At 38.7% G+C, this 123,283-nt stretch overlaps 2 protein-coding genes across 2 annotated transcripts; both read left to right on the top strand.

The window, feature by feature from the left end:
- The first annotated feature begins 10,333 nt into the window (after positions 1 to 10,333).
- On the top strand, positions 10,334 to 43,053 carry EPYC (epiphycan). The gene is made up of 6 exons (XM_008687678.2): positions 10,334 to 10,498; positions 30,957 to 31,128; positions 36,112 to 36,270; positions 37,127 to 37,329; positions 38,596 to 38,691; positions 42,759 to 43,053. Exons 1-6 carry the CDS (start codon positions 10,334 to 10,336, stop codon positions 42,927 to 42,929), a joined length of 966 nt encoding a protein of 321 aa, XP_008685900.1. The 3' UTR covers positions 42,930 to 43,053.
- An 8,492-nt stretch (positions 43,054 to 51,545) lies between these two features.
- On the top strand, positions 51,546 to 52,902 carry CCER1 (coiled-coil glutamate rich protein 1). Its single transcript, XM_040637061.1, has one exon. The coding sequence runs from the start codon at positions 51,635 to 51,637 to the stop codon at positions 52,886 to 52,888; it is 1,254 nt and encodes a 417-aa protein (XP_040492995.1). The 5' UTR covers positions 51,546 to 51,634; the 3' UTR covers positions 52,889 to 52,902.
- The last annotated feature ends 70,381 nt before the right edge of the window (positions 52,903 to 123,283 follow it).

Genomic DNA, 123,283 nt, shown 5'->3' with positions numbered 1-123,283 from the left:
TGATACAGAACCATAAATATCAAGCCATCATTTGGTGATGTTACCAAGCCTCAAGGTGAAGAAAACATCTTATAAGCCTCCAGAGGAGAAAAGAAAATGACCTAAATGGTGGAAAATAATTAAGCTGGCTTCAGACTTTTCCGCTGCAACCTTCAGAGCCAGAAGACAATGAAGCAATGTCTCAATGTCCTAAGAAAAATGTGACCTAAGAATATCCAACCAAACAATTTGTGCTCAGAGTAAAAAGTTCACAGACATTTTCAAACATACAAGGCCTCAGGGAATTTGGCACATATGAAATGTTTTTTTGGGGAAAAAAATCTGGAAATAGATATAGCTAAAAGCATTGTTATCTGTAGATACACAGAAATAACAACATTTTGGGTGGTGAGCATTTGGATAGTTATTTTCCCTTTTTCTCAAAACGTAATTAGTCCTTGAATTTTTATAATGATGAAAATGTACAATCTATACCAAAATAATAAGCTTTTTAAATAAATGCAACATAAAAAAGGCAAATAAAATGTAATAATTTAGAATCCAAATTATGATTAAAAAGCATTAACAGCATTAACAGGGTCAATCAATGTTATTATAATTATCATTGATTAAGCGTGAGTAATGTGAAAATGGTAAGGAAAACATAGTATTCTGTAAGCTATACATGAAGCAGAGATTTAATGGTACTAGTATAACATCTTGTTTGTCAATAACTTGTTGATACCTTATGTTGATTCTTTGGGAAGACAGATAAAAATAATAAATTTAGGAAAATTCCTCAGCTCACACAAAACAGGTTTCAGAAAATCCCGCACTAAAGCTCAAAGACTTTTGCCACTCGTGATTCATTTGCTCTTGTTTCACTAGTCTCTACTGGAAACCACTCCTCTCCCAGGTCACTGCAGGCTGAGGGGTAAAGCATTTGGCCAGAAATCTAAGTTGGTTCATTAGTCTATTCAACAGATATTTATTGACTGCTTACTATGTGCTTATGGACTAGAAATGCAGCCATAAACAAAACAGATAGATCACATTTTTGTGAAGATCACATTCTGGCTAAGAAAATAAAGAAGGTAACAGTCTCGGCAGGGATGTCAAATAGTTATAAGGATTATAAAGAAGTTGCTTCTTTTTTAGATGGAGTGGTCAGAAAAGCAGGGACTGAAGAGGTAACATTTAAGCAGAGCCTCGAATGAGGTGAGGACTCAGCTGAACAGACACTAAATTCTCTCAACACCATTTTTTAAAGTGATTAATTAAACGAGGCTCTTGGGTGGCTCAGATGATTGGCATCTCCCTTCGGCTCAGGTCATGATCTCCAGGTCCTGGGATCGAGCTCCGCATTGGGCTCCCAGCTTGGCAGGGAGTCTGCATCTCCCTCTTCCTCTCCCTCTGCTTTTGCACTCTCTGTCTGTCTCTCTCTCTCAAATGAATAAATAAAATGTTTTTAGAAAGTGATAAATTAATAATTATAATTAATTATGTGTATGCAATTTGATCAGAATCAATAGCACAAAAGGTAATATTTTCTTAGGTTAATAGAACAAAGAACTATCCCCCTGGATTTCAACCCAGAAAGATGTAAGATGTGGAGCAGACGTAGTCGCCTCCTTTGTTTGGACCCACTGAGAATGATGTGAACAAACGGAAGTTCTCCAAAAAGAGAGAAACTTGTATTTTTCAGTTACTTGGGTCAATGAATTCCCCATTCCAAAATCCGTTTGATTTGGGGTTTTCTATACCTCTATTTGGAAAGAGTCCTAACTGGTATGGAAACTCTCTCAAATTCTCATCAAAAGTCTGTACCATGTATCTTTGTATGTGACACAAGAAAGTCTTAGCAGAAAGTAAGTCTAAAACTTGCTGCATGAAGCCCATGGGCAGCGGCTTAGAAAGTGTTAAGAGACAGCTTGGCAGTTAGCCAAAAAGAAAGATGCAATTCAAAAAAAAAGGAAGAAGAAGAAGAAGAAGAAGAAAAAGAAGAAGAAGAAGAAGAAGAAAGACCAGAAACCACTTCTCATAAATTCAAGTAGTCCTGTATATTTTTGAATAACCCAAGCAAATCATAGCAGTTTATTAAGTAATTATTTATTACTTTGAATTACTATGCATTTGATTCATGCAATCATTAATTGATTCATTCATTCAAATAACACTGAGCATGAATGGTGGGCCAAGGACTATTTTAGACACTAAGGATACAGTTGTGAATATGACCAGTAAATTTTGTGCATCATGGTCTTTATATTCACCTGGGGAAAATATATATTTAAAAAACAGAAAAATAAAAAAACAGATTGTGGCAAGTGCTATGAAAAAACCCCACAATTGTAGTGTAGGCATTAGAGTGTGATGGAAAGGAAGAGGGTCCACACTGATGGGGAGGGGGCTAAGCAGAAAAGCTCCTTTGAGGTAGTATTTATGCAAAAACGTGAACAGCCATTCTAACGTAAGGGGTGACAACATTAAGTGTAATGGTTTGAGGAAGCCACAGTCAGGCACGTTTCAAGAACAGAAAGGTCATTCATACACTGGTAGCAAGTGATGAGGGAGTGGGGCTTGATCTAAGCTTGGAGAAGTTGGTAGGCTGTTGCTGATGGGCAACTTTTGGGGACATGGTGTAAGAGTTTTAATTTTATTCAAAGAGAAATAAGAACCTACTCAATGTTTTAATGAAAAACCATGAAGTTTTATATATTTACATTTTAGATGACCTCTGGTGGGGTTGGAGAGTGAATGATAGAAGCACATCAGAAGAAGCAAGGAGACCTGGTAACAGGCTTTTTTGATTGTCCAGATGAGAGAGGATGGTGGAATGAGATACACAGGAAGTAGAACTAACTTCCTTTGATAGATTAGATGGGGGGAAAGTAGGGAAATGGAAGAAATCTACAATAATTTTAAGGCTTTGGACTGGAGCCAACTGAGAGAGATGTGACATCTTTTAACACAAGGAGCAAAAGAACAAAGTTTAGGGTGAGTCCAGAGCCATGATATCAGGCACACTGTGATGGCTCAATGATGGATCCAAATTAAGATGTCAAGTCCAAAGTACTCAACAGCATATATGAACCTGCAGCTCGGAGTGAATGATGAGGACTGGAGATGTAAAGCTGGAGGATTTAAACACAAGGTGGTGGTTCAGTGTTGTGGTTAAGAACTTGGGCTTTGCTGCCAGACTGCTTCAGCTTTGATTTGGGCTCTGCTCTTACTGGTTGAAGTCACTTAACCTCCCCGGACCTTAGCAATGAGGATAATAAACAATGCCAGGTGCATAGTGAGCGTTCAAAATGTTAGCATGGACATTATTCTTGTTTTGTTGTAATTATAGCATGGAAAGGGTGGAGGGTACTCAAGGGAAAAGGATAAATAGAGAAAAGATGAATCATTGGACTAAAACCAGAGGCACTCCAAAATTTAAAGGCCGAGTAGAGAAAGAAGTAGCTGACAAAGGAACAGACAAGGCATAGTCAATGGGGTAAGAGGAAAACCACAGTGAAACCAAAGTTGACTGTTAGGACAGAAGTTAAGACAAAGCCAGAAAATTACCCATACAGAGCCCAAACTGCAGGGGAATGGAGAATGAATAGGAACAGAGCAAGGGGAGACAGCCAATGAATACCATTTGTTTGGGAATTTTTTTCTGCAAAAGGGGTGATAAAAATAGGACAGTGGTAAGATGAAAATGTATTTTATAAAGTTGCATAATTTCAGATATAGAGTGAATCAAGTCTGCAGATACAATTTTGGACTCTGCAGTGTTTTAAAATAATTTGACCTTGAATGTGTTTAAACTTACACATGTGTTCTCAAAGACACTGTTGTAGCCGCCATTTCTGACCTTCATTCAGTTCACTCGTGGTAGAGGGAATTCCTGCCAGAGTTTTGCCCAGAGCATATGCGTCCATATGTAGAAGTGACCTAGCAGAAAGGGAGGTGCTGGGAGGGAGGAGATAGTTAGAGAAACATAGATCTTAAAAAGAGGAAAGGGAGTAAGATCCTGGGCACCCCTGGGGGAATTTATTTTTAACGTCTTGCTCTGTCACAGAGGGAGAAAACACAGAGGATGCCTATCTGTGCAGGTGGATGGGTTGGCAAAAGTCAGTATTTTTCTGATGACTTCTACCATCACTCTAATGAGTTTCAATAAATAGAAAAGGAATATGGGAGGTTTGAGAGGAGAGAAAGTGTTATAAAATAGCCATCTTAGTATGGTAGATCTGTTGGCCAGAAGATTAAGTTTAAAGAATTTGAAGTGACACCAACCATTGTTGTGTGTGGTTTTCACTGGTAATATACAGCTGCTCAGATGCAGGAGAGAAGAAAGTGGGGGGTGGTATTCAACTAAAGCTGAGGTTTTTCCAGGTGAGTATGATGGAAAGAGAAAGAAAAAAGAGAGAGAGAGCAGAAAGTGTTCGAAAAGTTATAAATATGATAACGGTGCATCAAATCTAAAGGTAAGGAGAGATGTAACGATAAGAGATGTAAAGAATTGTGGAAAAGTGATGGAGGCTATGGCAAGAAGGTCTCATTAGGCAAAAAGAAAAATGACTACAGTGCCCCTTTAGTAGGGTTACGTACTGCTTGGTGATGACGAGCTAGAAGGCATGACAGCGATGGCAAGTGGCTGGGTAGGAATGAGGTAACTTGACTATACATGTGAAGATAAAGGAGCCACCATGCCACCACGATAGATGGCTCATGCACTCGGAGGTTGGCATCCCCGGAAATAATGACAGGGTCTGAGTAGAGGGTAAGAGTGAGCCACGAGCTAAAGTTGACCACAAGAGGTTTGGCTAGGAGATCAAACAGTTGATGACAGGGGAGAGGTGACAGATAGTTAAGCCAAATGCCATGAGTTTCAGAATGAGCAAAATTTTTGAAAGAGTAAAGAGGACAAATCATTTGGAAGAGAAAGTGTAAAACAAGAAAAACGTCTCCATCTTTGAATTACGTGAGTGAAGAAGACAAAACAAACCAACAACGCCACCACTTTAAAGGACAGCAGTAGGACACTCCGTCGGGAGACAGCCAAAGTCTTTTAAGATAAAAGAAGCAAAGGGACATTTTCAAAAATGAAACTAAGAGCAAAGCAGAGTTTGCAGGTTGCAGGTCAGCCTTGAAAGACTCTGGAGGAGGTGATCGGATCAGAGGAGGGGATACAGGCAGCACAATGTATACGGGTTTATGGTCCAAAGACTCCAGGACTCCTGCCAATGAGTACGTCTCTACAGCAGCATGGGGATTCTTCATAGGAAGGTAGCTATCATTTTGGGGAATGGTTTTATTCCTTATAATCAGTGGGGTGGGATATCTACACCCTCCTGTCGCTCGTGCTGATGTGGGCCTTTGGGGCTGAGGACAGGGACAGACAGCCATGTGCAGTCCTCAGAGGGCTCCTCTCTCTTCACCACTCTACAGAACAAAGGGCATCATTGACCATTCTGTTTCAAAGTAATTCCATTTAAGCAAGCAAGATGATGTTTAATTAATTTTGTTAAGCATTGTAGCCAAAAGGATTTGTAAAATGTTTTGGGGCTTAGAGAGATAAAGCCAGAAAGCCTCAGTTACTAGATAATGCAACTAGTCTTAATAACTGATCCCCTAAGGGTTTCTGATAACCAAGCTCAGGCTCTATTAAGAAAATTATCATGAAACTAAAAGATATTTACCAAGGATAAGAAAGGCTGGACCTGGTAATTAATCCTTCTCGCTATTAAATAGAGATTAGGTCCTCATGAGACTGTTACAAATTTGCGCTCCCACAGTTCAACATAGATTTTGAAATATTGGAGAGAGTCCAAATAAGACCAAGAGAAAGGACTTTAAAATTATCCATGTTTTATAAGGAAAAGTGAAAGGCTTATCTATTTGGAAAAAGACAAGACTCGGGAATGATCATTTCTGCTTTCAATTCTATATTAGGACAAAGAATTTAGTTATCAAACTGTCATGAAACAGCTGCACTAGTAGACAGTGTTCTGAAGCCTAAAAACCACGTCACTTAAGGCAACAGGTCACTAAAGGATAGTGTGAAAATGTTATTTCTGGAAATAGAATCTTATAGGTTCAGCCAGAGCCTTTCAGAAAAGAAGGCACAAACACAGATGACACCTTTGTCACCTGACAATGTGTGCAGAGTATTAGATTAAATAACGGTGGAAGACGAAGAAATCTTGGGTATTTTCATGGCTATCCTATTCATCTATTTTTATCCTAAAGCACCTAAAAGAGCCTAAAACCTAGTGACAGGTAAACGGTCTTAGAATTTAAGAAACTGAGAGACACCACTGCCTTTTTACCTTCACTTTCAACCCTCAGGTGAGCTTAGTAACATCTGGGAACTTGACCCAATTTGGTTTTCTCTTTGTGTCACATGCGACACTGGATAACTTAATGTGTGAGTGTCACCCATCTGTGAATGAAGAAGTCCTCCGATGGAGAATGTGTTGAGAGAGTTAGCAACATATACACTGCTCTAACACACAGTGGGGGACATTGCTGGGACAGAGCCCGTGTGGAACTTGGATTCAGTTCTCTTTCCAGAAGCGCTTCTGAAAGTAGCTTCCATATCATGTGACACTGCAAGGAGGCAGGGAAGGAGTCCCTACTTCCCAGGATGGCCTCTCTGCTGTTGGAGAGGTCTTGGTAGATTCTGTACTTCATCCAGAATCACGGCTTCCATTACAAATAAACTGGTCCCAAGAAAAATACTGCACACTGAGAGCAAATCGTGTACAAGTGCGGAAGCAGGTGTGGGTGATGAGGGTAATGACCGTCAGCGCCCTGAATCCATGAGCAGCAAAGCTCGGGCTGGGGAGGGGGGATGGCAGGGAAGGCAGAAGGAGACGTGAGAGTCCTCAGGACAGACTTTCTCCTCCATCAGTGTGCCCTAAAGCACTTTCAAAATTCAATGCAGCTAGTCACTTCTGGTCAAGGAAAAAGGACTCCTGATGCACAGGTCAGAACCAGACTCCTGGATATATGGAAAGCATGCCAGAAGCCAGAATGCATGGTACAAGTTTCGTCTTCCTCTAGAACTTCCGCAGTGTGAATGGAGGTGAAGAATGGAAGTTTAATACAAACGTATTTTCTCTCCAAACCTGTAATAAAGCTGAATTTCACAAACCATGTCAGGTATCAGGAGCCTACAACAAATCTTGTATTCTGGGGGGAAAATGCTTTTATGTAATTTGATTTGTTTGGCTCTGATAGATAAAAGAGAGGAAAAAGGAGCCTTTCCCCCCCCCCCAAAACTCTCAGATCATATTTATGCATTGTTTCAGGACTTTTTTTTTTTTAATGGGCGTGCAGAGAGTTTATTGTTACGTTGCTCTCAGAGCATTCCAAGCAATCAAAATAATTTGGATTTTCTTTTCTTTTTTACTTACCCAACATTAAACAGGTAAGGCTTTTGCAACATTTACTGAATTTCTGTTAACATTAATGAAAAGTGAAGAAAGTAATTTAAGACATGCAAGGAAAATTATTTATTAGGACGATTCAAAAATAGTCATCTGTAGTATCACTGTGTACATTAACTTTTCTTAATTGGTGAACTTGTTATAGATGAAATATAGTCAAACCAACTTTTTCCATTTAAAATGTTTAAGGGGACACCTTGGCAATGACAACTCCTTTAACATAATTTCAAGAGCTCTATACATTATGTCATTTGGATTCTACTGCTTATTTGGAGTGACTATAACGTAATTTGGGGTTTCTAAAGACTGAGAAGCATTTCTCAAGGTTAGCTTTTCCAAACAGAAAATTGAGTGTTATAAATTCCACCTCCCACAGACCAGAATTCACAACCATTGGTCAGGGGCAAATACTACTGGCTCTGCGTCCTCAGTCACTTCGTGCCATTTCACCAAGTAGGAGCCAAAGGTAAGTTTTTACACTTGCTTTCTTCTTGGGTCAGAGACTTTTTTTTCTAGTATAATACTCTTTAAAGAAATAATTCAACTTGCTTTAATATCTCATGGTGAACTTTGATGCAATGGGTTGGGTTTAAGTTTGCTATTTTATGTTTATGTTATTCCTGGAAAATCCAAAATTTTGAATTAGCTCAGGAATTAATAGCATACAGTAAAATAGTTGATCTTAATAGTCAGGATGGATGCCAATAAAATTATAGTAGTTTCCAATATATTCCTTAAAGCAAGTCTTCTGACATAGACCATGGTTCTTGCCAGGATAACCAGGCACTATTGATTAGTATTGATTGAAATATTATGCAAAAGAAGAAAAAGGGGAGATTTCAGATGTTTAAAAATATACTGATGAGCCTATGGGAATTAGGCATTTGGAATGTCTTTTTAAGGTCTATATTTTAAAGTCTTATAGAAGCATAATTTTCAAAATATCGTGACATGGTGTGAAGTGCACAACAAATTCAAAGTCTCCACAAAGACACTACATTAAGTACTAGTATAGTCACTCGAAGGAAAAAACATTTTTTTAAAACTAAACCTCGAGAGGTGTTCTTCACAGTCCCAGGCTTTGCACAGACTTTTCACCGCCGATAGCTCTAGAGGATAGGCACAACGCAAGTAAGCTCTAAGAATGTGGACACTGACAATCAAATAAAAAGTATGAAGTGAGGAAAATAATCAGCAAGTGCACAATTACTTTGAACAATGAAAGGTGCCAGAAATGTCGAAGGAAAATATTTTTTCGAGGTTAGCGGTGACCACTGTGAATGCTCCCCACCTGAAAAGGGCAGTATGGTTCCTGGAAGATTTGTAAATCACACTGTTTGATTAAGTAGGACCTCGCTGGTGACTGCGTACAGCGGTCCCAAATCCCCAAGCTTGCAAAGAGCCCGGCCAAGGCAAGTAAAATAGAGGCTTCGTTTATCCAGTGTGAATAAGAAAATGATTTGAAGAAAGCATAGGAGGGAATAAAAAGGAGCTCCTTGTACTGCTTCTTATTCTCAGAGGGATTTCATATCCCTCTGCCTAAACCTGCTTCATAAAGACTTTCTTTCAAGTAACTGAAGGTCAGTTAGTCTGCCAGTGCATTCAAGTTTTAAAGTAATATTTATCATGAATTCCCTTCTACGTGTGTGCATACGTACAAACACCGGAGGTTCTGTTCTTGAAGTAAACCGAAGAAGTGTATCCAAAATACAAAACCTTTAAAATTAGACATGCTTGATAAAAAGTTTTACAAATGCTTTGCTTCCTCAGGAAAGGACCACCAGGTCACATTTTTGATAGGCCCAGCTGAGATGTTTAAAATTAAACGTGAGAGTTTTTTTTCTAAACTAAAATGTATTCAAAGGTGTACATACAGAACTAAAATAATTAAAATTATAAATGTTATACATATGTTAGACATATATACATATATATACATGTATAATATATTATTCATATATTATAAATATAATTAAAATGATAGGATTTTGATTGAATCCACCCGTAAAACAGGATGTTATCATGGAAAATGAGAATTGTGCTTAACAAAGAATTATAAAACAAAACACTTTTTCATCTTATGTGTGTGGAAATCCTCCTCTAAGGAAATCTTGCCAAATAGTATCTTTTAGACACGATTCTTATTGATTCTGAGTTTAAAGCTTAGATGGCTATTAAGAATTGAAAGAAAACACTAAGGACTAAAGGAAAAATAATTTTCTTTTCTGCTCCATTTAGTTAAGTTTGGAAAAGTATTGCATGAAATATTGATGCGTACACATATTCCATTATATATACATTAACGACACCCAGAGGCAACAAGGAAGTAAAAGGGGAAACAAACAAACAAACAAACACCTTCGTTATTTTGTCCGGGAAAGGCCATAGGTTTGAATGTGCAAGGAAGAGTTATGAGCCCCAGTCAGGTCACCAGCCAACCCTGTTTTGGTTTCCTCATCTGTAAAATGTAGTAAAAGGTACAGTCCTCCTCCTCCTCCCCTTCCTCCACCTCCTTCCTACTCCCAGAGTCGATGAAAGAAACTTAAAGCTTAGCAAAAGGTAAAATTCTAATGCAAAAGTTTTCGTGAATAAGTGCATTGCAATATCTCCACATCCCCTTTTCTCTGTGTTTCTCTATGAAGGAAACTTAATTTCACCGTAATTACAGTATCTACTGTAAAACCGTGGGTAGGTTTCTGATTAATTTGAACATTGGTATCATGAGGCTTCAGAATCCATAGAAGTCCATGTGTCATGTTTACCCATGATCCTGTAGGGAAAGCTACCGGCTTAGCTCCACCGCGCTGACGTTGATTTATCATTCCTATTTCGTGAAAAGTGTTCATAAGTTATTATCAATGAAATATGTATACATTTTGGCCTTTTTTTTGATTAGGAAAGCTTGAAAAATGAGAATGTTAGCAAGACTCGTTCTGGGACTTGTCCTCTTGGATGCTGCTGTGACTGCTCCTCGTCTAGAGCCCATCAACTACAGCTCAGAGACATACGATGCCGCTTCGGAGGACCTGGATAACTTCTACAGCTATGAAAACATACCTGTTGCTCAAGCTGAGGTAACTGACTCCTCCCACTCTTGAGACTTTTAAAAGCATGAGTATGGGGAATTATTGAGATGCGCTCCTTTCAAATAGTTTGTTGGTTATGTATAAATAGAGATGTTCCATCTTGATAATTCCATAGGAACCTCTCCTCCGGAATGTGTTCAATCTGTTGGAGGTTACCCTTGGGACATGCTTTTGCTTTCTCACAGTTCACTTCATTTCCTTTATATCTTCTCATAAAATTAAAACAACAACAACGAAAAAGAGTTTCTATCAGAACAAGAGAAAATTAAAGGAAAAAGGCAGTGAGGAAGAGTGGAAATAATACATATGCAATGGTGAGGAAGTTGGGGAGGTTTGGGGCAAAGAAAAAAGATGTGAGATTAAAATAAGTTGGAAGAAAATAAAAAGAATGCAAAGAATGGACAATGATTTGGAACTCCACTGTATTCCAAGAGTAAATGTGCTTTCCGAAATGACTGATTATCTCTCAGCGGTAATGTAGGCATTGGCAAGGTTACAGCCCATTACATAAATCTGATATGACATGTTTCTAATTAAATGTTAGGCTTTTTACATAACTAAAGGATACAGACTAATTTTTCTGAATCAGAAAACAAACAGACCTTGAAATGTTGGAGTGTAATTAATGTACAACATTGACAAAAACTAATTAAGAAGAAACCAACCAAAAGGGAAATTACATCACCTTCACAGGATCGTAACATATTTTGGGCGGTCATTCAAGTGTAAGTCTTCTTAGAATAATTACTTTTGATAACTGGGGAAATAAAATATTTGGACAAAAGCATATATTTAAATGGAACTTAGCTATATCTTTATTAAGAGGATAAACGTTCTCATTATTGTTTATGTTACCTGATGAAATTCAAGAATCAAATTTGCGCAATACAATAGTTTTCACATCTTCTTCCCAACTCCATTTTCCTTTCCGTCTCTCTCCCTCTTTTGCCCTACCTCCCCTCCACTCCTACTCTGTCTCCCTCTTTCTCTTTCCCTCTTTTTAGTAAAGTTTTAGGGTTATCAGAAGACCGCTTTTCTTCTGCAAAGTTGTGACTCTGTTTTCCAAGTCCTTGTTCACTGTTTGATTATTTTGCTGGTTGTCTTCCGTTATGTTAAGGGCATTTCCGTAGAGTGTATGGTCATTAACACCAGTCTTGCTGTACATGGTCCTGCTTCTTCGATCTAACGCATCAGTGGAGAGTATGAGGAGAAACTTTTCCAGGGCTTAACTCATCTGCGCTGCTTCTTTTCCCATCACGCATAGATATTTAAAAAAAAAAAGACTGCATATGTATCTGCAGTCATCTACTGAACTAAATATTGTAGTTTAAACTTGTCATGCCTCCAAAAGATATTTCATAGGGTCAAGAGGTTTGGTGAGTACTAAAAGTGAATCCTGTTTTGAGTAGGCCTGGGATCAGATTCTAGGGCATGCTCGAGGATGCCCTAGATAAAATTGTGAAGGAGAGGAGCTTTATCAGCAGACTTCTTTAAAGGCATTCCTTGCTGTCAGAACCCCTTTTTGCTGCACAGACATTCTCATGAGATTCTGAAGCTTTTTCTGCCATCAAGAAATTTAAGTTAATAAGTGTATCTCTAGAAAGAGGATTTAGTATACAACCCTTCCCCAGTATTTGCTTATTCTGATATAGCAACCTTCTTGCAAGGTACCAAATATGTGGCGTTGTGTTCCCTTCCCTCATTCAAGCATCTGAAATTTTCACGCTGGCCTAGCCAAACTCAGCATCCTTAACAACTGCAGGCCCCAGAGAGCTACTAAGTAATCTCTTGTTGCTGATTGAAATAGGTAAGTCAAGGCTGATTTAATAATCTTTTGTGATGAAGTCATCATCAGAAAACCAGCTTATAGATACATGATATGCATACATATATATAGAGATATCTACATATATATTTGTCTGTGTTATAATGAAAACATAATACATCTGAAAGCAAACTACGCATATTTTTTAAACGTTACCAAGTTGGTCCAGTAGCAAAAATCAATCAACCAACCCACTCGCCCACCACCTATGAAAACAAAAACAAAAACATTGTGATACAGTAAATAAAATGACATGAGGAACAAAATTCAGAACGTCAACTCAGATCTTAACAAATCTTTAGTGTAAGCTGCTTTACAAACAAAGAATATATAATTCCTTATAGAAAGATGTGAAATAAAGCCAATAGATCCAGTCATGTGAGTGGATTCTAGGATACAGTTACTCATATTATAAATTTCTAGAACTTAGTCTTGGAAATGCAGATTCTGGCAACTCCTGATAACCTTATTTGTCTCATCTTTATAAATTCAGAGTAATTGTTCTATATGTTACATATGTTCTTGATCCTATGTGATATTTTTTGCATGAACGCTGGTAACATACCCATATAAGGGACAGTTGATGAAAAATTCATGATAAACAAAGCACATGGAGAATGGTGGGATTGGGTTCTTTAGTTTTTTGTCCTCAATGCCAAGAGTTTGGTTCTGCCTATCTTAGCCTACAATTTATTTTTCATCTATAGAAAAGGCAACCTTATATTTTAAATTTCCAAATTTACAGAATAACTGAACAATGCTTCTGAAATATATACCAGTTTCTTTCTTCTAAATTCTAGCACTTGGCATCGTAGGCCAATATAGTAAACTTTCCAGGCTTTGAACAATTACTCCTTAAGGCCTCTGACATATGAGGTAGGCAGAATTCTAAGATGTCCCCTAAATGACCCATCCACTGGTCTGTCCAAGCCCTCTATAATTCTTAACATCATGGATATATTGGAATATCACTCCTATAATTAGGTTATTTTATATGGCATAACTGAAATTCAAAAAGAGAAGTTATCTTGGTTGGCTTGACCTATACTTGTGCTCCCTTTATAACAGTGTCTTGAGGTCAGGGACAAATTTTGAAGCATGAGAGAAATTCAAGGCAAGGGAAACTATATGTTGCTGGCTTTAAAAATGGATGGGTCCCCATAACAAGGAATGCAGGAAGTCTCTAAATTTTGAGAGAAACTGACAGCCACTGAGCACATGGAAACCACAGCCCTATAGGTACAAGGAACCCAGAGCTTCACCTGAGATCACAGCCCTGGCCATTAACCTTGACTTGGGCCTTGTGAGACCCTGAGCAGAGAACCCAGTCAGGCCATCCCTGGACTTGACCCACAGAAACTGCCAGTTTTAAACTGCTGAGTGTATGGTAATTTGTCTTGTAGCCATAGAAAATGAATACAATCTGTAATAATGTAAATTTTTTCCTGAAACCCAAATTTGAATTATACTGCTGCAAGGCTTGCATTTATGAATCCAATGATTTATCTAGAAATAAGCCAGATCATCCCCCAAATCCCAGAGTTAGAATCTCAATAGGGCTTTGTTGATTTCTACTGGTGGTAGTATATTCATTACCTCCCTAGTGATTAGAAAGGGTCATGAAAGAATTTCTGGTTTTGAAAGTCTTATGCAGTAACAGTAGTCCAGACTGCTGATTTATATGATTTCTGATGATTTAGAATATCCAGGATCTGGATTCTATATTAGGAACAGATCGGAGGCCCAACAATTCTATCATGATGCTCTATGTTACCCAATGGATAATAGATAAATTTGCTGGTATAATATAAAATTGTTGCAGGTTTTTTTTACTTAGCTTTTATTTTACTTTAATGGTATAAGTAGGAATTGGATATAAGCTATAAGACCAAAATATGAACTTTTTGTTTTCTGATGAATATTAGCTAAGCTTGATTGAGCACTTATTACACGCTGAGTACTATTCTCGGCCTGTCACATACATGATCTCATTTCTGACAACAAAACTAGGAAGTGCTATTGTCATTTTCGTTGAATAGATGAGAATATTGAGATAAAGAGTAGGTAAGTAACTTGACTAAGATTATAGTTATTAATGACATATAATTATGGTGATATTATCTTCTCATATCAGAAAATAATTTCCAGCAGGTTAATAAAAAATTATACTATCCTCCCTCTGTTTTCTACCGTTTTCCAAATTGTCCTTTTAACTTGATATTTGTTTTAGTTGAACTGAATGCTGGTGCTCCCACATTGCTAAAAGAGAAAGAAAGCATTGTTCTATGGGTGAATAATGTAAACTGGAAGTAACCTTGATAGACAGTTGACTTACCTAATTACTGTGAAAAAGAATGGCTTAAGTCAACTACTTCAAAGAATAATTGTAGATAGGCATTCTTCAACATAGTATATCTATGTTATGGGCTAGCCATCTATTATCTATCTATCATCTATCTATCTATTTACTCTCTATATAGATACAGATATGTAGAATCATACATATTTGGTGGCTTGGAATGCAGAGAAACATTTTGCTATTTTCTTTGAAGATTTCATCAGAACACAGTTCAAAATTTGGTATTCTCTGATTGAGTTAAATTGAGTCTGTGTTTTTGACTAAGGTAGGTATTTGGTGTTTCCATTTTCATTGTATAGTTTTGGGGTTATTGATTTTTCATTTCTCTTAGGTGTAAGATAAACACTGGCCCTGCCCATGAGTTATTTCTTTTGCCCAGAAAAGTCCTCAGTGGCTATGCTAATATTTATGGAGGATATAAACTACCATTCCTGCAGTAAGTTCTCCTTGGCTCCATCCAATCAGACTGATCCTGCCCTATCCTTACTTTACCCTTATAGAATTACTTTTACTTAATCTGCAGTAGACACCATGAATGTTATAGTACAAGCTACGTGGAGCACTTGATTGTATTTAATGTGGGACAGTATGAAGGGCATTTCCATGATGGCATACAATTCTCTCCAGGATCATATGGAGTAGAAATTTCTCTCAGGCCTCGGTGTCCAAGTGGATTGCAAATTTTAAGGAAGTTGCTTATTTTTTGGGCTCTACATCTTGTAACTAACTGTGCTTGTCATTTTGCTCAGAAATCCGGGGCCTAAGTTTTGCCTTATTCTTTCCTCATTTTATTTATTTGTTTATTTATTTATTTATTTATTTAGCTTTATTTATTCGAGAGAGAGAGAGAGAGAGAGAATGAGTGGGGGAAGGGGTGGAGGGAGAGAATCTTCAAACAGACACCCCACTGAGCAAGAAGCTCGAAGCGGGGTTTTATCTCAGGACCCACGAGATCATGACCTGAGCCGAAACCAAGAGTTGGGCGCTTAACTGACTGAGGCACCCAGGCGCCCCTCCTCATTTTATATTACTTTCCTCAGCTTTACTTTCTTATCATCGTAATGTCTTTGTATAGATTGAAGCATTACCACACATGCTTTTAGAACTGCCTCATATACTTCCATAAATAAATAACAATAGCAACTAATAACGGGTTATCGGTAATAATTGACCAATAGGAAATGTTTTGAATGAGAGATGCTTTCCTTGCTATTACTCTCCGTTGATCTTAAAATTAGCCCATTTTTTCCTCTTTCATAAAGAGAACAAGTAGCTAAATTGTTTAAAATCATCCTTAGAAAGAAAACCTCCATTGAAACAAATTCATTTTAAAAATAGGTTTCAGAGATGAAGAACCTGTAAGATTCATCAAAGGAATGAAAATTAAATCTAGCGGAATTATAGAAATGGACAAAAACTCAGTGAACAAACTCAGTTGTATCCAGTAACAGTTGAACAATGGTTTCTTTTCAGTTGCCATCATGGCAATATGGTGCGATGCAAATAATTTTAGAATAAATGTTGATGCCCTGTAACACTAGAAATTGCTCAAGTAGAATGAAATTAATTTGGGGCTACTTATTGAATGAATGTCCACTGTAGATAATGGTATATAAAAAGTATTTTTAATTAGGTTATCTAAATATAATAAATTGGTATAGAACTTTGGTAATGCTAACAGGTAGCTTATTTCAAAAACTATCTCTGTATTTTCTGAACAAGTAATTAAATTAGTAATATTTCTACTATTTATTTCCTCTGGTGATGAAGGCACGGAATACTTTTATCCTTATATTTGAAAGGATGTCTCACTTTGGCCAATTTATACAATACATTTTAAAGTTTCAAACTTATGGTTTGCATATAAAGCACTTTTTATTGGAAGAAATAACTTAAACTCAACCTGAATTAAATGTTCTTTTCAGAATTTGGGAACAAATAAAAGCTAATCTTTCCCTTCACTCTCCCTCTTCACCAAAGACACTCTGGAGGAAGGGAGGGAAGAATTTTGCTGATGAGCTTTTAATATGGTTGTCTGATTGACTTACCATATGCTTCTTTTAAAAACAGTGTTACACTTTTTGAATGTTATTTTAAAACTATTGGAAAGTTTTTAAAAATGTAGTAACAAACATACACGATGATACAGGTTCATCAGGAAACAAAGGAACACTGAGGGTCTTTGTCAGTGACTCGGTTGTATTTGCATTATACCTTATTTATGAGTCCACAAACGTAAGTTAATCCTCACAACTTTCCCTTGAAATGATAAATTATTCTATTATTATTATGAAGAGCAATTGAGGATCAGAATTTTGCTCAAGGTTATTCAGCTAGTAAGTTTCAGAGTAAAATTTAAACCAGATTGTTTCAATGCCAAAGCAGAAAGACTTTGGCATTAAAAGCTTCCATTATTTTCCTTTTTCTTGTCTTTAATCTTTACTTCTTTTAGCTGTGTCCAATGTTGAGCTTTCTCTCCCCTGGAATTAAGTAATTTGATTGCTAGGAATCACAAAAGCAAGAATTTTCAAGCGATTATAACTAACACAATATCTAAGCATCTGTCTTAGCTGTCAAAGTATTTAAAGGAGCGAAAGGTAAGACAATCCTTCTGAACTAAAAGCTGCTTTGTGAGAAATGTGGCGATTGAGCAATCTTTGCCAAACACATTTCTTCCTTGCCCATTTTCAAGATAAAATAGAAAGTAAGATACAGCTTTCATTGCCAGTCTTCACAGTCACATTCTTTTAGATAATTAGCATGGGTCACTTAAATCAATTTGAGCACCAGGCGCAATGTTTAGGGAAGAATTCCATTGCACTGAAGATATCCACATGCCAGTCTATGAAACCCCTAAGAATACATCTTTAGTAACCAGGCTGACGACCTCAGAGCCTTTTAACGCCTTTGGAAGCCAACTGTTGACATAATGGTAATGACAAGGAATAGCTTCAAGATTTATTATCAACTGTGTGGGACAATTTTGGAAAAAGATAAATTTAAAATTCCATTCTGTTTAACAAACACCTTAGTCTGTGTTAGAGTGAAAATCCATTTTTTTTTTTTAATGAGAAGCAGTCCTATAATTTAAATATTATCTGCTGAAGGCCTGGGCCTGGTTAGGAACTGACTGACACCAGCGAGCCTCCTAATCCGAGTGACTATATCGGTGGGGACCCTTCTTCCCAGACCTGACTTTGCCTGGGCATTTAAACTATTAAAGCACACACTACGAAGAATCATGAAAGAAACCACTGGCTTTGGGTGTTTCTCATGTAGAAACCTGTTTCATCCTTAAGATGTGGTTTGTCGCAGTGTTGAGTGACATGGGTCCTGGAGTGAGACTCCCTGCGTGTCAGTCCCAGGTCTGGATACCACTGTACAGCCTTGGAAAATCGTACAAGCCTGCTGAGCTTCAGCTTCCTGTTTATAAGCTACCTCATGAGAATGAGGTAAGACACACTTGGTAACTGCTTAACGTAGAGCTCGGCACACGGTAAATGTTTCATAAAGTTTAGTAGCTTTGTCATCAAATGACTCATTCAGGCAATAGCCACTGAAGCCCATGCACCGTGCGGGGGGCAGGGAAGCCTTCACGGAAGGGGTGGGATTTCAGCTGTAATTAAGACTGCAGCGGGCATGAGCTCACTTTAGATCTGCCTTCCGGTCTTTTGCTGGGAGCCAAGAACTGGGGCAGGTAGATCACACCAGGTCTTCTCTGTCCCTCAGTATCTCTCAGTCTACTTGTCTTACAAATACATCTCTTCAACACAGTAGAGGAAGTGAAAAAAGATGTGTGTGTGTGTGTATAAGATCTGTAGTTATCATATATATATATTTATATTTATATACATTTATATATATATATAAAAGATCTGTAGTTATCTCGTGAGACATAAAGGCTTCTATGAATTCTGTCACAAAATATATATGCTGAGAAATTATGCCCCAAATCCGTCCTCAGTTGCAGACCTGACAGCAAACCTGAGACATGTGATTTTACTTGTGTGTTTATCCACCACAGTATTTGAGGCTGCTTACATGAATAAAAGCTGTAATGTGTACAGCAGTAGATATATAGATATATAGTAAGTAATGTAGACATAGATAAAATATATAATCTGCATACATCAGTATCATCTCATAAAATAATTTCTAAAACTATATAATACACTGTATATTGTGTTATGTTCTCCACAATATCACATCTTGTATATGTATACAGATTATATATATATAAAATATATATTATTAAGTATGTATTATTTTACATTATTTCATGAAAAATATAAATTAAGAAAGTGAAGCAAAGAAAAAAGAAATAAGAGTTGGGAACATAATATGAAGCCAGGAATCAGGTACATATATAAAAATGCATATTATTTTGTACTGTAACACATATAGATACATATAATACTGAATTTTTTCTGGGCAATTGGTGTTAGGTTTTAAGAGACCCCATAAAAATTCCTCCTAATGTACTGCCTAACTTCAGACCCAGTTCAGTAACAGAAATGAAACTCAGACAAATAGTTCAAAATTTCTCCTTTACTATGGATAAAGACTGGATTGAAATATACAACTTAGGTATGAAGCAATAATGAGCAGCCTAATATAAAATTCCAGAAGTAGATAAGCCATCAGTCTTAGGCAACGGTGGTTAACCACAGTCCTCAGATGAGTGCCTGATCCAGTAAATCTTAGTGCACAGAGGGCCAAAACGGTATTTCTTGACAGGCAGGAAATTCCGCTGAAAGGGAGGGTGAACCACTCAGGCCTAGTATCTTCTCCCACCCACCAATTAGCCTAGTCATTCTTCCTCAGGAAGTGTGAGTAAAGGAGCCAACAGAGGATACACCCACTTCCCAGGATGGCAGCCTTTAAGCCATTAAGCTTAACTATTAAGTTCAATATAACTCTTCCCTTCAACAAAAAACTTCCCATTTTTAGGACGATCATGCCCCTGCCTTTATGAGACCCACCCCCATGCCAACCACCACTCTTAGGTGTCTTCTGACGGAATGTAGATTTTGATCTCAGAAGCTCTAAACTGGATCCAAGAGCATCAATGAATTTATCTCAAAGGCCTTCCTGTACCTGAGATTGACATTTTACCCCCAGTTCTAGGTTCTACCTCAAATTATATCCAGCCACATTAATAATAGGGCTTAGGAAAGACTCCGAAATGAAATTAAATGCTAAGTAAATATACTCAAAAAAAAAAAAATTCCAGAAACATCAAGATAACACAAATATGTATATATTTCCCCTACTTCTGCAAAGTTTTTGAGGAAAGATAATTACAGATTAACCTCTTCTGCAAATTAAAGTCTTAACTTGTTTAAATCCAAAGAGATTACTGCACAAAATCAGAATTGCTTGACTTTGATTTAAAAACCCAAAGAATAGATAGTCCAAAACTTCCTTTTTCTAATTCCTTTTGCTTTCTCTTCATCTTGCCTGGGCCAAGCTGGACTGTCAGTAATGACAACATGAGTGCATTCTTCCAGGTACACGTAGTTCCTTCAGAGGCACAGCCTTTGTTATTAGCTCATTACCAACTGTCCCATGACCTTAATATTAAAAAGAGTAGAGCATTAAGTGCACACACAGAATTATCACAAAACTGACCCTATTTTAAAGAACAAGTTAATCCTGAGTCTGCAAAATAATTATTCTGAGCAAAAGTATATTCCCCAAAACCAGTACATAGTGTGGGCAGACACTCAAGCAGAGACTGGGTGGTACCTAAGAAAAATTAGGAGATGGGAAAAAAAATCTTGGTGTAGCCTCATCCAGATGTTGGTCAGCTTATGTTTATTGTCCCTGGTTTGCAAATTTTGAGCTCAAACACTCAGAGAAATCTTCCATCAGGAGTTAAATTATGGCACTGTTGCACCGTTCTTAGAGTAGCTGTTCTCAAAACGTAGTTCCTGAATGGACAATATCAGCATCACCTGGGAGCTGGTCAGGAATGCAAATTCTCAGGTCCCACCCCAGACCTAATGAATCAGAAACTCCAGAGGGCCAGTGATCAGGGATTTAACTCTTCCTGGTCATTCTGAGGGATCCGTGGTTTGAGCAGCACTGAACTAGGAAACATCCCCTAATATAATGGCTCTTTTCTCAGACCAGCATTTGAGACACTCCTGTTTTCCAGAATGATTTTAAAACATATGATGGCGGCCAGCCCAGTCACCAGGTCAATCAGAAGTTTCCTCCTTTTTTTGCATACTCAACTCAAAGCCTTTGAACGTCTATTTTCCTGCTAACCCCGGGTTTCTGGCACCTGATGCTGCCTTGTGTATTCTCTCAGGTGACAGATGATCTTGTGAGCAAGAATTTTCGGCCGGTGGGGTTCTTCAGCCTGAAAGCTATGCCAGTGGCTTCTCCTTGGCTTCCTGCTCTGGAATCCAAGAAGTCTACCTCCCAGAGAGCTTTCTCTTCTTCCCCATGTTTTCTTTCAGCCGGGGCATCAACCTCAGCAGATTCTTGAACTGAAGCTGTCATGAATGTTTGTGAAGTCTCTGGCCCCTGGGAGCCAGGGTAAAACAATCCTTCTACCACATTCTCATCAAGACTTAACTAACCTTTCAAAGTTCCAGGACTTAATTAGCATTTCTGTCTTCCACGTCCTTTTCAGTGGAGTACATTTCCTCTCTTAGTGTAAAGGTTCTCAACTTCGGCCACATATTTTTCATCACCTCTAGAGCTTTTAGAAGTCCTAATGCCTAGGCCACACCTCAAACTATTGAAATCAGAATCTCTCCGGACGGGCCCAGATCAGGTGTTTGACTTCCCTCAGCTCTTCTTTTAGTGTGAGTCAGTTGTTGTTGGTTTTTTGTTTTTTGTTTTGTTTTTTTCTGAATTATTTCAATCCACATTTACTTTGGATGCCATACTGCCCTAGGACTGTGTGCTAGAGGTATGCCTTCTCATTTCTTTCTGATCCAGACTTTTGTTTTTCTAACATAGTCCTATAGATTTTGTCTTGTGGCATCTAACACAGGGACATATATATATATATATGTGCACCTGGGTGGCTCAGTCGACCAAGTGGCTGGTTCATGATTTCGGCTCAGGTCATGATTCATGGGCCATGAGATCAAGCCTGAGTTGGCTCCTCGCTCATCAGGGAGTCTGTTTGAGATTCTCCCTCTCTGCTCCTCTCCCCACTCACACTCATTCTCTCTCATATAAATAAATAAATCTTTAAAAAATTAGTAAATTATGGGCACCCGGGTGGCACAGTCCATTAAGCATCCAACTCTTAATTTCAGCTCAACTCATGGTCTCAGGGTCCTGGGACTGAACTTCCACACGCAGCACGGAGTCTGCTTGGGATTCTCACTCTCCCTCTGCCCCTCCCCTCCCAAATGAATAAATAAACAAAATCTTAACATTTTTTTTAAAAGATTAGTAAATTGTAAGTCTTCCAGAAGTAACATTGTTCAAACATTTTTTGGAACTTGTCATATTTTTGAGTTGGGTAATCCTACCCTGAACATGTTCTCCCATCACACTAATATCTAATCTAAGATTGAAATTGACCTGTTATTTTCCTGCCTGACTCCCTTTTAATATTCCAGTTTTCACTGGATCTTCCCCAATTCTACAAATTCATCATTTCAATACACCTAGGACAAGTTCTGGTTAACCTTGTCTTGAGTTTGCCAGGAATACATGGGCTTACCTTGTGTTTGTTAAAGTCCACACACACAGGCATGGAAATAGTGCAAGAATTATTGCTTGGTAATGTTGTCACCCACCAGGTTGTGCAACCACTGGGTTTTGATGTCAATGCAGCCAGTATGAGATGCAGATAGATGAACTCTAAAAGATAACCACAGTGACACCATGCCAGTCTCTCTGCTCAAAATAAGTGGTTGCAAATATATATTATACACTCCATTTCTTAACTGTAATATATGAGAAGAAGAATACAGAAAATATATATAAAAGATATTGAGGCTGGATCAACTTTTCTTGTGTGTTTTCTTTGGAGTTATGATATCAAAACTCTGAGTAAAGACATAAATATCAAAGAAATTAAAATCCAGGACATTTAAGATAAAAATCCTTCCACTAAAACTATATTGAATCTATAACATATAAAAAGACATAAAGGAAGTTGAAGGGAATTGGTACATTTGGTACTGAGAGAAAAAAAGAAAGATCATAAAATCAAATATTTTCAAGGTCAATTAACTACTATTCGGCAGCCTTCTCCTATTGGCAGGGTGATTCAATCATAGTAATAATAGCAAAAATTTATGCTTGTCAAGAAAGTTAAAGATTCCGATACCTTGAAAAACAGTTCTTCCTTTGCCTCATGCTATTGCAGAGGTGATTTACCTAGAGTCCTTTGTTCTGGTTCTATGGTTATCAACAATCTTTTGATCATAATAGCTTCTCAGGTGAGACTACGGAGGCTACAGAGACTGGTGGCAGTAGGAAGATTCAGGTCAGCTTTCTGGTTTAGTACAATTTTGGGGTTTAAAGTAATTCTGCCCTAAAAGATAAAGTCAGATTTCTAAGTTTGTAAAATTGTGTAAGGCTTTACCATTGAAATTGGACAGCAGAAACAAATTAACATACTAATTATCTCTTTCAAAAATGATTGGCTATTAGCTGGTCCTCCCTGAGACATCCTTTATCAGTGCACATATTAGCCTATTCAAAATGTCTATTATTACCCTCTGATGATATATACATCATCATCATCATCACCATGAGTGAATAGCAATTTCATGTAGAGAAGTTCTACATATGAAAAGGCATGGCTTATTATGCTCTGTGAATCGATAAAGTCTGTGTTAGAAGGAACAATTTGCTTTGCGTTAGCATAAGAAAGATTGAAATTTAAAAGAAAAATACGAAATTACTCCATCATAAAAAACAAAAAACAACTAGAGTCTAGAGGGTTCCAAATCTCTTAGTTTTCAGTCCAACTTCTTGTTTTCAATTACTGTGATTGACTTTCCCCCTACCCGTATCCTCATGAGATTACTGATTTCAGCCTACACTAAATTGTCTTTCTGGCATCCTTACTTGGGGAACAAGGACAGTAAGGGGAAAGGGAATGTGAACTGGCTTTGTTATTAGATGTGTCTAAAGCCTTTGCCAAAGTTCCCTACCAATATTATTTAGAGACATTCAACTAGAACTAGATGATACATTTTGTGAGAACTCGGATATTGAAAATCTATTAAGTTTCTGGAGCCTAACAGGATGATGGTGAATGAAGACCTCAATAAACTGGGATAAAACTGAAGTAGAATTTTTTTCTGGCAACTAAAAATGGAATATTGCCACTTCTGACAAAAAAGAAAGGAAATGAGAAAATAAACATGTGAACAACAAAATACTGTGGTCCCAGAAGAGAGACACGGATTAGAGAAGGTATGATTAAATGAAACCTTCAAATCATCAGCTCTCTTTTTTGCATTAAAATTTTCATTTAAACATTATATTAAATACAAAGAAGCGTGACCATTTAGAGTTACAAATTTATGATGAATCACCATCTATTAGGATAGATTTTTAAAAATATGAAAGAACTCACATGTTTTCAGAAATACATCCTAGCAAGTCAATATCAACTATTATGATTTTATGGCTTCGAAGTAAATAGAAAGTGATTAACTAATTTTGATATTGGACTTGTAGATATTTACTCCTTATATAGATTTATTAACTCTGATTTATATAGATTTATTAACTCTGATTTAATCCAGTTAATAAAATACTGAGCTTTAAAAATAAGTAAATTGAAATAATGGTGAATTCACTCAAATGTGGTAGTATACTATTTCAGCAAGTACGCCACCAAATCGGCAAGATCAAAGAAAAGTTATTTATAAAAAAGAAATCAGAGAGAATAGAGTGACAACAAAAATAGGCATTTATTATTTTTTTTCTAAAGTCAGTGATACGTGCTAGGTAAATCAACCCATAAAAGCATTAAAAAATAGTTCCCTCAGTATGAATAAGAAATGGATAAGAAAACAAAAATTGAAAAGATGTATATTAGGGCAAGTTACATCAGCAAACAAGCCCCAAATCCCAATGGCTCTACACAATAAAAATTTGTATCTTGCTGACATGACTGTCCAACGCAGGTCAACAGGTTACAGTCTTCCAAGTAGTTATTCAGGGATTCAAACTTCTTTCATGCTAGAACTTCACCATCTTTACCTTGGGACTTCAAGGTCACACTGGTATCTTCTGTTGACAGATTGTGAAAGTATCCTTGCTCCTCACTAATTTGGACCAGATTTGCTGCATGACTTCCTTTTGCATTCAGTTGGCTAAAACTAGCCACATGACCTAAGCCACATTCAAAGAAAGTGGAAAATGTACTTGAGCTGAATGCCCAGGAGGAAAATGAAACTGTGGTGAATACATAGAACTGTCTTAGCCATCATGTTCAACCAGACTAAAGTTTCATTCTGACATAATACTTCTTTCTCACAAAAGTGAGAATTATAATAAATGCTACTTGAATTTTACAATCCACCCACATCGATGTTATATGATATTTTTCATACTTGTCAATATCAGGGGAAGACTGGATGACTGTCAAGTGCTCCCACAGGGCAACATGCCTTGGTATGGTCTTCAGCCTATAGGATCAGCAATTGACTAACATCATCAGTGATGATCAAATCAGATTGTAGGTTGATGAAGGATGCCAAAGCAAAAATTAGATGAGGCTTAAAATTTGTTCGATAAAGTCCATTTATGAATTTATCATGGGAAGGCATTTCCGCGTGATCATAAGGCTCATTTCCATGATCCAGAATCCCTCTTTCTCAGAATGCAGGTACCTACTAAGAAGCTAGATTATTCAGCAGACATTTATTTGGCTGAGTACAGAATCAAAATTAAGTAAATTAAGGCAGTCTTGTGGCAGCTCTAATTAGATTCAAATCCTGGCCTTACTACTTAGAAATCATGTAACCTCTGACAATTTACCCATCCCTGGTCTCAGTTTACAAATCTATTAATGTGCACAATACTGCACCTGCTACATGAGTTCTTCTGATAATTACATGTAACTCAATGGAAAGGACATACCGTCTCTCACACAGTGAATATTCAATCCATGCTAGTTATTTTCATCTAGCCCCTGAGGAGAGTCAATAAAACTTCTTTTGATACCAGAGATGATCTCTTCAGTGACTTTTGTGTATATTCAACAAATTTAATATTTCTCTCCTCCAAACAATGTTGGCCACAATAATAAGCCATTCTTTCCTGAACTTGAATTTTTTTCAGGCTGCCACCCTCTTCATTTCATTTTTTCTTTCCTTAGCTGTACTATTACCACTGGTAAGTCAAGAGTCAGGAAGCTGCTCCCAAACACTTGGGAAGAATGGTCTTTTCTTGTGCATTTTTAAGGTCAGTTTTATAACATGAGAACAATCTAAAGTCACTTCAATTTCTTGGGATGGAGACCTCACTGTGACTCTATCCCAGACCCTATTAATATTTACACAAAAATCTGCATTAATTTTTGTATGCTAAAAGGAACAATTATATCTTCATTGTTAAGTGAATATCAATGAGTCAACAAGGATCTCAGTGTATACATGATTTTTCTTCATGGATTTACTGTGCTGTTAAAAAATAGAATAAAATAAGATTGGGGAAAGAAAGATGAGGAATGGAGTGAATTCCAAGCAGAACAACTCATACATGCAAATGTCTTCTAGAACAAGGAGCATAAGAAATTAAAGATGGCCAGTGCAGCAGAAGAGCACGTGGATATGAAATGGAGGAAGGGGACACCGGACAGGCCAAGCCATGCAAGACCTTGTAGTCAAAGAGTTTTGAATTTAATACTAATAGCAAATATAAAATAAAAATAGCAAATATAAAAATAGCAAATAATAACAGCAAATTTCCACGGCACTTAGTATACGTATTAACGTTTTCATCCTAACACAGATATACTATCTACTGTATATACCAGGATTTCGCAGATAGAGAAACGGACGCTCAGGTGATAAAGTAACTCCCCCGAGGTCTCAGAGGTAGGCTAGAGTCAAGCTCACCTCCTCTAAGCCAATCTGTTTCCGGGCTTCTGCAAGGCCACTGTTCTTGTGGCTATTAAGAAAAATAAAAATCCATTTAAGGATTTTAAGCAGAGGTTGACATGATCAGCTTTGTCTTTTAAGAGCTTATTCTCATTACAGAGTGAATACATAAAGGAGAAGGTGCCAACTCCCTGTGAGTAGACTATTGTTGTATTCCCAGCAAGACAGGGTAGTGACTTAGATTATGGTGATGGTGGTGGACACAGGAGGAAAAAAGAAAGTATTGATAGATGTTTGAAAATAATACTGACAGATAAAATGGACATAATGATCACAATTTAAGTGTAATGCCTGGCACATTCATTCTGGTTGATTAGATAATTATAAAGACTGGCAAATCTTCCATCATTTACAATTTCACCCTTTCATTCAGTGATCTTTGCATTCATTCACGAGGGTAGGAATCCAATCTAGGTATCATGAAGTCTTTCTGTTCTGCATATGTGATATTTTCATTAAGTTCCTCATTAGAAATTTAGCTGCAGATTAAGTGCTGAGATCAAAAGATATCAAAATATTAGGAAAAAAACACACATTATGTTTTATTAGTTGAAACACATTCTTAGCAGCAGCATATGGCTTGGGATCATCCTTAACAGGTATAAGGAGACTATTCAAGAAGAAATCAGTACTGACAGGGTTCCCTGGCAGAGGGGAGGAAGGCAGTCAGGACGAAGTATGACTGTTGTTTCCAAACGCACTATTTTTTTCATATTTTTACTCTGAAATCAAGACAAACATTAAGTAGACCCAGTGGTGGCAATATGGTCCTACGGGTCATTCAGATGTGCTTTTGCTAAGAGATAAATGGATTTGACTAAAATTATTTATAACTAAATGTTACCACTTAAAATGGTACTGTGTACTTTCATAGAAAGATTTTCTGTGGATAACTCTTCTGATTATTGGAGAATGAAAGTCTCAAATCTCTTGCAGGATTTTTAAACGATATAAATATTGCTGGTAAAGTCTCAGTACACACCATCTGCAGCAAGAAAGGTAACCGAATCACTTTCGACTGAGAGACCTGATGTCTCCAGGGAGCAGAGGCTTCATCTAAGACACCTGAGGGTCATGTCAGGTCCTTTTTCCCTGAGAGTGTACTGGGGTGCTGGATTACTCTCATGCAGTCAAGGCTGTGGGGGTGCAGAGGCCGAGGCAGGCCTGATGACTCTTCTTGGCACTATTATCGCTCTAAGCTGACATCTGCAACATTTCACTCTACCAGGGTCACTGTCTGTGGGCTATGCATGTGTCATCTCTGGTACAGACGTACTCTTTCACAGGCATGGAATGTACGCCTAAATACAGTCCACCATGACATAAACTATCTAGCTCTGAAGCCCAGTTAAAAGGGGATGGAAAGGGACAACTTACTACAAACCAGTCAACTCAGAGATGTGCCCTGCTGGTCCTATGTCAGGAGGATATGCAAACACAGGGATGGCTAAGTCCAAGGCCATAGGCGGGAGGGATCCTTTGTATTTAGCATGTTTTTAAAATTCAGGTAAATATAATAAAAAGGTTAAAACAATTTAGTAGGGAAGAGGTCAGAGTAAAAGAAGAAGGTAAAAGGAAAAATAATGGAGGAAAATTCCAGAAGGATGAATATTTATATCAGAGCCTCGGTTATATTTGCATTTGAGGGTTGCCAGTTGTAGCCTGAGAAAAAGGGGCAGGGAGTTTTCTGGCCATTTGTGTTTATTCCCAAATTTTGGTCTCTGTAGCGTAAGCCTACAAGTCAGCCACATGGACAGCCAGGTCCTCATGCTCCTCTGGCTTCCTTTCTTTGCATGCATTGCCTCACAACTTCATATTGCAGTATGGAAATTGTTAAAAGAAGAAGAAGAAGAAAAAAAAGACAGAAGCCTCAACCATTTTTATTCAATAGTGAGAATAAATGTGTCTGCAACGAGAATAGCTTACCAGGAACAGCACTTTGAGTTTATAGTTCTGGGATTTTGCTGAGCCGAAAAAGCATTCCTCTCCCTTAGTCTTCAAATTGTCCAGCATTCACATTTTATTAGCGAGTAAGCATGAACAAAACAGGTTCTGATAAACACAAAAGCTGTTTTTGCCTCATTATATTGGATGACAAGTGAGATCTTACAGCTTCACGTCAGATCAGTGGAAAAACAATTATCCGTAGAAAGTATGTGCAAACATTTTTCCTGCAAAGCTAAAGATTCAAGGCGACGTGTCTGGAATGTGCTTCTCCCTTTAGGCTACCTCCATTCCATGAAACATCTGTCTCAATTTCCGCTCTTCCTGGAGCCTCCTTTTGGTCTCTGCAGGTCTATTCCTTCTAAATCTGCTTCATTCTGATCCTGCAGCTGGAAACCGTATGTCTCCCTGTTTAAGGAAGTGTGCCCCATCTTCTCGAGTGGAGATTTCTGGCCAGGTTTTACAATATCTTCACGTACGGCTTCCTGGTGCACCAAATACAGTATGAGCGGCTTTTGGTTTGATTTTCTGCTTTAGGTGCATTTAAAGTGAGCACCAACCCATTTGTGATTCTTATCAGTAAAATCTCTAAAATGAAATATAAAGCTGTGAATTAGATACACTTTGGACAAGCAGTTTTTAAATTATATTTAATAAGTACTTGTTGATCACCTATTATGCTACAGCCTCGAGTTACAAAGATAAAACATATAACTTAGAGTGTACCATCTAGGGGGCTTGGATAGGCAGAAAACTGACAGGGTCATTTCAATACAGTGTCGGAAGGGAGGAAATGGGGAGACTCTACAGAAACATAGAAATACAATTCTGAACTGACAAGAGTTTAGTGTTCCTTTAAAAGGATAATTTTCATTTGTGAAGCATTGTATTCAAATTTATTAAAAATGATATTAAATAATAAATGTAGCTTTAAAATATTGTGATTATCTAAAACATCTATCTAAAGTACTCAGAAAATATCTAGCCTAGTTATGTACTTATTTTACACATAAAAGTAACACTGTGCATGTCATTTTGACATTAAATAAGTTAGAAGGTAATTTGTGTATTTTTTTGCTTGTTTAATAAATGCAAATAAAGACGGGTGGGAAGGATCAAGCAGCCCTATCAGGGTGGTAAAAGAAGAATCTGGGATTTCTAGGGATGCCACGAAGATAGTACGTCCCCAAAAGTGGGTGCTGCATGTTGCCAACAAACTGTCTTGAGCAGATTTCCTGCCTAAAGTGACAAGGTTGTCAGGGAGGTAGACATTTATTAAGTAATACAGAGGAAAAGAGACTGAGGCATGGGAAGGGATTTGAGAATAAGGAGCTTTTCTAAATGCAAACAGTGTTCTTAAGAGCAGTTACTCATTACCTAAAATATGCAAGAAGAGAAAACCAAGTATAATCCAAGATACAATCCCTAAAAAAATATTTGAGCATTTTTTCGATTTTAATAAGTTTCCTCCATTGTCAAAGCTCTCAAAAACGTCAATGTAATAAACCCAAATAGTGTTGGTAATACTTGTTACTCAAAATAATATTGAAAGTACATGAGAAAGGGCACATCATAATCTAATCATATAGTTTTCATATCTCCCTATATATTTTTCTTTCAGCAGAAAGGATACTTTACAGTAAAACAATTGGAAGAAGTGTAAATTATAAAAAAAAAAAACAAAAACAAAAACAAAAAGCAAACCCAGAATACTTGAATCTAGGAAACCAAGGATTAAAAGGGCTGGAATATACACCTTAATTTCTTAATGGTTGTTATCGTCAAAGGGAATGGAATCAGGGCCTCAGGGTGAAGGGGACTTCGGGAATTTATTCTGCAAACTTCTGGATTATTTTGAATCTTCCACAACAATAATGCATTCTTGCAATGCTATGTATTTAGAAAACAATAAATGAGGCTTTTAAAACATGAATAAACATGTAAGAATGTTTGAAAGAGCAAGATGACTAAAAAAAACCCCCAAAAAACCATGGGCATTGGAAATTATTACGAAGATTTGAGAAGCAAAATTAATTAAAACCAGCAACAGTAACTAGAACCACATGTGCTCAGCCAGGCGAGCTGGCCCAGCAGCGTTGAACTTCAGAACACTAGCGACCTCTTGTGGCAAAAACGGATACTTTTAAAATTTGTGTCCCTGCCTCATAGGACGGGTGATTAAGAAGGTTGCCTGATGAAATTTTGTTTCTTTTTCAGATTGAAATAGCCACAGTGATGCCTTCTGGGAACAGAGAGCTCCTTACCCCACCCCCACCTCCAGAGGAGGCTGAAGAGGAGGATGAGGAGGAGTCCACCCCCAGACTGATCGATGGCTCGTCTCCGCAGGAGCCTGAATTCACCAGGGTTCTGGGCCCACACACCAATGAAGGTCAGGTCTATCAAGGCTGATCTGAATTAAGTCCACTTGGTCATACCTCAAAGCTGCCAAACTCCAATGCCACAGGCAACCCACATGACCCACAGGGAAAGTTTTGCCATAGGCTGGGTTTGAAGCAGGAGACACACATGTATTTTGTATTCAAATACAAAGCAGTTTTAATAATTCATCTTTGGCATGATGGAAATGATCAAATAACCAAAGATTTGGGGGAAAATATTTATCTAGCATCATCACTCCAAACCTTTGTGGTGGAATGCATTTCTAGAACAAAGAATCCACTACCCTACGAGCAAGATGAGAGATTTCTATGTCTGACAGAGCGGGCCACAGCAGTTCAGGGTGATAGGTAATGCTGGTGGACTGTGATGACGCAGCAGTAGTAATAGTCTACACTGACTGGACACAGACTCTCTGTGGGTCACAATCCTCACCTCACAGTCTCTCATGTGACTACTACAAACTGTGTGTGAAGGTCTCAGGTCTTTCCTACTGAGGAAACTAGCTCAAAAATGGTAGGAACTTGTCAGAGATCACACAGCTGTTAGTTTCACTCACTGGGTTGAAAGCGAGCCTGTTCTGATTCTTGTCTGTGTACTTATGGGAACATGGGTCTCTTCTCATTCAGTCCTTGGGAGCAGCCGAGTGGAAAGCATTCCGTAACACCGGACTCCATCCTGTACAGCCTGAAGGTGGTCTAAACCACAGTCCCTTTGTTAATGAGAAAGAGTTCCTGATGCTCAATATGATTCTATGATCTGTCTATATTCCTTGTTAGAATTTGTCCGTGTCATCCTTGGGGGCACCAGACGGACTCACACCAGACGGCTTTCCCACACGGAGAATGGCATAGCAAGGGGGTATAGAAAAATGAGTGGAATTCCTACTGCAAAGGTTTATGAGTATAGAGTTGGAGTGTCTCTGTTCTCTAAGTTCTGGAGATACAAAACTTAACTTAAAATGACTACTGTTCTCATGGATATTTTTGTCTAGTACAGGGAGACAGGCAGGCAAATGCAGAGGAAATAATGTGCTCCACGGAATACGACAAAACCCTGTACAGAACACACTGAGAGAATCAAAGAGAGGGATGACATTCAAATCCCAGCTTTGGGACTTGCTGGACACACAATTTGGAGCAAAGTAATCAATACTTTTTGCCTTAGTTTCCTCATCTAAAATAGGGGATAATAAATAATAGATCTTACTTCACAGAATCGTCGTAAGGATTAAATGAATGAATTTAGTACCTGACCCATAGTAAACATAATAAATGTTAGTTATTCTCATGACTCTATTATTGATAAAAGAGTCTTTTTTTTTTTACCCTCGACAAATGTTTCAGCGTACAGTAGTCTTGTTAACTCTGGGCATTGTGTTGTACAGCTGATCTCCAGAACTTAATTATTTTGCATAACTGAAACTTGTCACCTGTTGCCCAACAACTCCCCTCCCCCGTTGCTCCCCATCCAGCCCCGCCCGTAACCCCCATCTACTCTCTGCATCTACCAGTTTTTAACTGTTCACCAATAAGTAATATAAAAAGTTGTCTTTTGTACAATGCTATGTAAATGCCAACCACTAAAGTGTTTTATGCATATGAACTCTTTGAGGAGTCGGAATGATATTACATACGAGGTATTGTTACTTCCACTTTACAAATAGGAAAACTAAAACCCCAACCTAGTGTAAAAGTTGTCCAAGATCTTGGAGGTGGTACATAGCAGAGCTGAAATGCAAATGGAGACCACTAAACCCTAAGCCAGTATCTCTAATGAATACATTATATTCTTTCCACACAGTTAACACTCTATGGAGTAGAACACTCTGCAAATAAAACCAAGAAGAGACACATACAATAGAAGGAAATGTAAGTGCCCAGAAGAAAGTTTCCAGTAGGGAAATTAAATATATCTAGAACATTACTTACTTTTAAGAAATTTCGGATCCATCAAAAGTTGACTGATCTGGCATCATTACCTATACTCAGGTCTTTCAGCCAAGCCAAGGAACAACAGAAAAACATAGTGCCCATTTTTTTCAAAAGCTTTAGTCAAAATTATGGCTCAAGAATGTCAGCTTTGAAATCATATAAAAAAATCTATAACTTTAGGAAAAAAAAGTTATCTCCAAACTAGTCTGAGGGTGAGAAATGAAGTTAATTAAAACTTTAATTCACATTTTAATTTCCACAGATGAAGCATCACCAGAAATTCTAAACTTTAAAATTAAATTTAAATCTTATCTATTCATCAAAGTTAAATAGCTTGGAAAGAAATATTTAGAGCATTAGTAATCAAAATATATATTTTTACTATTAATAATAAAAACAACATTCCGAAGCCATATAAAGTAGACTTGGGTTATGAGTGGAAAAAAGAGAATTAAACGATAACTGGTGTGAATATATTATTATAAATTACCCTAAGCAGCTATTGCTAAATTAGCAAAGTCTTGAATATATAGAAGAATCAAATGCCTTACTTTTTAAAAATTTTGTAAGTGGCAAATATTAATTTATAATGATTTGAAAAATTGGCAAGTGTTAAATGCTTTACAGCTTCCCCTTAAGTTGTCTTTCCTAGATTTCCAGTCTTAAAATAGTTTTCATTACCCAAGCTATTATTGTAAATAACTGTCCTCCTTAATGACAGCAAAAAGACCTCAGTAGGTGCATTACTAGTTCTTTTTTTTTTTTAAGATTTTATTTATTTATTTGACAGAGAGAGAGACAGCCAGCGAGAGAGGGAACACAAGCAGGGGGAGTGGGAGAGGAAGAAGCAGGCTCCCAGCATAGGAGCCTGATATGGGGCTCGATCCCAGAACACCGGGATCACGCCCTGAGCCGAAGGCAGACGCTTAACGACTGAGCCACCCAGGCGCCCCCATTACTAGTTCTTGATCACAAACTACAAATGGATCCTTCCACTCAGGCAACCAAGTGTCTGGTTTGCCTGGAGCGAGGGGTCCCACTGTGGGGAATTTTCAAGGCTAAAACTAGGAAAGTCCCAGTGAAATTGGGGTGAACGGACTAAGAGCAATCACGAGAAAGTCCTTCCATCATTCCATCTAGTTTCTTTCTTGACTGTTTCACATCCTTTGTTCATCTCACATCTTACATCCTTCCTCTCCTCCTCCCTCTACTCCTCGAGCTCCTCAGAGAGCTGAGCCTCCCATTCCACAGAGGAAAGACAATCTTCTGGTCAGCAGCTTTTCAGTCTTTCTGCTTTCAGATGTCATCTTTACCTGCATGGACATGTATGCACCTTATCTCCCTCTCCTTAGCCTGTTACAACAGACCAACTGTCTGTCCTCTCACATGTAGGATGCTTCCGGTCCCACTTCCTCCTGCCCTCTCAGGATCCTTTTGATATTCAACTTCTCCTACTTTGGATCTTTTTCGTCAAATTTTTCCTGCTTCAGTCAATTTACACACCGCAAATGTATCTGCTTATACCTATCACCATCTCTCTCTCTCCTCCTTCACGAACATCTCAATAGCATTGTCTGTATTTGCTGTAACTACTTCTGCCCCCCCCCAGTCCCTCCTCAGTTGGCTGTTAATCTGGCTTCCAGCCCCATCACTCCGCAGTTCTTACCGAAGTAGCCTATAACCATCACAATGACTAATCCAAGAGATATTCTCATTTCTTAACTTACCCAAACATCTCAGCAGCCTTAGAATGTTTTCTATTCCCTTTTCCTTCAAACCCTTTCTCTCCATCTGGCCTCCATAACATTTCCCCATTCTCTTTTCCTCCTTTCCTTCTGGTCATTGCTCTTCTATCTTCCTTGGAAGCTTGCTGTCCTCTGCAGCACCACCGAACAGAGAGAGAAGGAGGTGTACGTGTGCACGTGCACGTGATAGAGACAGACCAATACGTTGACATATAATCCAACCTCACAAATATCTTTTGGATCTGTTGCCTTCTCGACATGTCACCATGACCCCAGCCAAGCAACTATCATCTTTTACCCAGATAACAACTTATCTCCACTCTGTCCCCTTGCCCTCCCTCAGTCTTCTACACACCTTCAAGCAGAGTGATTTCTTAATATGCAAATCTGATCAGGCAATACCCTGCCCATCCTTAGGATAAGGAACAAAACCTGTCGTAACACAGCCGATGAGGCTTCCGTATGGTATGTCCCATACATTTCAATGCTCTCTGTGCTGTAGCCGCATGGACCATCTTTCAGTCCATCCAAAGTGAGGGGCCTTGGCACATGCTGCTTCCTCTGCCTGTACACTTCACTCCCAGTGTGAAGTGCGTGGTCAACTCCTGCTGTTTTTGCAGATCTCAACTCGGTTATCACCTTCTCAGAGAACCATGACTGTCAGACTGAGTCGAACTCCCCTATTTTATGCTCATCTATTTCATGACATTTTGCACAGTCATCATTTTATTTGTGTGATTCACGTTTATCTTACTTACATAGAAGATCATAAAATAGAATTGTGTCTCCTCTTTGTGGTCCTCACTGTTTCACCAGCTAGCACAGTGTCATTTACCTAGAAAGGATTCCATAATTACATATTGAGTGAATTCATATTAATGATCATTACCCTATCTTTCTCTTGAAGCAGATTGTTTCAGTGGGGTGTTTAAATATTGAATCAAAGACCTAATAAAAATATTATGTGTGCTGTTTCAACTTTACAAAAACCACAGTCTTAATAGTTACATTTGAAAAGAGAATTTCTAATAAGGATAAAAGCAACATCCACACTGTATCCACTCGGTAATTTAAAATAAAATTGAAAACCGTACAAAGAATATACTAATTATTGTGGCTGCTTTAATTGGTACATTTGACTTTAATTTCCATTTATAGAAAACTATGTGAGAAAATATGAAATATAGCAGGATGGTCTGCATGAGACTGTAAACTCATTTAACAAACATCTAATCACATTATTTCTTAGAAATTGCTTTTGTTACTTACATATAATTATTTGCCTCTACCTTTTAGACTTTCCAACTTGCCTTCTGTGTACATGTATACGCACCACCGTATACTGTGATGACCATGAACTTGATGCCATCCCTCCACTGCCCAAGAACACCGCTTATTTCTATTCCCGCTTCAATAGAATTAAAAAGATCAACAAAAATGACTTCGCAAGCCTAAGTATGGATGACAGCACCAATATCCTTGTCTTCTTTACACACCTTCCTAAAATTGTTACACTATAAAATGCTGGTATTAAATATAAAACCTGATTATGAAAGTATGGCTCATAAATCAACTATTTTTTCTTATTTAAATATTTGAAGGTTTGCTTTACTTATGTGAAAAAATGATGAAGAGCTAAAGGTCATTATGAAACTATATAGTTGATATTTTCAAATACAATATTTTCAAGAAATAGGATCATAAATATGTATATTTTATAAGCTAGAACTCATTATCATGTCATGACATTGAGTAAAATGTCATGGTCATATATTTCCTAGGATTTGGGCTGTTTGAATAGACTTCCATTAAAGCACAATTGCTTTATGATTGATGCATACAAGCCTACAATCTGAATTCATAATTGTTGCCAACTTAGAAGAATTTTGGTACTTGTCTTTATAAAGTGTTTCAATCATTAGAAAATTTCTTTTTAATGCCTTTGTATTTTAATGCTAATGTATCTATAACTGTTAGAAAATATAGCAATCTGTCATCACCGAGGAAAACCTTTTATACAGCAAAATCTAGACAAAGCTTACAAAGAATGTAGGGAAAAGACCAGTTATTTTAAATATAATATGTCAATACCTTTGTTAAAATTATGCCTTCTTACAAGTACATAAATATGTATAGTATTGGGTGGAAACAAATTTTTATATAAAGTAGTTAGAAAGGATTACTTCATTGTCTACTGCTAATTAACTTCATATTCATATTTGCTTTCACGTGGGAAAATTTATCTTCATATTTTTACGTGAGCAAAACATAGTCAAGAGTTTTTAACTACTTCCTTCATTTTTCCTTCTAGATGATTTAAGAAGGATCGATCTGACATCAAATCTAATATCCGAGATTGATGAGGATGCATTCAGAAAGCTCCCTCACCTCCGGGAGCTGGTCCTGCGTGACAATAAAATAAGGCAGCTCCCGGAACTGCCAAGCGCTTTGACGTTTATCGATATCAGCCACAATAGGCTGGGAAGGAAAGGAATAAAGCAAGAAGCGTTTAAAGTGAGTTTTAAGTTTGGATATGGAAGACTCATCCTTCCATCCCATGTGCCATCAATGACTAGCATTTTTATTTCCATAAGGAGATTCAATTTGATGAGATTTTTACCTCCTAAAATAAACTATACAATACAATTTATCAAACTTCTGGGAAATACTGCATTTTGGTAAGTCCTGAGGCTGGCCGAGCAAGAAGAGAGGGCAGAGAGAGCCTGTGTAAGGAGTGAAGGACTCTCTGGAACACGAGGCTCTAAGGAGTGCCTGGAAATGGTGTCAGCCAGACAATTTGTATTTCCCAAGAACTGCACTCAAGGCGAATATTTTATAGGGCTTAAAGGAGGACTACTTGTGCAGGGTGTGGGTGGTGCCTTGAGGTAGAAGCCTTTCAAATTACCCTGCAAAGAAGATGGACTCTGTCAATCTTAGAAATTTTGTTTTCTAAGTGAAGAGAGCACGTTTGGGGCTAAACGGTCTTCCTAGAGTAGCAGCGTAGAGTAAGAGAACACTCACCAACCAGCTTTCTTACCCACTCTTACTGTATTCCAGCGGCTCTTCTAAATCTCCGTTAAACAAATTTAAAATCCTGTTTGAAGGGACACAGGGAGAGTGCAGGGGGCTGTGAGGACCCATTAGCACTGAGCAATGGCAGAAGTCCTGTCTCTCCACCAGCTCTCCTGTAACCCTGGTAGGCGAGGGAGCTAGGACACCTCAGTGTAGCCTGCCAGGGGTCAAAGTTCAGTCTCCCCATTCAGCTTTTGTTGGGCGGTGGTGAGTCAGGGTTTGTTCTGTGGTGTTTGGCTAGTGTAGACCTGTTACTGTCTAAATGTTTTTTCGTCTTGCTAGGCTGCCCTTTTCCTGGTACTTGTACTAGAGAGAACAGGATTTTGTTGGACAGAAATTCTCTTTTCTCCGTCCCTGTAACACAAAGGCCGTTCTTCGTTTGCCTTACCCAAATCCCCAAAATCCTGTGCAGAATGTCTTCCATGGGAAGACACTGCCTTGCTTAAACTGAGAAAGTGAGAGTGAAAAGCAAGGTTCTGTGTAGAGATTGAGAAGCACTTTACTTTTTCATCAAGAGATATTTGCATACAGTTAATTCTTCCAAAACTCATTTGAATTGTGAAGTAACCTGGTGATTTGCTTCATCTTTGCAAAACAAGACCTTGGGAGGCATGTATTATTTTACAAATAGTTGCGTGAACAGGGAATGTAAAATACAACTGTGGCTCCGTTAATTTCCACTAAGTCCTACATCTGCAATGTTTACAGGACATGTATGATCTCCATCACCTCTACCTCACCGATAACAATCTGGACCACATCCCTCTGCCACTCCCAGAAAACCTACGGGCCCTTCACCTCCAGGTAGGCTTCCACCAGTAAGGTATGCCCAACAGCCCCATGGAAAACAAAAGCAAAGAGGAGGAAGTCAGGACACGAAACCTGTTCATAATGGCCTGTTGACACACTGTCACCATTTTTCTTCTTTTTCTCCTCTCATTCACTCTGTCTCGATCAGAGTGCAAGGTCTTTGTACATTCCTGCCTCTGTCTGTATTGACTTACTGATGATAACCTTAGTCTTTAAAGAGTTTCAGTCTTTGTCAAATTACAATGCATCTTTCTGGCACCCAAAATTACTTTTGAAAAAAAAAAACCAAAAAACAAAACTGAAAGCTTTATCTCCCGAAGAAATGTGTAAGAATTAGAAATGGAAGAGAAAGCAGGAGAAAGAAAAATCTAATTTAATTTCTAGCTTTCAAGAGAGGAAAAAAAATGTCAACTTTAGCTTTTAATTTTAGGTTTTATGTATTGAATTAAATTCAATCCTAGGGCATTCCTATTTGCTGAGAGATGACAGACTTCCATCATTCTGGATTAAGAAAATATGTTTCCAATGTGTTTTCTAATTCTGAATTAAATTTTATTACTATTGTCTATGATAATATTGACCCTACAAAGTAACTGCGTCTCTGATGTTGTATTCAAACACAATGTGCTTGTGTATACAATACAACATTAAAAAAAAAAAAAGTAATTGGTTTCAGATTGCCTATTTTAAGGTTTAGAAAGGCAGTAAGTGCACCCTTTAAAATATCTCTCGTTTCATGACCACCTCACCAATATCAAGTATATAGCTGTTTTTAATTTACTTTGTCTTCAATTTATTTTTTAATGCTTATATAAAAATCCCCAATTTTGATTCATTTTAAAATGTTTGCCAAAATATAGTAATTAAGTATGAAGGCTCTGGCAGATTCCCTGGGCTGAAATTCTACTTCTAATAATATCTAAAAAATATTGGACAAAATATCTGAGCCTCCCCGCACCACAGTTTTAGTTTATAAAGTGAATAGTACAGTTATTGGAACATGATAAGTACTTACATGTAAGGCACAGTTATTATTAACAGCAGGTACCTATTACCTATCAAAGGGAGTAGTACAGCACATAGGCACTAAACCTTTTATTCTTCATGGACACTTTGTAATGTCCGTGACATTGAGGGTCAAGCCATCAGAAAGATATAATGATTATAAACATATATGTACCTAAAAATATACAATTATACACTCATATATATTGTTATTAATCATTATCACATTATTATAATAATGATTATAAACAATATGCCTCAAAATGCATGAAGCATAAACTGTCAGAATTGAAAGAAGAAATAGACAATTCAACAATAAGTTGGATCTTCAATACTCCACTTTCAATAATAGATAGAACAACCAACCAGTTATAAGATCAACTAGGAAACAGTTCAAGAACACCTTAACAACACTAAAAATCAATTAGACTTAACAGTCGTCTACAGAAATTCTACCCAACAACAGCAAAATCTGCATGGTTCTCAAATGTTCAATGAACATTTTCCAGGATATGTCATATACTAGGCCACAAAATTAGCCACAACAAATTGAAAAGAATTGAAATCATTGTACTTTTTTGATTACAATGGAACTAAAATAGAAACAATCAAGAAAGAAGAGTCAACCTATAGAATGAAAGAAGATATCTCCAAACCATACATTTGGTAAAGGGTTAATATCAGAAATATGTAAAGAACTCAAATCACGCAATAAAAATTTGATTAAAATATTGGCAAAAGACCTAAACTGACATTTCTCAAAACATACAACTGGCCAACAGGTATATGAGAAGATGCTCAACAGCACTAATCATAAGGGAAATGCAAATCAAAAATCACAATGAGATGTCACCTCACAGAATAGCTACTATCAAAAACACCAAAGATAACAAGGTTGACAAGGTTGTGGGGAAAAAAAGAACGCTTGTGTACTATTGGTGAGAATGTTAGGGGGTACCGTCATTATAGAAAATGGTATGGAGGGGCGCCTGGGTGGCACAGCAGTTGAGCGTCTGCCTTCGGCTCAGGGCGTGATCCCAGCGTTATGGGATGGAGCCCCACATCAGGCTCCTCCGCTATGAGCCTGCTTCTTCCTCTCCCACTCCCCCTGCTTGTGTTCCCTCTCTCGCTGGCTGTCTCTATCTCTGTCGAATAAATAAATAAAATCTTTAAAAAAAAAAAAAAAGAAAATGGTATGGAGGTTCTTCAAAAAGTTCAATGAAACCACCATATGATCCAGCAATCCCACTTCTGAGTATATACCCAGGGGAAATGAAATCAGTATCTCAAAGAGACATCTGCACTCTCATGTTCACTGCAGCATTATTCACAATTGCCAAGATATGGAAGCAAACTAGGTGTCTATCAATGGATGAATGAATAAAGAAATTGTAGTATATGTATACAGTGGGATTTTATTCATTCTTTAAAAAAGAAAAAAATTCAAAGAAAAAAGAAAAATTTGGCTATTTGCAACAACGTGGGTGAGAACTTTATGCTAAGTGAAATAAGCCAGACACAAATGGGCACATATTGTAAGATCTCACTTTTATGTGGAATCTAAAAAGTTGAACTCAAAGAAGCAGAGAGTAGAATGGTGGTTGCCAGGACTTGGGGATTGGGGGGTATGGGAACATGTTAGTCAAAGAATATAAAGTTATATAATCAATATAAAGAATATAAAGTTATAAAATCAATATAAAATATCAATTGTATTCAATACACTAGCCATGAACTAAACCATAATGAGATACCATTTCACATCCACTTGGTTGGCTAAAATAAAAAAGACAGATAATTACAAGTGTTGATTAGGATGTAGAGAAAATTGGAACACATACATTGTTGGTAAGATTCTAAAATGGTGCAGCTACTTTGGAAAAGTTTGACACATCCTTGGAATGTTAAACATAGAGTTACTATAAACCCGCAGTTCAACTCCCGGGTATATACCCAGGAGAACTGAAAACATATATCAACACAAAACTTGTTCGCAAATGTTCACAGAAGCATTATTCATAAGAGCCAAAAGTAGAAAAAAATCCAAATTTCTATTAACTGATGAATGGATAAAAATGTGGTATACCCAGATAATGGAATATTATCAGGCAATAAAACACAAAGAAGTACTGATACATGGTACAAAATACATAAACCTTGAAAATGCAATTCTAAATGAAAGAACCCAGTCACAGAAAATGATCCATGATTGCATGTACATAAAATATCTAAAATAGGAAAATCCATAAAAACAGAAAGTAGATTAGAAGTCACTGTGGGCTAAAGATAGGGGAAATGGAGGAGCGGAGAATAATTGCTAACATCTTTAGGGTTTAACATGTTCTAAACTTAAATTATGGTGGAAATATTCGTTAAAAAATTTAAAAATTTTAGTTAAGCTATGGTGATAGTTGTACAACTGTGGCTATCTTAAAAACCACTGAACTGTATACTTAAAATGAATAAATTTTATGGTATGTGAAATATACCCAATAAAGCTATTTTTAAATATGTATTTCTGGGCCCTGTTTATCTTCCTGACACTTGTTCACTTTCTCCCTCACTCTACTTCAGCCATATTGACTCTTTTCCCATTCTTGAACATTCCAAGGCAATTACTCAGATGGAACATGGTCTTCTCTCTCCCTGCAATGTTCCTGTCTTGGCTCTTTCCATGCCCGTGTGTTGTTATTCCATTCTCAGCTCCACTGCTCTCTCTTTAAGATAACTTTCCAGTTACCATTCCTCCTTCGCAGTCCTCATCAGTTTTAGAAATAACTTTTTCTTTAAATTTGTTTTCTCACCTCCCTATCTTACATTTCTACTACTGAAGTACGAGCTTCATTAGGGCAATCCTGTATCTACTTCGTGCTTCAGTGATTTAATCCCCATTGCCTAGAAAGTGCTCAAGGCATAATGATCCCATAACATGCATTTTTAGATAAGAGAAGGAACAAAAGAATTAAAATAGGGGTGAAACAAAATGGACTGTGTTTTTAATCAGTAATAACCATATGTTATATTTTGCCTTATCATTTATTGCCCATCTCTTTTAGAATAACAACATTTTGGAGATGCATGAAGATACTTTCTGCAACGTTAAAAATTTGACTTATATTCGTAAGGCGCTAGAGGATATTCGACTGGATGGAAACCCTATCAACCTCAGCAAAACTCCCCAAGCGTACATGTGCCTACCTCGTTTGCCTATTGGAAGTCTTGTCTAATTTCAGATGACGGTTAGCATTATGATGCCCACTATCACGGAACAATTCTTACTGCTCTCTTCAAAAACAGAAACTCAGCATGATACTTTCAAACTGTGTTTTAAAAAATGATATGCAACTAAAAGTTTTAAGATAAGATGACAATTTAGCAAGTTAAACAAACACCAGGTGAGTCAGGAATAAAACCAAATGATGTACAGTAGAAGCAAAACTAAATGATAACAAACATTTCACAGATATTCTTGTAAATCACATGTAACTTGCAAGTTTTAAGAATTTATATCTCATATAATTTCAAATTAGGTCCATAATAAAGAAAAATAGAAAATGAACTCTTTAGGTATACTGCCAAGATTTAGAGGTTTTTAATTAAACTTTTCTATTCTTTTTTTTTTAACTACAGCATGCTTCTTTTTCCAAATTTATTAAAGAGAATGAAGGAGAGAATAAAATAATTTGAAATTTACAATGGCCTTGTGAGAAAATATTCATTATAATCACAACATGCAAATAATCATATCCAACAATATAACACATAGCTTCAGTTTTTGAATAATAATATTATCAACCTAAAGATCTGACAACTCTTGCTTAAATGGCAATTTATTGGTATATCTCAGAAGATGGTAGTGTTGTAGGAGGACCCTAGGTTTGCCTCATCCCTGGAACGCAACTAGATAACTATCAAGTCATTCTAGTGGTATATTTCTGTGCCTGTGAACAAAATAAAATTTAGAAAATAGAAAATAGACGATGATATGATCACCACACGAGGGAAGAAGCTAAGGAATGTCTGTTAAGGAATGTTGATCTTCTGAAGTGTAATGATCACGATACACGCACATGGTTATAAACTGAAAAATGACAGCAGAATATACAATGAAAGGTGATTTTCCTTCCAGCTGCAAACCTCAAGTTCCACTCCCGAGAAATAACCAGGCCATGGTTTCTTGCATGCTTTTGTGAAAATTTCCATGAGAAACAAAAATTTGACCACAAGCAACTTCCCTTTTTTTAAGATTTATTTATTTATTTTAAAGAGAGAGAGAGAAAATGGGAAATTTTCTATTGCAGGGAAGAGTGAGTGTGAGCAGGCTGAGGAGCAGAGGGGGAGGGAGAAGGAGGGGAGGGATCTGGAGCAGACTCTGCACGACCATGGAGCCCAACCCGCGGGGCTCAGTGCAGGGCTCCATCTCACGACCCTGGGATTATGATCAGAGCCAGAACCAAGAGTCTTAGGCTTAACGGACTGAGCCCAGGTGCCCCGAGCAATTTCCCCTTTTTATACAAATACACATGTCCAGGTACTACAAGCAGACCCATCACTATTACGTATGCATCTATACGGGTAAACATGGATTTTTGAACACAAGAGATAATCGCTATTCTAAATCTTGCTTCTTTCACTTAAAAATACTTGACGATTTTTCCATACCAGCACATACAGCACTACTGACTCTGAAAAGCACATATCAGCCCATTACATAAATGCACATTTTTTTTGTATTTACACTAAAATTGCAAAGACTATCCTTGTGTAAACATAATTAGCTTTGTGTACATGTGAGAGTACATCTATTGATAAATTCATAGAACTGGAATTCTGGGTCAAAGACCATATTATTTTAAATTTTAATAAATATTACTAGATTGGCCTTCAAAGATGTTATACCCATTTACACTTTCACCAGCAATGTGGGAGAGTGCATGGTTCTCTACAACCTCACTAAAATGGTTTAATATCAAACTTTTTCATCATTGCATAATCTATTTCTGAATTAATCTATTAAAGTAAAAAAAGAGACAATTGGTAATAGAACACCTCTAATTTTTAAAAACATACAATATATATTTTTATTTTCAACTATCTCTTTCAGGCAAATATATTTCTTCATCTCTATTATCTGAATTTTTCTCATTAATCTATATCATCTCTCAGATGCCATTATTAGTAGACACTGTAGCTAAATCCCGAATTTCTGTAGCGCAGCAATTGAAAAGAATTGTTCTCATGTTTCTCCACAGTAGATGCGTAAGCATTTCCTTGTTTCAGTTTAAAGTACAAATGCTGAGGGGCACCTGGGTGGCTCAGTCGCTTAAGTGCAAAGATACAGATGTAGTGAAAAGAAGGGGTAAATGCACCCCAATGTTCATAGCAGCAATGTCCACAGTAGCCAAACTGTGGAAGGAGGCAAGATGCCCTTCAACAGATGACTGGATTAAGAAGATGTGGTCCATATACACAATGGAATATTACTCAGCCACCAGAAAGGATGAATACCCACCATTTGCATTGACATGGATGGAACTGGAGGGGATTATGCTAAGTGAAGTAAGTCAAGCAGAGAAAGACAATCATCATATGGTTTCACTCATCTGTGGAACATAAGCAATAGCATGGAGGCCTACAGGGGAAGGGAGGGAAATCTGAAGGGGGAGAAATCAGAGAGGGAGATGAACCATGAAAGACTATGGACCCTGGGAAATGAACTGAGGGTCTCAGAAGTGAAAGGGTGGGGGGAGGAGGTAACAGGGTGATGGGTATTAAGGAGGGCACGTGTTGTGATGTGTACTGGGTGTTATATGTAACTAATGAATCACTGAACACTACATCAAAAACTAATGATGTACTATAAGTGGCTAACTAAACATAATAAAAAATAAAGACTGCAACCTTAAAAAAAAAAGAAAAGAAAAGAAAAAGAAAAAAGCGTCTGCCTTTGGCTCAGGTCATGATCTCAGGGTCCTGGGATCCAGCCCCGAGTCAGGCTCCCTGCTCAATAGGGAGCCTGCTTCTCCCTCTCCCTGCCCCCCACTTGTTCTCTCTCTCTCTCCCCTCTCTCCTCTCTCAAATATATAAATAAAATCTTTAAAAAAATAAAAAATAAAGTACAAATGCTGATACGTCTGTAATAATGAAAAATATCTATTAATTTCCTTGAGATCTATGGGGAAAACTAATCATGCAATCATTTAATCGTAATTTGATTACCCAAAGTTATAAAACTTAAGGAAGAATAACCATCAACCCGTCATTATAAACCAGTGATATTGAGAAATGGAATTTTCATTTTGACTTTTTAGATATACTCCCTCATAAATACAGTATCGTGAATCAAACTAAAAGTAGAATTCTAATATTGGAACTCTGTTTAGTTTTCTATTACTGCCTTTAAAAAATTGGCACAAAATCAGCAGCTTATTATCTCTCAGTTTATGTAGGTCAAAAGTCCTTTGTGACTCAACTGGGTTCTCAGCTTAGGATTCCACAGATGCCAAAGGCCGATAATAATTTTAGAGAAATGTCTTCATTTCTTTTAACACAAAAAAGCAAGATAATGATAATAACGATGATAATAAAAATAAATATGGAGTAATAAATCTAGCCTGGTTTATATTTATCCTTATTGCAACAAGTCATAAAATAGAATTTTTATTTTTGTTTTTTTATGGAGGAAAGGGGTTCATGAAAAAGTCATAATGAGGCCTTACCCACAAGGACTTCACTGATGATCTTAGATCTCCCCGCCAATGGTCTAGAAACCACTTCTGTCCTCACAGCCGTCCATGAACACTGTTATTACAAAACTGGGGAGGGGGGGGGGTTGTAGCAAAAAGTGAAATGAAATAAAATACTGGGGTGAAAAGGGCATTATTATACAAACATATAGGGCCAACTGACATGTTCCCAGGCATTATGGCTTCCTACTCACAAGGCTACTCTGCAGATTTAATTCACCATGAATTCCAGAAGGACAAAGTGCTAAGATAGCCCTGAAAATGTGAAGATAACATTTTAGTATTCCTTCTAAATGCATTCTATTTCAGGGGCCATTTCCAACACCTCACATTCTTAATTGAAAGCTCGAATTCTAAAACTGATCCCTGATTAAATGCTGTATTTTTTTTTTAAAAGCCTTTTTTTTCTTCATTCAATTGTTATACATTTATCTTTCTCAAATATTACAGGTCGTTTATCACAGGGGGAGGCACTTCATTCTATTGCCCCATAATATAGTGTACTTTAAAATTATTTATAAACAAACATTTCCATGCTAATAATTCCTAATTAATCATTACTGACTACACATGTTTTTTAGATGTCATGACTACAATACGTTGGGTTAATTCTCTGAAAATCCTGAGTTATTAAAAGGTTAATAATATTTTCAAAGGTGATAGCAAATAATACCTGCACATAGTACTATTACGTGTGCAAATTTCCCATCCTTACTTCTCAAGTCTGCAGAAACTGTCTTTGTAGTTACCTCTTCACAGTTAATTTTCTCTTCATATTTACTTGAATGACATGAGAATTCATAAATGGAGAAGTGCCACAATGTGATTCCCTGATGCACAACACACCTCACCAATTTTCCAACGAATCCCACAAGTTCCCACATTATCAAGAGAGAGCAATGAGTTAATTTCATCTCACTTAACTGAAAAGCTGGAAAGGCTTAATACCTTGTAGTTAGCTTCTATGACCAACAGATGGCGCCTACCTCTTTGGTTTCAAATGACTGTACATGGATATCTTCAGGGTTGCAAAAGGCGTTTTTGAGTGTATAAAATGCATTCCATTTATTTTTTTCATATCCAATAGAACTTAATTGGTTACAAAGATGGATCTAAAAATATTTGTTGAATTTTATTTATCTGACCAAATATCTCAGGTATATCCAACTTCTCTCTAAAAAGTTGTATTTATAAGTTTAATTAGCTGAGGCTTGCTTTCTAAAAGCCAATTGAAAAATGCTAAAATCTACTAAATATACCCAATTACACTGCACTAGAATAAAGGGTAATTAATATTGGCAACCTGGAATAGTTTAAATATGCCATTCGTGATAAATATAAAAATGAAGTACCTAGCTTCTCATAGTTTGTTTTGTATACGGGGGCTCTCGCTGACTGAATTTTGAATGAGTTACTACTGCCATCAAGTGTTAGAATTCATCCTTTTCAATCCACACAAATGCACAAAAAATAAGTGTGCTTTCAACTTAACAGTATAGTGTCCTGCGGAACGTAAAGCACAGCGTAACCTATGCTGTCACATGACATTTAACGGAATTTCAAAATGATGCATGCCATTAAAATCTCTTACTAAAGTTATAACTCGTTAATATGAAGGGGATATTTTACTCAACTTACCTGGTCTGTGTGGTGAACAGACTCTAACGTAATCCCCCAGTGAACTTCCCACTTCTTGGTATTCATGTCTTTGTGTAACCTTCTCCCCTGGAATGCTGTAAGACCTGGGTCTTGCTTCTAACCAGTAGAATATGACAAAGACGGTGGATGTCACAAGCATCAGTGCCAAGCCCATACTATGATACATATGACGTGGGTGTGTGTGTGTGTGTGTGTGTGTGTGTGTGTATTCACTGTGCTAGGTAGCACTACGGAGATCTGCTTTGCTGACTTGATGGAATGAGCAGCGCTACCGAGAAAGCCCATGGTCAGGAGGTGAGATGGTCTCTAGGAATGGCTGTTGCCCCCCGGGACCTGTGGGTGCCCTCTAACTCTGGAGGCATCCTCCAGCCAACAGACTGCTAAAAGGCAGGGCCCTCCCTTACACAGTCACAAGGGAATAAATTCTGCTGATAACATTTTCCCAAATGGAGCACCCCAGATGAGAACCCAAGCCAGCCAGGTGCCTTGACCATAGCCTGGTGAGACCCCGAGCAGAGGACCAGACTAAGCTATTCCTGGACCCCTAATAACGGAAAACTCTAAGATAACAAACATGTTATTTTAAGTAAGTTTGTGAGAATTTGTTACCCAGCAGTAGAAAACTAATACTACATATTAAAACACTTCATTTTGCAGTATTTAAAGAATATGGGCCAATTAAAAGATGTCTTTAAAAATTCCTTAATTGCATTTCTGAAAGTTATGTTTAACAGGCTGTGGTGGTAATTTTCTTGGGTGATTTGCCAGCACAGGAACAATTTGGATTACAATGCCAATCTACTGTAAGAAACTAAAAATCATAAATCATAATTTTCTGCTTCTCTTAAGAATAGTAAGCATGGAGCAAGAACAAGACCATGTTAATGTTCTTTAATAAGGAGAATTAATATGAAATGCATGTCGCCATGGAAAAATTGTACAAAAACATTGTCTTTAACTGATGAGAATTCCACCACAGCAACATGGTCAGTTTCTGAAGTTCCCAATTAAAACCCAATATGTATACCACATATGTCCTCAGAAAAATAAATCTGGCGTATCAGCATTCCAATTGGAATTAAGCGGAATAAGGAGAGAGTAACAGCCAAATGTGAGATTCTACATCCAGAAAGGGACACTGGGGGCTAAAAATGTCAGCATTCTGCACTTTGAGTCAAGCAGGCTAGTCTCCAGCAAACCAGAGAGCAAACAAAATTGAATGAAGCCTGTGGAGTCTACAGGTCCCAGGGCAATGGTTGGAGTCGTGATCCAAGAACCCCCACCCTGTTCTCAATTTTCAACCAGGAAGGCATAAATGGCCTTTGCAGGCTTCGGGGCTTTCCCACAGTTGCTTCTCTGGCATTTACTGGAGGCTTGCATAGACTCGGGTTCCCAGCGGGCAATGTTCCATTTTCCACAATTCCACTCACCACAGGAAAGCAATAAAAGGATATACTCTGGGATGGTTTTCTCTAGGATCCAGCCTGGTAGCTCATCCTCGATGTTTCTAAAAAGTGGGACAAGAAAAGGGCACAAGGGCAGGGATGCCGATTTTGGCATCATGCACAGGGTTGGTTATCTTTACATACACTATCAACTTCTTTTAAAGTCCGAAAGTACTTAAGTGTGACCTTGATGACAGCTAACAGCTACCGTGCGCTCCGGGTACCTGCACTACTGCTTTAATGAAGCACCTTACCTAACCTTTAACACAACTCCATGGAATAGGTATGATAACTATACTCTTGATATGGGTTAGGAACCTGAAGCTTACAGAGGTTCATCATTGCTGAATTGGAGTTGAAGCACAGCTTCACTAATAGATTTCATCTTTTTTGAGCAGTTTTAGGTTCACATTAAAATGTAGGTTTCCCATATACTTTCCCATATAGAGAGATTTCCCATATACTCCCTCTCCCCACTCATGCAGAGCTTCCCTCATTGCCAACACCCCTCACTAGAACGGTGTTTTCCTTTCAACCGAGGAACCTACATTGACACATCATCATCACCTAAAGTCTATAGATCACATTAGGGTTCAGTCTTGATATTGTACATTCTATGGATTGGGATGAACGCATGATGACGTATATCCACCATGAAAGTATCACTCAGAGTAGGTTCATGCTAATTTAAATCAAAGCCCATATTCTAAACCATAATGTTATAAAGACTCCCAGTGTATGCGTTGTCTAGTAGAAAAAGGGACCTACAAAAAGACATAATTAGCATATTTGTACTCTCGAGAATAAACCCACTGTATACATCCTAGTACTATTTATTTAATCAGTGGACATTTGCATGCTATGTAACAATTAGCAAAGGGTTTTCCCAAAGGATTTCGTGTATGCATCACAAGAGTCCTACTTAAGGTGGTTGGGGGGGCTATAGCGCAGCCATGTGATTAAGAATTTGGTTTGGGGGCCAAATAGGTTTAAATACTAGCCCCCAAGTTCCTTATCCCCACCATCTTGGGTAAATTAACCTCTCAACTTCCTGATCTGTGAGGCGTGGTAACAATGCCTACCTCACAGAGCCTATAGGTGTGAGGATTACGTGCCATGAGCCCATGCTAGCTGCAAGCACACGCAATAAATGTTCGTGGTCGTGTTTCACGTATGACGCGCTTCAACCCCCAGGAGTTAGAAGAGTGTGCCCAGGCCATAAGGTAAGGAGTGGGGCCCAGTTTTCTGACTCTAGGCACCTTCCCTCTATCCCCTCGACCTCCAAAGGTGTAGGGTATACATTTTCCAATATACAAGTTCTCCCCCACCCCCTTCCAAGGGGCTCAGCTACAGGTCCATCTTCTTTATCCCCGCACCTCCAGGTGGTACAAAGGTTTCAAAATAACTGCCCCAAACGTTGTCTAAGTTGGGAAGCACAACCCCAGCCTAGGGCCCCCTTTCCCTCTTTGAAAAACTGCGTCACAAGCCCCCAGCGAACATTCACGGGGCACCTCGTTCCACCCGGAACCCGCTCCTCGCACAGGGAGAACGACCTCGACCCCAATTGGCTATCGCCCTGGGCAACCAAGGACGCGGTGGGCACGCGGGGGCTCCGGCCGGTATTTAAAGGCTGCGGCTGCCCGCGCCACCTCAGTCCCGCCAGGACTGCGACGGTGAAGCACCTGGGTTGGGAGGGAGCAGCAAGGTAACGCGCAACCCCTGCCTCCCCGGTTCCCAGCCCGCGCCTCCGGTGAGGCGGGTGTGTGTGGGACCCGGGAGCGGGTCTCACTGTGCGTCGTCCACCTACACCTTCCTCCCCCACCATCCTTACCCAGCCCCAGTCCCGCCCAACCCACCTGGGCAAGACAACTTGGGTGCGAAGGACAAGAGATTACGAAGGAAGAGCGATCGAGCAAGCGGAGAAGAAGGAGAAGAGGGGTCCTCTTAAAGAGAAAGGCACCATCCCGGTAGCAGGCACGTGGTGCTGCGCAGACTGACGAGGCTCTGGAGACCTTCGGATCTGGCCAGCCAAAGGCAGCTTCTAGGACGCTTCCATTTAGACCTCCGGGAGCTCCCTGAACGATGACCCAGACCCTCGACAAACGGGAGGACCCTCTCAACCTGGGCGGCGGCTGGGCGTCCTCCGCCCCCTTACGTACCTGGTCTACCTGCCACCGAAGGCGCAGGGGCGCTCCGATACACAAGCGGCGCCACCGCTATGGTCCCAAGTCCGAGTATGAGCCCCCCAGGAAACAGCCGAAGCAACAGCACGGTCCGGGCCCTTGGTTCCAACCACCCCGACGGCCCTCTTGGGCCGTGTACTCTAACTGGGGACGCTGGGGAGGGCCCTGGCGCCCACCTCCAGCGGGATTCTGGAAGCCTCCAGGCCGAGTGCAAGTGATCCGGGTGTTTGGTGTGCACCCGCTCTGCCTCTGCTGCTGCTCCTGCTGGCGCGGGCCCTGGAACCCCGGCTGGGCGAGGCCGCCGGGCAGGAAGAAGCGCTGGGGCCGCAGGGGTCGCGGCCTGCGCCGCCACCCTCGCCGCTCGCCGAGGAGCCCGCCCGTGGATCTGAGCACGCTGCTACGGCCAGTCAACCTGTACGGGTGGCGGGCGCCGGGCATGCGGGCGCCGCGCAACACCACGCAGTTCATCATGAACCAGATCTACGAGGACATGCGGCAGCAAGAGAAGCTGGAGCGCCAGCAGGAGGCGCTGCGGGCGCAGCAGGCCCAGGCGCGCGGCGCGGCCTCCCCCGAGGGCTCCTCCGGGAACGACGCGCCCCCCAGCGGCGGCGAGGAAGACGCGGAGCTGCAGGAAACCTTGTACAACTTCGGGCAGAATCCCTCTGTGGTCTTCAGTCCTGACCCCGAGGAGGAAAACCAGTCTCCCACCGCACAGCTCGGGGAGGAGGACGAGGAGAAAAAGGAGGAGGAGGAGGAGGAGGAGGAGGAAGAGTGTGACGAGGAGGAGTGTTACGAGGAGGAGTGTGACGAGGAGTATGACACGAAGGAGGAGAGCGAGGAGGAGGAGGAGGAGGAGGCAGAGGCCGAAGATGAAGAGGAGGTCGAAGAGGCTGACTGTGTGGAGGAGGGGGAGGAGGACGAAGAGGAAGAGGAAGAGGAGGAGGAGGATAGAGAAGAGGAAGAGGAGGGCGTGGAAGAAGAGGAGCAGAGAGAGGAAGAGAACCATTTACCTCTGGAGATGCCTTTATCATTCCTAGTGGGGGCTGAGGAAGAGAGAGAGAACTTTATAAACTATACTTATTTAAGTCCCAAACAGATCACTCCCAAAGTACCACAGGAAGCTGTCCTCATGGTAGAGGACATTAACTGTTAGACATCAGGAAAGGGATTGAAAATGGGATGGAACTGATTTGAGGCTAAAATGGATTAGCAACTTATTAAAAACTAATTAAAAAGTGAGTTCCATTAATAAACATACCTATGTAAACCCCTTCTTTGGCCATTATAAAATGTTTAAAAAGTGGTGTGTTTCTTTATGACTACGGGTGGGGGAGGGGGAGCTTTCAAATATAATTTAACTGGAAATGATTAAAGGCCAACTATTTTATTACTGCAGTTTGAATAGTTTCATTTGGTGTTTTCCCCTCCAGACACTTGAGATTTTTTTTTTCTTTTTTTAAATTCTGGCAATGCCGATTTTTTTTTTTTTTTGGTAACGAATTTATTCAACTATCTACTTAATGAGCTTGGAATCCACAGATATTTTGGCTGTTACATGCTTAAGCACATGCCATGGCTATGGAATGTCTATCAGTGCTCTTAACATAATAGAGAAACCATTGAAAAACGTCTATATTTCAAAAAATATTTTTCCTTGTAGCTCCTCCACCTTCAGAGTTCATTTCTGAGGGTTGTATTTTGATAACCCCATTTGCAGTCTCGTGGCATCGCTCATTTATATTCCTTGTTCCACAGTGCTATGGATCTTCCTCAGAAGAACATGAAGTTGCTTCTGTGGAAATGGTTATCTGCCATGGCCTCAACAATCCATAAATCCATGCATGGAGAGGATTCCCCATGGTCAGAAGTCAACTTGTACATCTAGTTAAAATCCAAGGTAACTGCAAACAACGGAACATAGCTTAGATTTTGAAGCCTTGTTCCTGGATATATTCCTTGTCATAAGTTCACAGGAACCATAAAAATAGTTTTTGCAGAATAGATTTTTTTTTAAGGATTATTGGCCTTTTGGGGGTGGAATATCTTATTTCTTTCCCAGTTTGTCTTCCTGATGAAGGAGAGTACAAACAAAGATGTGTAAGTACAAGCCCGTGTAAGATAGTTTCTAATGTCTAAACAACTACCTACGGAGACTACATTATTCAAAGTAACAGCTTTTTTCCAAACATTTTTAGGAAGTAATAATACATTTCCTCCTGGGCATTTAATTCTCATAGCTTAATAAAAGGCCCCATCCATAGCATATTTCCAGAATATCCCTAGATGAAGAATTTGAACCTGCTTTCTCAAAAATTACATTTTTTTACAAACTGTACCTCTAAGTATAGTTTGAACCACAATTTAGTATTTATTTGGTGAAGAGAAGACTGGACAGTGATATCTTACCTGGATGTTGACTTTTACTCATATACCCCAGTGTACTGCAGCGTTTGGGGATGATAAGCTTAAGCTCTTGAAAAATAAAAAAATAAAAATAAAATTAAAGTGTTAATGGAAAGTACTCCACTTTTCACTTCTTATTATTTAAATATCCGAGGTCTATTCAGCCGTACTTCAGTGGTCAACAGGATGAACCATAGCAACAACGAACACATTGTAGGAATTTTACATGGACACTGAACACTCCAGACTCTAGCAATGGATAAACAAATATTTAATAATACTCTAAAAGATCATGACTTTCTACAAGATGCAATTTCTGAGTGACCTACAAAAGTAGTTTAAAACTAGCTACCCATAGTACTATTACTACTCTAATGTATATATGTAGGGGGAAGCCAAGAGTCCTGCTCCTGAGACTGGGCCACAAATCCTTGCAAATCATAGCTCATAAATACTTTATCCAAGATATTCAGATATTCACTAAGTCGTAAGTATGTTCTCATTAAGGATTTAGGATTTCATTTAGGATTTCATTTCTTCATAATCATATCTGGACAATTCTCAGTTTATTATTACAAAACATTCTACTTTTGCATTAAAAAAATTTAACACAGTAATTGCCTCCACAGGCACAAGGCATTCTTCGCTAGCCCTTGTAAAGGATGTAAGCATGAGCAGTGCCTCAGGAATTTCCTCTACTTCCAGAACCGTTATTCAATAAATAGTTACTGCACTACTAGGGGCCAGACAATGTGAATTGTGATAAGGATACAATGACGAAAAAACAAAATCCCTACTCTCATGTTGCTTATACTCTACTAGAAAAGACACATTAAATGAGGAGGTAGACTAATTGGTCACTACAAGCAATGCCAAGGAAATGCATCGCTATGAAAGTATAAATCACAAAGAAACCCAAGAATAAAGCTGGGGATATTAACTGTGGGCAGAGGGAACCATGCGGGAGGCTAAAGGCCGAGAACTGGGAGGAGCTTGGTGCCTTTAGGGAACTGAGGATGGAAATAGAAGCGTCTGGAAGGAGCAGACAATGAAAAGTGACAGAGCTAAGCAGAAGCTCTATTATCTGTTCATGTCTGTGCAACCCTATCTTCTGAAAGACACCAGCAAAAATTAATGAACAAAGAAAATGATTAGTCACTGATGGTTCTCTATCTGAACTCTTTGTTTTACTAGCCAGATATTGTAATGGCCCCTTTAATATGAAATAATTAACGCCAGGGTGGGGGGCGATAGTCATCCCGGTACCAGCTCCCCACCCACTATCGTCTAATGACAGGGTCATCGGGACTCTCGTCAAGTGTGCTTGGAGTGCTCCCGTGAGAACCCGTGCACGGCACGTTCAGTACAACTTGATAATTCAGTAGTATCGGCCTGAACTCAGAATAACCCAGTCTTAGTTTTAGAGTTAAGTGTACACTTGAAGAAAACACAAGTTTCTGAAGTAAGCTCATTATTGTTAAAGTCAGTTCAAACTTGTTGAGTGAACACGGCCATGAAGAGGTGCCACTTAGCCATTTTCGTCAAGAATGGAGGTATTCTTTCCTTTGTCAACGAGGAGAAAAATAACATCATAAATCACAAATATGTTTAGAAGGCCCAGGCTTGATAAGAATCTCTGCTGTCTATTCTCAAGTGTTTTTAAATATAGAGACTTTGGTAATTTTCCTTTCCTAGTGACTGAAAGCATTTCTTGATTTATCTTCATTACTTTGTCTCCACAGTAATTCAAAGGAATTTTTTTTTCTGTGAAAATATTAGTCTTCTAAGGATGGGAAATCCATTTGACATTTAGAGATCAACTCTGAATTCTGAGTATGGTTTCATAAAACTTTTAACATCTGCATATGAAAAAAGTAATCCCAACATATTTAGTTCCATTAAACACAAGAGGTGAGATAACCAGGTTCCTGTCAGCCACACCAAACCCAGAGAGTCTGGGAGGAAAATGATACAGATACCTTCTCCTAGGTGGTCTCAGGGCCTGGGAGCAAATAGGACTAAGAAAACATCTTCCTTAATTTTGATTTTAATAGCATAATAAAATTATACATGCACCTTTGTTGTTTGTGTTTAGATAGGTTTATATTAATGTAATAACCATAGAAAATTACTCTGTAATGCTTCCAAATTCCTTCAGCCTTGGTTATCTGTGTATTTAAAGCAAAATCACAATGTGGCTGCCTCTTACATGTTTCAGTACTATCGTTTTGCATCAATTTACTTCTTATTTATTTTTGCATCTATTTACTTTTAATCAGTTAACAGAACATAGCCAGACATCAGGGTCAGTGGACGGAAGAGAAGAATTTGAGCATCTTTGCGTGGTCACTGCTGCAAAAGAGTCACATGGCAATCGTCACTTGCCTTGGGTCTGTTTCCTCGGATGTACTCTTCATATTACCGCTCAGACCTACCACGAAGATCAAATAACTCAATATTTAAGAAGTCAGTATAGACTGCACATCACTGTTAATCATTATATGCTAAACTACACCTTACAATCAAAATCATGTCAATCTCTGAACATTAGATCAGTTTAGGTTCATTAATGAGGCTCAGGAAGTATCTCATGGCAGTTCTGTTGGACCGAGATGTCTAGATCTTTTAGTTATTAGCACAAAACTAAGCATGAACCAACTTGCCCTAAACATTCAGTTTTGGCTGGTGGTAAAAGTGTGTGCCTTGACATTGAAAGTGCAGCTCATAGACCACACAGCATCGGCCCCACCTGAGATCTTGTTAGAACTATCGATGCCCAGCCTCCACCCAAACCTACTGAGTTGGAATCTGCTTCGTAGCAAGACCTTTAAGTGATTCGCATGCACATGCAAGACCTAGAAGTTCTGTGGTTGAGGGGTGTGTGCCCTCGCAGAGCCCTCCTGGGAAGTTAATGATCAAGACCGCAGTCTGTGGCTCCGAAACTTCCATTATTGACTACTTGTGTGACCTTAGGCTTGTTAGTGAAATTCTGGAATCTCGTTTTCTTCCTCTGTAGTATCTACCTCGTGAGATTAAATGCAATTTTGAAGACTAAATGGGTCAATACTGACCAAACACTCAGAACAGTGCTATTCAGTACTTACTAGTTATCAGAACAAGCCCTCAGTAAATGCACAGATGAGACCATTGACATATTATGTGGCGTCTAAAAGTCACTTGTTAAGGGGCGCCTGGGTGGCGCAGTCATTAAGCGTCTGCCTTCGGCTCAGAGCATGATCCCAGCGTTCTGGGATCGAGCCCCACATCAGGCTCCTCTACTAGGAGCCTGCTTCTTCCTCTCCCACTCCCCCTGCTTGTGTTCCCTCTCTCGCTGGCTGTCTCTGTCAAATAAATAAATAAAATCTTTAAAAAAAAAAAGTCACTTGTTAAGTAATTGGAGCAACTACAAATGTAAAACCTCACAAGACAATTAATAAACTGATTCATTAACTGTCTCATTCCCGCATGGGTAACTAATCAGATCCATTACTTTGAGCTGCACTTACCACTGTGCAGACTATGAAAATCAGTTAAATCTCTACAGCTAGAACTTTCTGTCCTTTATCATCTCCCCCTAATGCCTGGTCAGTGATATTTCTTTCCTTCTTATGGCTGACTTTAATACCTTAATAGCTAGTACTGAGAATTATCCACTCAAGGCAGGCTCATTCTTTTTCATACAGGCTATGCATCCTTTCAACATGTGTTTTGATGTAATGCTTAAAGAAGAAGGTTCTGTCTTATGCTAAGCCTAAAGACAGTGAAAATTCCAATAAATATTAAATACCTGCTATAAACTACCTACATGAACGCAAAAGCTATTCAGAACAGAGACCTTAATATTTCAAAAACTGTGTAAACATATGCAAGATTCTTAACATGCATTATCACATTGAAACATATAGCTACACTGGGAACTAATGCTTTATTTTCCTCGTACAGATGAAGGAGCTGAAATTCAAAGAAGTAATTGTTTCAGGACCCAAGTCCTCTGTTTTGAGTTTAAAGTTATAGCAGGCCCAATGTATTATTGGAACATCTCTCTCTGTTGTCTTATTTAAGACAGCCTGTGGAGGAGCAAAATTTCCTTGAATAAGCTTGACCTCAGTTCCAAGGAGAGGAGAGGAGAGTATAGTCTCTTCAGTGTGGGGTTGGTAATAACGGCACCTCAGGAAGATATACTAATATTCCTGTCTGAATTACAATTCTCAGTAGTAGTTTCCTAGTTTATATAAGTCATATGACGACAATCTTAGAAACTATTAATTAACAATTTTACATATATGTGTGTCAACATACACATAATTGGTCAAAAACAAAACACCCGATTGGGATAATTTATAGTTTTAGATGTTGTGTTGCTTTTCATATGTAATTAAACTACAATCAAAATTTTATGTCAGAAAAATATTCACAAGAATGGTAGGTAATTTTGTAGGGATGTAAGATCCTGGATATCATTCATAATACTATAACATTATTGAAGGTTCTGTCTTATGCTATTAATATTACCATCTTCTGTTGTTTTCATGTGGCATTTGAACTTTTTATAATGGTTGATACTCTGTTATCATAAAATATTTGGGTATTCTCTCCTATGAATAAATTTAGATTTTTAGCATGTCACTTTTAGTTCTAGTAATTGAAGGCTTTTTACTGGTATTAATTTAATTTTCCAGTTCTCACAAAAATCATTATTAGACTTCATATGATATTTACCATTAATAGCACTACCAAAAGCGAAATTATAATGCTGCTATATATAATTGTATTTTTTTGTTGTTGTAACTTTCTTTTGATTGTAACATTTCCTGAGAGAGAATATAAAATGACAAGCTAAGGTCAGGACTAAGTGGATCTGCATTCTCCCACCTCCAGTGGATTTTCCAAAGTCAATGTTCATCTTTTATTTATTCTTTAAAAATAAAAAATACCAGGGGCACCTGGGTGGCTCAGCTGGTTGGGTGACCAACTCTTGATTTCGGCTCAGGTCACGATCTCAGGGTCATGAGATCAAGCCCCACATCAGGCTCCACTCTCACTAGGGAGTCCGCTTGAGATTCTCTCTCCCTCTGCCCCCCTCCCGCTTGTGCTCTCTCTCTCTCTCTCAAATAAACAAAAATAAATCTTTAAAAAAAATAAAATAATAAAAATAAAGCATGTTTTCCTTTTCTTAGAAAGAAAATTGGTGAATTCCACACTATTTCCTGCAATAAACTCATCACCTTGAAGTATATAGCAGGACAAATATTAAAATACAAAATAAAGTTTAACTTTCCTTTGTTTTATTTACTCTGTTTCGCCTTGTTTCAGAACATACCCTCAACTATTAATATACAGGTGCCACCTAGTGGCAAAGGAAAAAATTTTAGATGTAAACTAACAATCATGGAGCTCCTTTTGTGTTTACAGATGCATTTGGGGGGACACATATATATTAATACATAGAAAACGAATATTTTAAAGATGTTGGCAAAAAGCACCATATTAAGATATTTGTATCATTTATTTGAAAGTGTTACCAAATATCTTGGTATCTAATAATAGTAAAATAGGTTTTTTTGACCCATGAAACTAAGTCATAAATATAAACTATCAGAGTTTGCAAAGAAAGAAGGAAAACAAACCCACAAGACTCTTGGATTTCCGTGGGTTGTTATTTTTATACATATAATTTATACTGATAATAGAAGTTTAGCTAAAGGTATTACTGCAATAAATCTACTTTGAATTCCTTTTGACATTTATACCACTAATTAATATCAGCAATCTAGACTGACAGTATTTGTTTTGATTGTAATATCAATAACAGAAAAGACAACAAATTTGGAATTGACCTTTATGCTGAAATTTTAAATCCAAATTGTTGAAGTAAATAATGCTTAATACCTTAATCCTGAGAAATAAAATTAAGAGTATGTGTCCATTGGCCTAGTTTTATTTATTTTATCATATATATATATATATTTTTTTTTAATTTTAAGTTTTTATTTTAATTTCAGTTAGCTAACAATACAGTGTTACGTTATTTTGGCCTAGTTTTAAACGAAGGACTTCTGATAGTCAACTAACTCCTGGGACTTGAGCATCATTTAATTTATTAATGATCACAGACACTAATTAGAACAAAACTTATTAGGGAAAGAGACAAACCTGCTTATTTGTTTGTCTGGCATCCAGAGGATAATTAATATTTTTATTACTGTCCCATTTCCAGCTCTTTCCAGCTGCTTAACCACTTGTATTGGGAGCATTCATCAGTGCTAAGGATTGGCCCTGCCTTAGCCTGAGAAGCCATTTCCACATTTGCAACTTTCTTAGTAATGCGTTCATCAGTTGCTCCGAGCCCCTCCAGAAAGAGCAGGTACTCTGCTTTGTACTTCCTTCACACTCACTTCATTGATGATTCCATTACCCTTTTAAAATTCTAGTTAGTTTTCAGTAGTTCTCTTCTGCCTAGAAAACTCCCCCAGGGCAAAGAACCGATTTCCTATTTCTTGATATAAGAAGCCCTCAATAAATGTTTTTAATACTATGAAAAAATAAAACGGAATCTATGAAATGATCTCTGGTGATTAGGTAGGTCCCATAAGGAAGCATAGTGACTAATTCATGATGTGTGTACTAAAACCATTTTCAGCAGGAAGCCAGGAGAACATCTCTTGAACCCTAAACTCTATGTCATACAATGGGCAGGTCCTTGGGGACAGACAGATCCTTATGGGACCTGAACACAAAGTCCTTTAATGTCACAAGGAAGCTTGTGGCTCTAGCTTGTTAGGCTACAGAATCATGAATAGGAACCACCTTGATAATTTTCACAGCAATGATTTTCCTCTTAAAGGGCACCTGAAAATACATTTGAAGTTTATCATAATTCTGCAGGTTGAAGTACCTGGTTTGGAAATTTAAACACTTGTTTTACAGGGGCACCTGGGTGGCTCAGTCAGTTAAGCATCTGCATTCTGCATAGGTCATGATCCTGGGGTCCTAAGATCCAGCCCCACATCAGGTTCCCTGTTCAGCGGGGAGCCTGCTTCTCCCTCTCCTCCCTGCTCATGCTGTCTTTCGCTATCTTGGTCTCTCTCTCTCTTTCTCAAATAAATAAATAAAATATTAAACACACACACACACACACACACACACACACACACACACACACACACTTATTTGATGCCACGTTTAAAGTAGCATTGGCCAGTCCTTATCCTGTGCCAGGACCGCGGGCCCGTTTAGTCTAGCAGTGAGCAGGCGGAAGCCAAGGGCTCCCGAACGGCTCCTGCAGTCAAGGGTGCAAAGCTACCAGATGACTGAACTTGGAAGCCCCGCACTGTTTCCTTGGATCATTGCTCTACTCCGTGAAATGGAAGGGAGGATGAGGAAATTTCCAATTCAGTTCAGATTATTCAAGGAGATACCTCTGAGTGAACATCCAAAGTCAAACTTCGGCAGTCATACCACATATTGTAATCCTGTCCTGAAAAAATGCTGAGTCTCGGTAATTGAGGTTCAAAGGTTCTGTGATAAATTATTTATGGGATGAGACGTTTTTAAAGGCAGACAAGAAGCAGAGTTCCAAACCGTGCTAGAATATTCACATCATTAGCGCAGTCTCCTGGCCCCTTTCCCCTTCCTTCTAAGGTGAAAGTAGAAAGCACATTCTGATTGCAGAATTCTTAATTCTCTAAATGTGGAATCAGCTGTCATTAATGGAAGTGGGTGGAAATGGAAAACTGTCAGCGGCAGGCAGGGTAAGAACCCGAGGGCTGTCACTGGTAGGGGAAAATATAAAATACCGTCTAAAAAATAAAAGCCGTAGCCAATATCAGGAGGTCAGTTGAAAGCGTTGGGTCTAATGAAGAGTCCGAGTGTAAAAGCTGAGAAAGCATCAGGAATTAGAGGAGGCAAGAATTGAAATAGGAAATGTGGATGAAACTTCATGGAAAATAAGGGCTTAGCCAGGAATAATACTATGTAAACGGTCACAACTCCTCTGCCACTCATTACCATCAGACCCAGCCCTAAGTATGGCAACTGACAGGGGATTTAAACTTTGGTGTACTTTAAAATTCTTTTTCCTAAATAGTGTCCATAGGTCAATGTCATATTTATGTTTTCTCTAGCTTTAACACCCTACCTTAAACCTCACTACTCCTTTAGTTGAAGACAATTTTTTTCTTTATAAATCAGCTATTACATTCTGCACTTATTGGGAGAGAGTTGACAATGAATAATGCCCAGTGAATATATTAGCATGGATTAGTCTGTCCAGTGTAGCAAAGCTGTTGACTTAGAGGAAAAGAGGGTCTGTGGAAACAGAGCAGGGATAAGATTTGAGGAGGATTATACATGTTGATGCATTGCTGATAGAGGCTGGAAAGAGAAAGCTGATTGGTCTAGATTACCTACACCTGACAGATTCACAAGGATTTTACTAAAATCTTGAGGTCAAGTGTGTTTTAGAAAGCAGAATTTTTCAGCATTTAGATTCATTATTATTAGCCATTTTTATACGAAAACTATAGGACACTAAAGTTTAGACTCATAACACAGCTACTTTGCAAGCAGAAGATAATCAGTACTCACTAAATTGAACATATATTAGATATGTTACACATGGGCTGTCAGGTCATTTAAATCATTTCGCTAGGCAATGATCAAACATTAAGTTTACTTATCCAGGTAGATTAATTTAAAATTCATGTTAATGCACCTAAGAATTTCTTTTTAACTAAGCTCCACACCCAGCATGGAGCCCAATGCAAGGTTAAGATTGAGAACTGAGCTGAGATCAAGAGTCAGATGCTTAACTGACTGAGCCACACAGGCTCCCCAAGAATTTTTCTGTTCCATTATCAAATATGCTACTTATTCTTAAGATGATATTTATATGCATGTATAACTATATATACAAATACATAAATACACATTTATAATTCTATATGACAAAATAGTTCCCTTTGGTGTGCCATTACTGATTGATTACCTATAAAGATGCGTAGGCTAGTGATCATCTAAAAAAGGCTAAGAATAATTTATGTTTGCCTTTGCCTTACAAATGTTAATCATACCTTCTACAGTAGATTAGCTTAATTAAGGGATATTCGTGTGTGGGGGAGAGTGATACATTCAATAAACTATACTTAAAACAGAGGGTAGGCCCAGTTTGGGAGACCATTCATTCATTCACTCACCCATTGTGTTTTGTACTTCCTAAATGTCAGGGACTACTGTTCGCAGTGCTATAGATATATCTAAGGGTTATATTCAAAATATTTAACCACCGGTTGGTACTATGGGTATCAATTAATGAGAACAGACACTGACCAAATGGCACTCTAGAAATGATCACACATAAAAAATAGTCTCTGCCTCCAAAGGGCTTAACATTTCTTGGGGGAAGATTGATGAGTTAATAGGCACTCACCAAACAGTATGACAACAGATCTAACGAGGGTAAACACAGGACAATAAAACTTCAAATAATCCACGAGTTGTCTTTTCCTGTTTATACTCGTACCTCCTCCGTAAGTCTAGACACATTGAAAATTGAAAACCCGAAGGAATCCAATCAACCAAAAATTGTTATCTTCAGAACATGATTTAATGTAAAATCATTTTTAGGGACTTTTTAAGAGAGTTAACTTTTGAGGTTGGCAGTTTTTCTTTAAAAAAAAAACAGGATATACATTTTTCATAGCTGCTAAATCATCCATTTAAACCTACCGTAAAGATCTGTTGCTTCCTTTCAAGTTCCTGTGTTTGTTACATTGCACAGCAAGATTACTGCATGGATCAAATTTCATGTTAAATATGCTTTTAGAAATTGCTGTGATTGAAAACCATCGGAAATCGAAGCAAAAAGATTAGCCCATTTCTATCTGAATCAACCAACTGCACTACCTCCTGTCCTACTTGCTATGATTTGGAATCTAGTCAGAATGCTCAGAAACCAAGGAGTTTAAGGAAAATTGGGTTTTTTGGTTAATTTCTAAGACTTAATTCCTTAGTTTGTTGGGCTCTTAAACATTTTCAGGGTACTAATGAAATTACTGATTAAATTTCCCCAAATGCAAATTTTACCCCTGCAGTCAAATATCAGGATATCTATTTTCTAAAAATATTTCCAGATATGGAGGAAAAAAATATTTCCAGATATGGAGGGAAAAAATTAGAAGTCAAACCCCAATACATAAACAAAATCTATATGCAGTTTTAATGGTACTTAGGAATAAAATTAAATTATGCAAAAACACACATACTAGGCACACGACTTAATATGTATTTCCTAGGTGGCCCACCTCATTCACTGCAATACATGTTTTTCTTCTTATATATGTCATTAGGTATTATGCTGCATGTGTGGTGCATTGCAGATGTTGCTTTGACTCCTAATGTCCTCTAGGTGGCGATCTCTTCAAAGAAGCGATGCCAGCCCTGCCATCTGAGAGAATTGAGCTAGTATCAGCGCCCAATGTTTACACCTTACTTACTATTTTAATGTCCACAGGAGGAAAAAAAAAAATACAATTTGGGACACATTATGATTTTAAATTCTATCACCAAAATCTAACAAAATTGAAGAGATGGACATTATCTATTTTAAAATTTTAAATATATGTTTGAGAAAAGATGTTTCAAAAACATTTGTTTGAATTAAGCTACGTTTTTTCTTTATTAAGAGGTGACTGAAACATTTTACTGAAATTTTAACTTCGGGACCGTCTTTAACTCCTTTTCTAAAGCCCTGACATTATTATTGAATGTGATGCTTCATTGATCTCTTTAGATTGGTAATTGGTTTTTTCCACACTGCCCACAATTGCTCTTTTGTGGATATTCCACTGATAAATAAGGAAAAGTGCATAAGTAGGGCTAAGCCCACTTACATTTGAGACCCTTCCATAATATATGGAAAAGAAAAAGAGGCAATAACACAGAAAAAGAGACTCCTTTGATGCAGTTAAATGGTATAGAGTAAAAAGTATTCTAAAATTCAGAATGATAGGACCTTTTCTTTTTCTTCCCACCTTCTTATTCTCCATATACATCTTCTGGGAAGTTCATCTGTTCACACTTGACGTTCGTATATATGGATTTGCTTTCCTCTGCTTTGGAACTTCACCTTTTGCTTTAGCTTTGTTTGTGTTTAAAATTTTCAAAGCTCCACCTAAGGCTTCAACCTTCCAGAGATGTGGGGCTGGCAACGATGACACAGGACTCCAGGGTCTCTCTCCTAAATGCTGTCACGGAGTAATTTGGAGGAACCAATAATCCATCTAAAAAATATAGATATATAGATAGACATATCTATATCTATAGACTTAAAGTACCAATTAATATTTATGTAGCTATTTGCAAGGCAATTTCACATTTTTTATATACTTTGACACTTTTAACAAACTCAGGTAGTCAGAAAGTAAGAATGACCGCCATCCCCATTTTACAGATAAGCCTCAAAGAAATTAGGGTCTGTGGTCAGGGTTAAAAATTGGCGACTGAAAAAGCCAGGACTCCGAGCCTTTCATTTTTCCTTTATAAGCTCAGTAGGTTTTGGCTCCATCCAGCTCTTTACAAGAAGACTCAAATCCTGCCCCTCCTGCCTCTCCTTGGCCTCCACCTGCCCCAGAGCGTACTGCTGTATTCAGCAAGCGGAGCCGTTTCAGATTTGAAGTGGTTCGTGTCAGTAGCCGCTGGGAGAGGATTTATTGAATCGCCTTATGAGAACCTCCCAACTGTCTGATTGGTGCCCTGAGCAGAGGCCACAAGCAATAAAGGTAAGCAGAGTTCAGTGCACTCTCACCAGAACTTCTGCCAGCGCTCCATTTGGTTCTTTGACAGGGTAATTTGACAGGGTAATTTCCATCTCTCACCATCTTCTCCTTGGCCACGGCTCAAAATGCAACACCCATCATCCGTCCTCCCCGTCCACCCCTAGGGTCCCACTGATGTCCCCTCTCTCTAGTCCTCTCCTCATTGCCCTTCTTCTGTGATCTTCCTCTGTTACCTCTGGAAACCTCCAGTTAGAGCCATAAATTGTAGGGCCCAGTGCAAATTGTAAACATAGGGCCCCTTCGGTGAGAAAGCAGGAGAGAAAGCTTTTTCCTTTCTTCTGCGGTCTCTTTTTAAACCAGTCATGGTGTTTTTTTAAAAAATTATTGAATACCATGCTCCCTCGTGTGACGTACAAGTACAGACCCTCCCAAGAGCCCAGGCCCTGTCCCACCACTTTCGGTGTGGGGCTTGCCTTCCTGACCCCGTCGTCATCCCCAAGCCCCTACTCAGTCCCTCAGTGGGGGCAGCAGCTGTCCCTGAGCAGTGGGGTAGCAGGGTGGGGGAGCAGGTGGCTGAGGCTTTGTCCAGGGAAGCAGGGAGGCTGTGGGGAGGCAGGACAGCAGGTGAGCCAAGGTTCGAACAAGGTGAGCTAGGCTCGAACACATTCTCTGTCGTCCCATCAGATTCCGTTGAGAAAGCAGATTCAGAGACTGATAAGAATTTCAAGGCAAAGTCCACAGAGTATGAACCCCAAGAGCAGAGTCCCCTTCTGAGTGCAAGGCTCTGTTTGAGGGCACTGGGAGCACAGTCTGGAAGCCTGCCTGGCCACCAGGGTAAACAGCTTCCCCGGCATCTCAACCTTTCCACTGAGGGGGCCTTCTGTCTTTCTGAAATCCGGTGCTTCTCCGAGGCACTTGCCTTCCCTTGAAGCTGCCTGAGCACGCACTGCTTATTCTCTCATGTTCATGGCAACAAGGGTTGGGGTAGGAGGCGTAATTCCTGCTCTACGTACCGCCCCCTTATATACCATGAGTCTTTAGCCTAACATGAGTGAGGTGCCATCATGACCACAATGGAAGCCCTTCTACCCTTCTCCCCCTCTCGTCTACCAGGCGCCTAAACACTATCCAGCTTTCAGTGATTGCTTTATTGCCTCCAGAGCCCAGTCTTCCTCTCCCCTCAGAAACCCTGGCATCCCCCCTAGCTCTGTTGGAAACTCCTACCATAACAGCCATTTCAAGGGCCCCACTGGCCTTCATGTCCACCTTGTCAATTCTGCCGTCATATCAGTCTTGCCGCGATTGGGAGCTGTAAGACCAGTGAAATCTTAAGTTCTAACTCCCTGTTCCTTGGCAACTTTCTTCTCTTATTTTGTTCTCTGACCCCTTGCTCTCATAAAGAGAAGCACAACTTTTTAGGAAAAAGGAACAGATTCTTTGGATGGAGTAGAAATAAGGTTTTGATTTTGGCTTGAGGGCTTTAAATTGTCCCATATCAAATTGTCTCATGTTTCACATTTCACAACTTTTGTAGCTGATGTCATGTACTTTTCATAGTGTTATGACATTTCCAACTGTTTTATACACATACACACGGACACACAGATATATACACGCACAATTTCCATTCTAGAAATGTGAGGAAAGAAAATACACTTTCTTCTCTGCTCTCCATCCTGCCAGCTCTCCATGGAGGCTCACTATACATTTTTCTTTTATTTCACTGAGACTCTCAGACCCTCCAACACTCATTTTTCTTTCACTCTGCCAAATCCTTCCTGGCTACTTTTTAATCAGAAATGTGTCAAATTTCATGATCTATCCCTTGACCTGCTTTCTTAAAAATATCCTCAAATCCTTTGTTTTTCCACTGAATCAGCCCAGAAAACCAGGAACTCGGGGTCACTAGCAATGATTAAAAGTAGTACTAAGCATTGCAAGCTTCCTATGTTTCATCTTGGTTTTATCTAATTGAATCTTTACAATGATCTTATGAGGTGAATATAAATATCTCCAATTTACAAAGAAGGAAATGGAGGATCGTTGAGGCTCAGTAACTTGTTCATGTTATTTCTGGAGTTAGAATGTGTGATTCCCAAACTTGAGTATGTGAAACTATCCAGAGATCTTGTTCAAGAAGCTTTCTGGGTCCCACCCTAGAGATTCCGATTTGGGAGTTTGCAAGTGGTCTAAGAACGCACATACTTAACAAGCTTCCCAGATGACTCTGTGAGGCTCAGCTGAGGGTCCCATAATTGTCCTTTCAGCAGGTTTTTATCCGAACCTCCCCTGGAAGAGGAGAGACCATCTGGAGGAAGAAGGCAGCTTGGGAAGCCCTCGCTCTTCCTTTTGGGCCCTGACAGCCCTATTACTGTTGCCCTCTTGCAAGCAAAGTGAGATTGGACAGATCTGTGTCTGAAACCAAATTGACTTTTAAACATAAATCATACAAGGAGTCATATCAGCTTTGTCAGTCAATTATATGAAAAATAGTCTCATGTAAGTTATTAACTCAACTTGAAAGCACAGCATTAGTTGTTAGCAAGTCTAATGGCTTTTCTCTTTGTATTGATTCCTTTTTTTTTTTTAACTGATCTTGACCATTGTGACTTTTAAGAAAATGCTTCAACAGTATCTATAAACTGTTACAATATTTCTACTTCTGACCATGAGAAAGTAAAGCACAGGGGGACATGTACTGACTTCTTTGTACAATTATTCACACAGGGATTACGAGGCAGAAGAACAACATTATAAATCTTGTTAACATGAGATGTTATTAAAACGTCTTATAATTAAACATATGATTTTTAAATGCATGAATAGCAGAAACAGCCAGTATTTTTGTTTGTTTGTTTAATAACCTGTGATTTTTCTGGCTTGTTAATTATCCCTATGTTGTAAACAGTATTGCCTTTGAAAGTCTGGGATCCTACATGCATTATACGATGTTTCACCTTCCCAGAATTCCTATACTCACACGTTAACCTGATTTAACTGCATTCATAGTATTCAGTGAATCTGAAGAACCTCTGAAATGTTATATTCCATTTTTTTCCCCTTCTGTCAGTGGCTGCTTTATTAGATGTAGACAGCTGGGATAGCATATGTTTCTTTAAAAGAAACCTTTAAAATTTAAAATTTGAAGAACACACTTTTTAAATCCACCAAAAAAGTAGGGTGAGTTTTGCTTCTCGTGAGATTTATGAGACTTCTTAAGAAATTTCAACGCCGACATGTCAGGAGCCTTCCTCTCCCCTTGAAGGCACAACGTAATAGAAATTAAGCCCAGAGATGTTTTCATTAATTTTTGGTGCAGTTTCATATAAATCATTTAAATTAATGGCATTATATGCCTTCATTTCTAAATCAAAGTTGATGATGCTTGCCCTGTTGCCTTAGAGTATATATTTTGAGACCAAATGAAGTAATGAAAGTAAAAGCATATCGATAAAGGTGAGAGGCAAGCGAGGGGAGAAAGCGTGTTTATTAGTCATTCATTTTGTGTCAGGCACGAGGCCAAGCATAACACATACATTGTTTTCATTTGAACTTCACGGTCTCTTCCGTAGAGTGGACATATTATTCCATATTTTAAGGACAGGGTAGTAAGGCTCTAAGAAATTAAGTAATTTGCTGAAGGCCAAAGAGTCAGTCGAGGAGCCTCGATTAGCACACTGCCTCGGTTCATCTTCCACAAGTATCCAGAATGCAGCCACTCCTCCCCACCCCCACTATTACTACCCTGGCATGAACTGCCCCCACGGAGCTTGCCTAGACCACTGCAAAAGCTTCCCTCTTATTCTATTTTTGCCTTTGTCTCCCTACAATCTGTTCTTAACACATAAGAGGGAGCCTTTTAAAATTGGTCAGATCATTCACACCTCTGCTCGGAACCCTCAAATAACTTCCTCACTCATTCAGAACAAGTGCCAAAGTCCTTAGTGAGTCATAAACCCCTATGCATTATCTAGGATCCTATCTCCTATTATTTCTTTGGCTTTGATCTCTTAGGACTGTGGCCCTCGCCAGCTGCACGCAGCCACACTGCCCAGCTGCACAGCGGCCCGCACTTCCCGCGCCTCACACGGTTCCCCAAGCGCTGCTGTCAGTGCTCCTTCTTGGGGTTTCGCATGGCACTGTTCTCTCCCACAAAAATTCGCTCTCCCGAGCTGCCCACTTGGGTCTCCTCCTCATCTTTTTCAAATATTTCTTCAAATGTCCCCTTGTTAATGAAGCTTTACCTTAATTGCCTCATTCCCAGCTCCCACCCTGGAGCTTTCTGTCCCTTGCCTCATCTTCTCCTTGCAACATACCACCATCTGCCACAGGGGGGAAACAGCTTCTCCCACCCCCAACGAAGAGATCAACATCCTGAAGGTAGGTGCTCTTCGGTGTTTTCACTGTAGTATCCCACCTGGGAGGGTCCTGAGTTCTTGTAATTGCTCTTGGATGAAGGAGCTCTCCCTCACCAAGGTAAGTACCTTCCCGCGGAGAGCCTCCACTCAGGGACTAGTGGATGACGGTATGAAGGACTGGACCCCTTGCCACAGTCTGGGGCAATGCGGAAAGGCCATCGAGCTCGAGAGCTCTCAGGAGACAGGCTGAAGGCTTTTGCAGAATCACATATTTACAACTCAGCTTGTCCCTCTGCCCAGTGATGCTGCTTTCACTTTTCTCAAAATGTTGTTCCTGAGAGCACAGCATGATAATCATCGTGCAAGCAAATCCCCATCTCAGACTTTGTGTCCTTGGGAACACAATCTAGGCCCCAGTACCAACAAAAAAATCATGCCATATGGTAGGTGCATGAATAAATAGCATTTCAGTAAATAGCTGAATGGATGAACGAATGAATGAACAAATGAATGAACGAATAAACTAAGATAATGGTTAAGAATCTGTACTCTGTATTCTGGAGTCAGAAAGATCTGCATTGGAATCCCCACTCTTCCTCTTAATTCCTGTTGCTTAGAATTACTTACTTAACAATTTTCCTCATCCATGAAAGAGATTATAATAGTACCTTTCTTAGAAACTTTTTTGTTAGGATTAGATGAGAGAAAGTATATAAAGCTCCCATCCTAGTACATGGAGCATTTGAGTTTTTAATAGATGCTGTAAAAATAATTATTACTGTTACTATTTCTGCAAGAAATGTGTTAACTTCCTATGTCAAGAGTTATTTCTTTCTATAGTTTGATTCAAATCTATTACCAGGTGAGAATAAGAAGGACATAAGCAGAAACACTTTTCTTTGTCCTCCCGAGGGAAATATATTTGAGAGTGAAGTTGAGAAATATGAAAATAGTCATGGTGGACACAGGTTAAACAGATTAAACAAAACTATAGTCACAGTTTCTTGACCAGAAAAATAATGGAATATACCAGTACGTATTCTAATTCTGTTAGAGTGGTTAAAGGGGCAATTAGTCTGGTCTCTGTTTCTAGACTGACTTAGTTAAGCCAGTCAAAGCCGTCTGTCATCTGAATGATTCTAACAGATACATACGAAGGAATATTTCAAGATCTCTTGCTAAAGTTCGTTCCAGTGTTTAATCCCTTGGTACCAACGGGTTCTCCTTCAAATAACTTTTAATCTGTTTTAAAATTTTTAATCTATTGCATCCGGTTTTGGCTACTATACGAATGCAGGACCACTGATCTCAGTCTTTTGAGCCTCAAATACAGTACTTTAATTAATCAGTGAGTTATTTACTGAGCCTCATGCCAAATCCTGGGCTGGGCTTCATGACAAGTTCTAATTCATGTTCCTCCTTGCTGTTCTCTGACCTCTTTGGAGGCCCGGAGTCCCTTTCATCTTTTCTAATTGTCTTATTTTCCTTTCTGTAGATCTTCTTTGAATGAGCTCCAATTCCTCTACAACTCTCATAAATACTTCAGGAAAGGCTTGATTATTGCCAAATAGGGGAGAAAGATTACTACTCATGATAAGCTTGTCATACTCCTATTAATATACTCCAGCATAATGTTAGCTTTTTAAATAATTGCTTGAGGCTGCTGAATCATCCGATTTGTGTTGTATGATGAGTTTTAAGCCATTTTCCCCTCAGTACTTGCACACAAAGTCTTTCTTAAATCAATTGAATTTGTTTTTTGTTCCTCACGGTACTACCTTTCACTTACCCTTTTAAATGCAGTCCTAGTTTCTTAAAGTTGTTTTCTTCTGCATATTCAAGTTAAATTCTCATTTTTTTTCAAAAACCGGCAATTCTTCTATACTCTTCCTAGTTGAGTTCAATTCAACCCAATATTTGGTGCCTATTATGTGCCAGGCATTGTGCTAGATAGGTATTATGGCCATAAAATGGTTAAACACAGGCCTTATCAAGAAGTTCTCAACCTAGAGATGACAGAAAATTCCAGGTGCCGAAATAGGAAAATGCATGCATTCAGAGGGAGGTCCCTCGGTGGTTTGCTTGTGGAGGTAATGCTAACGTGAACTGTAATGATTAAATGGGAGTTAAGTAATGAAGAAGATAGGAGCCCAGCATTCCAGGCAAAGCGTACCTACTATCCAATTAAAAGTTTAGAGATTTAAAATAGTAAATGTATGTGGGGATTATAATTAGCTTCTCATCACTAGTACAAAATACAAGCTGAAGAATGGTGAGAAATTTAATAAACATCATTTCAACCTAAGGAACAAATAAAATATTATATAGTCTTTGTCCATCTGGTGGTTAATCGCCATAAACACTGACCCTCTTTATTTGCAGAGGCTTTGTTTATGAATTTGCCTACATGCTAAAATTTACCTGTAACCCCAAAATCAATATTCAGGTGCTTTTGTGGATATTGACAAACGTGTGCAGAGTGGCGAAAAAGTTAAGTCAACCAACCTGCACACTCCTAGCTGAGGTCAAACAGGATGACTCCTTTGCTTTCTCATCTCAGCTCTCATGCTCTAAGCAAGTATCCTTTTTGAGGCCTACTTAGTGCCATGTGTTTTTGTATTTTGTGTTTTGGTGATTTTACTGCTTAAAAATGGGCCCTGATATTTACAGCAGCTTTACCAACAATAGCCAAACTATGGCAAGAGCCCAAATGTCCATCAATTGAAGAAGTGATAAAGAAGATGTGGTATATATAAACAATGAACTATTACTCAGCCATCAAAAAGAATGAAATCTTGCCACTGGCAAGGACATGGATGAAGCTAAAGTGTATGAGGCTATGAGAAATAGAGAAAGACAAATACCACAAGATTTCATTCATATGTGGAATTTAAGACACAAAACAGATGAACATATTGGAAGGAAAAAAAAAGAGAGAAATGGAAACAAACCATAAGAGACTCTTAACAAACCATGAGAGAACAAACTGAGGGGTGCTGGAGGGAGGTGGGTGGGGGATGGGCTAGATGGGGGATGGGTATTAAGGAGAGCACTTGTGATGAGCACTGGGTATTACATGTAAGTGATGAATCATGAATTTCTGCACCTGAAGTCAATTTTACCATATATGTTAACTAACTAAAATTTAAATTAAAACTTCAAAAGATAAAATGGGTCCAAAGAGTAGTCCGTATTGTTCTCTAGTGTTCCTAAGTGCAAGAAGGGTGTGCTGTGCTTTATGGAGAAGATATGGATGTTAGATAAGCTTCCCAATTAATAAGGCTAAACTAGCAAGGAGTGGGCTCCATCTCCAAGCAAAATCATGGCAGTGCCTAAACTTCTGAATCTTCTCTATAGGAAGGGTAGCTTCTGCCCTCTCCTGTCATGCTTTCAGTGCATTGTCAGTATTGTCAAGCCATGCTTAACTTTGAGCTTTGCCACCCATGAAGTCCTGGAGTGAAAAGTACGTGCAGTGAACCTGTGCCAACCACATATCTTTCTCCCAAAGTGGGCACGGACTGCATTTGCAGACATTCGATGAGTCCTTACTGATCATGCACGTAATGGCGACATTGTTGATGATGAAAAGCAGGAGCAAATGTTGCACACTCACCTACCACGGAGCAGCTGCCCCCGGGCGAGGAAGAACACGTGCTTTGAGGGCATATTCGAAACTATGAAATCAATCTGATGCTTAGCCAACTGCTTCCTCCCCCATGGCTCTGTACTAGGATCAGTTGCCGAGAACACAGTCTCTGTCCACAAGAAGTTTACCATCTAGTGAGGTTTTAGGGTTTTGACAATTGTTTACTATAATGTATATTAAAGAGACACAAGGAAAAGGGATTAAAGTGCTATGGGGTTTTAATGGTGATCAAGAGCGTACCTGGTAGTGGGGAAAAGAATATCTACAACAAGCTTTGAGCTAACCTTGGAAAGAACATGTCGCAAGGCAGGAGAGTATGAGGCATTCAAGGAAGACAGCATCCAACTTACTCTGGAGTAGAGACTCCATCAAGGTAGGAAACAGGAACTGTGACAAGAAAAGCAAGGCTGCGCTCAAAGGCAATGGAGGTTTTTGAGCAGGGGAATTATACGAGGAGCACCCCGCTTTAGGAAGTTCTATCTTCTGGCATTGAGCTGGAGCAGACGCAGGAACAGTTCGATGGTTCTGGATGCAGTTCCTGAGAGGATTTTGAGGCCCCCGGGGAGGCAGCGGCAGGAGAAGTGGAAAGGGGGCAGACATGGCAAGTTTTGCAGAGCCTGCGTACATAGGAAGCGGAGCCTCACAGACTGAGCTGTGCTGGCAGAACGCATGAGTCATTCGTGGTCATAGGAAATTCAGAAGCAACTCACTGAATTCCATTCTATAAAGTTGAGTTTAAAAGTATCAACGGATATCTAAGTGAAAATGTGCAAGTGGGTGGCTGGCACACTGGGTATGGGTCATGAGAGTAATTGGAACAGGATTATTTGAAAGACATTGGCTTAGAAAACAGTCTTAAGTCCTATAAAGTAAAAAGCCTTTCATTATAAAGTGAAAACAATACAAATATAGGTTATAAATGTAGAAATGTATACATAAAAATATATAGCATATAAACATGTATTTACATGTGCTGTTTGACTGAAGTCTTGGTGTCATTCTGTGGGTCAGTTGTTAGGGGGTGAAAAAAGGGGAGAGAACTCTTTTATTTAGAAATCAGAAAGGAGGGGCGCCTGGGTGGCTCAGTCAGTCAAGCGTCTGCCTTCGGCTCAGGTCATGATCTCAGGGTCCTGGGATCCAGTCCCCCATCGTCCAGTGGGGCTCCCGGCTCAGCAGGGAACCTGCTTCTCCTTCTCCCACTCCCCCTGCTGTGTTCCCTCTCTAGCTGTCTCTCTGTCAAATAACTAAATAAATCTTTTAAAAAAAAAAAAAGAAAGAAAAGAAATCAGGAAGGAAAAACTATGAAAAAATACCGCCCCACACCCACACAAAAAAGGAGTAAAGGAAGAAAATGAGGCTGGAGGGTGGTGGAAAGGGCTCTTAAATTTCAAAGGCTCTTTTCTTGCTTTGCCTAAATCCAGGTGCCTATTATTTATTTCTTATCTGGATTGTTAGACCAGGATTCTCTCTGGTTTTCCGGCCTTTCTTTCCACTCATTACGCTCCATCATCTGCTAGAGCGATCGTGAAAATGTCAGCTATAATGTTTTGCTCCTTTGCTTAAACACCTCCAGTGGCCCCTCCTTTCTTATCACAACAGGAAAGCCCCCTGAGGCCTCATTCCCACCACCCTTGGCTCCAAGCTCACTCTAGGGCACCTGGCATTTTTCAGACCCTGCAATGTGCGTTCAGATCCATGGAACTTTTCTGGTGTTATTTCCGCCAACAAGCCTCCCGAAGACTCCTAGCAAAATTTTATTTAGCCTACAAGTTCCAGATCAGACACTTCTCTGATTTCCATATCCCAAGCAAATGTTCAGTCCGGTTTGCCCAAGTAGCCAGCCCAGACTGATGTGGGATTAATAATTTCAGCTAACTCTTTCTGCTCATGGGAGCCTGCCAGGACTGATTCTTTGGAAGGTATTATATAATATTAAGCAACCAAACATGGAATAGCTCTAGGTTAGTTGGTTGGTTTGCTTTTAGCAAAAATATTAGGACACTTGTAAAATGAAGCCCTATCTATGTTCATATCTGAGGAAATTTAATTGCAACCTACCTTGGGTGTATATGAAACCCATGAAATCATAACTAGGGTTTTTTTTGCATTCTGTACCACCTACATCAGCTCAGACATGAAGTATGTCACGAAGAACAGCAGCTTCAACAAATATTTGCTGCAAACAAGGGTCTGCTTCAATGTATGTCTATTGTGAAATAGATGATAAAAGTACGGTCTTTCGATCAGCCCTTCCTTATAACATAGACACAACCAGATTATAAACATTGTCCATAAGGTTATATTTGAATTTAAATAACAACTATAGGGATACGAATTTATAAAATAAGAACAGTGTTTAGTTTGATTCCTTTGAGGCATGACACAATATGCAGTTTCAGAAGCACAAATTGAACTTTTAATTATTACTCAGTGGGTGCGATCTTAAAGCCAGTTGGCTGTCTATCAATTGAGTTCTCTAAACAGATGAAAGGGTTTACTTACTGAAGATACAACACAGGCAAGAAAAACTTTGAGAGCTTCAAGCCATTAAAATTACATTTCACTTTTATCCTTTTATTTTTTTTTTAAGATTTTATTTATTTATTTGATAGGGAGAGAGAGAAAGAGAGAGAGAGAACACGAGGCGGGGAGGGGAAAAGGGAGAAGGGGAAGCAGGCTCCCTGCTCAGCAGGGAGCCAGATGCTGAGTGGATCCCAGGACCCCAAGATCATGAGCTGACTGAAGTCAGGTGTTTAACTGACTAAGCCACCTAGGCGGCCCTCACTTTTGTCCTATTAAAAATTTCTATGAGATCCAGCATCTACCATCCCACAGCAGAGTCAACACGACTTTCCAGGCTTTCCCACCAAGCAAGAGTTTTATGCTCTAGGCAAATTATAATGCAAATATGTATTTAAAATAGTTGAATTACTGAGGACAAGTTGTACCTTGTACTTCCCAAGAATTTTTCCAAGATAGTTTTGTTGTTGTTACAGAATGAGGCAAAATTAAATAAATTTGATGGTTTGAGGAAATAAACTTTCCAAAAAGCAAGGTAATTAAAATATCGCTGAGTCCTGAAGAAATTTTGATAGATGCATTATTTCTGCATTAGAAAAATTCACAGCTTCACACCTTAATGGAAATTTCGCTTCATCTTTCCTTCAGACCCTCTCACCCTCCGCTTTGTGTAAAAGTGTTTCCAGTCAACCCTATCATAACTATGGCTTTTGTCTCATAGTGTCTATCCACCTCAATTCTTTCGTCACTTCTGTTATGTAGATACGCAACTCCAGTTATCCATTTGCCACTGAAAGAACCCATTCTGCACTGACTCATGCCACCTTACTCCTTTTCTCCCCAATGCATGAAGGGTAAAGGACATAAAAATAAATAAATAAATCTCACTCTTTCCCAAACTGTTTGGAGCCCCTTTCCTTTATCACCTTTATCTGTCTTGCAAATAGATACACACTTTTTCCGCCATGGCTTTATTTTTTCTCTAACGCCAAACCGGAAGTTATGGCATGGTCAACTCTCTTTACTTCATACTACTACTTTTAAGGACATTTTGAAGGATCACGTTAAACAATATATACCTATCAGATCAAACCCATCTCATTTTTCTGTATCACTCTTTTAGAATCATTCTTGGTGATATCCCCTCACTTACATATTTCTCCTTCGGATTGCTCGTGGCAGCAATTTTATCCACTGAAGCACCCAAGTTCCTTAAGACTACTTACCTCCCCCCCAGTGCAGAATTACTGTCCCGTGGCTCATCATGCTGGAAGTAACAATTAGAAGGTGTCGTATCTCCTCGGAGATCTCTAACTCTGCACCTTCTCTCTTCAAACGTAGGTTACTTTCAATTTAATACTCTCACTCAGCTGCTCTGCAACCTAATAAGCAAAAATATAATGAAAGCATTTAGAATCCTATAACAACAGAGGTTTCTACAGCAGTAACCTTATTCCTCTCCTACTAAGGTTTTGGCTCAATTACTTCAGTACTAGCACAATAAAAGCCCTCATCTTCCTGACACTTGTCAATTTCACATCAGAATTCCTTCCTAGTAGCACTGCCTAAGTTCCTCTAACAAGCCCACAGAGTAATCCTTAGGAAAGATGCAGAACCATGGGGAACTGAACAATTATAGAGTCTTGCTTTTCATTTTTAGCTGGCCTTTGCCACCGTCTGGTGCTCTGATTATTCATGTATAATTAATTCCCCAGTGAATTTTCCATACTTCCTAGTCTATGTCTGCTGAAGGGTTCCTGGAAGTCTTCAATCTCATGATTCCTTCAATCCGCATAGTTGGCATTTAGATTTATTTTATAGAGATGAGTCTATTTTCATAAGCAATCAACACTAACCCCTGAGATGCTAACACTGTATGAAACTAGAGGAAGCTGGGACCAAAGAACAATCCACACCAGAAGATTCTAACACATGTGACAGTGGGGCAAAAAAGGTTACAACCACTGCAGTCCATGAAGGCAAAAAGCTTGAGAAATTTCCAGCCTGAGAGTAAGGGAATAGAAGTATTCTAGGTCATCAGTACAAGGAAGGAGACTCAGTAAGGTCAAGTAGATCCTCCTTGAGAGAACAGGCGAGAATCTGAAAGCCATAGGAAAGGGATCTGAAATACAATCTTGGGAATATGAAATAGGACCAGAAAAATGAGGCTTCAGAACTCAGCTCCAAAGAAAATGAATGGGTTATTAAGCGTAGCCTGAGACTTAGGGCTCAGAAGCAAGAATGATCTTGATGCCAAATAATGTCTTCTGAGGTCAGGAGCCTAGAGCTAAACCACTCCCAGGACACAGAGGGTGAACTAGATCCACAATAAGATGGAAATAATCCTGTGTCGGGAGCCAATAAGAATGACAATAAGAATGAAGAAATGAAGAGAATCAAGTCAAATCGCATCTTGGCACAGAGTCTTTTATCCCCTTCCCCCCATATCTTTGCATCAATATATATTTGTATCTTTTTAAAAATATTCTTCAGATTCACAAAAGAAAATTCCTCTAAATAAAACTGTTTTGTTTTTTGTTTTTTTCAGATAAGGCATTTGATCTTGAAGACTTCATGGAGGATTTCTTGAACTATTTTAATTGTCTCTGTTTAAGAGCTGTGTCTTATGTCAGTATGGACTCGTTATGATTTCAGTTATCCATGCATATGATATTTTAAGGGTCATGTTACTAAGAGGAAGACAACCGGCAACTTGTTATAATATTGTCATTTTACTGATACAGGATGAAGGGTGGTCTTAATTTAGATTCATTGAGTAGCTCTTATCCTGAGAATAGCTATAGTTTCATATGAGTCCCTCTTTTGTTTGACTTCTAATGCTTGATACCATTCACTTGGGTTACAGTATCGAAATCCCTCTGCATAACTAGAGAGGCTTGTTGGAAGGTCATGAAGGGCAATAAAAGGATCAAAATTATAGGATGTCCCTGTGTCTCTAGCAACTGAGGCTGCAAAAGCCAGTCAACTAATCTTTTGTTTGCAAAACCCACAATATTTTATTAAGAAAAATAAAGTCAACTTCCACTTGGATTATAGGCCACACCTTTCTACTTTCTTCTAGAACACTGTTATTACAATGCTCTTTCTAGCCATCTCATAGGAGTTCCTGACCTTCTGCCTTCAATTTCCTCTAGTCTCTGCTTTTCTAAAAAAAAAAAATAAATAAAAGTCTGTTTGTTTGTCTGTTTGCTTGTTTACTTGACTTTGCTTCCATTTTAACTTTCTTCTTCCTCTTCCCTGGCAACTTCTAAGTCAAGTACCGTTGTCAGACAATCTTGAAGAAATCATACTAAGTCATTTCAGCCTCTATCTTTAATATAAAAGAGTTGGGGTAATGAACCTTAAATATCTTCTTGTAAGAAAGTTCTGTAATTCTAAAAGTATGTTTTTAAAGATATGTAATTCTAGAGAATTTTTATAACTAAAACCTACATAACGGAAAACTTGGTATACTCCCTATTTTATAAAGAAGAAACTAATTATTGTTTAGGACATAGTATGTGACTGAACACTATTTTTTTCATTAATATATACTTTCCCAATTCGTAACATCAGTATGTAATATATGAGCTACTAAGCAGGGATCAGGGGTCATTATTTTTAAGAAAATGAAGCATAATTCTGTAAATATATATAGTGTAATACCATTCTATCAATATTATATATATTTTTCAAAGTATCTGGCATTTAACGTACCGAGTAATTGCTGCACTAAAACTTCAGTTTGAGAAATGTGAGCATCTATGGTGCATGTCAATTACGGTAGCAGTAGGTATAAGCTATTTTGACCTATTTACTCCTTAACTTGGTAGAACGGGGAACCAAAGAAAGTCAAAAATATCCAACATGTACACAGCACTTACTATGTGTTCAGACAGTGTCTTATTTATAAACATATATATATATTTTTTATATATCAACTTAGTCTTCACAACAACCCTAGGAGATACCTACTTTAGAGACGAACAACCAGAGGTTCAAAGAAGTCAAGTACCTTGCTGAGGTATGTGGAAAATTTGGAATTCAAATACAGGCAGTGTGGACCACGTTTCTCTTCTAAGGGTGCTTTCTTCTGTCTCACGTCAGGACCCTCTTTCCTGTCCATCTCCCGGCTTTGCTCGTCTCTTCTTTGTTTGATTAACCTGATGTCTCTCTCATTTCTGCAAGATGGCCACCTATGATCCTGATGGAAAGATATACACTTTCCCTTATTTCCAGGTGAAAAGTTCCAGGAGGGAAAGTAGTCAGGCTACCCTGATCTCTATGGCCAAGAAAATGTGGTGCTGCGATTGGCTGGGTTTCAGTCACGTGACAAACCTTCTCCAGCAGTGATCCATCCAACTAACACCACTTAAAAATGGTATTAATTTTAGAAATAGCAATCTTTGAAGTAGGTTCTAGAGTGGGCCAAATGAGAATTGAGAACTGTGAGAAATGAGCTTACCCCATTCTCTATTTTTGTTTTGTTCTGTTTGTTTGTTTCTGGGGAGTGTCATTCAAACCCAAATTTTGAGGGCCAAAGAGAACCCCAGCCAGGTTCCTTGAGTTCTCAGTTATTTCAGCTGACACAGCTCTTTCGATCTGGCCCCAGGAGTTCTTGTGGCCCCAAATCTTTCATGGCCTCAAAGAATAAGCTTAGTATAATGTACATGCCTCTAAATATATTGGGGGGGGGAAGGAAAGAGTTTTGGTATGCCTTATGAGTGTTTTTCACCTGCTGATGTTTTCAGAATAAAAATTAAGTGAAGAGTTGTATTTTTCCCCAATTTCCCTAGACATCAGACTAATGTTTCCTTGAGTGGAAAATGATAAAAAGACAGATTTCTATCACAGGATGCTTGGGCTTTACACATTTAATTATTTATGTATTATACAGTTGACCAAATTCTGTTTGCTCAAGAATGCCGTGCTTATGAAATGGGATAATTATGTAAAGAACCTAGAACCTAAGAAAACATCACTATAGGTCCCTTTCTTTCCTATAAGAGTAGAAATGCGTAGAAAAAGGATCAGTCATCAGTGTTCCTTTCCAATGTCTAATTTAATGTATGCCACCTCCATGTACTTGTTCCCAAAGTTTTCAAAAACAGTGAGTGCAACATGATGCCAAGGTCAGTGGTTTACAAAATACGATTTCCCCTGATTAGCATCACCACCGTACCTGGACACTTGGAAATGCAAATTCTGGGGCCTGACCCCCAGACCAACTAACTGAATCTGAAACTCTGGGGAGGTGGGGTCCCAGCAAGGTTTTAACAAGCCCTTCAGGTGATGCCCATATCTACTGACCTTAGAAAACACTATCAGAGGGACTTTGTCTCTCCCTTTTGCAGGCCTCCTTATCTGGCCTTAGTGATAATGGACTACGTTCTTTACTAATTAGTATCTAAACGGGAATTTATACCAGAGAGCTAACAATCGGATTCTCTTCTCAAACACAGAACGTATCATCAGCTCTTCAACAGAATTGGGGAAATATTTCTTGGCTTAGATATTTTGTGTTTGCCAATAACACTCTGATTTGACATCAATACTATGTTCCCTGGATCTTGCTTGTGGTATAAGGTGCTTATCCCTTTGGGGACTGCTATGGTCTGCTTCAGTGGCGATCCATAAATTCAATGGGATTCTTTTCACAGTTTGATTTCTCATTGAGTGGAGCTCCCAGTTTGTCCTTGCACTGCCCATGTAAAATATAAACATTTAAACAGTGGAATAAGTTATTGAGGGACATTTTTGGTTACTACTCTGGGCAATTTTCAGGAATGCTCTCTGAAGGCACTATTCACCATTTTTTTCTGACAGTATGTCTCTAGTGTATTATTCATAAATATTTGATTCACTTGCAGGCTAGGAATCTCCTAGTAGATGATATAAGATGCCATGTTTTTGTACCAACCAGTTGGATCATCCCTCATAGAAACTAGCGTACACCCTTCCAGTGATACAGTGTAGTCAGCTCCAACTCAATATACCACAAAGCCCCGTGGCAGACAGGCAAGGCTTGTTGATTCAGGTAGGGTTAGTTTTGTTATGACAGTTGAAGTTATGCATCATTATGCATTTCCTGTCTAGTTTTAAGAGTGAGTCCATACTTACTCACCTAAGTAACTTTACGGCCTGACAATTTGCAGGTAAGTAGTTCATCAATGTATACTTTTCTGCTGTAAAGGACAAGCATCAGCCATGTATTTATATCAGGTCTATACGACAGGGTCTACCTATACCCAGTTATTTTGGCTGCGACTAATACTCAGTTGAGTCACTCCAAGAAAAAACATTGAAATAGAACGTAAGAATCCATTTTCCAATGTCTTAGCTAGGATGTCACATTTATTGCATCATTCAAAAACTTGTGCGAAAATTCCTTTCAACTGTGAACTTGGGGTCTAGGAGTCCCCGTTGATATAGAGTTCATGAAGCCAGCCTTTGAGAACTGAATTATGTTCCAGGTGTTGATCATAGAGCTGAAGGGACACTGTGAGGAAGCATCCCCTGGGACCACTTGGAGGTGAGATGGGTTTGGCAGTACCCCAGACACACACTTGGGGGCAGGTGCTTCGAAGTCTGACGATGCTGACCGTGGATGACTGCTGTGTATGATATTCCTTTCAAGTGAGCACCGTGTAGACAGTCTTCTCATGAGAATTTAGCTCCCACACAGCTCCTGGCATTCAGATAAAACTTCATTCCTTGGAAACTTCTGGGCCTCGACTTTACTCGTGTATGTTCTCCAAGCTTAGGGCTCCCAGCATTCAGGCTTTCCTCCATGCTTTTCCTTTATTCCCAGACTACTTTGGCATCCTATATAAACTCCTTTTTTGCCCCTTTATACAAAACTCTCTTCTCTCCTTTTGTCTCTTTTTGGACAATAAGGTGGATCCTGTTTATTTGTTCAAACTTGAACCCCAATTATTACTAACAACAAAACTGCCTCCTCCACTCCACTAGAGGGCAGTGAAAGCTCAATCTTCCTAAAGACCATTGCTTGGTATCCTGTGGCTAGTCATGGGGCTCTCAGGTGGCTTTAAGCAGATGTCTTGGGTTTTAAAATGGGTGAGGAAGAGGGTGTTCAGAAGTAAGAACCATATGCAATATAAACTTCCGTTTTATTTGGAGAAATACTTTATTCCTGAAATCTAGCCAATAGGCTTTTCTACTTCAACCAGTGTATGAATAAAGGAAGCTATGGATGGCCTGAGTGTGCTATGAAAGGATTTTGAGTACATTGTATGAAAACTTCAGCCAGTGTGCTACTTAGAAACTGGCTGGAGCACCTTCCCAGACCACAGTCACTTCTAAAAGACGCGCTCTCTGTGACAACACTGGCTGCTGAGCTGTCGCGTGTGTAACAAACGGTCCCTTGACTCCAGGCTGACCAGTCAACAGTGATCTCTGTGGCCTGACTTGAAAAGATGACTCAGGCCTGTCCAATTCCTGCTTCTGTAAACTTAAATTTGGAATAAGAAACACATTAAATATTTTCCAGTTACTCGTCAGAGTTTAAGGTGAAAGTTATGATACAGAGGAAAGGCCCAGGGAAGCCATGATGGGCAAACAGAAGTTCCAAGGACGGGGGAGATAGGGATGCAGCTGATGTGGTGTCGAGAAGCAGATGGAATCTGGGGAGGGAGGAGAAAACAGGAGAAATGGGTGATCGGAGTTTCCCATGGGTTTCCACTTCCTGTATATGCATATCTTTATATAACAAGACATGTACTCTCAACCAGTTTTGATTTTAAGAATTCAGCTGCATTTTGATGTATTTGAAATAGTCGCTTGAGCCTTTTTTGGGTCTTTCTATACCAGGTTCCTCTTGTTCCTCATATATTCACAACCTTACCAGAGCCCTTCCCTCAATAATTAGAGCTAAAATATTTTGAAGTCCCCTTTCTTACTGCTGCCGACAGTACCACCTTCCCAGCATTCTGATGATGGATGGCCATTGCCGAATCGTCTTTCTGTAGAAATCTGAAAGACTCTTTTTGCCAGAGAGATAGAGAATTTGGTTGATTTTTTCCAAGATGATCCCCTTAACTGGTGATTCCCCTACTGGGAATCTCTTAGTTCCTTTTCCTCTTTGCTTCTGGCTCCTGGAATGGTCTTCGTTGCTTTTTTTTTTTTTTTAATATTGAAATTGTTTTAATTGAAATATATTTGACGTATAACATTGTGTAAATATAAGGTATACAGTGTGTCAATTTGATGCATTTATATATTATAATATGTCTTCTATAGTGACAATTTACGCTTCTATTGTATTACATAATTATCAGGTCTTTTTAGTGATTAGAATAATTAAGATCTAGGGGTCTTCTCTTTAAGGCTGGCTTTCTCTGAGAAGTCCATCAGCAATCTGTCTTTTCAGGTCTTTCCTGAACTAGCCAAGTGTTATAGGCTCTTGTTTCACCCCCACTTATTTCCAGAGGAAGAGAGATTAACTTATTGTTCCTGCAAGTTCAAGATTAACACGATATACCCTCTTCCTTAACTTTGAATATACTAGCAAAGCTCCGGATAGAATCTTCCCCTGGACATTCTTTTTATTTGTCACCTGTGCCCTTCAAACGACTTTGACCTCCTGTAAGGAGAAACCATAGACCGTCTGTACTCAGATGTATGTCATAACTTCTCCATATCCTTTATCCTAGGAGCCTGGCCCACAAGAGTCAATCTTCCTCTATGAATAGAGATCTTACTAGAGATCTTAAAGTAAAATACCATTGTAATTCACCACACGATTCTATTCTTCTTGGCCCTGATTATATTGTATCTGTCATATCTGCCTTTTAGGATTCCTTTCATTGAACACCGGGATAGAGTCATATGTTGTGTATTTGGCCCCTTTTATTTTGTCCAGATTCACCCTATAGAATCAGCGGTATGAGATGAAAAATAGGGTTCTAACTGCTGGAGTGTGCCACGGTGAAAATATGAGGACACTCATATTGAGATACAGAATAGTTTATATGATAAGCAAAGCTTCAAGTCAGGAGTCAATGGAGAAAGGGCCAGTAATTTGAAATAAATTAATTTGAATTTAGAGAAGCAAATGATCTTTGGACCAAATGCCAATCTGCAGTATGGGATTTCCTTCTTATTTTATAAGAATGCTACCTGCACTATTTTAATAGCTCCTTAAATGATTTATCGCATTCACTTTCTTGTCCCATGATCCCCTTACCACCACAATGTGATGTTTTTTTACCAAAATAGAGAGGACATCAAGTCAGTTCCGTTTTTAGAAACCTGCAGGGGCTTTCCATTGTTAAGCAAGACCATCACACACATCTAAGGTCATTTTAAGCGTCTAGATTGATCCATCCTCTAGATTGTGTCCACTAGTTCTTTTTAAAATGCAAACCTCGCCTTATACTAACAACTTAAGTTAACCCTTTAATGACTGCCAGCACCTACTGAGTAGTGAAGCTGAGGCCAATATGAGTGAGTAAACTGTTCACAACTGATACCGCCTGAGGGTCCCCTAACAAAGAAGTTTGGCCATGTCTCTGTTTTTCATGATGACCCTTTGTCTGGAATATTTTTCCTTTTCTCTTTGGATAATTTCTTTTCATTCCTCAATACCTAGGATGGTATTGACTCCACACTATGTTTTCTTTATTACTTTGATGTGCCAAAATGATGTGTATCTCCCTCCCCAAAATTGAAATTTTGAAATTTCTTATCTTTGTGTCCCCAGCAGAGCTTTGTGTCCAGCGTATTATATGCTTCACTGAAGGACTTGTGCTGGAGACAGAGAGAAAAGAGAGTGTTTAGCTGTCAGCCCTTTCAGAGATTAACTCAGCTGCAGAAAGCCACCTTGGCCAAAGTCATGTCTCTTTCAGGGTTCCTCATTCAATGAATATTTAATAAAGGGCATAGAGGTCTGGCTATTTGCTTCAATTTGGGACAACTCTAAAGGCCAGTCTAGCTTTAGAGCCTCCTGTAGAATTGCCCAAGCTTGTTGTTGGACATGCAATGCTCCTTGACTTTTCTCTCAACCTTATCCGTCTTCCTTGCCCTCCCTTTCTCAGGTGTTGATATCAAGGCGCTGCCTCATGATCTATAGGAAACATTTCATCTCAGACTCTACTTACTGAGGAATTCACCTGGAGCTGGTGTCGGGAGTGATCTAAGGAAGCAGGAAATACCTAGGATCATTTGCCATCTGACTAGTAATAGAACCCCAACACTGGTAGTTGGTGGGCACAGATAGCCTCTGGCACAAAGTTATAGTCTAATATCTTTTAAAACTTCCACCAGTGTGAATTGGAATGGTATACTAGTATAGTCGTAGACAGAAATAAATGCATTAGCTGGTGCATTTTGTCAATAGTTCGAGAAATATGGGGAAAACAGATAATTATAAGGTCAGTGAAACTGAATGGCTCTTTCTAAGTTTAATTGACTCTCTAGAAAATGATAACAAGCTGAGAGTGATTAATCACTAATTGAAAGCTAATACGAAAGTCAGAGGGCCATTTTGGTAGCATACATAAAAGCTCTCATTTCCTGTAGAAGAAAGACAGAGAACACTGAAAGCCAGACTAGAGCCTTAATCATTAGAATAAGTGAGCTAAAGGAAAGTTTCAACTCTCAAACAGAGAAGGTCTGCTATGAAGTTCAGAGCCTAATTGGGAAATAATGGCATCCTAACATTGCGATAGGAACATCGGCATTAATGCTCCGATGAAATATTGGATCCCTACATCCATCTAGTATCTTGGAGTCAATATAAGTGACCCACCACTCCCTATCAAACGCTCGATCTCCCCACTTTCTTCAAGACAATGCAGTGTCTCTTCTACAACAGACATTTGCCCCTTCTCTTAGCTGTACCCCCACCTTCCCTTTTAGCCACTGTGTCTGTTACTAGTGTTAAGTAGCAGAATAGCCCAGAAAGGGACCTTTGAGCCTGAGAAAAAAGGAGAGTATATCCTAAAGAAGCTTCAAGATCTAGAAGCTAGAGAGTACACATGGGAAGTGGGTTTTTGGAGTGTTTGATCAAGGGAGCTAGAAGATGAAGACTGATAAGGGAGAGTTTATGATTTGGGAACATTTTCCCAAGATATTGGATTTAACACTATGAAAAAAACCCCAGAAAGATGGTGCAAACTCTCTATTAGGATGGCTCCCGGACACATGACAAAACTTCTGTACTAAATGAAGTTGATTGTTAGAATTGCCACAGGAACTGGTGTAAGAAGGGTTTAAAATATTCGGGGAAGTGGGTTGGAAAAATGGAAATACTATGCACAACTTCAAGACCCTACAGGTGATTACCAATGCCTGGGTGATAGACATTTTACCATGATCATGGAGTAATCTAGTAAGGAAGGCACCAGGGACGCAGAAACTTAGTGGCAGTTCTCGCATGACTGTAGGAAAGCCTGATACACAGCCAGGGTCACTTTCAGAAATGGGAATGATGAAACCCCAAACACAGAAACCAGGTAGTAGCACTTCAATATCAGAAGCCACAGAAGATGCAATTATTATGAGTGACAAGATCAGAGGGTCAGACATGGGCCCTGACCCGCAGAGAGTTGTGGAGATGGTCAATAGAACATGGAGTCCCTAAGGGAGAAACAGATGGTTCTACTACTCAATTTATGCATAACCAGAAGGTGAAGGTTGTCCCAGTAAAAGCAATGATCCCTTGCTGTATTACATTTTTATTGCTCTTGTAAAGAATTAACACAAACGTAGAGGTTTAAAACAACACAAATTCATTATTTCACAGTTCTGTAGGTCTGAACTCTGGGTATAGCGAGGCTCAGCTAGGTCTTTTGCTCAGAGTCTCACAAGACCCAAATCAAGAGATTGACAGGTCTGCATTCCTTTCTAGAGGCTCTGGGGATCTGTTTCCAAGCTCGTTCAGGTCATTGGCCAAATCCAGTCGTTCGTGGTTATGGGACTGAGGTTGTCATTTGTTTGCTGACTGTCAGCTGGGATCACTCGTAGCTCCTTAAGGCCTCTCTCTTATTCCTTCACGTGGGTTCCTACACCTCAGAGCCAGCGGCAGTTCATTGAATCCTTATTCCATTCGGAATCTCTTACACTCCCCTTTTTCTGCATCTTTCTTTCCTTCTTCATACACATCTCTGTGACTCTGTCTGAGGATATTCTCTGCTTGAAGGGGCTCCTGTGATTACATTGGGGGTGCCCAGATAATCCAAGATAACCTCCTGATTTTGAAGTCCAGCTCCATAACTTAATTACATTGGTAATGTCCCTTTTGCCATTGAACATAACACATTCACAAGTTCTAGGAGTTAGGATGTAGAACTTGGGGGTTCATTCTATTTTTCACACTTGCCCAATTTCTATATCCAAACCAATTTTCAGACCCGATCCTATTGACTGAAGAAGGGGTGGTTCCCAGAAGGAAACATCTTGCAGTACCTTGACAAATGAACATGGTAAAGATTTTCCCCATCTGTTCCCAAAGGTAACTATGGCTATTTACTCCAGTGACTGTGCACTGGGAAAAGGGCAATGCTCATACACTTGGACATATCAATCATGGTCCTCCTAGTTGAGTGTGGGCCTATGGGGTCAGGGCATGAATGGAGTTCTGGCCAACATCTAGCCCACAGTGGATCTATTGAGAACATAGATACATAGGTGGTTATTTTCTCACTCTCTGAATGTATAATTGGGATAGATGTACATCAAGTCCTGGTCCTGTGGGGTACGAGCTATCATAGTAGGAAAGGCCAAGGAGAACCCTCTGAAATTTTCCCTCTCCAAGACTATAAATAAAAAATAACATATCTCTAGGCAAAGGGTGGCTACAGAGCCTCAGCCAACAGCTCAAAAATTGTTTGATAAGTAACAAGCACAAATTTCCACATATCATTAAATCAGAACAGGGTGATGCACTGTAGGTTAAAAAAGTAGGAGTAGCTCTCTTAGAGCACTGGAAAATCCTGTGGAAGGTACTGCTGAAGCTCCAGCTTCCCTGTGTGTAGAACCCACAGGATGCCCTAATAACCAGCCTGCACCCAAAATCTCAGTGTCTACCTCCCAGACAAACCAACCTGCTACATACATTCTAGCTACTCAGCCAATGCTGTTGACGTGCACATAACTCAGATTCCTTCGTAATGTGGTGCTAGAATGCTCTGCACTGAGCGTTATGCTCTACCCCTCAAGATGCATTCCTCCTAGATCAGTTTAAACAATCAGGGCTAGTCCCCTGGGCTGACTAGAGGCCAGCGCTTTTACTACCTTCACAATGTATTCTGAATCCAGTCACTTCTGATCTTCACCACTATCACCCTTCTCCAAGCCACAGTTTTTTATCTGTATTTCTGCCCTATCCTCTGATCTTTGCTTCTGCATTTGCCTTTATAATTGATTCTCTGCAAGCAGAGCGATCTTTTTTTCAAAATGTAAATCAGATCACACCACTCTTCTCTTCAAAATCATTCAATACCTCCCTTAGAACAAAAACAGCATCCTTACCAAAGCCTATAAGACACTTCATGATCTGTCTTACTTGCTAACTTTCTAGTTCAGTTCCTTACATTCTCTATTTTTTTTTACTCTGTTCTAGCCACTTTGCCTTCCACAGAGTTTCTTGAACATGCCAAGCTCATTCCTGGCTCAGAGCTTTGGATTTGTTCTTCTCTCTGTATAGAAACAGATTTCCTCAGATATTCACATGGTTTCCTCCTTCAGTTCACTCAGGTGTTTGCCTAAAAGTCATGTCCTCAGAGATTCCTTTTCCCACCCAACCTGAAATTCCCCCTTTAGAATAAACGTGTTCTTTCTTCTCTCTGACTCTACTCTGTTTCTGTTCGTAGAAGTTGTCAAAATCTGACATTATATGTTTTTGATAATTTGTGTACTTTTGGTTTCCCCAACTGGAATATAAACTCTGCGAGGAGAAGGGTTTCATTTAGTTTAATGCTATAGTATTTAAAAACACCCAGAACAGTGCTTGGCAACATTAGATGGGCTCCCTAAGTATTTGTTAAGGAAATAAGCTGTCAGCAAGCGGTCCAAATTTGGTCAATGACACATGAGGGGAACTATATTACCTGTCTTCTGAGGAAGGTTCATCATTCCTAAGATAGACCCATAGGAAGAGACAAGAGTCTCTCTTCTTCCCCTAGATGCTGTTAAAAACGTGAGACTGTCCACAGTAGCTAAATTGTGGAAGGAGCTGAGATGCCCTTCAACAGATGACTGAATTAAGAAGATGTGGTCCATATATACAATGGAACATTACTCAGCCATCAGAAAGAACGATTACCCAACATTTGCAGCAACATGGACGGGACTGGAGGAGATAATGCTAAGTGAAATAAGTCAAGCAGAGAAAGACAATTACCATATGGTTTCACTCATTTATGGAACATAAGAAATAGCAGGGAGATCGGTAGGAGAAGGAAGGGAAGAATGAAGGGGGAGTAAACAGAAGGGAGAATGAACCACGAGAGACTATGGACTCTGGGAAACAAACTGAGGGCTTCAGAGGGGAGGGGGGTGGGGGACTGGGATAGGCCGGTGATGGGTATTAAGGAGGGCACGTATTGCATGGAGCACTCGGTGTTATACGCAAACAATGAATCATGGAGCACTACATCAAAAACTAAGGATGTACTGTATGGTGACTAACATAACATAATAAAAAATTATTATTAAAAAAAAAAAACAAAAAACGTGAGACTGAGACTTGCCTCAGGTACCTTTGAATCAGCCCAATGAAGAAACCTATGCAACGACCAAAGGATGTGAAAAAATAAAAAGAACTTGGGTCCTTAGTAATCTCAGTGAACTGCTGACTTAACTCTATTGAAGCCATCCATCCCTGCTAGGGGTGTGTAATTGCATAACTGCTTATGCCGTGTTCTTAAGGATAGCATTCCATTCATGATTTCACTTCTCACAGCCAAGAGTTATCTAGCTGATACATGCACATTTTCTAGCCCTTCCTACAACACGATTCCATACACCTGACTCTTCAGATACATTAAGACTCCAGCTGTCCAGCTAACTGCTCATCTTTGCTTTTGCTCAGCTATTTTTCCAATCCCTGGCTTCTACACATGTAAAATTCTACTCAGCCTTAACACTTCCTCTTATATGGTCTAACTCAAAAGTTTCCTTCCCTTTTATGCTTTCCCTCACTGATGCATTACAATCACTCTGCAATAACCTTATAACTCATAGCTTAATTTCTTCCTGGTTCCTGTTAATTCAAGCTTCATGCTACAATTATTTCTCTCCATTCTTACCTTCATTCATTCAGTTAGCCATTGATACATTCACCAATTTTTATCAAGCATTTATGGCCAGACTTCAGCTGTATATCAGTAAATAAAACATGCAAAATTTCTGCTCTAATAGAGCCTATATTCTTGGTGAGGATGAGAATATTAATTTAATAATAAATTAATTAAATAGTACATCATAGAATACATAGTTCGAGGAAAAATAACACAACAGTGGGGTGGATATGTAATAACAGGGTACATATGGGGAGGTTCCAATTTTCGAAAGGGATAATTCATAGAAGTGGTTCAGGGGGGAATTTCAGCTCATTTGCAAGGTGACACAGGAGCAAAAACTTAAATGAGTTGAAGCAGTGAGCCATCTACCTAGGAGAGAAGTACCCTCATGAGTTTGAGAAATACCAAGAAACCTTTATGCCAAGAGCAAAATGAGTACAGTAGTAAAATAAAGAACATATCTTCAGCACCTCACCCTGTCCCGAGAACCCAGCACAGTCACTCAACTACTGAACTTTTGGTAAGTGATTGCTGAAAGGGTATTTTGTTTTGTATCAGCTAGTTGCTTTCATTGATTGAATTAAAGATCATTTGCATCACGAATTAAAACAGCCTTCATTTAACTTTAATAGCATGTAGTATGGGTCAGATTTTTTTTAGCTTCTTTCTTTCTTTCTTTCTTTCTTTCTTTCTTTCTTTCTTTCTTTCTTCTTTCTTTCTTTCTTTCTTTCTTCTTTCTTTTTTTAACCATTCAGGGAAATTTCCTAAGATAATTACAGGCCCAGTGTTTAGACATGCATACTTTAGTATTAATTTATCCAACCTCAGCATTAGCCCCAGATGTCAGATGCATCATCTTGAGGCTAGCAGATAACACAATCATACTTAGAGGTAACATAAGCCAAGTTGCAAGATGAGTGATCCAAAGAGATACTCCCTTTGCTGATGCTTTGAATTTTGCCCTTGTTCTGGACTGACACGCTGCTGTTCATATTAAAGATTTAGTCCACTCCAGGTCCATGGTAACATTAGTCATCAAGCGTGCACATTGGTATAAGCCCGTGTCAGCTTCTACTGAGTCACCATATCATGGTCATTGCTCTTGTCCACTCTGTTCCAATAGCATCACTCTAGGCATCTGGCCAAGAACTAGATTATCTTTTATCATTGCCTCAGAGAGCCCTTTATCATTCCCATTGCCTATTGTGAGGAGTGGAACAGAGCTACCTGCCAAGATATGTCTCCAGGACTATTCCATTCCACCCAAGACAATCCAGGCCTAGGTGATTAAGACTGCATCATTAGTCTGGGCATCTGTACTTAAGCATCATTTCCTGTAGGTCAGGGTCATCTCAATCCATCAAGGATAGTCTAATCATATTTTGGCCCAAAGTGTTTGGATCCTTTTTCATGGTTTTCTATGAATATGTATATACCTCATATGGATATTACACTCCCCCCCCTTTTTTTTTCAGGAAAAATGGCTGCATGATTGCTTTACATCCTTATAATTATGAAATAATTCAAGAAAATCTTCTCAAAACCAAAATCTGTTTCGAGGTATTTTGTTCTCACCAAGCTAAACAGAGAAGCTAGACACATTTAAATGGCAGCCACTCTAGTTAAATCACTCTAATTAAAAAGGTTTCTTTTGTATATTTCCCATTTCTATATATATTCTAATTAAAAGTGTTTAAAAACTAATTCATAGAAAATATGTGTTGATTACCGTAATTGGTAAGCTTGTCAAGAAGAAAACAGAAAAATATATATTTGAAAGAAGTTGTATGACTGATTATATTTGTAAGAAGTTGTATGCATTATTATGAAGAAACTAAATCATAACCATATTTAAGATTGTTATGTCTATAAAGTTAAGCTCAGAAGTGCCACTTGTGATTGTCAGGGCCCCAGGACAGGACTGGCCAATAAAACTTCGTGTTAAAGTCACTCTGTCTGGGGCGCCTGGGTGGCTCAGTTGTTGGGAGTCTGCCTTCGGCTTAGGGCGTGATCCTGGCATTCTGGGATTGAGCCCCACATTGGGCTCGTATGCTGGGAGCCTGCTTCTTCCTCTCCCACTCTTCCTGCCTGTGTTCCCTCTCTTGCTGGCTGTCTTTCTTTCTGTCAAATGGATAAATAAAATCTTAAAAAAAAAAGTCACTCTGTCTGGATAAGCATACTGGTTTTATCTTCAGATACATTATGCTGGTTGCAGGAAAGTTTATCACAATGAGATATAAATTCTATAGCTTGTTTTAACTTTTTAGCCAAACTCTCTAAATATAGATGACTGATAAATCTAGATATAGACATAGATGATATGCTGAGATATATGCGCATATATATTTGTGCATTCTCTCAACATTTATTGAATACTTAACTATAGGCTAGATGGCGTTCTAAGGTACAGGGGTTGTGTTTGTGAACAAGACAAAGCCCATTCCCTCACAGAGCTTCTATTCTACTCAGAAAGAGAGACAATCAATGTATAAACAAATAATGTAAAAATGATGAATGGGAAGGATGTTACTTAGTTAAGATGGTCAGAGAAGTACTGTAAGGAGGTAACACTTGAATTCAGACCTAAATGTTGAAAAGGATTCAGTCATGTGGATGATTCCAGAAAGAATGATTTCAAAATGGAAAAAGTGATACAGAATGCAGTTATAGGTAATCATTGCATTGAGGAAGCTTCGAATGCTTTCAAATTCTTTAAGTAAATATACAGAGTCATATTTAACCTTAGCTCCATCTTTCAAGAAAAATGTATCCTCGGTTATGATTATAAAATTCTGCATAGAACCTATCGCTGTCACTTTCCACTGTGGTTTCGTAGCAGCTACTATTTTGGATGTTCGGATGATCCAACTGCTACCCTCCATGGCCTCCACAGACCATGTGACACAGCTCTGGCCAACAGAATATCCAAAAAAAAAAAAAGAAAGAAAGAAAAAAAGAAAAAAAGCAAACTGAATGGGGCTTCCTAGAAGCCTTTTGCTTTTCTGAGTAAATGGCTTTTCCTCTTCCTCATTTGCAGTTATAGATATCTATGAGATGAGGAATATGAAAAAAAGCCAAGTGAATCCTAGAGACTCTGGATCCTACCAAGCTGAGGAACCATCACCATTAGTGGTCAATGTCCAGAATTCATATTATGTGTAAACAAATAAATCTTATTCAAACTATTATTATTTGCATGTTCTCTTACTTTGAGCTGAAGCATTCCTAACTGATAATAAGCACATATTGTGCTCTGACCTTGATCATATTCTTGATTTCTTCTATTTATTCTTCCTTGCCATGGCCTCACTTCAATCAAACAATTTCTTCTTCAGTGACGGGGAACTAAAATCTTGGAGAAAATATTTAACTTCATGCTTTTTATGCATACTCAGATTTGATGCTTTATTCTGTTTTGTTATCCATGATTTTAAAAACTGTACTTGTTAAAACACTTCTTTTGTGTTTATTTCTACAAAGAAAAAATAAGCATCATGATTATTTTGGATGTATTTTTTAATAGATGTAGCATTGATTAATGCTTAGAACTGAAACATACAAATTATCATCTTTCAAAATTTTATGGATTATAAAATCAGAGCTGGGAAAACCCTTCTCTAGAGTTCATGAAGTGATGCTTTAGATAGGGTTTCTCATGTCTCTTGAGACGATTCTGCTTTCACACAAATTGTTCAAGAAAGATGACTGAGTCTAGAAAGGGAAGAAGGAGGTGAGTCATTCTTTCTATCTCTTGCTTTAGTGTTCCCAAAGCATTGACTTTCTTATATTTTTTTATATTTACATTTGAAAATAAAGCCAAATAACCAATTACGTTAACACACACTCACTTTATCTGTTAAATTATTTTTGAAAGATTTGAAAAAATTCCCAGTTTTATCAAATTTAATTATTTTATATGTCTTCTACTTGGAAATTATTGTTAATAAAGGTTACTAAAACCAAATATTTTAAACATATTTCTGTATTCTAAGCTTGTTAGATAAAGTAAGAGGAGACCCAATGGTGAGAGCCTAATGCATTGGTGAGTAGAAATCCTAAGGTCAGCCTCTTTATTTTTTTTTTTTTTAAGCAACCTCAGACAAATGGCTTCACCCTTTTAAACTTGTGTTAAACATGATCATTTGATTTGTCTTCTACCACATATACTCACTCAATTAATTATTTATTTTGAATTTAGAGGAACACAGTGCCAGCTGCTATAGAAAAAAATTAGAGATATATATTTGTACATATTTATTTATTTTATATTTATATGTATCGTCACTTCTTTTGGGCATTTTACAATCTAGTTGAGTGAATAAGTAAGTATATGAAAGACAGTCTATGCTATGTTTCCTGAGTGGTACTTACCAAAATAACTATAGGAAATCATAAAGATCTCTTCCAGATAGGGGATCAGGAAAAATTTCACGGAAGAGTTATGTTTTGAGCTTTAGCCTTGATGTTTTTGAGAGCCTTGGGAGCATGGATTCTAGAGTAAGACTTTTTCTGTTCAATTCAGCTCATTTGGAATGTATGCCTATTTATTTGCCCACATAACGATACCTATTTTGTAGGGCTGATGAATGATTTGAAGAATTTCATATATGGAAAGTCTTAGAACAGTGTGCTTTATGTTGTAGGTGCTTAAAAATGTTAACTATCATTTTAGCAGGAGGAGAGGTATGAGAGGTATGGTGAGCATTCTAAACAAAAGAAACTATGAGAGTAGATATCATTAGGAAGACTCAGTTGACCTATTGTGTTAGTTTCCTAGGGCAGCTGCAATTCATTTCACAAACTAGGTGGCTTATAATAAGAAACACTTATTTTTTTCATAGTCCTGGAGGCCATAAGTCTGATATCAAGGTGTCAGTAGGGTCACATTCCAACCACAGGCTTTAGGGGAAAATCCTTCCTTCCTTCTTCCAGGTTCTGGTGGCTCCTGGTGTTTCCTGGCTTATGTAACTCCAATCTCCACCTCCATCTTCACATGACTTTCTCCCATGTCTTCTCCCTGTCTCTTCTCTTAATGGGACACTTGTTGTTGGATTTAGGGCCACTCTAATCCAGGATGACCTTATCTTGAGATCCTTAATTACATATGCAAAGACCCCTTTTCCAAATAATTTCGCTTTCACAGATTCCAAGTAGACATATATTTTAGGGGGTCACCATTCAGCCAAATATACCTATTTATAGAAATTTGAAAATACATACAGGGGAGTTTTAGGATAGAGTTAGAAAAATAAGAAGTAGATTTCAATAACTGGACACAAGGTTAATAATTTTATAGACATTAGAAGTCTATTGAAAACTTGAGGGACAAGGTGAGGGCTGCAATTTGGAAAGATTAATCTGGTGGCAGAGTGCAAAATTTGCTGAATAGCGAAGAAATGTATGTAAGGAAGCTCACAGTGAAGTTAAAACTTGGTCCACGATCATGATGCTGGAAATTAGAGAAATATCTTGAGGCAAAAATTGGTTTTGAGTGGTTAATATGGGAAAACGGAAGGGATCCTCTCAGATTTAAGTGTTAGTTATTCAGAGAATGCTGGCAGCATTTTCAGAAGTAGGATTAAGCCTAGAGAGGGAGCTATGGTGAGGAGAAAGTGATTCACATTTTTGCGGGGCATATTGAATTTGTGTTGGGGATTCAGGACTCTAACCCAGAAAAGAATGACTTGAGATAGAGATTTGAGAGTCATATTATAATTATGATTCATGAAACGATGAGATTAGATAACGTTCCTCAGAAAGTTTATAGCCAAAGGCTTTGAGAGACTTGTTCAGAGGTAGTCCTTAAAATGCCATATATGGTAATGTTATTTGGGAACCTGGCTGACAAAAGAGAGAAATGGTAATTTAAGTCTTACTCAACCATTCTGCCAAAACTTATCCATAGAAGATAAGACAAATATAACAACTTGCCTCCCTATTCCATCTTTATTAGGCAAATGGCCTAACTTCAATCAGCTTTGTTTCTGGGCTATAATGACTCCAGTGACTATGGTATCTGGTCATCTCAGCAAAGGCTCAGCAAAAGCATCCTGTCAACATTTTGGGTCATTTCAATCCATCATCTTGATAAAGGTCAAGACTGGCCAAAAAAAAAAAAAAATGTTTTTCTGTTCTCTCCACCAACATACTTGCTTTCTCTTTCTTGCAGATCGAAAATATTGATTTGCTATACTAATATGACAGCTGATATAAACTTTAGAACATCTTTCAGTATTAATAGCATGGGGATATGCTTTGCCAATGGAGTATTACTTCTTTTATTAAAGAAAATCCACTCTTCTATTTACTACATTGTTGTCAAGAGCTGTATCAGAGATTTTAAAAAGTATATAATCTATATAGAGGAAAGACATCAGTAAATAATAAAAAACAAATAATATTTAGTACATTACTAACTAAAATAATGTCATTGCGTTGGCAGAAGAGGGGACAAGAAAGTTGAAGGAAGTCTGACAAAAAGAGATAGAGATGCAAGAAAATCTGCAGGATGGACCCTTAGAAGGCGCATAGGCACAAAGGACTGTCTCCACATCAGCGTTTCTCAAATTGTGATTTTTTTTTAGGCCGCTAGGGCTTGATAAAAAAGTAGATATCTGGACCCTAATTCTGAGGATTGTTATTCTTTTTCTGAGGAATTCCTATGTGCTCGGCCACTGTGGACACATTACTCTAAAAACCCTTTAGGAGAAGCCAGTGAGGAAAGAACCCTTGGCTAGCCAACGGCCAGGAGTGGCCTGAAATAGGCAGTTAGAGCCCGGCTGCCTCTCCTGCCCTCAGGTCACTCTCCACTGAGGAGTGGCTCCGCCTGACCGGAAGCAGAATCTCCTCTCAAGCTGCAGTCACCCCTAAAAAAGGTTAAATGAGCTTTACCTGCAAAGCCAACCAACGGACCCTAGTAAGGCTCTCCAATCCCCCACGGCTCAGCTGAAGTCTGAAACTCCCCCAGTCGATGAAATTCTTTAACCCTTGCAGAGCACGAAGAAAGAGGCAACTGCTTCAAACGCACGTCTTCTTGGTGGGCAGCCAACTGCTGTCGAAGCATGAATTAGATTGTGTGTTGTGTGAAATAAAGAAAAATAAGCTTATATTTTGATAGAGGGGATTAGTACAGAGACCCGGAGGACAACAGATGACTAACTTCGTATAATAGGGAAAAAATGGGCATTCGAGAGAGACATGGGTTCCACTTTAGAATTATATGATGTAGAAAAGATGTTGATTCTTCCGCACTCTCTGGTTCCCATCCTATGAAGTGGAGATTTTCATCACCACTATCAGGCTTGATGCAAGGCTTAAATGCAACAGTGTCATCCTGGCATACTCTACGTGTCTAATAAAAAATATTTCTTTTTTCTTTCCTGGATTTGAGAAATGTTTTGTCCTTAAAAGGGGACCAATGATGCAGATTACTATGTAATCACACTTTAAAGTCTCCACATTTTGCTCAGGATGTGCCATGCAAATGCAACATGGCAAACGGCAGGTGGAGAGGAGGTGACTGAGGCGTTATAACCTACTCCCACGCACGAGCGTCACGACCTGGTTCTTGTGTGTCACCCAGCAGGACATATGGGATAGCCAATTTTAGAATGAAGGTCCTGACTCAAACATTTAACTTTTTTTTTTTAAATTTATTTTTAAGTAGGCTCCCTGCCCAGAGTGAGGTTCGAACTCATGACCCTGAGATCAAGAGTCACGTGCTCTACCGACTGAGCCAGCCAGGTGCCCCCTGACTCAAGCATTTTAAAGCCTAGTCTCGCCATTTTTTTTTTTTTAATTCCTGTCCCACTAACTTTTTGATCCTTTGACTTTTAAATCATGCTTCTCATCTAGGATATCAGACCAGGTGACTTTTTCTATACCAGGTTCACTGAATTCCTTGTCCCCTTCCCTCAGTTTTACAACTACTATCTCCATTCTCATGGTTAGAGGAGGTGTATTGATTTCAAATGGAATGCTTTACAAACCAAAGTTCCCACAATTCTGTGAAAAATGGAATCTTTTTTTTTTTTTAAGATTTTATTTATTTATTTGACAGAAAGAGAGACAGCCAGCGAGAGAGGGAACACACGCAGGGGGAGTGGGAGAGGAAGAAGCAGGCTCCCAGCAGAGCAGGGAGCCTGATGCGGGGCTCGATCCTAGGATCCTGGGATCACACTCTGAGCCGGAGGCAGACACTTAACGACTGAGCCACCCAGGCGCCCCTGAAAAATGGAATCTTGACAACAAATGAGTTGGGGTTTTTTCCCTTAGATTTTGAAAGCCTGAACTATTTGTCTCACATGTTTTATGATTTACTTTTAATAAGGCTGGGTTTATGGGAAGAAAGTTTTGATCCAGAGGTATCTCCATAAACTGGTTGAGATGCCCAGCTTTTGCCTTTGCCCCCAGCCAAATGCAGTATTTGAAATAAAATGTTTTAACCACTGGCGGTCATTAAATCCAATAAAAGTTTTAAAAGGGTTTAGTTGTTTGTGAATATAATACATCAAAATGTCCAAAATATATTTAAGAGTGTTTTCTCGAGTTGTTCTTGTATGTAGTTGGCCATAATTTAAAATGAATTTAATGGTCGACCACTGGACAACTTAGCTATAAAGAAGAAGGCATAGTGCCGTGAGAGTTTATAATAGGGAACCCTGATCTACTTGTGGGAGTTTTATAAGCCCTCTCAAGAAAGTGTTGATTGAATGGAAATCTGAAATATGGGTCAACTCATATATGGGGTTGGGAGTTTCTGTAGAGAAAAAGGAACGTGGATCTAGTCCTGAGGTGGGAAAGGACATAGTACATGCTAATTGATCTGACAGAAGTCAGACAGAGGAATAATAACAGCGTTGGCCAGGAAAAGATAGGCAAGAAGAACCAGCATTTGCAGCCTTGTAAGGCACAATATACATTGTGATCTTTCTCTTAAGAGCAAGGGGAAGCCACTGAAAGGTTTTAAGCAGGAAGTAGATGTGATCATATTTTTACATAAAAAAATGCTACCCTATGGTACTGAAAGAAGATTGATTGGAAAGGCAAAAGGAAATAGAGAGAGACTAGGCAGGGAATCTTTGCAGGGTCCATGAGGTAGCATCAAGGGTAGAGGTGAGGGGAGTCCTGAGTGAGATTATAGGGGTAGTGAAAAGATTCATGCTTTGGACGCTGAGAAGTGAGTGACTTTAAGATACATTTATAATATAATTTGACTTGAAAATTTATTGGAGGAGTGCGAGATAGAGATTTCAATGATAACACTCGAGTTTGGCTGCTAGCTTGCTCATCGGATGGATGGATGGATGGATGGATGGATGGATGGATGGATGGATTGACAGACAGATGGATGGATAAGGGCTTTGACTCTGGTATACACATGAGGATATATAGCTCAATGATACATAGGTAGATAGGTTTTGCATTTGGGTAGTATTAATCCAAACTTGCTAGGAGAAAGAAACATAGTATAAGTTTGTTTAGGTGAACTTTGTACCCTAGGATCAGGAATCCTCTCTTCTGGGGCTCCTGGGTGACACAGCGGTTAGGCATCTGCCTTCGGCTCAGGGCGTGATCCCGGCGTTATGGGATCGAGCCCCACATCAGGCTCCTCCGCTATGAGCTTGCTTCTTCCTCTCCCACTCCCCCTGCTTGTGTTCCCTCTCTCTCTGGCTGTCTCTATCTCTGTCGAATAAATAAATAAAATCTTTAAAAAAAAAAAAAAAGGAATCCTCTCTTCTGGTCATGAGGAGCTGACATTCACTTCAGCAACTGCAAGACGATATAAAAATTATAATATGGTTAAATCATATGTGTCTGCCTGTTGTGGTTCTTACCAACCACAATATCTATGACCAGCTGTTCCTTTTACCCATCAGTCTCAACCAAATACATTCAAAGTTCAAACCAACACTATCAGTGAGGCAGGATAAGAAAATGATTAGCATATGGATTTTAGGACACGTGTTATTGATGTACAAATCCCTGTTTTGACATTAGGACCTTGGACAATTTATATACTTCTTTGTATGGCAGTTTTCTGTCAAAACTTTTAAAAATAGTATAATGAAACTCACTTCATTGAGTTGTTGAGAGAAATAAATGAGCTAATACACGTAAAGTGCTTAAGAAAATGCCTTACATTAATGCTACTGGCCTCTACTCTTCTACTCAGTGTTGTGGTGACCATATTAACAGTCTTATACATGATATTAAGATCTAGACCATAGAGGTATTTTCTTAGAATATATCCAGCTACACTAAGCAGGGCTGAAGGAGGACAAAGTGTCAGAGTAGAAATTATGATTTCCATTTTTGGCATATTTATTTTTAGCCAACTGTGAGGTATCCAAGTGAATATTTTGAGACATCTGTGAGGTATATTGTTTGGCATTTGGAGGAGATCTGGGAAAGAGATAGAAATTAATGATAACAATACAGAGGGAAAAGGAAACCACCAATGTGGACGAACTCACTCCTGGGAGAAGTAAGCAGTGATGTTGCACTTTGAGTTTCCTAGGAAACAGGCTCTATAGTGACAATTAGCTGATTGGCAGTTTATTAGAGAGAACTCTTAGGATCAAAAAAGTATGAAAGAAAAAGAGTCCAGAATGGACATTGTGAGAAATTGGACTACGACGAAATATAAAAGGTCTCAGGTCACATCACAGGGATGCTAAAACCAGAACAGAATTTCAGAATTGTCCAAAAGTAAGGAAAGTTTTCAGGCCTTTGTAGTCCTGTGTTGGTCAGTCATTAAATGAAGTCTCTTCCAACACCTGAGGGCTCTCCATGCATCCCTCACAGCTGGGACATTGGGGCTATCATGCTGGATTTGGAAAGCAAGTGACAGCATCTACGACAAGTGAAAGAAAAAGGTGTTAAGACCAACCCCTGATGATTTCCAACTTTTAAAAATCCAGGAGGTAAAGATAATCCAGGAAAGTAGAATTAGAAAGGAGGGTAGACCAGATAAGTAATCTGTCATTAGTAAATATATTTCAGTGAACAGTGAACAAAACAATTTCTACCTTCAAAAAATTCACACTCTAGGGCAGTATTCCCCCAAATGTGGTATGGACCCGAGGAATTAGAATCAGTAGTGCACTTCTACTTTTCTTTTTCTCCCTCAAAATAGATCTTATTTTTTTTAACAGAAAAATTGGGAAGATCATATAGAAAAATCCCTTTATACCCCTCATATATTTTCCCCTATTGTTAATATCTTACATTAATACAGTATGTTTGTTACAACAGATGAACCAATGTTGACACACTATATTAACTTTAAAGTCTATACTTCATCAGATTCCTTTAATTTCTTCCTCAAGTCTTTTATCTGTTCCAGAATCCTGCATTAAACATAATTGTTACATCTCCTTAGCCACCTCTTGGCTATGAATGGTCCTCAGATTTTCTCTTTCAATGACTTTTACAATTTTGAGGAACACTGGTAAAGTCCCATAAACTATATACAGTATGAAGTACTATATACAATGCACTGACAATGGCACACTTGAAATTTATCTGATGTTGTTCTCACAAATAAACTGAGGTTACAGGTTTAGGAGAAGACAATGAAAGAGAGTGATTTCAATTTACATCACATATCAAGGATACATACTGTCAACGTGACTTAATGACTGTTGATGTTGACCTTGATCACCTGGCTAAGGTAGTTTTACCAGCTCTCTTCATAAAATTACTTTTCCCCCTTTTCCATGCTGTACTCATTGGAAGGAAGTTACTATGCTCACACCAATGTAAACACATACCGCCATTAGGCCAGAGTATCTACATAAGTTATTTGGAATTTTTATGCATGGAAGATTTGTCTGTTCTCTCTTGTTTTAATACTTTATTCAATCATTTATTTATATCAGTGTAAACTCGTGGATATTTATTTTATACTCTGGGTCATAATCTAATGCTCCTTTATGATGTTTGTTCGAAGTATCTCAGCGTGGTCTTTGGGACCTCTTTCAGTTGTCTTCCATGTCCCTTTGATACTCTCATCAAAGTGGGTTTTATTGTTGGTTCTTTTTTAACATTTTCTTACTTTCTGGCACTATGAGATGCTCTGAGGTTACCTTTTTTGCCCCAGGCGAAGAAGCCACCAGTTCTCTGAGGAGCCATGTTTCCTTTTATTGGAGAATAGCATCAGACACCAAGATCTCTGTGCTAGGTGTGCTCGTTGCTTCCAGGGCGTCATTTCTTTTAGGTACACTCAGGCTGACAGAACAAGAAAATATATGTTTATGTGAACCTGTGTGTATACACATATCCGTAAGTATTTTAAGTATTTTAATATGTATTTAAAATTATTAAGCTAAATAAACAAGCTGATTATGAGTTCTTACTATTATCTCTAACTCTATTCCATCACCACATGAATCATTCTAGTCTCTTCACCTTGCTTACCTGTAAATTTCTACTCCAATAGTGAGAATCGTGGCTCCTACCATCCACCATCCATTTATTTAATTGTTCAACTCAAATAAACATATGTAGTGGTATCAGAATTGTTAACGTGTACCCCCTCCACACGCATGTTTGGAACAAGCTTCTCAGCTGCTTCTTGTACAGATCAGACTGTTAGCCACGTTGAATAAATAATTTCTGAATCTAATTATATGCACTTTTTTCTTCCTTTATAAGATTAAAAATTGTCTTCTTAAAAGGATCATAATTTTGCATTTTTTTGTATTTTAAATATTTAATACTAAGCATTAAAATTAAATGTAGTCTATATTAACTTTAACTTTGAAACCAATCAATAATAAAAGGGAGGTAAATAGCCATAGCAACAATCACAATAATAATTTTTTTCTGCATTTCATCTCTTTTTGTTAATAACAAGTAATAGATTTCTCATTTTGAGTGTAATTAGGTGATATTATCCACCTCTGCAGAATCTCCTTATTAATAGAAGTAAATGTAATTCATTAGGAAATATAAAAAAGTGAGCAGTTCACTGCCTAATGGAAGAAATACTTGAGTCAATCTTCAGGATTTAGCTAGCAGTGACCTACATAAACTAGCTTAAGGGGAAAAACAGGCTGAGGTGGTTTAGATTAGGGCTGGCCCATGGGAACCCAAGGGAAGAAGCAGGCAAATGCTGACCTGAGGGACTTGAATGCCATGTTGATTTTTGTTCTCACATCTCTGTTCTTCTCTGTGTACGTTCTTTACTTTTCTCTCTCACCTGTCTGGTTCATATGTTTCATAAAAGATGGTTATTATATGCTTCCTGAACTTATGCTTTAGTGGTTCAGCCATCCAAAACAACAATCTCTTCCACGTGCACATTCTCAGTCAGGAACTGAGTGGCCTCTAATTGAATCCACCAAGGCTGTAAGCAACAGGGGTGTACTGAACAACATGGATGCCAAAGCTATCCCTGTGAAGGAACCAGGGTAGAGAAATGATGGCTGTGACTGGGCAGTATTTCCAAAAGTGTCCTCTACAAAGCTTAATAAGACATTGAACATGGAATTGTGTTCATCAATAAAGTAACACCTCTACCTGAATCGAAATGATTTGCTGATTTCTTCTTTCTGAAGGTTAATAGGTCTATTGCTTGAACCACTTCTCTGGTATATTATTTTGCCCAATATCTTTTTTTTAATGTTTTTTATTATATTTTCTGTAACAAATTAATTCATTCTTGATTAGTCATATCCAAGGTCACCCTCTCCACAGTCACTGAGTTGCTATTCCCAAACATCTATCTGGGAGTGAGAATTGTTGCTCTCAGAGTTCCCATAAACTAAAAAATTGCCCAGTGTGATTCCTCATTATGTGCCTTATCCCAAAGGATAAACTCCCCAGCCTTCCCATGCTTCTCAAAGCTCACATTTTCTACTCCCGGAATACTTACTGATCATAAAGTTGCCATTATGCTAATACCTTGCAGATTCAGAGAGCCCAACTAAACTCAGTGAGTATCTAAAAAGAATGAAATAAAGGTCAACACAGACACAGCACAATACCTATGCAAATACGCCTTTAGAATTACTTTTCCCACTCGAGGCAATGTTTCGTAATTGAATCCCTCAAGTGAGAGAAGAATTAACCTGAGTGGTTTACAAGTTAAAGTATACCCTTTAAGAGTTACTGCAATGTGAGGAACACATATACTTTTCCACAAGATGATTTAAAAAAAAAAAAAAAACCACACAACAACTATCAAAAGAGTGGAAACTTACCTTCCTATCTCCCACTTGACTTAAAAAAGAATTGAGTGCTATAGAAGTTATATAATGTGTTCTTATATGCCTAAAAAAAAAGACATCTCTTCACTTTTCACCACCATTCCTTTCTTTAATTTCTGGAGTTTACCCAGTTTCCAGTCAAGTAAGACAGCATACTTACTAACAGACAACACAGCTGCATTGTTAAACCGTAAATGCCCGGTTTCTTGATGGCAGGTACACAGTGCACAGTAATACATTCATAAAGAGCATGTTGGCTCTAGAAGGTTTTATTGCTGAGTCTTCAAGTCGCTAACATTTTTTGAGCCCATGGATACCGTTAAGACTTGTCCATTTAATGTCAATTAATCAATTAATTTGACTATTTTTAAGGACAGTGCTCTCTAAGGATGATGCTCTCTCGAAATTAACACTAGGCTAATACATAAATATATGTTCACTAAAGCTGGAACAACTTAAAACCAACTAGACACTTCCTGGAGAGGGAGGGAGAAAGAAAGATAAAGGGTGGGGAGGATGGGATTAGACAATTTCCTTTCTGAAATAACAGCAGGTAAAAATCTGGATAGTGGCACATGGAGTATGTTGCTTACATCCATTTTTAAGTCTGAGTACAGTGAACCAAATGGATGGACAGTTTTGCTGGCAGCAAATACAGAGGCCTCAAGGCAACAAGTATAATTTAAATAGAAGGTACTAGGGGAACATAGTAATAATTAAACATGGGCACTAGCCTTAAGAATGTTACAATGATACCAAAAGTAATGTCAACTTCTTTAATACTAGTTAAATTGAGCGAATTTTACATTTTTTTAAAATATGGGGACCAAAATATGATGTATGCATTGGCACCGACAACCATGACAAGAGAAAGATTTAAGACTAGCATATTAAGAAAAATAAAGATTAAAATGTATTTCTAACTGTATTTATAGGGTTCCTGAGCATTAACGAAAGGGAAGGTGATGAAAAGTGGGGGAATCTCTATTTTTGGTATATATGAATTCATTATGTAATTCCTGCAGCACTGAAATTTTAAAATTTGCATATAGTGTCACTTGCCAGAAGCAGATATTTTATGCATAACCACAGATGGAAGCTGTTAGCTGGAGTTTTGTCTTTAGTTTATCATCATTAGATATTAATTGGAATGGATCAGTGCCTACCTGCAGGCTTTTACAAGAAGAAGAAAAGGGTAAAGTTAATCAGTTCACAGATCACAGTTCAACCGGGTATAAGGAGAACATCACAAGTCATGGGAAATATTCGGCATATACTCAAAATTAAATTGGCTATACTTGATTAATTGCATAGTGTTTAAAAAGAAAATCTGACGCTCTGAGAACCCAAATCAGGAATATGGAAGAGATGAGAGTTCACCATCCTCTTGTACTGGTTCTGGAATAATCCTGGTGAAAACCTACCAAAATGGAGTCAAGAGAGAACATTGGCCCAACATTTCAAAAATAAGCTCCTTCCTTCTGAATTTTAGCAATCTTGGGAATGCTTGTAATAATGAAATTCACAAATATCCTTTATTAAGGTGCTGTTCACATTACAGTATATAATAGGTGTATTCGTTTTATTACCAAGACAGAGAACATAATCTTATTTTAAAGACTGCTCTATGTCTCAGTTTTTATCTTCAGAGTGTTCGGCATTCCATTTATTATCTTATATTTAAACCACTGCAGTGTAATGGAAAGGAGATTTAAGGACAAAAAAAATTAAAAAAGAAAGAAAGTTAGGACACAACTAGTGGGGAAGGAGGACGTATTACTATTTTTTGTCTCCTGGTTTTATATACTATCGTGGAGAGATTTGCTGCAGGAAGTCTGCATTCTGACCTCATAGTTTCTTCACTCTGCACTATTCAGATGTTAAATTCTGTACTTCACATGGTTCTTAGGAGGATCAAATAAGACCATAAACTCTGAAGCGCCACTCATCCTACACATTAAAAATCATTTCTCAAGCCTTCTGTGAGAGTGGGAGAAGAGAGGGAAGAGAAAAATATATTCAGAATGAAGAGATGTGTTCCAGAAAGGAGAAGTGACATAAAGAAGAGAAGCCTCACACAGCCTTCGTCATCAAATTGCCATTTTCTGCAATTGCTTTCTTTGTTCTTCTTCCGGCAAAGTTTGGCATTGGTGGTCCAAACTCCATTTATTCATCTCCTTGAAGGTGGGTGTGGGTAAATGTAGTTCTTAAGGAGAGAAGGGGCAGAGAAGTGCGATTGACATATGTAGGCAGTCCCTCTGGTAAAATCTGGCAAATGGAAAGCTTTGACAATTCTCTACACCTCTCAAATACCAGTTCCTTGGTAGAGTAATAGTCCCTTTTATACGGTAAAATTGATAGTCATGCAGTAGTTTCCCAAGCTTAAGTTTTTGAACATTGGCTTTATTAAAGGAACCAAGGAGTATCAAGTGTGTTCTTAGTATTTCTAGTCAGTGAGTGAGAAAGAGAGACTAAAGAAGTTTAGTACTATCTTTCCCCAAAGAATTTGCAATTTTTTAGGAAATAAGACATGCAAACGATAACAAAGTGAATGTCGCATAAAGCTATATATATTATTTTCCAAGCACCATAGTATATGGTAGCAGCTAGGAAACACCATTGGAAATCAGAAAGGAAAGGGTAAAGTAAGGCAACGTGCTCTGTAGTAGCTTACAACTTTTAAAGCAGGGGAGGAAATTAGAAATGATCTATGCAAACCCTTGTTTTTGCACAAAGAGACTCTAAGCTTATAATGTGCTTTAGTTAGACGTGAAGCCGGAACTGGAACACCAATTTTCAGTACCCTAGGCACCTTTTATTAAGCAAAACTTCACCTTGGCAGGGAAGGATGGGCATGGTTCAGGAGATGACCAGAGGAACCAGTATTTCAGGCCATCAATTGAATAAACTACCAAATGAACAGTTTTAGGATCCGATTCTATTGTATTGTATCAATGGCTCTGTCACACAAGTAGCTTTACTGGTTTTGAGGATTTATTATATAAACAAATAACTTTAACAACAAATAAATATCTACTGGATTAAAAACATGTAGATAATTTACCCATGCAAAGAAACCTATTTTATACTTTTGTCTTTTACAAGTCTAGAAGAGTAGATGACAGAAACATTAGCCTTTCAATCCATTTTTTTTAAGATTTCATTTATTTATTTGAGAGAGAGATAGAGCACAAAAAAGGGAGAGGGAGAAGCAGGCTCCCCATTGGGCTGGGAGCCTGATGTGGGGCTCGATCTGAGGACTCTGGGATCATGAGCTGACCCGAAGGCAGATGCTCAACCAACTGAGCCACCCAGGTGCCCCCAATCAATATTTTTGGCTGAGAAACAATGATTGTGAGTTACAGTAGTCCCTCCTTTACCATGGTTTCACTTTGTGCTGTTTGAGTCACCTGGGTCAGTGAGGTCCTGAAGCCCATGAACTTCCTGACGTAGCGTCAGAAGGTCACCACTAGCCTAACGCTAGGTTAACAATGGTTACATCATTCACCTCATCTAATCTCCTCATGCAGGCATTTTATCATCTCACATCATCACAAGAAGCGTGAATACAGTACAATAAGATATTTTTAGAGAGAGACCACATTCACATAACTTATTACAGTATACTGTTACAATTGCTCTATTAGTGGTTTATTATTCATTATTATTGTTAATCTCTGTGCCTAGTTTGTAAATAAAACTTTATCATAAGGATGTATATTTAGGACAAACCATAGTATAGATAGGGTTCCGTACTATCTGCGGTTTTAGGCACCCAGGGGGGGCTTGGATGACGAGAGACTACTGAGTGTGCTTGGAGAGTGACTTTCCAATGCTCAGACCACCACGAATTCATTGTGCAACCTTGATACCGTCATCTGAGAAGGAGAGGTAGAAAATCTCAAATTCCCTTCCTAAGGCATCATTCCAAATTTATAAAGGAAAATCGGTTTGAGTGATGGAGAAACATCATTTGTGAACTGGTGTTTGAAGAAAGGGCAGTGTAATAAAGTCTTAAATGCTTTATATCTACTTGCAAACTAGTTTTTTCCTTTGATTTCTAATTGTTTAAATTCTTACCATGATTTTGATCCCGTTTTCATTAATTTTCTATTGATTCAGAAAACATTAATCTCGCACATACTCTGCATCAAACACAGTGCTAGGTGCTGGAAATAAGGAGATGAGAGGCAGCCCTTTCCCGAAATAAAGACATAATTAAGGTATGAGAAATAAGGCATCTTTTAGGATCTGTTATATCCCAGGCACGTAAGTAGTTTAAATGCTATTTAAGTCAATTCTCATAAAAATCTATAAATTATTATCCATTTATAAGAGAGGAACTGAAACCATATGTGGTCTAGAGTAAAACAAAAAATTAGACAAAAGAATGTAGGACATATAATACAAGTAGAAAATGACTTTATATTTTAAAAAAGCATCTTTGAAATGGTCGTCTTTATTCTCCCGTCTTATGTTGAATTTAAACTTATGAAATGTACAAATGCAATTTAAACTTAAAAAAAATTCTCTGAAAATGGTTTACATACTGAAACATTTGCATTTAAATAAATTATCTGAAAATAAATAAGTGCATTTTACTTAGTCCCCCAAATGTTTTTGGAAAGACTTCTGCATGGGGCACTGAGTAAGCTTTTACAGTGCAGTGGATAAATGTAAACGATTCATTTATATATTTAAAAAACACAAAGGAAAACAGAATTACTGCGAGTTTAATTAGCACACAAGCTGTTTAGCCTTTGGTTCTGTGTTCTGACTGGCAAACTCTTAGTCATCCTTAAAGACTTATCTCAAATGCCCCACCTATTCGATTGTCAACACATTTTATTATGAGTCATATTGCTCTGCTAGATTTGAAACAAACAAGATGAAGAGATAAGGTCCTTGACCTCAAGACGTTACCGATCTATTAACAAAAACCATATCAAAGAAATACTTGAGATATAATGCAAAAGTTGCTTAGTCTATGTACCAGTCAGAGGAAAAAAGCCACTTTTGGTTATCCAAATATGAGATTTAATACAAGGAAATAGAAGCTTAAAATTTTATTGGGAGGATGCTCCCCTTCGAAGGACTTCTGCAGAGAGCTTGGTTAGCAAAGGCTTGCAGCTGCCAGCCCTGTCAGGCTCTGTTTCAGTAGCAAGCCTCCCACCCCAACCCGGACCGTGGTCAGGCCACGCCCGGAGCAGCCACAGCCGATGATTGAACCAAGAGTGGCTATAAAACTGAGCCATTTTAACAGAATGGAAAACAACCTTTTTTTTTTTTTAAAAAAGATTTTCTTTATTTATTTGAGAGAGAGAGCATGGCGTGGGGGGGGGGCGGTGGTGCAGGGGGCGAGGCAGACTCCCTGCTGAGCAGGCATCCAGATGCAGGACCGCACCTGGGACTCCAGGATCATGACCTGAGCTGAAGGCAGACGTTTCACCAACTGAGCCACCCAGGGGCCCGTAAAACAGTTGTAATGGTCAGTAATCCCTCCGGATCTCCCTGTGGGATTAGCTAAAACTGTTTCAGGTCTGCCTGGAAGTTTGGCTTCCTTTTTGCCCCCTGTAGGGCTCCCTCTCTCGGCCTCGCACTGTGGACCCTTGATAAACATCTTGCATGCCAAATAGGGTCTCAGAGTCTTATTCTGGAAAACCCCTACCTGGATAAAAGTACCGGGGGAATCCGAAGTCAGAAAAGTTCCCGTGGAAGATCTCAGTGGGCAACACCAAAGCCTGCTTTCTCTGTCTTCAACTTCCCATTGAAAGGGTTCTGACCAAAGTTATTAATGACTTCCTTGTGGCTAAAACCAGTGCGCTTCTGTTCTCTATATAACCTATAGGAATGGACTCCCTGTGCTCAAACTCCTTTATCCCTTGTCTGGTTGGTAAACACAAACTCCGTCTCAAATCCCAACTACGGCACTGATTTCACTGTGAGACTCAGGGCACGATAGTCAGTCTCTCTGTACCTCAGTCTCTCTGGTCTGTAAAATGCTGCTAACTGCTGTATCTATTTCACAAGGCTGCTGTGATGATTAAATGTTTAGAATAGTGCCTGCCACATAATCATTCCTGTATCTGTGCCTTCCATGGGTCTCCTTTTATGTGATTTTATCTGTGTCTCCTTCTACCTCTCTGACAGTTCCTCCTGAGTCTATTCCCGTTTTGCCCCCAATCCCTTCTTAAACCGTGATGCTATCTTGACTCCTTTTTTTTTGTATTCAGGAACATTTGAGGAAGAAAACTGTGAAACAATTATAATAAAAAGTTGGAGAAATATTTTAGCACAACTTCCAATAAATATTTTAATCTTCCCAATTTTTGTTTGCTCATGTGCAGCTAACAAAACACACGTAGCAAAATCTCTGGGTATAGATGGTATGGTCTGTGCTTGTCTTGCTCCGACAGTCTTTCATGGCACCTGTGCAAAAAAAAATAGTTATTTACTAAAGGATTAGAGGAATGTAAATTATAGTTTAAAAAGAGGTAATAGGGACACCTGGGTGGCTCAGTCGGTCAAGTGTCTGTCTTCTGCTCAGGTCATGATCCCAGAGCCCTAGGATCATGTCCCACCTGGGGCTCCTTGCTCAGCGGGGAGCCTGCTTCTCCCTCTGCCTGCTACTCCCCCTGCTTGTGCTCTCTTTCTCTCTCTCTGACAAATAAATAAACAAAATCTTTAAAGAAATTAAAAAAAATAAAAATAAAAAGGTAGTAAATAGCTTAGAAAAAAACGTTTTCACTGGAATTCAATTTAAAAAAAAAAAAGCTTGCTAAACCCTTAAAAATTAGTCACTTGCAAAATTCCATCATGTGACACAGTGAGTCTCTGAATACTTGAGGAAGCCATCAATTAACAGTATTACTAAGATAATGAATTTGAATATAATTTTATTTATTGAAAATCACTATCAGGTTAATCTTTACGTGATGATTTCAATGAAAAGCAGTGTTGCGAGCATCCACTTCATGTGTCTTTGACCTTTATAGTATGGACTCGAGCCATGGAATTTCTTTCTTTGTCCCAAACTTGATAGTTCTAAAGTCAAGGTTTTGCTTCAATACACATATAACACTTTGAGGGTAAAATATTATCATCTTGGAAATCATTTTATAATTTTAATTGCATATATTATTACTCAGTTTAGACTGGAGTGTTCCATCTTAATTTAATTTCTGAATTTCAGATGACTGCCACGATAATAAGGACGCGGGGAAGGAGAATTGTGGGCAGTCCCAAGGTTACAGGATTTCAAGTTTCTGTTTAGCTGGTTCCCTATGTTTGATGAAATCAGCTCTCGATACTGCTCATTTTTGGGTGCCTCTGATCTACAAAGTGGAGGGATTTAGACATATTTAGAAGTCGGTTTTATTTTGTGTACCGAAAAGCAGGGTGGTATTGCTAAAGGGAAGCAGTAACAGGAAGATAACAGCATTTCATCTTTTGTGTCATTTTGGTAAGTATTGTTCTAGAACCCAAAGTTTGCTTCATTCTAAAAAGTGATAATTATAATTCATTCCTCATGCATACACTTAACACTTAAATTTACTAATGATACAGTACATCACATTCCAAGTTGAATTCCACAGTTCTCTTGTTTGAGTGCATAAGACTGCAAGTAATTTTTGAGTGTCCAATCAATCACTTTACGTATATTTATACTTCCCTCACCATATAGAGTCTTTTGAGAATAAACCTTAGATCATAAACAAAACAAAAATCACAGAGGCTGTGACCGAAAATGCAAAGTGAAATGGGGAGTTGAGAAATTATTTGGTGAATCCAATCCCCATAAATATACAGATAGTAATCAACCTACCCTCTTGCCCTCTGACCCTTCACCACCCTCCTCCCAGCCTCGCCCCAAACTATCTCATCGCCACATTCATTCTTCTTGTGTGATAATAATGCATTGATATCTACTAAGCTCTTAGACTGTAATAAAAACGTCTGTGTAAAAATACTCGGCATGTTTTGTTTCGTCTAATCCTTTGAATAACCCTGGTAGGTAGTATTTTACAACTGGAAAGCACTTTCAGAGATTTGAAGTATCTGAATTAAGGGCACGGAGGTACTAAACAGCAGAGCTAGGATTCAACTTGGGTGGGTGTCTGTTTCATCTTTCAGGGGTTGACCATCAACCTATAAGGCAACCCTGAAGACTCAGAACTCAAACCAAACAAGTTAGATCAAATATCTAACTCAAAACTTCACAGCCTTAAAGAATGCATAGTTTCCTTCTATCGAGCACTTGGAGGCATCATCCGTATGAGCGTGGTTAATTGTAGCCCAAATTATATTCATGTCACTGGTGATTTTGCTAAATATTTTTAAGTACCAAAATAATTTCTCATTGCACAATTATATTACATCAGATAGCAAGAAAAATCTTTGGCTTACCTTTGGGATATAGTGCATGTTTCATCTCAATCTTGTATCTTTAAATTTCATCACATCTCCAAAGTATATAATAAAGTTTATTCTGAGAAAAAAAACTCATATACCTCAGATGTGGTCAAGACTCACGTGTGTGTGTGTGTGTGCATATGTGTACATACACACACATACACTGCATGCATGTAATGTGCACATTTATGAACCTATGTATTGCATATGTACATATGGATCATATTTCCTCTAAGAAATATTTTTAATCAAAAGAGCATTAAAAAAATTAAAAATTAGAAAGTCAATACCATCTACCACAGTCCTGGGCATTGAAATAGAGGAAAATAAATTCTAAAAAATGAAATTAAAAGAAAGATGTTGTCACCATGAATTTAAGTGAACATCACTTGTCTCTATCTGCAGATATCAAGTGATACTTTTTTGTTTTGCATTTATAGTGAAGCAGAATAATTACCAAAACTCTTGTAAGTGTACACAGTAAAGAAATTTTGGTTGCAAAAGAATCCTCTCATTTTATATTTGGCTTTTACAATCTCATGGTATTTTAATTCTGATTGTCAGTCTGGATATTCTCCTTAAAAAAGAAAAGAAAATGAAAATCTTAGCACCTCATAATAAATTACTGAAAAGTGATTTCTCTTTTCTTTTTTGCTTTAAAGACTATTGTGCTCAAAAAGGTTTTCATGTAAACAGGAAAAATTGACTCCTTTCTCTCTCTCTTACTCCCTCCCTACATTCCTTTTAATAATACTAGCTTGTTTGCCGTGAACCAACACTGTCCCCAATAACGTCCTTGGTTTGGGCACCAGGGCGTTGTGGAGTGAAGGAACACGTGTCATTGCGCTTCCTACCGTCCTTGACAACACTGCTTCCTGAGCTCTGGGGTCAGCTTTTAGTTGGAAGTGGAATTGATTCAATACTACTTTCAGTTATTACGAGATCATAGATTATTTCTGCTACAGCAAAGTTGTTGGTTTGGTTTGGTTTGGCCTTGAAGGCAAATGGGGACAAAGCTTCTCAATGCCGATGATTCATTTTGGGACATTTGGGCATAACTTACAAAAACCGAGCTCCTCAAGCCGCTCCATATGGCAAGGGAGCGGTGGCATCCTCCCCCTTAACGACCACTGTTTGTTACGGCCAAGAACCAAATAGTGTCCCCTAGATGGAATACAATGTGTTCTTTATAAGACATTTAATGTTGGGAGGGCTTTCTTAGGAGCGACTCTGTCCGGAGAAAATCAGGAAGCTTCGCTAGGAAGAAGGCAGGGCGGGAGGTGACGGGCACTTGCCTTCCAGTCTGAAACAGAGTCATTTCTGCACGTCGTAGGAACATGAAGACAATTGGCAGTCCTTTTGAAGAAAATGCCAGGGCTCCAGTAAGAGGAGGCTTGCCGAAAAAGATTAAGGTGCAATAAAGAGATACGTGATGGCTCTTGCAGAACTTTGTACTGTGACTCATCGGCAACCTTTTGCAAAATTTAATGTGGCAAAAGTACTGCATTATTATGATGTACCATGTGGTATCCCGATTTGTCATCTTCGCCTGACATATCTTTTATTGAGGGGTACAAGAAGAAACCCCACATTGGCTGAGGAAAAATTTTCTACTTACATCCCACACGGAGATTTAAAAATATATTCCTAGAATTTGGCATTTACAGGAACATGTTTCACTTTAGTCGTTCTGAAAGGAGATAGCTTTTTTACCCTTTGAGTGTTAAAATCTCTAACCCTAATACATCACCACTAGAGGGCCATTGAAACTCACCTTAATTTGGTAAATGGGGGGTTGCAGGGAGCGGTAAACAAGCATTTGAATTTACTTTGCATCTTTATCTTTCGATAGTGTGGACGGGTTTGTTATTTAAAATTATATTTTGACTTCTTTGCCTTGTCATTTTATTTATTGTTTTGGAATTCCATAAAATATCATGTTCTTTTTTTTTTTTTTTCAAGTACTGAGTCAGGTCTAAATTAGAATCTTTTCTACCAGAGATAAAATTATTACATTGGAAGACTATTGCATCCCAAGCCCCATAATTTTCCCATATATTTATTTAAATTATTTTACAACATAGTTGTTATGATGACATTTGGTGTGTGAAGTTCAACAGGAAAAATATAAAAATGTGCGCAGTGTCACAGTGCTTGGAGAAAGGCATCACATTCTTCTCTGCGTAAGGGGTGCAGTAATTTCCACAGCATAACTCTATAGTTGAGAATGCTGTGAAGTTCTTTTGGCATGAGACTAATGTAAACTTTATACAGACAAATATAAACAGATCTCAAGCAAAATGTCTGTTTAAAGTGATGAGTAGTAAGTGTCTTCATACATTTATTATTCCACTAGTTCTAATTCTAATACAGCTCACTTTGAAAAACATAAGCATGGCATTTCTGTTTTTGTGGACTAATAGTTATTAATAATACTGTACAGAGATGAATGATAAATAATTCTCTAATGTAAACTTTGCAACTAAACTCAGTGTTTCAACATTGGGAAATATCATTCCTTTTTCTTGAGCATAACTAATATGTCAGACATGACTCTGACATGAAAGACCCAGATTACTGTCTGGGTTCTATCAAATTCTACTTGGTTTGATTTTCACCTGAATACCTGGGTCAAGTAAAGTAATAGTAGCCTGACTTGTGGGCATGCTTAAAGTGAATAAATGGAATGAGGAAAGAAATATCTACTGCTGTATATATTTTTTTCTTGCAGTTTTCTTCTTTGATTTCTGCAAGGATTAATTATACATTATCCCATCATCCTTTACCCTTATTTCAGTGTTACTGCCACTTTGCAGAAGGTTATTTGTTTATCTGCTAGCTCCTCCTATAGACCCATGAGCCTCTAAAAGGAGCAGACAGTATGTTATTAATCTCTCAATCTCTGTAGCCACCTATGGTACGGTCTCTAACTAGGTAATATTAATTAGACTTCTTTCAGTGACGGTAAACTTGAGACTAATGCTATAGACTATTTTTCCTCCCAGTGTCCTGGAAGGATGCCTGTTTTCAAGTCACCCAGAAATGTCCCTTCTCAGGTGGAGAGCAGACCACCTATCCATCAGCTGCTGGCGGTCCCAGCCCCAGTAATGGCGGGGCAGGGCTGCTTCTGGCTGAGGGCAGGTATGTCTTTCCTACTGCCTTTCTTCACCCTGATTACTAAAGAAAACTTAAAGGGCCTTACATTGGACTCAGGAGCTCCCACTTGTGTATAGATATTTGCTATTCTTAGCACATGGTTTATAACCTAAATCCAAAAACACAGCTAATTTGTAGTAACCTTATGATGTGTAATGTGCTCTTGTGTCGCACAGAACACGTCCTAATTTCTCTTCACTATGTCGTAATAGTGAAGTTAATAGGAACTAACGCTTACTGAGAGGTGCTGTGTGTCAGGAGCTCTTGGAAGCCCTTTATGCATGCTTTCACTCATTTAATACCTTGCTAAAATGGGGCAAGATGCCCATTATTTACCTGGAAACTCGAGGTGTGTGTATGTCCTTGTCTAGCGTTAGGGACAGAGTGAATATAAAGCACCCGTCACCATTAGACTTCCTACTGGCGACCGTTTCCCTTTTCCATTAATAAAACTCTTCTCGTTCAGTGACGACTTCCAACATTCGCTGCTTCGACCACTGTGCGAGCACTTGCATCGAGCTAGGAACTCCGCTGGCTGTTTTATGGGAAGCATCTCAGTTCAATTTTACCATAACCACGTGTGGTTGCTAGCATTTTCTCCATTTAATTCTCTGGGAAAGTGAGGCAGAAAAAGAAGACATCATGTGGCTATTGAAAATAATCATATTGGGATTAAAATCCAGAAGCAATCTGATACAGAAGACTGTTGTGTTCCTCACTTCTGCGTGACATTGGTTCCTAAATCCAGAAAGACACAGTTTACCACTGATTGTGACTTCTCATTTTTGGTGTGCTTCCATAAGTGACTTCTGGACCAGGTTTCTATACTAACTTTTCACTTAGATTCTATCGCATTATTACTTTGTCACTCTGTTTTATGGCAATGTAAAAGAATTCTTTCTTTCTCCCAAATAAGATGATCAGACTTGGTTGGGAGGGCAGGACACATTAGGGTTCCTCCCTCTGCATTGGCTGCCTCGTCTGCCGTGTGTAGTCAAGTGTATTCTCTCTTCCTCATAAGGCTATGAGAATAAAATGAAAAACAAAACAAAACAAAAAAACTTGAAAAGTTAGGAAATAATGCCAAATAATTATGACCAGGTAATATCAGGTTAAAATGATGAGATTTAGAATACCTTTAAGTCTTATTCACAGAAAGTCCACAGTCTCTATCATGATGGTCATAATATTTTTAATGTGGGGTTGCTGTTGCAATACAACTAAAAAATCAATCCTGTTAATGATCTATGAATTAAGATAGATTTTACATGATGATGGTTTTTAATTGAGAATGTTTCTTTAACGGAATTAAGACCTGTATAAACTATGTTGACTTCCAAGCAGTTCTTTGAAAAACATGAGCTTTCTCTGAGTCACTCTGATAAAAAAGCAAGTAGCCCTTATAAACCATTGTATACAATTTGATTTAGAATAGCCACTTAAATTTAGTACATAAAAAGAACTGAACATTGTACATATATATTAGGTCATATACATATTTGTTATGGTCCTAATTATTATGTATGAGAATTTGAATATTGGCCTTTCATGTGTTATGTAAAATAAGAATGCTTCTGGTCTGTTGTTCAACGTTGGTTGTCTTGGAATGTTACAAGATTATTTTGTGAAATGTAATTTGTGTAAAAAGGCAACTTATTTGTGGGCCACATGCATCCAGGAAAAAGTAAAAGCAGTGAAGCATTAGGGTTAAGAGTGAGAATTCTGATCTCAAAACCCAGATGCTTCAAATCCCAGCTCTGTCACTTAAGACTCCTCTTGCAATGAGAAAATTACTTAAACTCGGTCTGCCTCAATTGCCTTATTTTAAAAATGAAGGGCTCCTGTGTAGCTCAGTCAGTTAAGTGTCTGCTTTCAGCTCAGGTCATGATCCCAGGGTCCTGGGATCGAGTCCTGCATTGGGCTCCCTGCTCAGCGCTGAGTCTGCTTCTCCCTCTATTCTTCCCCCCTTGCTCGTGATCTCTGTCTCACTCTCTCTCTCAAATAAATAAATAAATAAAATCTTTAAATGAAAATAATAACTATACTTATCATAGTTACTTTATTAAAACTTTTTTTATACTTTGAGATCATTGTAGATTTACACATAGTTGCAAGAAATAATACACAGAGATCTCATGTACTCTCTACTCAGTTTTCTCCAACGGGAACACCTTATAAAACCTAGTACAGAAGTTCCCCTTGTCCACGGTTTCACTTCCCACAGTTTCAGCTACCCACTGCCAACCTCAGTCCAGAAGTGGATGACCGTCCTTCTGATATAGCCTCAGAAGGTCAGTCATAGCCTAACGCTACGTCACAATGCCTGTGTCACTCACCTTGCTTCATCTCGTCCCCTCGGCATTTTATCATCTCGCATCATCACAAGAGGAAGAGTGAGTACAGTACAATAAGGTATTTTAAGAGAGACCATATTTACCTAATTTGTATTATAGCATATCATTATAATATTTCTATTTCATTATTAGTGCTTGTTGTTCACCACTTACGGAGCCTAAACCATAAATGGAACTTTATCATAGGTAGGTATGCATAGGAAAAAACTGAAGTACGTACAGAGTTCCGTCCTATCTGAGGTTCCAGGCACCCCCTGTGGATAGGGGGGACTACTGTATACTCTCACAACCAGGATATTGTACAGCGAAGATGCAGAATATTCTCATCGGGGTCCCTCATGTTACACTTGTATATCCACATTCATTCGCCTCCCACCTACGCACCTTTCTTGATCCCTGCCGATCACTAGACTGTTCCTCATTTCTGTAATTTTCTCATTTCAAAAATGGTACGTAAATAAAATCGTGCAGTATGTTACTTTTGGGGATTGATATTTTTTTTTTTTAAGATTTTATTTATTTATTTGACAGAGATAGAGACAGCCAGCGAGAGAGGGAACACAAGCAGGGGGAGTGGGAGAGGAAGAAGCAGGCTCATAGCGGAGGAGCCTGATGTGGGGCTCGATCCCAGAACGCCGGGATCACGCCCTGAGCTGAAGGCAGACGCTTAACCGCCGTGCCACCCAGGCGCCCCATGGGATTGATATTTCTTTTTCCCCACTCAACATAATTCCCTGGCAATCTGGGTAGCTGGTAGTACTTACTAGTTTTCATTGTTTAGTAGCATTCTCTGGTACAGGTACACTACAGTTTAACCATTACACCCATTGAAAGATGTCTGCATCATTCATAATCCATTTTGAGATCCATGTGTTTTTCTATTTCCTTTGAGAGTTCCTTTATGATCCATGGATTAATTAGAAATGTGTTGTTTGCTTTCAAAGAATTTAGAAGCTTCCCTATTTTCTTTAGGTTGTTAATTTCTTTGACGCCATTGTGTTTGGAAGATGCATTCTGTAAGATTTCAGCTTTTCATGTTTGGTGAGGATTGTTCTGTGGCTCAGTATACGGTCTATCTTGGTGTATTGGGCAGGCACTTGAAAAGATGAGCTCCCTACTTCCTGCTTATGTGTAAGTCCAACTCTGGATATCAAAAATAAAACATTAATATATCCTGTCAAAACTTCTCAATTTATTTTATTTCCTCTAATTTCAGTGGTTGGATGGTAGAAAAAGAATTAAAACGCCCAGAAAATAAAGACACATAAACACACACCATAGGTATAAATCTATACATATATGTATATATGGCAGACATTATTAGCTAAGAAATTCAAGTCACAAACTCACTTCCTTCAACAGCTATTTATAAAGTGTCAGTCCATTAGCTGGGCGAATGAGACAGGCATTAATCAAAGAGTCCTGGTAGTGAGTGTAGAAAGCTGAGGTATATCCTCAGATGGATGGGAACTCAGTTCCAAGAAAACCTGCAACAGAGAAATCTCCCTTCGTTGAGGAAATATCTGAAGAATATGGAAGAGACACATTCTGGTGTAAGTAACTTTACAAGGAGAAATTTGTTTCATTTCGAGCTGGTTCTCAGAGTGGGCACAAAATATGTTATCATACGGGACAATAAGGTGACTTCAAGGGGAGACGAAGAGACCACTTTGATAACAAAGCATTAAAACCCTTTTTGGGGTTTATTTCAGCTGCTGCTGGCCTGATTCCCTCACATAAATCTCCAGTAAGCACTTCCTTCCTGTTTCTCCAGTTTGGCCAAGTGTTTGCTCACATCCTTATGGAGAGCTTTTTCTCCAGAGCACTCTTCAGAGGGCTTTAATATCTCATGAGTATTTCCTCTGTATTCTTCTTTTATTAACTCCCTTCTTCTTCAGAAATTGAAAAAGGTCGAGTGTTTCTAAATTTTATGAAGTTCATGTGATTTGTTTCCTGGGTGTGTGTGTATGTGTGTTGGTGGAGTGATGTTTATCACAGAAGACAAAACAACCGTGTTGTATATGGTATGTTTATTGGAAGGGGGATAGGAAATATGATGAGAAGTTATAATCAGAAGAGAAGAAAAGAAATGAGCACAAATATAGATCATTAAATTCAACCTCTGCTGTTCTCATATTTCTCTTTCCACAATCTGTTCTCACAATCTTTTCTCACCAAGAATGTATTAGATATATTCATAAGTCTTCCTCAAGCAGTGTTTTCTTGAAATGTTCTTCCTTTCAAAAACCAGAATGATTTATCTTGGTTTAAGACCTTTGATGTCAAATTGCAGCTTTCCTTGAAAGGTGAAAGGATTTTTCTTCTCAACTTCCATCTTTGCTTGTTTACAACATCTCAAGACATTTGTTTGGATTTGAAACTTTACAGGCTTAGTCTTATGAGAGATATTATTTTTTTATTTGTTCCACATTCTATCTCTACCGCTCCTCCCCCAACACCCCCATTTAGATCGAGTAAATTAAATTGGCTCAGTTATTTTTGACTTATGAGACAGCAAAAAACATATTCTTCCTCCTCTTAAAAATCTCTCGAAGCTTTATTTGTACTGGTTTAACTCAAAAGTAGATTTAAACTTCACACTCGGCAGTATTGTAAGAGGAAAGAAAAGTGAAGCCAAATTAAAAAAAAAAAAACTACGAAAAACTTATACAATCTAAAGCTTCAAACACGACAAGCATTTTGTTCTGATTTTTTGTTATCCAAATACACTATGTATATTTTCATGTAAAAGTACAGGTACACTAGGAGACTATTATAACTGCACTTATTTTGATTGAATAAAATAATCATTGACTCTCTGCCACATAGAATATGCCCCCAAACCAGAAGAAAAAAATAGAGATGAGTAAGCTTCAGTCCGTGCTACCAAAAGCCTCTCAAACTGGAGTACAGGGTTGTAACAGTACACGGCGTGGGTATGAACAACAGGGCGTGGCGGCTCAGAGGAGAAACGGGTCGTCATCAGCCCGAAATTCCACCACAGCCATCGTATTCCAAGCAGCCCTCATGGACAGTTCGGACCGAAGCAATCACCTCCTGATTCAGCACGCTCATTGCACTCGGATTTCCCTTTACTCCATTTGTCCAAGTGCTCAGATTGTTTTTTGTTTTTTGTTTTTTAATGTAGATGTAATCATATCACTCCCTTGCCTCAAACTCTGTCGTTGTTTCTGGTCCAGACTCCTCGCTCTACCTCCCAAGTTCCCACAGGATCCACCACCTGCCACCCTCGCCTTCCGTTCCTAAATCACGCTAAGTCCCTTCCTGCCTTTGATTCTACGCCCTTGCTTCTCCCTGAACCTGGAATCTTTTCTCCAAACACTTGCCTTGACTTGCTGCTTCACATAATTCGCATCATAGGTCAAACACACATACGATGTGCGGAGAACAGCGCCTGGCCGCAGAAATATTATACACAGGCTTTGCTG

The sequence above is a fragment of the Ursus maritimus genome, unplaced genomic scaffold (assembly GCF_017311325.1).
Source record: "Ursus maritimus isolate PB19 unplaced genomic scaffold, ASM1731132v1 scaffold_21, whole genome shotgun sequence".
NCBI classification, from domain to species: domain Eukaryota; kingdom Metazoa; phylum Chordata; class Mammalia; order Carnivora; family Ursidae; genus Ursus; species Ursus maritimus.
This window is presented reverse-complemented; position numbering and strand designations above follow the sequence as displayed.

Excerpts from the sequence above, each read along its gene's own strand:
- EPYC (XM_008687678.2), top strand. The coding sequence starts at position 10,334 with ATGAGAATGTTAGCAAGACTCGTTCTGGGACTTGTCCTCTTGGATGCT. Across the intron at positions 31,129-36,111 it reads GGGCCCACACACCAATGAAG|ACTTTCCAACTTGCCTTCTG; the intron begins GTCAGGTCTATC and ends TCTACCTTTTAG. Across the intron at positions 36,271-37,126 it reads AAATGACTTCGCAAGCCTAA|ATGATTTAAGAAGGATCGAT; the intron begins GTATGGATGACA and ends TTTTCCTTCTAG.
- CCER1 (XM_040637061.1), top strand. The coding sequence starts at position 51,635 with ATGACCCAGACCCTCGACAAACGGGAGGACCCTCTCAACCTGGGCGGC.